General features: G+C 32.7%; 3 protein-coding genes and 5 long non-coding RNA genes across 8 annotated transcripts in view; 3 read left to right on the top strand and 5 right to left on the bottom strand.

The window, feature by feature from the left end:
• Nucleotides 1-13,235, bottom strand: part of LOC126746379 (uncharacterized) — a 24,734-nt gene extending 11,499 nt beyond the window's left edge. The window contains exons 1-2 of the mRNA XM_050454612.1: nucleotides 13,074-13,235; nucleotides 2,465-2,531 (exon numbers count right to left, since the gene is read on the bottom strand). Of these exons, the coding sequence (XP_050310569.1) occupies nucleotides 2,465-2,531; nucleotides 13,074-13,119 (113 nt within the window). The 5' untranslated portion in view covers nucleotides 13,120-13,235. The remainder of the gene's footprint in view (nucleotides 1-2,464; nucleotides 2,532-13,073) is intronic.
• Nucleotides 13,236-23,202: 9,967 nt separating this feature from the next.
• Nucleotides 23,203-24,583, bottom strand: LOC126746438 (uncharacterized). Its single transcript, XR_007663891.1, has 2 exons — nucleotides 24,230-24,583; nucleotides 23,203-23,729 (listed from the first exon to the last, which is right to left on the bottom strand). It is a non-coding gene; the product is annotated as an uncharacterized LOC126746438 (long non-coding RNA).
• A 2-nt stretch (nucleotides 24,584-24,585) lies between these two features.
• On the top strand, nucleotides 24,586-25,745 carry LOC126746439 (uncharacterized). The gene is made up of 2 exons (XR_007663892.1): nucleotides 24,586-24,718; nucleotides 25,219-25,745. It is a non-coding gene; the product is annotated as an uncharacterized LOC126746439 (long non-coding RNA).
• A 15,016-nt stretch (nucleotides 25,746-40,761) lies between these two features.
• On the bottom strand, nucleotides 40,762-120,015 carry LOC126746343 (kinesin-like protein KIF23). Its single transcript, XM_050454564.1, has 8 exons — nucleotides 119,221-120,015; nucleotides 102,393-102,612; nucleotides 96,548-96,786; nucleotides 73,186-73,423; nucleotides 72,691-73,059; nucleotides 65,561-65,744; nucleotides 51,033-51,353; nucleotides 40,762-41,359 (listed from the first exon to the last, which is right to left on the bottom strand). The coding sequence occupies exons 1-8, from the start codon at nucleotides 119,790-119,792 to the stop codon at nucleotides 41,073-41,075; spliced, it is 2,430 nt and encodes an 809-aa protein (XP_050310521.1). The 5' UTR covers nucleotides 119,793-120,015; the 3' UTR covers nucleotides 40,762-41,072.
• On the top strand, nucleotides 55,244-84,281 carry LOC126746349 (uncharacterized). The gene is made up of 4 exons (XR_007663871.1): nucleotides 55,244-55,322; nucleotides 57,682-57,777; nucleotides 57,863-57,893; nucleotides 83,913-84,281. It is a non-coding gene; the product is annotated as an uncharacterized LOC126746349 (long non-coding RNA).
• LOC126746347 (uncharacterized) lies at nucleotides 58,351-59,088 on the top strand. The gene is made up of 2 exons (XR_007663869.1): nucleotides 58,351-58,843; nucleotides 58,903-59,088. It is a non-coding gene; the product is annotated as an uncharacterized LOC126746347 (long non-coding RNA).
• LOC126746345 (uncharacterized) lies at nucleotides 84,787-86,346 on the bottom strand. The gene is made up of 2 exons (XM_050454566.1): nucleotides 85,357-86,346; nucleotides 84,787-85,300 (listed from the first exon to the last, which is right to left on the bottom strand). The coding sequence occupies exons 1-2, from the start codon at nucleotides 85,998-86,000 to the stop codon at nucleotides 84,871-84,873; spliced, it is 1,074 nt and encodes a 357-aa protein (XP_050310523.1). The 5' UTR covers nucleotides 86,001-86,346; the 3' UTR covers nucleotides 84,787-84,870.
• Nucleotides 86,951-87,798, bottom strand: LOC126746348 (uncharacterized). The gene is made up of 3 exons (XR_007663870.1): nucleotides 87,437-87,798; nucleotides 87,225-87,363; nucleotides 86,951-87,109 (listed from the first exon to the last, which is right to left on the bottom strand). It is a non-coding gene; the product is annotated as an uncharacterized LOC126746348 (long non-coding RNA).
• Nucleotides 120,016-144,179: the final 24,164 nt, after the last annotated feature.

Below are 144,179 nucleotides of genomic sequence, written 5' to 3'. Positions count from 1 at the left end.
ATCTCAAAGAAATTGAAACTCTGGATTATGTAACTTTTCTGAGGATCAGGTTAGATCATAGATTGGATTGGACACATCACATTGACTTTCTTGCAAACAAAATAGCCTCTTACTGCTATGCATTAAAAATAATTTCCATGCATGTAAGTGCAGAAACATCAAAAATAGCATACCATGCCATGTATTATATATTTAAAAAACTGATCTTACAGACAGATAGGTCTTACTAAAACTGTGTTCTAACAAGGTACAAGATACCACGTCTAGTCGGATAGAAACATCCGAGAAGAGAATTTTTGGAATTTAATTTACTAACTTAAACCTTAAACAACTGACCTCTCTAATATAAATTCAAGGCAGGCTTTTCGTAGCTTAGTTAAACGTTCGCACCGGACATCTAGAAGCCGCGAGTTCGAATCCCGAATAGAGCCATCTTTAATCCGTTTACTTTCATTACGACATTTCTCTTCCCTTCATTTAAAATTAAATCTACTTGGTTAAGTGAAGTTATAATTACCAAGTTGTCTACGGAAGAGTTATGACCTTAGTGGGAGAGGTCGCGAGGGTCAACAATGTGTCATCAAGTTAGTTTGTCATAATTTGTGAATATGAATATGACGGCACAATCAGCAGAGCTCATTTCGCTGTGTGATTGCATACTACACTGTTGAGTCTTAGAGCGCTATTTTGATTTTTATAGATATTTATCATTATGGCTGTTTATACCCCTTCCAAAAAAGTTCAATTGATTGAATGGTTCTATGAAGGCAATTCGGCAGTATAATGCAGGGATTTATTCTCAGTAAATTTTAAAAATAGACCGATTCCTTGTGCTATTTTAAATACGTGGTTGTGCCAAATTTTGAGACATCTTTTTGCCTCCAAGAATGTATGTAAAAATTGACACATCAAAGCTCAAGAACGGCGGGAAGAAATGGTTTGTAGTGCTTTAGTTTTGGATTCAACAGGATCGAGCAGAAGTGTTGGAGAGGAACTGGGTATACACCATAAAACTGTGACGACTATTTGGAAAAAAACATGGATACAAAGGTTTTAAATATTCCAAAACTCGGAGGTGTTTCCTGAAGGCCAGTGGCATTTTATGAAACCATTGCTATCTGATAAGTGCTACAAAACCAAGTTCTTCCTGCCGTTCAACTCCTCCCTGATATAGACCTGAGATCAGTCTATTTTCAATAAGAGCGCTGTCTTGCTCATAATGCAGTTAGAGTAAAAGAATTTTTAACAAATACTTTTCCTAACTGCCTTACTAGTGGGCCTGGCAATATTAAATGGCCTTCAAAATCTCCCGATTTGTCACCAAATGATTTTTATTTGTGGGGTTATTATAAGGAAACTAGAAACAGGTAGTCGGACTGACATTGTCTTTGTTTTCGTACAACACGACGTTTCGGTCGGTAAGTATCTCCGACCGTTATCAAGTGTAAACTAAAGTAATTTCCTATTCCAGGGCGTCTTCAGCCAACCCAGTGTGGATGTTCCCAATATATGGAGACCTCTTCTAGCAGACGCGCTCTTCACGCATCATCGGAATTCACGCCTCATTGATCCCATCAATCATATATAAGCCTGCAGAATAATATATAAAGCCCACAAATAAAAATCATTTGGTGACAAATCGGGAGATTTTGAAGGCCATTTAATATTGCCAGGCCCACTAGTAAGGCAGTTAGGAAAAGTATTTGTTAATTTTATTAATTAATATTACCATTGTCCAGCACTTTCAAAAACAAATAAGGAGACTATTTATAAACATCATAATAGTAGGCCAACGAAATTAGAAGAGTTGAGAATCAAAATTGTTGAATCTGCCAATTCCATTTTATCTCAAACTTTTTAAGAAGTAAGAAACAGCTCTTACGATAGGCTAACCTTTTGTTTAGCTAAAGAAGGATGCCTTTTTGAGTGTTTTATTTAAAGAATTATTTGTTAGGTTTATTATTTAGAGTTTTATTTTCTATTTTTTTATAATGTTTACATTCTATTTTTATTAATTTTTATAATTAAAAATTAACTAAATTGTAATTACGAATTTATGCGGGTTTTACACATGTAATTCCTACATTAGAAAACTATTATACCAATGCCGCGTAATATTTTTTTTTTAAATTTTGTCGCAATAGATACAGCCCCAACCGACGTCAGACGCTTATTAAAATAAAATTTAAAATAATCGAGCTCGAACACCAGCGTACTATCGTGGCGGCGTCGTGGCAACATCTCGCCTGTTAGGAACTTTATATGTGTAGTGATGCATTCGCCAATCTGTATCTGATCTCTGATCTGATCTGACTCTGGTAACTCTATCGCACGTCTGTGAACTGTCAAGGCTTTCTGTCATTTGCTCATATTGTGTGTATTGATCAACATAAGATAAAAGATTATAGATTTTACACAGCTTATACAGCGATTATATAAAAACATTATACATTTTCGTACATACCTGCAAAATGAAATCATCAGAAACATGCCAGCAATGTACGTAAGTAAAGCTCCATTGAAAAGATACTCTAAAAAAAAGAAAATAATTTGATTTAGTCTTCTGAATTATTCTCTAACTACTACCACAAATAAAAAAAGCACCCAATAATTGTTTTATACTTTTTAATTTCTTGATGATTTCTATTAGTTATTGCAACTTTATTGCATAATTTATCATAGAGATATTAAATGCTCTCTGCAAATCTATAAATATTCTAGTTCAATTTTCAAATGTTTTCAAACTACGTGGTGTAGACATTTAAATAAGTTAGTATTTTTTTTTATTTGAAATATCTATTGATCATATAGTCAATTTTAAAATTGAATTCGGACAAAACCAAAAGTTGTCAGGGAATGTTATTGGTCCGTTAGCCATTGAGGCACTGATTAGTGATTTGCCCTTAAAGAAATACTTTTTTTACAAGAAAAGATTGGATAATTAGAATTTTTTACTAGAACTTTATTATACAGGCGTACAAAAAAGTTTTGGTATTTTTAACACATGCAATATACCACAGGTGGGCCCTCTGCAAGGTATAACGAATCCGTGAACGAATTTCAATATCTCGTTCCAAAAAACCCCCTACACACCAAATTTTAATTTAATATCTTCGAAACATTCGACTTACTTTAAAAAAACGATTTTATATTTCTCATTTTGATGCCCTGTATATTGAATACCGAGGGCCCAATTAAAAAATGGCATAACGAAAGTCCCATTATTTTGGTCCACCCTATACAGATATAATCATTCAAACCTCGCCTATGGGAAATTGTCTATGAGCGTAAGCGAGAGGGAACATATGCAGTTCGCATGAGACAGACAGAGGGCACAATACATGCCGTTTCCAAATTAATTCGTTTGGCAACACTGATATTTCTGCCGCGCGGCTCTCTGCTCGTTCATCAGATTAAATTTAAAACCGCTCGCTATTTTCTTGTTAAAATGTGTTCTCTTGAGGAAAAAAAGCAAATTATTAAGTGGTATTATGCCGGCAGTTCTGTCAATGAAATATCAGGCAGAAATGCATTCACGTTCGAAAATCGGCCCATTCTCGTAAGCAGCACAATTTTTGCAATTATCCATAGGTTTGAGACCTTTGGGTGCTTGCAAAATTGCAGAAAATGCTACGGAAACGAGCAACCACCTGTTGTTAGACCGCTAGGCTAACAACATGTTAGCAGCAAAGCACAATGTTTGTGCTGTTGCTAAAATGAACTTTCCTTGCAATAGTAAAACCATTGCCAAAGAAACGGGTATTGAGCCTTTAAGGGTTAGAAGAATTTAAAAAAGAAATAAGTACAAGTGCTATAAGTTGCAAAAAACCCAAGAAATTTTCCCACAGGACCATGAGAGATGGATGGAATTTTGCCATGAAGTATTGGAAAGGGCAAATCGGGACGAAATGTTTATTAGTAACATTTTGTTTTCAGATGAGTCCTCTTTCTCTATTTGTGGTAAACATAATCCGTCCATTACAGTGGGTTATTCGAGGGAAAATAAGCACATAAGCATACCAACACGTACACAATACCTTCAAAAGGCCCTTTTTTATCGATGGAAACCTTAATGCCAACAAATACCTTAATCTTTTGAGTGATGAAGTTCTTCCTGGTATTCGAGGGCTCAATGTCAATTAAGAACAAGTGTGGTTTCAACAGGATGGTTGTCCCGCTCATAACGCATTAGTGGTACGTCAATTTCTTGAAACGTCTTTCCCTGATCGAACAATCAGTGGAAACGGTACTATTAAATGGCCCGCCAGAAGCCCCGGTTTAGCCCCCAATGATTTTTTTCTTTGGGGATACCTAAAAGAACAAATTTATAGGCACGAAAATTAACGGGCTACTAATTCAGAAGAGCTTTGTGTTAAAATTAGGCAAGCATTTCATAGTATCTCCATTGAAATGTTGTCGAACACGAAAGGTGGTTTTATGATCGATTGACGTACTGCACTGCTAAACAGGGTGGCCTTTTTGAACCTGACATAAGATAATTTTAATTTTTATTTAATATTATCAAATTAACTTAATTTTTTGCTTTATTTTGAATTAATTTTTTTATTTCCTGTCCAATATCTTGTTTGCAATTTATGTTTACAACATTATTGCAGTCGGTTTTTAGTTTATTTTTTGCTGTTAGGACAGGCAGCAGCAAAGACTCAAACGAAACATTTTTTTAATTTGCCACAGAGCAGTGCATCCCCGCTTGAACGCCTTAAGAATACTGAAAGGTTTCAGTTTCGGGCTTCGGCGGGGTCCGCTGCTTCGAGTTAGTTGTCACAACGTTGCCAGACCTACCGCGATATATAATTCCTATAGCCAAAGTTAGAATGATCATATCTGTATGTGGCCGGCGGATTGGCCTCCTTTTTCCGGACACCCTGTATAATGCTAGTTTAATATGTTTATGTCTGTTGGTGTAATTAGTGTTGGAGCAAAAAAAAAAGTTGAGTTGAAAAAGAGAAGCTTGCCGTCATTTCCTAATTTACCTATATTCAATGTTGATTTAAAGTTCAAAAATAATCCTAAATATTTTTGGAAATATGTTCGAGACGTAAAATCTACTCAGAATCTTCCTCACTCCTTGTTTTATAGTGTACACATATTATATTATTTTACATAAAGATACCTTAAAAATTGCTTCTGAATTTTTTCAATTTAATTTACAAAAATATTTTTTCAACTTTTTCTTGAGGTGACCATATTATAGCTGCAAACTCGAGTCAAGATCAAACTATTTCATTGAACAGTCTAATTACAGTATCTACTTTAAACCACCTTGAGTTTCTAATAAAAAAACCCAGTGCCCTATATGCTTTTTTAATAATCCTGGTGCTTAATAAATTTTAGGTTTGATTGAAAATAAACCTCCAAGTATTGGCGTTTATTATATGACTATAAATTAAATAATATTGTAATTAGTAGAAAGACTAAAGGCCAATACTTGGAGGTTTATTTTCAATCAAACCTAAAATTTATTAAGCAACAGGTTACAAATTAAATCATGATGTCGCTTTTAGTTTACAATGTCAAGGTTGGTTTTAAAAAATATATTTATATTAAAAAAAACATACTTTTTAAAATAATTTTAATTCATATATTATATAATTTTAGTACATGTATTTATGTAAATGACGATGTTTTTTAATGGAATGTGGTAATATGCTCTTAATAACCCTGGATATACTTGCGACATTGGTCGTAGGTCCTAAAGATAATATTGAGGATTTTATTTCTCATGATAATTAAAGCATAGAGGAATCATCTGTTTTGAAATCTTTATTGACTTTTTTATTAATCTGTCATAATGATTGTATTGATTATTTTAAATTATATTTTTTATTTACATAATTGCATTTTGTTTAAGCTTTACCCAAAAAAATAGCCCTTTATTATATGACTATAAATTAAATAATATTGTAATTAGTAGAAAGACTAAAGGGCTATTTTTTTGGGTAAAGCTTATTTCATGACACTTGCTTATATTAAGACACACTAATGATAAGAGATCCGCCTTTGGAATGCACCTAAGAGAAACAGGTCTTTAATTTAATACAGACGACAAAATTTTGCATAAACTAAATAAAAGCAAAAAATTAAATATATTAGAAAATCTAGAAACAAATACACAAGTTAATTGTCTGAACGAATCTATCAATGCCCACTACTGAGAAGCGTCCAAGATTGTAAATTTATTTAAGTAATTTACCACATTCCTGTAAATTTATTGTTTTTTTAAATTTTCTGTCAGTCACATTTAATCCTAGATGTCGCTATTCATACTAGTATTAAATATATGTGTATAATGTAGTACAAGACCAAAATCTGTTATTGTTTGTAAATATAACATGCTTTTAGATTAATGTAGTTTTCAAACTATTGCTGCATCTTTTGGATAGAAATTCTGATGCCATAAAAATGGGAGGCTACAAAATTTTATGCTCAGAAAAATGTCAAATAAATTTTAATGAAAATGAGAATGAAAATGAGTTACTGTCACTATTAAAAGTATGTGAAGAGGAAAAAATAAATTTCAATATAGAAATCAATGAGTTAAATACCTTAAACAAAAATTTAATTGTAACAATAAAAACATTAGAAAATTAATCTGCAACTTATAAGACGCAAATAAATATGTTATAAAAGGAAGTTAATGATTTAACTAAGATGAATAAGAACATGATCCAGTCTATAAAGGTGTTGGAAGTTGAAAAAGATACTTGCTATTCCAATATTTGTGCATTAAAGGAACAGCAAAACTTATCTAAATTTGTTAATATAAATTCTCCAACACAGTTACCATGTAGGCCAAATTCACCCGTTGATAATCGACCTAAGCTTCTTTTTGTGGGTGGAAATTGTAGTAGAGTGTTCCTGAAGAAATTGCGTGCTTGAAGTTTGAAGCTTTTCTGAAGCCAGGAAGTACATATTCGATATTTAAAAAAAATTTATACATTTACATAGCAATAGTTTAGTGATGACAAGCCCTTACATGTATCCAAACCATAATGTAATTTATAATAGCAATAAGGCTCTCTATAGAATATTTCACGCAAATAATATTAATCTAAATAAAATTTTAGAGTCTAATCATGCCAGCAACTTTGGATCAGATTTGGCATCATTACTGTATACCCATATTTTAAAACATTTCAAAAGTAGCATTTCATCAAAAAATGTGTCCACAATAAAACCAAGTAATCAACCTGGACTTTTCTAGATACTGACTGTGATAGGGATTCTTTTTTATAGATAAATACACAGAAGATGAAGCTCACTCACATTCTATAAATAACATTGAAAATAAGCATGCGAAAAGTTTCAGTAGTTTTATTTTAAATATACAGTCTCTAAGAAATAAAATGGACGAGCTTCACCTTTACTTGATTCATGTGATTTTCCTGATATTGTACTACTAACTGAGCACTGGTTAAAGCCTAACGAATGTTTCTTAATATCTTATTATATTCCTATATCAATTTTTTGTCGGCAACACTCCATACATGGAGAAACAGCTATGTTAAACAAACAATTGAAGCTTTTTTCTGTAAAATTAATAAGTATGATAGCTTTCTGTTGGAGAAGGTTTTTGAATTCTCCCTTTGTTTTTGTAAGGGATTTAACTTAGATGTTCTTTGTGTTTATAGACCACCCACAGGAGATATTGGTATGTTCCTGGACAAACTTGATTCTCTATTATCCCAATTGTCTCTACACTCCATAGTTATATTGGCTGGTGACTTTAATATTAACTTCACTGATGTAAACTTGCTAACATATCATACATCCCTTTTAAGTATATTGGAATCTTATGACTTAAAGATGCATGTTCTTTCACCCACACGTATAACATCCTCATCTGAACTACTATTGATTATTTGTATACAAATTTATATGATGTGTCATGTAGAGTACTCTCATCTGGTATTTCTGACCATGAAGCCATTCTCGCTAGGATGCCATGCAACACTGTATTTCCTTTATCTCATTATATAGGAAGAATTTTCAGCAGAGCAAATTTCAATGCTTTTTCTTCTACTGCAGCTTTGGTTAATTGGAATGCAGTTGAAATGGCTCCTGACCCGTTTACTTTGTTATTTCATGTGCTATGTGACAAGATCAATCAGTGTTTTCCTAAAAAGAGGCTTAAAATGAAAAATAGAAAACCATGGGTCACAGCAGGCCTCAGAACTTCAGCTAAAAACCTCCGTTTTTTGGCTAAGTTGTGCAAGTATACAACTAATGCAAACATTATTCTTTATAATGTATAATATTCTTTATAATAATCTTATATATAGCAATATCGTAGTATATACAGAAAGACGATAAAAGCAGCAAAGGTTAAATATTATAGTGACCTCTTGAATGGGTCCCCAAATAGGCAGAGAGAATGTTGATCAATTATAAATGACTTCAGGCATTCTCACAAGAAAGTTTCAGAACCAGAAGTAAGACCAAATAGTTTAAATGATTATTACTGTAATATTCCTCATTTATTGCTCAAGGATGTGAATACTAATATTGATCCTTTGCATTATATTCAACAAGTGTCAGTTCAAAATTAAAGGATCTTAAGGGTCTTAAGATTTTATCAGAGTGGTGTGCTGCAAACAGGCTTGTATTTAATGTGAGCAAAACCTTTATTACGGGATTTAAGTGTGACATTCAGGGCCTTATGTTTAGTGAAAACGCCCTCTTGCAATACAAAGAAAGCTGTAAGTTCCTTGGTATTACCATTGATGGTGGCCTTCGCTTCGAAGATCATATCCTAAATCTTGCATCAAAATTATCCTCTGGATACCTTGCAGTAAGAATGGCGGGGCATGAGCTGGGAGGGGTAGTTGCACGTTCAGTGTACTTTTCTCTTACTGAGTCCCATCTTCGTTATGGCTTGCCTTTTTGGGGTTTAAGCAACAAGGGATTATTAAACATAATTTTTGTGATTCAAAAAAAGGCAGTTAGATACCTATGTTCCGCTGGGTTAAGAGATTCTTGTAAACCTCTCTTTATATCTCAAAAAATCTTAACTCTTTTTTCTCTTTTTATCTTAGAAACAGCTACTCTTATTCATAAATGTCCTAAACCTCCCTCTAACACTGGTCATATGACTCGCCAGGTTAACGATTTTCCCTTACAAATCCCTGCATCCTCCCTTACCAAGAACTCACTTATATATCTTAGCAAAAAAATTTACAACCATGTTCCTCTATGTATCAGACAAATTTTAGAAGTTAAGAAATTCAAAAAGAAATTAAAATCACTTTTATTATCCAGGGCATATTATAGCCTTGATGATTTTTTTAATGATACCTTTTGACCTGTACTCTGACATCATTTTAGTGTTTTAGTTTTGTTTCCTATTAAATATTTTAATTTACTTCCTCTAAATTCTGTTTTATTGACAGTTTACTTATTTTCTAATCAAATTTATCAAAAAGATGCTTTTTTTTTTTCAATTTGTTTTGTTATAATTAATTTTGGTAATGTGTGTAAATTTTATGGTTAAATGTTTTAGATGTTATGTTTGTTTGAAATTTAAAATTTAAAGTGAATTTCGAATTTTTTAGTTTTTAGGATGCTTGTACACAAGATTTTGTTTTGTCTTACGTAATATAGCACATTTTTTTTCTTTCTTTGTATTGTAATGTTATGTGTGTGCTGTTGTTTTTAACCATTTTATGAGCATTTTATAATAATATCATGTAAATTTTACTATGTTTTTAACACCCTTTTATATTTATACTTACATAGTTTTCCCTTGAGAATGGTTTAACACCAAAACGTGTCGGGATTTTTGAAATAAAGATTGTGTAGAGTAAGAGATTGTGTTAAGTGTTGGACACGTGTTCGTTTTTAACATGAGTCAGCGAGGCTGCAGAGACTGAAGTACCGCCAAAGCTGCCAGACTGCTAAGTATGGTAAACACGGGATCCAGCTGTTGGACAGGTGTTCGTCTTTAACATGGGTCAGGAAGGCTGCAGAGACCCGGAAGTACGAATAATAAATAACTAGATAAGGATTGGAATAAGAGAGCTTGGCGGGGATTTTAGTTTTTAGTTAATCGTTCGGGTCGAAGGGATTTGGTCGATATTATAACCTTTTTATAATTAAGGATTTTATTTAAAAAGTATCTATAATTTTGTTTGAAAATAGATTTAAGTTTGAACCCCAAAAGACTTTCATTAAAAGCACGGTCTAATCCTACATTTGGTGTCAGAAGTATTGGAAAATTTGGAAATGTGAAAAACGATTTGCGCGCAGTGTTTTGTGAAGTTAAAGATTAAATAAAGTGTTGCGATAGTATAGCGGAATTATCATGGATAGAGACAGCAGTAGTTCTCGTTCGTACACACCACCGATTCTAGTGGATCACAGCTCGAAAGAGCCTCAGTTAGTTGGTAGTGCTGAGGTACAAGAACAACTGAAGTATTTAAGTGAAGAAGTAAAAAAATTAAAACAAGCTTCCGAGAATAAGGTATGCGAAGATAAATTATTAAGTTGGGAAAATATTCCATGTTTTGATCCATCCCAAAGAGATATATCTGTAAATAAATGGGTCAGGTTGATTGAGCAAAGGGCATATTTCCAAAAATGGGATGATGTAACAACATCTCGTTTTGTTATAGAAAGGCTTGTTGGACAGGCAAAGGACTGGTATTTAAACTCCGATATATCTTTTCGCGGGTGGCAAGATCTTAAAAAGAACTTACAAACGGCTTTTGATGTCGATTCTAAGGCAATAGGTGAATTTTTTCGGCAAGCTGCAAATTTTCATTATGGAAAATCAGTATCGTTAACAGATATTTTCATCAGAAACTAAGTATGTTAAATAAGTTAAACTGGGACATTCAAGAAGAAGACAAAGTGAATATTATTATTTCAAGTATTATGGACGCTAAAATAAAACAAATCGCGATTGCAAATAATTATTTAAAATTAGACGATTTACTGACATTTTTAAGAACCAGTGAACTGTCTGTGTCAAAATATTTAAATCAAAAACCTAATGTTCAAGCATCAACTAGTTCGCAGTTTAAAATATTGTGTTTTTTGTGTAATCAACCGGGACATAAAAAACTTAATTGTCCCAGTAAGCGATTTGAGTCGATCAATGGTACATCAAATAAAAATTATTAGGTATTAAAGTATTTATGTAAATATTATTATTATTTGATTGTGGACTAAGAGTCAGAAGAAAAGTGGTTATGGGCCAAGGTATACAATTTGAAGTTATGGTGGCTATGTGCCAGTAGGTAAAAAAACCTGCTCTAATGATTAGAAGTGCATGGTTGTGATGGTTGTAAAACCAAAAGTCAGATAGTGGCTACGGGCCAATGTATTAACAGTTCAATTTTGAAAAGGGTCAATATGGCCACTTATATAATAATGTTGTAGTTGTATGTAGTTGGAGAGAGAATAAGTATTCTTTGTTTGTAGTGATAAAACTTATTGTGGGCATAGATATATGTAGATATACATAGCTAGATACAGATTAATATACTGGCTATAACTGGGTTTTTGTTTGGATAAGGATAATAAGTTGGCGCAAAAAAAAAATTAATATTTTTTCTAATTAGAAGAAAAATTGATTAGTACGAAATACTGTTATGTGGTATTAGAAGTTTGTTTTTTTTTAAATCTTAGGTTGTCTGACGTGTCTTCGGAAGAGGATCTATAGTTTTGAGGGCAAAACTAGTTCAGGTTGGCCGAATGTTGGGCACATGTTCGTCTTTAACATGAGTCAGTGAAGCTGCAGAGACCCGGAAGTACGAATAATAACTAGATAAGGATTGGAATAAGAGAGCTTGGCAGGGATTTTAGTTTTTAGTTAATTGTTCAGGTCGATGGGATTTGGTCGATATTATAACCTTTTCATAATTAAGGATTTTGTTTAAAAAGTATCTATAATTTTGTTTGAAAGTAGATTTAAGTTTGAACCCCAAAAGACTTTCATTAAAAGCACGGTCTAATCCTACATAAGTAAACAGGACTCTTCACCTTCACCATCTTCATATTTTGCTTTGCATATAAAGACACATTTTATTGTCCACCAACCATTTGTTGATGGTATGTAAATCCTTCTGTAAATGATTAGAACCATTAAGAGAATTAATTTGTTTCAATATTTTAAAATCATCAGCAAAAACTAGGCTTTGAGAAAATTGAACACACTCAGGTAGATTCTTAATGAAAATTTTAAACAGTAAAGGGTCAAGATTATTACCCCGAAACAAATGTATATGAAAATGATTTTACTACTATTAAAGATAAATAATATATTTAGTAAAATATTCTTGTTTCTCTAACCTACCACATCCAAAAATAAAATAATAATGATCATCTCGAGTTCGACATATTTTAAAAACAACTGCAATATGTTTCAATTATCCTCAGGTGCCAACTTGGTCTATTACCAGCCCTTGTAAAGCAAAACAATTGGCAAAGGAGGATTTAATATTTAGCTTGGTCTGATAGACTGCTTTGATGAGGGTAGCAAAATTTCTTCTCGATCTTATAGACCATGGTGGCAAATAAAACTAATAAGTTTTTGGTCTTATCGATCAAGTTAATAGCAAATGTGTTAAAAAAAACTTTATTACTCATAAGATTTTTTTTTTTTAAATAGGGCTAATTATTAATATAAATTAAAAGTTAACCCTATACATAGTTTGTCTTAATAGATACTGGAGTCAATTGCAAACCCTTTGCCTCTCTCAAAGGATCAAATGCAGAAAACTGTCAAGAATCTATTTTTAATTTTGGCACTAAACTGCCCTAGTGTTACTTTTAAAAAGTTATTCTATCCCTCATAATTATTGTTTTTTTATTTAGACTATTCTTTTATCAGGCAATTTTCTTAAATAACTAAGCCTTTAAGCTTCAAATTTTTATCTACAAAGGTTATTAAACTAACCAGAGGCATAACACAGAGAAGGTCTATAAATTGTGTTATGAGCGCTACAATAATAATATAAGACACACCCTTAAAACAGAATATTATCCAAATTCAGAAGTTTTGAAAAATGAAAGCATAACTAGATACTGTAATAAGTCTATATTTTACTTACTTGAAGCTTTTGGGTAATTGTTCTTATCAAATTCGGTGCTACTCATGTTAAACGATGAATTTTATTTTACAACATTAATTTAATAAATCCCCTTAATGATGTTTTCTCTACAAGCGTCCGATCGGTTTCAACCAAGAACCTAAATCGAGAACGCAGCATGTGTTGGTTGCCAGCAACCCATTTATAGTCCGCGCCCGCTGTTATATAATCGATATAGGGTAGGTTAGCTGGTTTACCTGACTATAGCCGGATGCCGACCATTTTCACAGGTTTTTCTCAAATTAGAAAACAACGACTATATAACCGATTTTAGGCAGATAACCACAATTTGTTGGTAATTACCGCGGTTTTCCTTGGTTTTTACACGCCAAACAACTACATTGAAGTCACAACTTATTTTCGTGTAAACGTTTTGGTTTAACCAGTGTTTATTGATTATAAATAGTAAATAATAAACAGAAGCAACTTTATGTTGTGTACTGCATTCTCATTCCTTACATAATATTCCTTTATAAATAATCATATTTCCATAATCTCTATTATTTATTTCTTGTGTTGGTAGTTCCTATAATTTCTAATTTCGTTTATTTGGACATTATTTAGGATCTATGTTTTGTTGTTTTGGAAGTATTTCTTGTTACATTAATTTGATTATCCATGATGACCAACTCTATTTATTTACGGAATCCATTTACAAAAGTGTTACATAGCATACCCATACAAACATATATATTCAGATACAAAACTATCTATAAATCAATGAAAGGTGTAGATGAGTTAATTAATTAAAGCCCCTATGAAATAATATTCTTTAACTGCCCCTTAAAAGATGTAATCCTAGAGTCAAAAAAGCTTATCTGTCCTGACAGCCCATTAGCATTTCGAGCCATTCGTGTAATTGGCTCATTAATACCATAATTGGTACGGTGGAATGGGACTGAAAATATTTCTGATTGTCTATTCAATCTGAAAGGCACTAGTTTAAAAAGAGACGATAACTCGGGACAATCTATAGTAGCATTTGTAAATTTGTAGCATATTTGTAATGATGATATTGCTAATCCAAGAATAAAACTTATGTGCTTACTGGCTGTGGTTTTTTTTAATGAAAATTTCGTGTTGGTTTTATATAATACTTACGGCAGTCACTTTAGTCCGAAACGCAAGAAATAATTCTAGCTTTGAAGGAGAAATGTATCCCTTTTAATAAAGTGCCTTTAACAGAACTTCGGCTAATGCCCTTTTAAAAGCTAAGCTTAAATATTATGGCTTTTCAATGGAGTCTATACAGTTAATTGAGTCTTATTTGAATAATAGATTTCAGACAATATTTACAAATAATTCTTATTCTAATCAGGCTCACATTTTGTCTGGAGTGCCTCAGGGTTCTGTCCTGGGACCTCTGCTTTTCCTTGTATATACATATACCGCAGACATTCTTAGTCCTTAAAAGTTTGTAAGGTGCAAGCGTTTGCTGATGATACGCAGATATATACAACTTTCAAACCAGATAATCTTAAAGAAGCGGAGATTGGTATAAACAATGACTTAATAAATCACTTAATAAATCAATTATCTAAAAAACATAATTTAAAAAGTCTTGTTTTATGGTTTTTGGAAATACAAATAAAATTACAAATATTAAAAGTGTAATAAATGTTCATGTGGAGGGCTCTAAGCTTTCGGTTGTTACTGAAACTACCAAAAATTTGGGCATTGTGATGGACAGTAAGTTGAGATTCAGGGAGCATGTTAAAAAAATGGCTTAAAATGGACAATCGTAGAATTCTTCACTTTTCCACTTTTTTGATAAAAATCATTAGCAGCCCAAAGGCACCTACGACTATAAGGAATAGATTGTTGTTTAGAGCAAATGTACACGGGGTAAATGTTAGAGCTAGAAATAAGTTAACCATGCCGGTCCATAGGAGTGCTATGTTTCAGCGATCGTTTTCTTACAATGCTGTTTAGTGCTATAATAAAATACCTGCAGAATTTGTTGACCTTCGTGCAGATAAATTTAGGAGGAAATATAAAATTGTTCTTATGAATATTCAAAACAATTCTCTTACTGTTTAATATGTATCAAATTTGCTGTTTTTTATAGAAGAAGAAAACTTTTTTTGTGTTACATTATAATTGGGAATGTTTCTTTACATATAACATGTGGTTTATATACTTCGAATACACCCTGATCTGGTTCAGTGGAGTAGCTATATTAAGCTAGACTGCGCCAGGTTCAGGTACTTTGTTTTTTTTTTGTATCAAGTTTGTAATGAATTTGAATAATAAAAGACATTTATTACTATTATTATTATTATTATTATTATTATTATTATTATTATTATTATTATTATTATTAATATTGTTATTATTATTATTATTATTATTATTAATGGAGTACAACGTATATAAATTCAGACTTTATTTTTATAATTTTTTTAAGAATGTTTTGGCATTTCAAATAACCATTTAAGCAAAAATGAAAAAGTACTAGGCAGTTGGGTATTTATCGTTAATGTTGGTGACAACTTTGTTAGTAGATTGTTGACGCCAATTTTTAAAAACCAACAGCACCTAAACGTTGTGGTAAATACCAATCGGAAATTGGTAAAAACCAAAACGCTTTGGTTATTCGCCTAAAATCGGATATTGGCTCTTTCCAGTTAATATTTTGGTCACGGCATTTCAAAATATATCTTCGCAACGTGGTAAGAGGTATTGCAAATCTCAGTGAAGCTGCCTTTGTTGATAAGCCTCTATTTAAAACTGCAGAGACAGCTGCTTTCATATCATTTTCTTCAACTAAGCCAATTTTTGCCTTACGTTTTCTATCACGTGACATTTTAGATGGGTTCTGTAAAATGAAACAATTACGGTATACATACAGGGTGTTCATTTGAAAACTTCCCACCACGGATTTATCGAAAACCACTGTTTAAAAAAAAACGCCGAAATACGTCAAAAGGTTTGTCAAGGGGGACAACTTTCTAACCTAAAATTACTTCACCCCCTTTCACCCTCTGCCCCCCAGGGTCATCCCCTTAAAAATTTTAAATGGCAAGGGGTATCGAGTAATAGCTTGTTTAAAAGGTCTTTCGAAGTCTTTTATTTTGACGTTTGATTTTTTTAAATCGGTCGATTCGTTAATAAAAAATTAGAAAAATCTTTGTTTATCTTAATATGCTCAGATAGAAAACAAAAACATGAAAATATCAGTTTTTATTTCAATAAGTGTTCAAAATGTTGCCCGTTAAGGTTGCCAAATCTACAATTCGTTATATTTCTTTACCTAATACATAGACTTTTTACCATCCCTCTAATGCCATTGGAATTTATTAAGGAAAAAAATATCATATACCATATCTCCATTAATAACGGTTACTCTCGAACCCTAGTAGATAGACTGATAAATAGAAAATTCAACCAAACTCAACTGAATTTAATTAAAAGATTTGAGAATGAAGACTGGTTTACGCCTCAACAACTTCTTCTTCTTCTGGGACCTGTCTCACTAAAATTGGCAATATATACTTAAGAACTCATATGTAAACACTAGGATATGCTAGATCTTCCCTTAATTTGAGATCCATCTTTAGTAGATTAACGGATAATGTTTTTAATCTGCACAAAAGCCTGAAGGCCTTCACCTAAAATGCAATGACTGTGAGGCTATTTATATAGGTAAAACGGGTCGTAGTTTTCCGCGTAGTAAACACGCATACGTGAACATCTGAACTCCCTTAGATCACCGAAAGACAACAGGTCAGCCTTTGGGGTACATTTAAAGCAAGAAACCCATAATTGAGTTTGAGAAAAATTTTAAAATGCTTCATTGCGCCCCAAATGGAAAAAAACTGGATGCCTTGGAGTCCATCGAAATTGCCAAGGAAAGTCTAAATGATCGGGCGGTGAGTTTAAATGAACCATTCAAAAATAATTAAAAAAAAACAGCCTGTGTTGTAAACCTTTTTGGCTCGCTCCGGTAGGTTCATACAGTACAATTTTATATTATTATTGTTTATGCGTGATGTTATCATTAAGTGTTTTAATTAGATATGAGTGCCCCTATTGTCTCTTGTAATGTAATGAGAGTGACGTAAGTTTTATCCTTTATCTTTTATTTTTATTCTTATTTTATAATCTTTTTAGATCTTGACAAGACTGCTCTTAACAATGGCAATAGCCGAAACGCGTCGACCAAATTAGAGTTTTTAACGTACAGTGGAGATTTGGATTTTTTTAAATTTTCTTACCCTTAATAATATGACACTCCAACCTGAAGAATACCTCAAAACTCTTCTCTTGAAAAACTTCAACGTGGCTTATAACAAAAAACGACTAGAAAGCTAGCTTATTATTTTGCAGTAGCAAATAATAAGCAAATTCCGCAGAGTTGGCGCAAAAATGAATCCGCCGGCCCAGATTGGTTTGGTGCTTTTAGGAAACGAAATCCTATTATTACATTACGTACTCCTGAAGCGACATCTATGTCAAGATCTGTAGCGTTTAATAAAGTCGTAGTCCACAAATGGTACCATACTTCGTAAAAACTATATGAAAAATATTCTACTTTAGATGCTAGCAAAATCTATAATGTTAACGAAACTGCCTTAACGACTCTGCAAAAAATCAACTAAAGTTATTGCAGAGAACGGTAAAAGACAAGTAGGTCAAGTGACTTCTTCTGAACGAGGCATTCTAGTTACTATGTGTGGAGCAATTAATGCTCTTGGAAATTGTGTTCCACCACTATTAGTATTTCGAAGAGTAAATTTTCGAGATAATAGGCGAGAGTGGGGCAAGTGAATCATAGGGGGCAAGTGCGTTTCTAGAAATATGTCGAGCAACCGGCATCATAGCACGACAATGATCAGTGTAGTGTACATGTCTATTAGCCCGTATTGTGTCCTTAAGCATTTAGCTGGAAATTACTAAAATTAAGGTAAATATTAACATTTTTAAAATTTTGCTTGTTGTTTTATAATATTTTAAGCGAAATCAATAACGATTTTCGCCAATTTAAAGGCATTTTCTTAATATTGTATGAAGTGCATACCATAACCTTATATTTGCTTAATACCGCGTTATGCTTAGAATGTTGCCACATTTATCTGTCTTTTCAAGATTTAAATATTTATATTTTAAGAACGATTGCAGTCATGCCTGACTCACTTACCCCACTGTAGTATAAAAAGTTCTTATAAATATATTTTATATATTGCAGAAGAAAAATAGTGCGTAACTACGTGCGCAAAACCCAAAAAGGATCATCCTCAGAAAATGCCATTCGTGGTGCCTTAGAAGCGATTCAAAATAAAGAGATGTCAATTAAAAAAGCTAGTGTGGTCTTTAGTATTCCGAGAACCACCTTACAATCACGATTAAAGCGTCGACAGCTCACTCCACTTGTAAACCACGGCAGGTTCAAACCCGTATTCACTGGAAAAATGGAAAAGGAATTATGTGAACACATAATTTTGTTGGAAAAACTGTTTTATGGACTTTCGACCACAGAATTTCGAAGGATTACATTTCAATTTGCTGAAGCCAATCAAATAAGTCATCCTTTTAATAAAGATCGAAAACTTGCAGGAACAGACTGGGTGAGCTCATTTTTAAATCGTTAGAAAATCCTCTCCATTCGAAGACCTGAAGCGACCAGCATTGCAAGAGTAACAGGATTTTCCAAATCTAGGGTTAATGATTTTTTTCAAAACTTAAAAAAGACATTGGACAAGTTTAATTTTCCGCCGCATCGGATTTTTAACTGTGATGAGACGGGGATTACCTGCGTTCAAAAAGCGGGAAAAATTTTCGCTGAAAAGGGAAGAAAGCAAGTGGGAAGATTAACTTCTTTAGAGAGAGGAAAAAATACAACTTTATTAGCTTGTGTCAGCGCTACAGGTACGTTTATTCCACCATTTCCACCATTTATGGTCTTCCCTCGTGTTCGAAAGAATCCTGGTTTTTTTGAGCGGTTCATTTCCTGGAGCAGTAGGATTTCCTGCTCCACCAGGCTGGATGGATGCTGACCTATTTATCAAATTTTTAAATTATTTTATAGGCTGCACCAAAACAACAACAGATTGTCCAAGTCTACTGATACTAGATGGACATTCAAGTCATAAGTCCATTAATTTAGTAAACATGGCTAGAAAATCAGGAGTTTTTATTATAACCTTACCTCCTCACACATCAAATAAGTTGCAACCACTGACGTAAGTGTCTTTGGACCATTTAAAATCTATCTGGCAGAAGAAATGGATCACTGGCTTACAAATCATCCAGGCTCTAGGATCACAGAATATGATATGGCTCCTATTATTAAAAATGCGCTTATTAAGGCTTTTACACCAATAAATATTATTAAGGGTTTTTAAAAAACAGGAATCTACCCATATAATCCAGATGTGTTTCAAGACAGTGACTTTGCGCCAGCCGAGAACATTCTTCAAAAGGAATGTAGGACAGAAAACATTAATCCCGTCGAGGGTCCCGTAATAAGTGATGAAGTCTTGTTGAGAAAAGATGATATCCAGAGTACTTCTAAAGAATTAGTAAACAATTTTGAACAAGAGCAACCATGATGTAGTTATGTTTCAGTTTCAACTTTAAGCCCAGTTCCAAAACCCTCTCTAAAGAAAGAAAATGCCAAATCCAAATCTAGGCGCATAGAAGGATCTAAAATAATAACCAGTTCTCCTTACAAAGATCAATAGGAAGAAAAATTAAAGCCAGTGAAAGCTAAGCAAGTAAAAAATAAACTAGACGACAAAGCAGGGACAAGTACTAGTAATGGAAAAAAATTAAAAGAAGGAATTTCTAAGTAAAAGAAGCAAAGTGCCACGTCAAGAGCAAAAGAGAAACAACATAAAAACCATGTCGGACGAAGAGAAAAACACATTATGCATTTACTGTCATGAGACCTACGAAGACACTTGTTATGAAGAATGGATAATGTGCATGCAATATGGTGCCTGGTTACATGAGGATTGTTCCGATAATGAGCCAGGTACTAATAATTATATTTGTGACAATTGTCGTTGATTAATTAGCATTCGGACTCACTTGCCCCATGTCGGTGACTCACTTACCCCTATAACTTGGGGCAAGAGAGTCATTTTTCTTTTTTTGTTTTAAGTTTGATATTTTTCCAAAGAGTTAATGTTTAGTTTATTTTAAAGGTTATGTTAGTTTGAAACCAATTAAACTCGTGTTACAAACGATGAAAGTTTTTTTATTTCTAAAACTTATCCTATGTAGTGATTTCCATGGCTAAAAAATCAGGACTAATTTTGTTTACGATGCCACCGCACACAATCCATAAATTGTAGCCTCTAGATAAACGTGTGTATGGATCACTACAGACTTATTATAATAATGCTTGTAGATCTTGGCTGGCTATTAATCCTAGAGAGTGTATCACTATATATGAAATAGCCGAGCTTTTAGGCGTTGCTTATCTTCTGGCTTTTACACACAAAAAATACATATCTGATCTTGCTAGTATAGGAATATTTCCCCTGAATAAGTTTGTATATGGAGATGCTGAGTTTGTAACAGCAGAAGTAACAGATAAGCCAGAAAAACAAAGAAAAAAAATATCAGTAATCAGTTTCTTCTCCGTAAAACCAAATTAATTTGAGTTTAATGTTATATTTACTAAAAAATCCAAGGACTCTAAGTTTAACTAGCCTTTCTATGATCTAACAGTTGGAAGGAGAGATATGGGCCTATAGTTTGTGGGAGATGTATTATCACTCGTGCCCTTGTGCAATGGCACAACTATAGCCTTTTTTAGTATATCAGGGAAGTGGCCAATCAAAAAAGAAGCATCTACCACATTAACCAAAGAATTCAAAGCAGAACCACCTAATTCCCGGAATATTCTAATAGACATATACTGTCCCACCCTGAAACTTTTTTTATTGGAGATAATATGGATTTTAATTCGATTATATCAGTGGGTACTAGATGCTTAAATCAGAGAGAAACTTCAGTGGATCACTGGCACAATTTTAGAAGAGAGGCTTACACCAATAACACAAAAGACATTTTTTAGCGCACATGGTGTAATAATACTTGAGTCTGTTATATGAGATTTTCGATAACTTTGTCTAATGTCATTAATAATTGACCACATTCCTTTAGGCACATTCTTTGCACCAGTCAACCTTGAAGCGTAATACATTCTTTTTGCCATAAATCCTATAAATAACCCGGTATAAGTTATAATAAGACCGGAAGAACTGATTCCCATAATTAAATTTTCTAAGGTAATGCAACTCCCAAAGGATTAAGATAACACTTTTTTTTAAATATAAATAATGAAAATCTAAATCGAACCGTCTCAAGGGCGAAAACCTCTGCAAACGAAAGTTTTTTCGTAAATAATTTTTTTTCTGTATACTGTCCCTTTGCTTAGGGTGCTCGTAAACCCCTATCTTCCATTTGGTTTTGTTTAAATAATATAGTTTAGAGAATTAAAAAAAATAATTAACCCTTTCAAACTTTGAACTACCGAAAGAATTCAAAAAAGACTTCTTCTTCTTCTTGTAAAATTTATAAAAACACCAATAGAATATTATCTTTTAAATATCCACATAAATATGAGTTAAGTGCAGATAAATTTAAGTCCGGTATGCTATTTTTATTAAATAAGCTGCAAAAGAATTAATAACTTGTAAAGTTACTATCCATGTTTTACTGTAAAGGTTGGGGAATCGATCATTACGCATAGAGAAGTGCTTAAAGGCGAAATATGGCAACGCGCACGCATGTATTTTTTGCGTCTCTACTCGCCTGCTACGTTGCTGTTTTTCAGTATGACGTTAGTAAGCGCCTGACTTTGGGGTTAAGTTTATTATTTGCAATCAAATTTCGCAAATATTACACGAAAGTTCAACCATTTATGAAATATATTTTTGATGCAGGCTTTTGATACATCCGTACCAAGGAGACTAGAGATAAGGAAACTGATTTGTATGCTAAACAAGTAGACGCTTCGCGTCTACTTTGGTCCGTGGGGACCAGTAGAAATTTTTAAAATCTTTGTCAGTACTACAAAAAAAATCTCCACAATTATCCAAGGAGTGCCCTAAACACGCAGTGGGGAAGAGACCTGCCGTATCCTCATAAGGCTCTGAGTTCAAACCTTAGTCTCGGCATGGTGCTCTACCCAACTTTTTCTTTTTTTAGTACTTCGAAAAAATTAACATCTATAGTAAATACAGAGAGAAAAGGGAATGTCTCATTATCTATTATCAGAAATAAATTTCATTAAAAAATTACTTACTTATTTCTGGTTATCATGCTTCAGAGAACCATGATGTATTACAATACGCTCCGCTCTCAAGTAACTCCATAGAGTAATTAAAAGTATGAGAGGGTTCAATCCCATAGTGACAAGTAGGCATCATCTTTACCCTAAACTCGATTGCAGCGTGCGGTTGCGGTCTAACCGAACTAAAATAATTGACATTTGTCACAGTCGGTAAAATAGTCTACTGTAATACCGATCCGTCATAGAAATCTGCCTGTCATTTCTATGACGGATCGGTATTACAGCAGACTATTTTACCGACTGTGACAAATGTCAATTATTTTAGTTCGGCTATTCAAAATTTTAGAATGGCGCGAAATTTAAAATTATTGACCCATTAAATCAATTTTTAACAGCGTAAAGGCTGTGAATCTCGATCACAAACTCTAAAAAATTATGAAATAGTGCAAGTGTATTAATTTAATTTTTGAAGAGGCTAAGAGTGATAATGTTTGTAATTTAAGTTTATTTTATACATTTTTTAATTGAATACGTTAGTGTTTTGACATTAAATTCATCAAATCTACTTTTAAGCTGTTAAGTTAATGCATTTAGGCCCTTCAAAAAAATAAATCGTTAATTGCACTTTTTCACTGATTTTTAGAGAATGTGAAAGAGATTTTACAGCCCAATACGCTATCAAAAAAAGATTTAATGGGTCAATTATGTAAGACAATATTTTAGAGATTAAGTATAATATATTTAGTCCTATTTTGAGAATTAAATACTCGATACTAACAATGTTAATTTCACTGTTATCAACAAATTAACAAGGGTAGGGGTAGAATTTAAGTCAATTGTAAAGTAAGTTTATAATTTATTGTCTTAAAAGGGATCCTGATACAATTTGTTTTTGTGCTGCTTTAGCACAACACTCCATGGTATGTATTTTGCTTTTTACATTTTACATTTTGAGGATATGATACAGAAATTACAATTTATCAAATTTATAAATTAATTATTTACAGACATAAGAACTATATTTCTCAAAAATATGCCCTAAAAATTTTACGTTTACTACCTACTTTTTTGTACAGAGGGTACCCAAAAATGTTAGGGGAGTGGTAATATATAAAAACTAATCCTGTAATTAAAATATTCTTTATGGAGAGTATGATATTAAAAATTAGTTGACACTGATGTATACCCTTAATTCTAGATGTCATCGGTCCTTTTTCTTAAATATTCAAAGAGCATCCCTGGATCTTACTCCCACCTTATTGAGGTGAGGTACCTCCTTGAGTAGTGACCTGGTAGAATGGAAGTTGTTTCACTTATTGTGCTTTTGGTACTTCCTAGCAGCAAAGCACTGATGATACCTTTCGTCAGACCTAGTAAAAAGTGGTCTAGCATAATTATGTTCATTCTGAACATTATATTGAGATTGCTGGATTATGATAGCAGGTAATAAAGTCAATGTATCTTCCCAAGGTACTTGTGCCTCAACCAGTACTGGGGCATTTTGAATAATACTTGGGCCAGCAATTGGGAGAGCACATTTTCTTGAATGAGTATGTATAGTACTAGTAAATGAAATATCCTCAAAATGGTCTTGACATAAATAACACCTTGTTGAGGTTGGGTTTAAACCAAGTATTTTAAACCATTGGGACCTCCTAATAATGTCACTTTCAGGAAATTTAAAGAAAATTTTATTTTTGTATGAATCTTCAATAGGACAATAGTATGTATTAGAACAAGTGGGTTCCTTGCATTTAAAAATTAATTTTCCTGGTGATGACATTATTAGGACAGTTTTAAAATGGTAAACAACAATTTTAGGTGACCTACAACATGGTGAAAACTATTTGATAAAAAAAATTGCACTTACCCCATCCTAGGGATCTGAAACCACACAATAAAACAACAAAAAAGCTTCTGTCTATATGATGAAATTACACTTTAATGACTTTAAGCTACATTTTTAACTATTTTTTGTTGAGAAAAAAACAAAAGAACACACCCAATGGACGCCCAAATAAAAAGGAATAAGCAATGGCGACGATCGATGATGCGAAGGTGGGTGATGGCAAGGAAGGAAAGAAAATCGATAATAATAATGACAATTATGACAGAAGTTGGCCCTCGATGCCGTCTAACCGAACTAAATATCTTAGGTTAAGGTTTAAAACTTGATGATCAATTTAGGCTACCTTTCAAACACTCTTTTAATATTCATTTCTCTATGGTGTGTTCTTTTGTTTTTTTCTCAACAAAAAATAGTTAAAAATGTAGCTTAAAGTCATTAAAGTGTAATTTCATCATATAGACAGAAGCTTTTTTGTTGTTTTATTGTGTGGTTTCAGATCCCTAGGATGGGGTAAGTGCAATTTTTTTTATCAAATAGTTTTCACCATGTTGTAGGTCACCTAAAATTGTTGTTTACCATTTTAAAACTGTCCTAATAATGTCATCACCAGGAAAATTAATTTTTAAATGCAAGGAACCCACTTGTTCTAATACATACTATTGTCCTATTGAAGATTCATACAAAAATAAAATTTTCTTTAAATTTCCTGAAAGTGACATTATTAGGAGGTCCCAATGGTTTAAAATACTTGGTTTAAACCCAACCTCAACAAGGTGTTATTTATGTCAAGACCATTTTGAGGATATTTCATTTACTAGTACTATACATACTCATTCAAGAAAATGTGCTCTCCCAATTGCTGGCCCAAGTATTATTCAAAATGCCCCAGTACTGGTTGAGGCACAAGTACCTTGGGAAGATACATTGACTTTATTACCTGCTATCATAATCCAGCAATCTCAATATAATGTTCAGAATGAACATAATTATGCTAGACCACTTTTTACTAGGTCTGACGAAAGGTATCATCAGTGCTTTGCTGCTAGGAAGTACCAAAAGCACAATAAGTGAAACAACTTCCATTCTACCAGGTCACTACTCAAGGAGGTACCTCACCTCAATAAGGTGGGAGTAAGATCCAGGGATGCTCTTTGAATATTTAAGAAAAAGGACCGATGACATCTAGAATTAAGGGTATACATCAGTGTCAACTAATTTTTAATATCATACTCTCCATAAAGAATATTTTAATTACAGGATTAGTTTTTATATATTACCACTCCCCTAACATTTTTGGGTACCCTCTGTACAAAAAAGTAGGTAGTAAACGTAAAATTTTTAGGGCATATTTTTGAGAAATATAGTTCTTATGTCTGTAAATAATTAATTTATAAATTTGATAAATTGTAATTTCTGTATCATATCCTCAAAATGTAAAATGTAAAAAGCAAAATACATACCATGGAGTGTTGTGCTAAAGCAGCACAAAAACAAATTGTATCAGGATCCCTTTTAAGACAATAAATTATAAACTTACTTTACAATTGACTTAAATTCTACCCCTACCCTTGTTAATTTGTTGATAACAGTGAAATTAACATTGTTAGTATCGAGTATTTAATTCTCAAAATAGGACTAAATATATTATACTTAATCTCTAAAATATTGTCTTACATAATTGACCCATTAAATCTTTTTTTGATAGCGTATTGGGCTGTAAAATCTCTTTCACATTCTCTAAAAATCAGTGAAAAAGTGCAATTAACGATTTATTTTTTTGAAGGGCCTAAATGCATTAACTTAACAGCTTAAAAGTAGATTTGATGAATTTAATGTCAAAACACTAACGTATTCAATTAAAAAATGTATAAAATAAACTTAAATTACAAACATTATCACTCTTAGCCTCTTCAAAAATTAAATTAATACACTTGCACTATTTCATAATTTTTTAGAGTTTGTGATCGAGATTCACAGCCTTTACGCTGTTAAAAATTGATTTAATGGGTCAATAATTTTAAATTTCGCGCCATTCTAAAATTTTGAATAGCCGAACTAAAATAATTGACATTTGTCACAGTCGGTAAAATAGTCTGCTGTAATACCGATCCGTCATAGAAATGACAGGCAGATTTCTATGACGGATCGGTATTACAGTAGACTATTTTACCGACTGTGACAAATGTCAATTATTTTAGTTCGGTTAGACCGCAACCGCACGCTGCAATCGAGTTTAGGGTAAAGATGATGCCTACTTGTCACTATGGGATTGAACCCTCTCATACTTTTAATTACTCTATGGAACACACCCAATGGACGCCCAAATAAAAAGGAATAAGCAATGGCGACGATCGATGATGCGAAGGTGGGTGATGGCAAGGAAGGAAAGAAAATCGATAATAATAATGACAATTATGACAGAAGTTGGCCCTCGATGCCGTCTAACCGAACTAAATATCTTAGGTTAAGGTTTAAAACTTGATGATCAATTTAGGCTACCTTTCAAACACTCTTTTAATATTCATTTCTCTATGAGTAACTCGTATAAATATAACCAATATTCAATGATACCTTCTTATTTTATTATAATGCGCCATCTAGGTTAAATACGCTAAAACAGAGTCCTCAATTATAATACACTGTTATACTGGCGAACGGTATGGCGTATTCACCATAGTATGCAGATAAATTCATTTACGTTTTTAAATTATGCTCCAAATTCAACATTTATTTTTTTACCTTAAAGGCCATTCAAAATTAAGTAAAAAAGTTCAATAAATAAATTTTCCACGATTTATACGTACCACAAGATAAAGGAAAAAGAGGATCCCATTTATTAGGGTATTGGAATAAGACAACCGTGTTTTATGTCGATTTTTTTTATTTTTCAAATTTATTTTTGAAAGCTTATAGTAATAAGATATAAAAATAATTGATAGGAGGTTATTCTCCTCCTTAAAGAAACCAGAAACGAATTGAATCGAAGCTATAGAAGCCGAGATATAAGTAAAAATGTGGGAAAAACAAAAGAAAACTGGTTTTTTCCCTAAAAGGATTATTGGGAAAATTTAAAAAAAAAGCCCTAAACTAACAATTTCCAGTAAAAAAAGTCAATAAAAAAAATTTTTTTTGGTCGAAAATCGAAAAATTTCGAAAAAATTATTTTTATTTTTTTCTAAATTAACTGTAAGTCTGATAACTTTTTGTTTCAAACAAAACAGTTCTCAGGAATATTATGAGGTATCCGTATGTCGAAACCAATCGGTTCTAGCTATCATAGAATCGGAGAAAATTAAAAAAAACTATAAAACATAAATATCGAATTATCATATGGAAAAATGTCAATTTTTTATTTTTCTATCCTGCACTACTTCAGAGTACCTTTAAAAAAGGTTGCTACCAATTTGACTCTAAGATGAACAGAAACCCTATTTCTTTGCATATTTCGATTTTCGAACAAAATCCGGGGTCAAAACGATCATTTTTTCAAAATATGCTCCGAATTCAAAATTTCTTTTTTCTGGTTAAAGACCATTTAAAAACTAGTAAAAAAGCTTTATGACAAATTTTTCCACGATTCATACGAGTGTCACAATCTAAAGAGAAAGATCAGGTCCCATAAGAAGCAATGTATTAGGATAGGTAGGAAAAAGTGGTTTGTTTCTTGTTTTTTTTTTATTTTTACTTTAAAATTATAATAAAATTAAAAAAAATTAAAGGAAAAAAAAACGAATAAAAAAATTTATCATCTTATTGAATTGAAGCTATAAAAGCCGTGATATCAGTAATATAGTAAAATAATACAAAAAATACACCTTTTTTTCACACCGCATCAATGTCTTTTTTTTCTAAATTGATAAACTATTAATATAAATTTATTACCAATTTAGCAACCCCCACTAAAAGAACCCTAACTAAAATAAAACTATTATTACTATTATTTTTTTCCAGGTATTTATCCTTGTCCTAATCTTTATGCTGCTTTTACTGAAAAAACTACTTTTATTATAAATAATATTTTCCTTATTTATGCCCTCAACCTTAAAACCACCCGTATAATTCTATTTATATACTATTATTATCCTCATAAATGTTCCATAATATCAATACCTTCTGTATATTTCAAATATATATTTATTAATATTTATATTTATTTTATTTATCCTAGTAATTTATCAAGAAACCGCGTAAAGTTGTCCCCATAATACTAATAATTCATTAATAAAATAACTCATGACGTCACGAGACGAACACGACGCGTTTATAATAATTGTTGCCAGACATCCTCCATCCTTCTCTCAAACCGCTTTTCCTAGTCTAACTCGTAACGACAAGAAGCTCGGGAGCCACAATGCACTTTTGCTTTTTTGCTTGCGCACGCGTGAAGAAGAACAGGCTGATTTTATATAGTTTATTCTGTGTGTCTGCCGAGGAGAATTTTATTTATTTAATAATGTATTAAATTACTTTCCTTAGAAAATCATTTTGAATATTATTAGCAAAGTGCGCGTAACTTATTTGGATAAGAACCAAATTTTTGGCCAATCTATTAGACAGAAGGACAGAAGGGTTATTTTTGTTATTATAGATAACATGTAAAACGTTTTCAAAATAAAAATTTGCTAAAATGAAATAAGTTTCATTTTAATATTGAGATGCATTTAATTATCAAATATAGCTAATATCACCGCGCGATGTATGTATCTGATAAGATATCCCCAGTTTAGGCTGATTAATATATAAAAAATACTTAAATCGATTGATTTATTGGTTTTATTATTATTTTATTTGAGTTTCAACAATTTTAAGGCAATTTCATTTATTTCACTATTATTGGGCATACAGTGGGTTTGATTTTGATTTTTTGTTTTGCTTTTTTTGGTTTTATACAGTCTTCTTTGTGGTTCAATATTTTTATTGGTTGATGGACCAGAACTTCCAGCAGATGCTATAAAATCTGAATGAATTCTTTTTTCATTTTATTTTTTCCTAATTGCCAGTATAGTGGGTTCAATTGGAATAACCATTTTTTTAACAACATCAACTTCCTCTAAAGATTGCATATTATCTACTAGTTTTATTAAATATCTTTTTAATCGATCTTTTTCACTTCCTAATATTTCTCCCAGTTCTGGTACTTTCATATTATGGCTAATAGCTTTTATTAATGAAGTTTCTTCATCCTTGTCAATATTTTTTGAATCGTCAATTACAAGAATGTCTTCATTAGTTGCTAAAACGAAAAAAAGAGGTATAAGGTATATAATTAACAATATGTATGAGAAGGTAACTAACTAAATGGATTCTCTTGATACTATATAACAAAATATATAACATAACAATACAACACAACATAACAATAATAATCGAATTATTCTATTGCCAACACCATGATCTAATACACTACCACTTAAAACCTCATTAAAAAATCCTCACCTAGTATTATATGAGAGTGAAACATTAAATAAATATGTAAATATATTTAAGTCATCAACAGACCTAAATTTAACGACTTTAATACTTTAATCTTTGTATCACTTGCAAAAACGAATAATTAATATACATAAACGAAACGTAAACAATTAAAATTAAACAACCGCAATACACAAAAGACAAACTGTGGTTAGGTTCGTGTACGTACTACGTATGCGCAAGCAAAAGAGCAAAAGTGTATTGTGGCTCCTGAGCTTCTTGTCTCGTAACGCAAACGGGCCGAATTTGCCGCCACGATACCGAAAACCTCGCGGCTGCGTCATCTGTGCGACTCGATAGTGACGTCGTCCGCAGTGTTGCCGCACCGACTTTTTGAAATGTACTAACCAAAATCAATTAAATGTACTAGATTGTACTAAAATTATTTAATAATTGACAAAAACTAAATCTAGTATCTACTAAGGGCCAATTTTACAAGTTCGAGTAAACACCAAACTGAAGATTAGTTTGACATTACTGACGTATATCTAATGATATAAATGTCAACAACGTCAATCTAATCTTCAGTTTGGCGTTTACTGGAACTTGTAAAATTGGCCTTTACTAATTTATACTTAGAATAATATTATATATGTATAATTAAGTAATTATAAATAATTATTTATACGTCTTTAATTCGGCAGGAGGTTGCCACTCCCAACAAGTTCTGTTTCTAATAACCTCTTTGGTTAAAAGCACAGAACACAAATATATAGAGAAGTGGTGGTTGCATACAAACTGAAAGAAATTCTTCTGACAAATCAGCTAGCGGCCTCTCGCTTGGCAGCGGAAACTGTTGTAACTAATTTGACAGTTTGACGTGTCTAATTGGACCAATCGAAATGGTAGAAAGGCGTGGCCAAATTAAGGCGGGAAATCACATTTTATTTAATCTGACAATCTTATCATTTAATAGTAATATCTAAAGCAAACGCCTAATCAAAAAGGTTACTCATAGAGAAAAGAGCCTTTTTGTTTAGGTGTTGTAGGCATCAGATATTGATCTGAACAAAAATAAAACTTTTCAGCTTTATTTTACATATCTAAATAGGTTAATTTACTGCAATAATCTACGTAAGTGTACTAACAATAGTGTACGACATATCACCAATTGGACAAATGGAAATAAAACAATGTTTTTTTTGCTTTAATACATTTATTATTTAATTTGCCTGGAAAAAAATTACTTAAAATGATATATATAATATTCAATAATTCATTATAACAGACATTATATAAATTAGAATTAATCTAAAAATGTTTAAAATTATTTTGTTAGCACTGAACTACCCTAATTTTATACAGATTAGAAAAGGTTGTCAACATTTTTGTGCTATTTTTCATAATATATCTAAAGGCATTCCCATTAGGTTAATAATTCCCTCATTTTATTAATACATAGAGTCAATAGAGGATGAATTATTCTTATTTAATATGTACTTGTATCTGTTTCCTAAAGAAAAATGAAACAGATTTTAAAATTATTTAAATTATAATCTAAATATTAATTTTTAAAATTAATTAAAAATTCTATAACAGAGTATTATCAAAAGAAACAATATATCCATCGACAAAACAAAATAAACTCTTTCAAAATGAAAACAACTTTTTAGTATAAACATATATCACTTACATAGAATATATTTGTTGGTCTCTTATAATACTAACATATATCTTGGAACTATAATATTACTACAAACTTAATTCAAGGATAGATGTTTACATAAAATAAAAAGAAAGTCTTAAAAAAACAAGTTGTAAGAAAAACATTAATTCTGACCCATTCCGGGTGCTCAGGTCTCTTAGCCGCTATACCTATGTCTTGTCTCAGTGAACAAAGGAAGTGGTATGATACAAGCAGGAAATAAAATAGACAGTGCAAACCTTATAAATCAATTTACTAAATGATTCATATAAAAAAAAGACAAAATAAATGTTTAAATAAATATGTATTGTAGTGTAAAGCCAGGGGTATCAGCATTATTAAAATTTGTGGAGAACTGATCAGAAGAAAAAAATAGCTCAAAGTCTTAATAATATTTACATTGCATATCCCTCTCCATGTTTTTCTTGTAATATGAACTGAAGGAAATTAAAAAAATCTTTTATTACTGTTTCTCAGAAACATTTAAAATAAACATACTCTTACATCAAGGTCAGGAAAATTTCAATCAATTTTTAATTGTTGAATAGAAAATGAGAGGCCAGACATTTTGTAATATGTATTTATAATAATCAAGTTAAAAATTAAATACTTGAAAAGTGAAGCTTCTTCATTGAAATCAACTGAATTTGATTTTATTAAAGACTAAAGATTGACAATATAAAAACATAATAGTAATAAATAAAATCAGATTTTCTTGCCAGAAACCTGGAATTGCTTGCCGCAAATTAATTAAAACACTACTCCCAATATTGAAAGAGAACTTGTTAGAAAAAAAGTCATAAATTTAAAGTAACATCCTTAAAACAAATAGCAAACTCAACCCACGCTGGCATTCATTGAAAATTGAAATGAAAGACAAACTCAAATGGTATGACAATGACAAATGATGTTCTATCAGTCAATGTCAACAACTGTCTGTCAGCTGTCTGTCAATTTTGCCAAGCAAGATGGCCGATATACGATTCCGATTTTCACCATACAAGTTTCATCCATGTGGTTAAAAGTAGATTGTGGCATGTTGCTGTTTCTAACAAATTTCTATTTTTTCTTTTAATTAGGTTAAGACTTGAAAATATTCTTTCAGCCGCAGCGCTCCCATGTGGTAAACACAATATATTTAAAAAAAAAGAATACAGAGAAGGAAACATAGGTTCATTTAGAGAGTTTTTTATTAGGCCCAATTCAATTACAAAGTTCTCTATATCCATGTTATTTAATCTTTCCGACGACACATCAGAAAGTGAAAGTATCCGCCACTCTAAATTCTTCATATTTGTCTGTATGAACCATATTAGGGAAATATTTTACAAGGGGAATAATGCAAAGGGCTTTTTTATCGGAAAAAATATTTTGTGGATCTATCCAAGTTAATTTCGTGTATAAATCATTATTAAGAGGAAATCTTTGTTTTATTTGGAAAGCCAATTCTATGTAAAAATTTAGGCAGTTTAAGCGAAAGTTGTGTAATTCGTTTTTATCTATTGGGTTATTTTCAATAATTTCCTGTACTTTTACCCTAAAATGTACCCCCTCTAACGGCAAAAAATTAGCAAGATCTCTGATATGAATTATGTCAATAGGCGTACTGTTAATGTAATTTGAATTTAAAAAATTTGTTAGGATTTGTTTATAAACAGAAGAAATTCGGGGCAGCAATTGATGTAAACGGGGCTTTTCTGATTGGACCTCGATATTAATTGCGTTAATTATTTTGAGGCTATAAGATAGAAATGATAAATACATTTTCGTAATTTTATTATTAAGTGCTGATAATATGTTGTTAATTTTTGGGGAGGATTCTTCATAAGCAGTTTCGGTAAAATATAATATGAGAGCATTATACTGCTCTAAGACTCTGTTCACAACTTGTTGTAGCGACAACCACCTTGTCTCAGAAAGTCGTAAAATTTTATGTGGTTTGAGCTCACGAAAAGCTTGACATTCTTTTAAAGCATTCATTCTTTTTGAACTGTAAGAAAAGTGAGCATAAATCTTTTATTAATTCGTCTAGTTCTTTTGGTATTTTAGCACAAGCATAAGATGAACATAAATTAAAAGAATGCGAGCTACATCCTACAACGACTAAGTTTGGTAATCTTTTTTTTAAAAGAGCTTGAACGCCATTAAATTGTCCCATCATTGTAGCACAATTATCGGCTGCAAAACCTGCCATATTTTCTATGTTAACTCCTGATTATATAAGGTAATTTGTAAAACATTCGTAGATTGAGACAGCTGTAGAATTATCCTCAAGCTCAAGGAGTCCTAACAAGGCATCCACAGTCTTGTTTTTAAAATACCTTACCAGAATAGCTAAACTTTATTTTGTGGATACATCAGTGGTTTCGTCGATAATAATTGAATAAAAATTTTCATTTAAATGAGCAACAACTTGTCTTTTAGCGTACGGACCAATGCATTCACTAACTAATTTGGTAGTTTTAGTTCTGCTGCAAGAAATTCCAACGGCAATTTCCGAATCTGGATACTGACAAATAGATTTTATTAACCTGGGTAAATGTTCCATGGTTTTAAATAAAAAATCATGTTCGGCTGTAAAAGCTGCTAGTTTCAGTTCTCCTTCTTTAATTAGTTTGTCATTCTTGCACAGAGTTTTTTTTAAAGCAACGTCTATACTAGGTTGTTCAGTTGTTACCTCCATTTTCATATTTTTCATACGTAGGTAATTTTTATTATGTCTCTTCAAATGGGAACAATTTCCTTTTATTTGCTTATTGCAAATTTTGCAATAAGGATAATTACTATTGGGACATTTTATACACCATTTAACTTCTGACTCCCAACTAGAACAATATTTTTGCACATACCTAGGCTTCTTTCGGCGTTTTTCTGTCAATTGTTCATATGATGAAGAGTAATCGTCACTTGATGTTTTGTTACCCTGGTCTTCCTTATCTGTCAAAGTTGATGGATGATTCTGCTGATCATCGTCAGAAGATTTTTTTAACCTCTTGAAAAACCTGAGAATCAAAGAAATATTAGATTCTAGAAACAAAACAGCTATATGACAATTTAAAATCACCTTAAGCATACTATATTTGTTATAAATGAAAAGACATTACAGAGTAGTGTAATATGCTAAATAAATTTATTTTTATGATTATAAATCAAAATATTTAAAAACGAGTACTTACTTATCCATGTTTCTTGTTGGCTAAAATATTCTTCTTGTTTTAAAACAAAAGTACACACGCATAACCAGCGGGAATAAGTGGCAACAATTGTCGAATATAAGCCAGGCGAAAAATAAATAACAAAACCTAAATCGATAAAAAAGAAGAACGGGGAATCCCAGACATCAGCGAGTCCACGTTATTGGCAGAGTAGAGTTGAGGAACAACGCGCGATGCGCGGGAACAGCGTATAGCAGGCGAGAGATGGGCGACTGAACATCGACCGATGTCACCAATGTGTATGACCAAAGATTATAAGACTTATTAGGGGTATTATAACTTTTGGTATGCCTTTCGCCCTTGGTCCCATTTAAAATTAAAAAATGTACTAGAATTAGGTCTATATATGATAAAATGTGCTTTTGTACTTTGTTGTCGAAAATGTATTAGAAATAGTACAAATGTACTCAAACGGCAACCCTGGTCGTCCGTATGCTTTTACATTGGGTGCTGGACCGCTAAATATATTGTACCATGCGTTGGCTCCCGTGGTGTCGACGGTATGACTGGTTGATTGGAACGGCTTATTTTTTGGGGTTTTTCTTAAATAACAGCGCGTTGCGGAAAAACGGTAACATTTGAAGAAAAACGGTTTTTAGTGGATTATAGCCAGATAGTATCCGGTGATTTCAGAAAAAAAATGGTTTTCGTAGGTGTCATAGGTATGCCGGTATAAAGCGTCAAAGTTAAAAACAGGTGTAGAGCAAAAACTGCTCTACCTATAAGACTGTACACTATGTCGAAAAATTGCTTTTAAAAAGTTCTTAAAACGCTGAAAGTTTGAAATCTCTAGGTGCCGCCATTAAAGAGTTATTAAGAAAAATAGAAAAAATCGGTCAAAAAAAGGCTCAAAGAGGGATTCATATTTGTTAACACAGCTCACAGCCTTCACTTTTTTTTTTCGTAAAAAAAAAATTTACGTTTGAGCTCGTTTATCTCGGAAGCAGTTGCTTTTTGAAAAAAATTGTTTTAACAAAAAAGATAGCTACATTCACGTAGAAAAGGGCTGTTTTATTCGCATCATCATGAAGGTCACCGTTAAGGCCCCACAAATGTTTAAGTCCGCGAGGTACCGCGCAAAAAGTTCAAATTTCATTCACAGAAAAATCCTACTTCCAATGGGTTTTTTTTAAAAAGCGCCCTTTCTGCACTGCTTCCCATGAAGGGCTTTGACGTCAGTGAGTTTCAGAAAATTTGGCTCAGTCACTTTTCCACAAACCGCTGCAGCGGCTGTTTTCGCAAAAAAAGCGGTTTTTTGAAAAAAAAATCTACACCATCACGTAGCCTCAACCTTCCCACATATAACGGTGAAGGCCGGGAAAAAAAATTCGCCATAGAAGCAAAGTTATTAACATTTATGTGACGCGAGTCCTAAAATCTGTCAATTCTTCACGAGCACATATAAGAGCTTCGCTCTTAACAAGTGTAACCAAAAATGAACGAAAACTAGTTTCCAAAAGTTGCCACATCGGCGCTGTTAGTCAGAATAGTGTACCTTACTCTGATTAGCGGGACTTATCTTTTGATAATGTTAATGGGATTTTCGGCATCTTCAAGTATGGACATGCCATTCTTCGTAAAGTTGCCTTCGTGTCTGGTAAGTATTTTATACTCTTATCAGGATCCATTACTTTACGATTCATCCTGACATCTTTTGTAGGAAAGTGCAATTCGCATACATGTTTAAAAAAACGTAATATATGCGAAACAGTTTTTGATATATTATAAAATTTGAAATATCTATGAAGAATTTTAAAAAAAAAATCTTATTCCTATTGAAAATGAATTTAAAACGATTATTTATCAAAAATTCTCTTTTGAAAACGTCAATCTGACGCGAGTGAACATAAAAACAACGCGCAGACATTTAGATGTTTATTATTTGCATAAAAAAAACTTTTATGACAATCCTTTGGGATTTACAGCTGTTTATATTTTTTAACATCTACAATTCAATAATTTTTTACGAGAAAACTTTCGTTTGCAGAGGTTTGCAACCATCTCAAATCAGTTTATATGTTTGTTTATATTAAAGAAAAGTTTTGCCAAATTTCTTTGGCAGTTTTGAGAGTTATAGCCGTTTATAGATATAACTTTCAATAATTTAGTATGAGCGTTGATTGAATATTTGGGAAGATACGTAACCTTATGGGCTAAAGCGTGACCGCAAATAGGCGTGAAAAATAGATGGCGATTCTCTCCAGTATGCGCGAAAATAATTTCGTCCGTCGCTTTTCATTAGTAATCGGCCGATCATCCCTGAGTCGTGTGGGAGAGTTTTTGCACAGGTTCGTGTTTGCCGTATTGCAATTTGGTAGTTAAAAAATTTTCTTGGATATCATAATCACAAATAGATAGATATATGTAAATGTGTTTAGTTTGTGAGACAATGGCTCCTTTAGGCAAAATTAATCAGTGTGCGTATAATGTAAGAAAATGTAAAAACAAATTTCTCAGTTTTTTCAAATGTCCGATTTTAAAACCAGTGTTGCTTAACCAGTGGATAGAAAATATAGGCATTGCGGAAACATAAATGTTATGGATGAAAATTTATTAAAAAACAAAGTGGTTTGCGAGAAACATTTTGACAAAATATATATTGCAGTAAGTAATAAGCGAAAGAGACTTAAAATCAGCTGTACCAATTTCATGGAAAGGTATTACTTTTGATATTTTATTTTGCAGCATAGTCCAAAAAATGGTAAGTGTTTGGTAAATTTTTCCAAATTTCCTTTTGTTTGCAATAAAATCTAAATAAGAAATGAATTACTTGAATTTTAAGGAGATATATTTTCTTTAAAAATTGGTAAAATTGGTAACACTTGATCTATTCTGGTCTTCGAATAGACCAAGCATATGCCAACGAGTAAGCATATGTGAGAATGATCAACCATAAACCATATGTTTCTAAATAAAGGAAGTTAAAATTTTCTTTTAAACTTCTTAGTGTTTTTAAAGAATTTGAATATTCTTTAGCAATTGTCCAAAAATAATTCTACACCTGTTATTTTTAGTGATATAGAACAAATTTAACTTTAACTGGCTGGTTTTAATATAATGATACAACTTAAAAAACTTTTTTTCCATTTAAGAAATTTATTCCTAGTTAAAATATAAAATTAAACGTCCTCCTGTATATCTAAATTCACGTGTTTTTTTTAGGAAGTTTTTTTTTTGAGAAGTTATTAAGGATGGTTCGTTTTGAAATGAAAGCACTGTATAGTTAACTTTTTTGAATGACCCCTTAATGTTTTAGAAGATGGATAAATTGTTTTATATTTCAGATAAACAATTAAAAACTTATTCTCGTAAGAGGATTCATGAAGATGACATTGTCGGTGACCAACATGAAAAAGTAAAACTTGTACGTCACCTTCCCAGTCCTCAAAGCACACAGACAGTTCCAAAGTTCACTGTAGATTATCCAGATACCCCATCTTCCACAAAATCTAATATTAAAAAAAAATCAAGAGTTTTAAGTGTTAAGTTAACTTCATTAAAAAAAACCTTTAATGCGCAAAAAAAAAAGTATTTACGCCTTAAAAAGAAAGCAAATCTAGTGTATAAAAACTTTTTGGCAAATTTACTTAAAGGAAAAAGTACAGCTGTAAAAACACTAATTAACATGCAGTTATCTCCAACGAGGAATAAAGTTTGGACGACCAATGAGCGACATTTGGCCCTTTCTCTTTATTATAAGTTGCCTGGATGTTACAAGTTTTTAAGAGAAAAATTGTTTTTTTTTTTGCCATCGGTTCGTACGATTCAGTCATGGCTTCGAGTTATAAATTTAAAAACTGGTCTGGAAAATGTTTTGACAAAAAAATTGAAAATAAAGGTCGAAACCATATCTAGAAGAGAACGAGCATGTGTAGTCCTTTTTGATGAAATTCATTTAGAGCCTAAGTTACAATATAATAAATATTATGATTTTATTGAAGGATACGAGGATTTGGGATTTCTTGGGCGAAAAAACGAGGTTGCCAATTCCGCGTTAGTTTTTTTTTGTTAGAGGCGTGTTTGAGAATTGGAAAGTTCCGCTTTGCTACTTTACTTCAAATAGGCCAATAAAACAGAATATGCTGGCACAAATAATACCATATGTTATTCGGGATATACAAAATGTACAACTTTTCCCAGTCGCTCTAGTTTGTGATCAGGGCACCAACAATAGGAGTGCGTTTAAAATTTTAGGCGCAACAGAAAGAAATCCCATTATTACCATTAACAATTCTAATGTGTTTACCTTATTTGATGTTCCTCACTTACTAAAAAGCTTAAGAAATAATTTTATGAATCCAAAGTTAGAATTTCGAATAAATGGTATTTCTGTATCTTGGCAAGACGTTGTTAAAACGGACTTATTAGATAAAGAAAGCAAAACCACAAGAGCATTACCAAAAATTACAGATATCCACATAAATCCAAATACTTGGCAAAAAATGAGGGTTAAACTGGCTGCCCAGGTTTTCTCAAATTCATTTGCAGCTGCAATAAAAACATTATTCTACTTGCATGCAATTGACAGTGATACTGCCGAAAATACTGCAAACTTTTTAAACAACATTAACACCATATTTGACTCTCTCAATAGTAGAACTTTATTTGATTCAAATCCTGATAGACGACCCATATCTGCTCAACACCCCACGTCGGTAAATAATTTAAAATTTGGTCTGAAATATTTTAGCTCAATTGAAGTATATGAAAATAATAAGATTTTGGTAAGTAATTTATTATTTGTTAATAAAATATAAGTTGTAAGAGATAGCACCTTCCAATACATTACTTGACCACCACATTTATCTAGTTATTTATGCGAGATCACAGCGCATTTAAATATCGGCAACAACAAAATAAATAAAAGCGCTGCTATCATCATCGCCCTTGTCTTAAAAAAATAACAAAACGGCCGGGCGCCCAAAGATTCCCGCGTCGTTAAACTGCAAATGGTCAATATAGCGCCGACAAAGAAAAAGGTCATCGAGTAGGATCAAGATAAGTCATCAAGACAAGTGTCATCGTATAGGCGAGAAAAAGTGGTCACAATAATTTATTCATTGAATAAATACTTTTGTCATATATTTTGAAATAACGCCAGAAAAAAAAAAGGTTTTGCCAAATTTCAGTTTTTTGCAAAATTTAGGAAGTATTTAGATTTTATTATAAAAGGACACTATATTGCTCAACTTTCCTCTAATTATACCACCTCTATTGACGTCCTGTATAACCGTGATGCGGGGTCTTTAAACAAAATGTTTTTTTTTTTTGTTACTAGGTATCTTTTTATAGTTTTAAGTATAGTTGTAACAATTGGTAATTGAGAATTTTCCTGTGTCGCCTAAAACTTAAAATGTGGCCTATTTTCTATTTCAATTAACATCCTCACTCACAACCCCTTACTTTACAGATCTCACTACGCTGCACAATTTTTCAGATATTGAATCACATGACAAAATGGGTTACTTTTTACAAAAAATTATTGATCAAAAAGTTATATTACCATAGGTATTAAGTCTTATGAATTATTTCAATTATTCTTTATAATATTTACGTGAAACCTACTTATATCTTAAAATTTGTTCCACATATTTTTTGTATATTAGTTTTTAGTTAATTAAGTGCAACGGGCTTTTTATTTAAAAACTTGACCCTCTTGAACACAAAATGGAGGAAACATAATGTTTGTTGGAATTATAACTTGTATTAAACTTTGTTGGTAATTTTGTAAAAATAGATTTTTATATATATTTTTGTATTAATTTTTGTCTCAAAAACAAATTTTGGTAAGTAATTATTTGTTTATAAAATTTAACTTTTAAGAAAGTTCAATATGCCTCCACCCTTAAGTATATCACTTATCACTTGACCACCACATAAATGACACCGTGTTGTATGTTCAAAAAAAATAATAAAAACGTAGTTGGCAGCATCATCCCATATCTTAAAAAAATATCCAACACGGCCGCGTAACCGGAGATTCCAGCGTCGTTGAAAACTTAACTCAAAGAAGCCAAAAGCCAAGTCCACGCAGCTAAAATAAATCGTTCCTAGATTTGACACTTCGCGGCAGCACCACACGGTGCACGAAACTGAACGGCAATCCGATAGTCGACCGGGTACACTTTTAAACACAGGATTGCGTATCTTCCCAAATATTCAATCAACGGTATGAGGCTTTTAATATGAGGATGTAGTGAGAGAATAAAAACTTCAGTCTGTAGTTTAAAGTTTTTTTTATTAAATAATATAAAATACATACATTAAAAGGCTTAGAAGCTATATAAGTTTTAAGGTTAATGATCTGTGGAAATTGTAAAAGCAGATCTACAGAATATTGTTAAGTACATGAAATTTACATTACTGGCATAAAATAAAATAAATAAATAAAACTGCTCACAACGAGTTTTAATACCAACAAAAAAGCAAATGGTAAAATTGACTACCAGTCAATAGACAAATCTAACAGACTTCTAAACAGTTGACTTTTTTGCTATATCTTGTTTTTAAGGGCTTAATAAGTTAAAGACCTTTAAGAACTCTTAGTAGGAGATTCTTGCTTTAGACGCTCCACATCATTAAAAATAACTTGAGCTCCTCCACCACAAGTTGGTACGATATCGGCTTTGTATAATTTTGTCTCCAATTCTCCTTCAGTGTCGGGTTCTTGGGCCACAAGGCAATATTTACTTTGCTTTGGATTTGTTATATCGCTAGCTTTGTCCAATTTCGAGACCGATTTCCGTTTTTTCATTGTAGGTTGCATGACTGTACCCAAAGGGCATGGTTTGATGACGTTATGTTCAAGCCACACCTCGCCTGTAATATATAAAAAATAAAATCAGTCAATGATTCTATCTATATATGTGATTTTATTCGAATTTACGGAGGAAAATATTGTTTTTCATAGAAAAAGAAAACAGATTTACAATTAGTAAAAATAAGTCTTACAAGATTTGTAGTCTGCCATTTGTAGCCTGTAATTGAAAACTCTATATCATTGCTCAACTAGGGGCTAGACTCTAATTCTGGTAAGACTCACTTAATTTTTAGTAATTGTAGATTTTTTTACATTTCTTCTCAACCATGTAATTTCGGATTTTTAGTGTTTATTATGAATTTATTTTAATAATTGAAAAAAAAATGCAAATTAAATGTAACAGAATTGTTTACGCTTTTTATGCTTTTTTTAAATGTTTAAGATTATTTAGTGCTTTTTTACAAAAAAATTATTAGGTTTACTAATATCATACAGGGTGTTTCAGAACTATGGGATCAAACTTCTGGGGGTTGTTCAGTGCAACAGAAGAATCCATTTGAGTATACGAACCCATGTCTGGAAATGCGTCACTACGCCACTACGGCCCTAAGACGCGTTAAAATTTATAAAAAACATTAATTACCTAAATAGGATCTGCTGCATTTATTTTTAACCTTTTGTACATGATACCATAACAACAATTGTTTAAAATCAACGCTTATCAATGTTAATTCTCAATGTCATGTTTAAAAATTTTATAGCTTACAATTTTTAAACATTTATTGCTAATGGAAAACTTTAGCCATCAAGAATTGGCGGATATGCATTTGGCATACGGAGCAACAAACTGCAATGCACGAGCAGCATCGCGGTTGTATCATGAACGTTATCCCGAACGACAGCATCCTGGATACAAAAAGTTTATTGCGGTTCATCGGCGGCTCGCTGAGACAGGCATGTTTAAGACCAAGATGCATGATACTGGTGTTGCTGTAAACAAGTGAACCGTAAGAACGGTCAAATTTGAAGAAGAGGTGCTTCAGCGAGTTGCCAATGAACCATCAAATAGCACACGTGACGTCGCTAAGAATATGAATACGAGTAACGCTTCTGTCTGGCGGGTACTACACGAGCAACAACTCCATCCTTACCACTTCCAGAAAGTTCAAGGTGTGACTGCAGCCGATTATCATCCTAGAGTTCAATTTTGTCGATGGCTTCTGGATCACATCATTGCACAACCAAATTTTTTACGATATGTTTTGTGGACCGATGAAGCCTCTTTCACAAGAGACGGTATTTTTAATAGTAGGAATAGCCAAGTTTGGGACGAAGAAAATCCTTATGCAATTTTTTCAAGAAAACATCAGAATCGTTGGTCTGTCAACGCATGGGCAGGCATTGTTGATGATTATTTAATTGGGCCATACCTTCTACCGGAACGGTTACCAGGACCTATTTATCTGCGTTTCTTGGAGGAAGTTCTCCCAGAACTCCTTGAAAATGTTCCACTAAACGTTAGACAGCAAATGTGGTTTCAGCATGATGGAGCTCCGGCTCACTTTGCTGTACAAGTACGCGAGTATTTGGCTCAACGGTTTGGGCACCGTTGGATTGCCAGAGGTGGAGCAGTTTCTTGGCCTCCTAGGTCACCCGATTTAACGTCGCTCGATTTTTTGTTGTGGGGACATGTAAAGTCTTTAATCTATTAAACTCCAGTAGAATCAGAGACTTAATTGGACGAATAACAGCAGCATTTGAAATCATTCAAAACGAGGATCACATTTTTAGACGTAAGACACGTTAACATTAATTTTTTATCTAAACTTTTATTTAACATAACGATGAGGTTAAACCAATAACAATTATTATTATTAATTATTAAAAAAATAATTTTATCATACTTAGAATTTAATTAAACCAATAGCAGTATCTGAAATATTTTCAATTTTTTTTCCCATCAAGCCTATCTGGTTCATTTCAACCATTAAACCTATTGTTAATAAATTCAAGTCCAAAGACATTGCAATAAATAATTGTAAATGTTTAACTCAGAAGATCGAAAATAGATCCGAAAAAGAGAGAACAGAACTCTTAATATTTTACTAAGTGTGGAAAAATAAAATAAAATAAAATACAATAACTTTTTTAAAAATAATAGAGAATTACATAACAACATTCCCAACCCCCCATTAACAGCTAAACAATATCCTAACCGATCATAAAATTCATTTCTAACGTTACTAAGTTGATATTGGGATATTTTATTACATTCTAACGAAATAGCGTTTTGTAACTGGTTAGATTCTCAAATTTTACACTTTTATAAATGACACTTTTTAAATGACCCCACAAAAAGAAGTCATTCGGTGAAAGATGACCTGGCTGGCCAAAGTATCCGGTACCGTGGACCAATAATATTGCCGTTAAAAGCATTTTCCAAGCACTCTCTAACCATACGGGTATTATTACATCCATTTGGTACTAGATCGTTTGATCTCCCTAAACAACTTCTTCCAAGGCGGGTCCAATTTGATTTTGAAATAAGTCCAAATAGGTTTCAGCTGTTAGGTTATAGCCCATAAAAAAAGGGGTCCAATGATATGGTGTCCGATAATACCCACAAATACATTTGTTTTTTGGGGATATTGTATTCGAGTATGAACAAAGCGATGTTTATTTTCTTGGCTCCAATAACGGCAATTCTGAACATTTGGTTCATTGTTAAGGGTAAATGTACATTCATCGGTAAAACAAATATTTCTTAAAATCCTATCATTATTTGAGCCGCTCAGAGGAAAAGTGGTATATGTCAGTATTTTTTAATTTTTGAGTTATACCATTAATTATGTTTCTACTGGTCTAATATATTCAGTCGAAAACTGGTATAAGTCAAAATTTTAACTTAGCTAAGATAAGAGCTTCCTAACTTTATTCCTCTCAACATAATGGAGTCGTTCGCTGAAATAGTGGTATAAGTCAAGGCACCACGCTGTTCCGATGTCGCACCAGGTCCTATTAAACTCGCTTTTTCTTGTTTAGTCAGGTTTTTTTTTAGAAGAAAGCAAGAAAATCCAAGTTTCAGGTGTACGAAATGCAACAAAATATTTTTTTTTCGACTAAGAATTTGGAACAGTCAGTCATGAAAAGAAAAACAAACAATAATAAAGTGCCTTTCAAGTGGTTGCAAGTCCAGTGGCTACAGTTTGACAGCATTCCTTACGAACTCTTGTATAAGGAAACATTGAATAATGACGTGGAGTTTAGTAGTTTGGATCTAAAAAACAGCCAAGGGAAGACCCCGTACTTCCTTTTCTTCTGCAAGCTTACAACCACTGTATGACAGTGGCGGCTGGTGACTTTAGGAAGAGGTGAAGCGCAAAACCCAAAATATACCATAAGCAGCAAAAACAAAATTTTATTATGCAAATTGGGTCATATAACGGCAACATTTTATTAAATAAAATCCCGAACGCGATGGAATTTACTTCCGATAAACAAGAACTAAGTCAATAGAATAAGAACCTTGCTGGCAGCGGCATGCATACGCCGCGTCGTTCTGTAAATTACCCCGCGTGTTTGTCCGTCCGTTGCCATAGCAACCGTCGTAAGCGCGGGGAGAGGTGTTGCATCGGATTATTGTTTCTGTTAATTGTGCTGCATTGACACATGCGGTGGCGGTCGCCGCTGCTCTTATAAGAATATGTTTAGCGCGCTCGGGTTTCTGAATACTTTTACAAATATATTCTTTATAGGATTACACTAATTTTGATAAATCAGATAAAATAAAGAATTAATTTGTTATAAAATATAAAACAAACTAAATTGTAAACGTAAAGATGTCGATTTTAGAAACTCTTAAATTTTTTAAAATTTGTGGTGAAGCGGCGCTTCACCCGCGTCCCCTGACGAGCCGCTACTGCTGTATGATACTCCTAGATCAGTTACTGTAGCTAAGAAAAAAGATATGATAGAACTTCTTCAGTGGATTCCCCCGATTCAGCATCAGTTCTTGCTGGACTTACTGACAAAAGAAGATGCTGTTGACAGTGGTCCATTGTCCGATTCTAATGAAGATTAATTTGTTTAATAACTTGTTCTTCCTCTCCTTACTGTAAGTTTAGTATGTAAGATAAGTAGTAGTAATGTTTTGCTCTTCAAGCTCTATATTTTTTGAACACTTTTATAAGTAATAGATATCATAGTAAACATACTACAGCTATTATTTTTTGAAAAAAACTTACTGGAAGAATGACATTGGGCGACAAAAATGTAATTAATGGGCGCAATCAGTAAAAATATTTACAATATGAAATTTTAGTACAGGGTTATTATAAATATGTACAAAAAAGTAAAGAATATGTTACTGTGATTTTTTAATTCATCCAGGTGCAAAATATTAATTTTCTAAATTTCTACTTTAAGAGAGTTAGACCACTTTTCCGCTGAATGGCTCATTTGCTCTTTCCATCATTTCAAAACAAAATGCCATTCTTCGCTCTTCATCTCCTTCTGCAGCTCTTGATGTTTTTCAAATTTATACGAATAATATTTGTGTTTTTTTAAAGTGCGCAATACCGTTGTATGATGTTTATTTACCTTTTGCCCAAGAACCCTCGTACTAACCATCTTGTTTTCCTCCACACTCAGTAGAATATTAAGATCTCTGTTCTCTCTTTCCTCGGCTCTATTTTCGATATCCTGAGTTGAACATTTACAATTATTTATTACGGTACCTTTCGACTCGAACTTATTGACAATACATTTAATAGTTGAAATGGACGGAATGGGCTTGGTGGGGAAATAAACTGAAAACATTCAGATACTGCTCTAAAACTGTTTCCTGCATAATGCCACTTAATTATGGCTATTTTCTGTCGATTTAACAATTCATGCTTGTTTTCAAATATCGACTGTCACTGATTTATTGACACTTTTCCTCACGTCAGTGACAATATTCATTTTACTGGTTCCCGTTTGGTTTTACCTGAACCGAAAATTTGCTAATTTGGCAATTACATTTAATTGAATAATTCAAGATTCGCTTATTAAAATTTTATGAAACTTTGAACACGGGTTTGCCAGATTATATCTCTTCAAAAAGTTATCTTACATTTTTTCTATAAAATGTACAGGGAAGCCAATAATTGACACCCTTAAAATTTACATGGGTTTTCCTATGTTCCGCTCGGCGACGCACCACCCGGTATATGTGATTTATTATTCGAAATTATGGATGGAAATATTGTTTTTCATTGAAAAAACGGATTCACAATTAGTAAAAGTTAAGCCAGTCTGACCGGATTTGTAGTGTATAGACTGTAATTGAAAACTATTGTTGCTCAACTAGGGGCTAATTCTGGTAAGACTCACTTAATTTTTAGTAATTGTAAATTTATTTAGATTTCTTCTCAACCATGTAACTTCGGTTTTTTAAGCATAGTGTTTATTATGAATTTATTTTAATAATTGGAAAAAAAATGCAAAAATAAATGTAACAGAATTTTTTTACGCTTTTTATGCTTTTTTTAAATATTTATGATCATTTAGTGCTTTTTTTCACTCGTGTTACGGAACATTGTAAAGAGATTGAAAATGTAATCTTTACCCTTATAAAAAAACAAATATAAAATCCATTTTTGCTAGACACATACATCTCAATAACCATAACTTCGATCTTCTTTTAGACACCAAATATTTACATTTCTGCCATAAAAGTAATAAACTAGATTTACTAGAAATTTTAGAGGTAAATAGAGCGATACAGAATAATGGTATTAAATGTGTCAATGATCAGATAAATCATTCAACCACACACTTTTTTAATTCATTGAATTTTAATGCTAATTTATAATGCCTTTTTATTCTCTCATATTAAAGAATTAAAAACATTTATAATTTATTTATAAGTATCCTTTTTAACCTTGTCTGAGGCACTAGAACTATAAGATATATTGACAGAATCAATTTTTGTGTAAGTATTTTTAATACCTTTTGTAATTTAACTTAAAAAAAAAAAGTTTTAATCTATATCTAAGATTTATTGGGTCTTTTATAGTATCCCTGATGATGTTATATGTCCGAAACATGTCGGATTAAAATTTTAAAAATAAATTTAGTGGAGGATGACAGAAATTCTTTTAGTTACCCATTAACTGCACTGCAAGAATGGACTACTTCCTCAACATTAATTACATCGTTTTTCTTCTTTTAATAATAGTTCAGTTAAAATGAAGAATTAACGAAGTGACCGCATATATTAAAATTGCATATTAAAAGAGTCGCATTATACAGGATATACAGGGTGTTCCGTTGATCATGTTACAAACTTCTAGGGCAGATAGAAAACGTCAAAAGAAAAACGAAAGTTCATATAAACATGGGTCCGGAAAAGCTTCCTCACGGAGCTAGAGCTCTTTGAAAATAACCTTTAAAAACTAGTTTTTTTTTACTTCTACTTCTTTAGCTACCGCAACCAATTTTGGGAGGTAAATTATTGTTAAGTACGTTTATTCTTTTGAACCTAGTAAATAAAAAAAAAAAATTACCAGGGGCTTTAGAATCAGGCGGGTATTTGGTAAATTTAGGCCCATTTCTTTAAGACTTTAATTTCTCCCCGTTTGGGCATTAGATTATGATGTTCCTATGCTTTTTACATAAAAAAGGTGCTCGAAAGTCTGTCAGAAAGTCTTAAAGAAATGGGCCTAAATTTACCAAATACCCCCCTGATTCTGAAGCCCCTGGTAAATTTTTTTTTTATTTAGTAGGTTCAAAAGAATAAACGTACTAACAATAATTTACCTCCCAAAATTGGTTGCGGTAGCTAAAGAAGTAGAAGTAAAAAAAAAACTAGTTTTTAAAGGTTATTTTCAAAGAGCTCTAGCTCCCTGAGGAAGCTTTTCCGGACCCATGTATCTGCCCTAGAAGTTTGTAACATGAACAACGGAACACCCTGTATAAGTTTAAATGTTTTAAAAATATTTCAGGAACTGGGATAAAATCGGTTTATAAAAGTGGCCAAAAGAAATTGTTGGAAATAATTAATAAGTTTCTAACTCTCTCACTAGGAAACCCAAAAATTATGATGAAGATAAAAAGCCGTTTTTTTAGAAAAGACCCCTATAAAAGTTTGATAATTGCACTAAAATTCTATTTTGTTTAATACTTTTGTTTAAATTAGAGCGGAAGAGTAGAGTGGAAGTATTTATAATAACAGTTTAGCTCAACTAAATTTGAACTTAATCTTGTTTAAGAAAAGAAGGTTTCTCTCTCTCTCTCTCCTTCGGGTTCCTTAAATGCCATCTGTGCTAATTTGCCTTTTTCCCAATTTGAAGTAAAAACCTTGAAATGTTCAATCAAATATCTTCATAGGTGTCGGAGCAAAAAAAATAGATATTAACCTTAGAACATTGAAAGGCTAGAATTAGCATTGCCGTGGAACTATGGGCAGTTTGTTTGCTTGCAACATCTCTGATGCAATGGTGCCAAATGCTTATGTAGAAATGACAAAAAAAACACTTTATAATATCATAAAAATTTGTCACTTATTTTGACAGGCGCAAAATAATACTATTCCTCTTTAATAAAATATGAAGCATTTTTCTCTTAAAATATAATAAGATACTCTATAAAGAAGTCAAAATGCATGTAGATAATGTCCCTATATTAGAGAAAAAGGTAACAACATCCCAACTTGTTGATTCCACCGACACAAGTAATTTTTACCAGTGACGTCGTCCAAATATAAACTATTCAAAACGAAATAAGGACCACTTTTGTAATTAATTATTTTGCATATTTATTTTTGTAGTATCTTTCAGTTTAAATAAAATTAGTAATGCGTCCAGCTAGCGTATTTACAAAGACATACCGCATATTGTAGCAAAAAATGCGGCAGATTCTTACTAACGAGATCAGTTGTACTCGGGTCATGAGCTTAACAAAACGTTTGTGGTAAAAGTAAAAAGGAATTTATTAAGTTATTAATAAATAAGCAGTTAGTGTTATTGCCGGTGTTTTATTATAGTTAAATAATAACCCTGAACATTACAATTTTTATTTCTAAAAACTGTCAAAACTATAACATAACAACGAAGCAACAACCTCAACAAAAAAAATTACAATTATCAATTTTTAAAGGACCTAAAAAAAATCTACTAAGAAAAACAAGAAAAATCTATTTCTTGATAATAATTAAAACAAAAAAAATATTAAATTATTGGCCTCCTTGAGCTAGTACGACCCCTGCACGCCGACGGGGCATAGATTCAATTAAATTTGTAATTGTCTCCCTTCTGATACTATGCCACTCTTCCTGAACTATGTTTGCAAGTCGAGGTCCAAATTTTGGGGGGCTGGCGATTCCTTATCCTTCTTTCAAGGTGATCCCAAAGGAATCTCTTGAAGGAATTCAGTTATTAGCCTGGCAATGTGGGGTCTTGCATTGCCTTGCTGTAAAATTCAATCTGGACCTTGCTCATAGGCAAAAGGCAATATGTCAGGTTGTATATTGTCTTCTCAATATTGGCGAGCGTTTACATGGCCCTCATGAAACACATGTAAATTAGTTCGTTCGGTTAAAGAAATACCGCCCCAGACCATAATAGAGCCGCCTCCAAAATGAACGCTTTCCCCTTACATTTTGATACAGATATCGTTCACCTCTTCGTCTCCAAGTTCTCACACGTGCATCATTGTGTCCGTAAACAGAACGCGGCTCCGTGTTTTCATGTTCCAATTTAAATCATTGCGGCAAAAATTCAGGCGGACTCTTCGGTGCGCTCTGGTTAATTGTGGCCTACCGGTCTATTTCTTGACTGCATACCACTTTCACAAAGCCTATTTCTTACAGTTTGTGTTGATATGCGCCGCCCTGTAGCGAGGTTCTGCCCTTGCTGTATTTTGTGTAGCAGATCTCACCAAACTACGATCTTCACGAGGTGTTGTTACCCTTTCTCTTTGCGGATAAGGTCTTCTTATCACTGGGCCAAGCTCTTGAGATCACCTGATTAATATTAATATCAGCGAATGACTTACTTGAAGTCTTCGAGCAATACTTCTAATGGAAAAACCTTCTTGATGTAAAATAACTGCCCGCATTGCTTCCATTTGATTTAAATGTCTTCTTTGACCAATAAGTCTTCCCAACATTCATTTTAAATAAAAAAAAATTGCAAATAAAAACAAAGTGTCAAATGTCAACTTACCAATGATAAAGATTGTGTTTTTTCAAACAAAAGGAATTTATCTGTTAAATGTATTAAAAAAAAGAATGGTTACATACGAAATATTTTTGTGTCTGTTTTATAAATAAGAGCAAAAATTTACCAAGGTGACACAAAAATTAATAAAACTACCAGTGTTTTTAATAGTGGTCCTTATTTCGTTTTTAATGTGCTGATATATCGCTGAAAATTTCCTCTTTTGAAAATGTGTGTAAACTTGACAACAGAGAATCGATAAATTTGTTTGTAAACAAAACACCTTGCCTCTGTGCACATGTTGAACTCAAACAAAGTTGTTGTTTACTAATTCTAGCCTTTCAATGTTCTAAATCAATTACCCAACTAAGGGTGAAAGCCCCAAAAATTAAACACACAAAAAATTAAGAGAACAATTTTTAAATTACACTTTAAAAAATGCTTTATTTTACTCCTATATATTCCTACATGGTTCTGTAAATTCCAAACAATACCTACAGTTGATAAGTAAAAGTATGTAGATTTCTCTTACCTGCTGAGCGAGACCTTCTGGACCTGGGCGCAGGAGTGCCTGTAATATTTCTCCTATGGACTTGAGAAGTAGTTGGAGTGTGAGTCTTTGATGTTTGAGTTAGTTGCGAACCCACGCTTTTCACCGTATTTTGGGCGGTCAGATCAGCGATGGTGTTATCGATATCGATCATATTCATTTCGATAGGCGGCAATTCGCTTTCCAAGATTCCTTTTACCATTCTTAACTTCTCATCTTTAGCCTTCATTACAGAATTTAAGTGATCACGTTGTCGACGTAACTTGGCATCTAGTTCTTGAGACATCTTTTCTTGGGCTAAATCTAGGATTCAAATATATAAATTTTAGAAGATAATTATAACGTGATTAAAATGAATGAAATGAGTTGTTTATATTTTCAAAGCGATCATGACTTGGTTTCAATCTTACTTTAAAACTTAAGCCTTTCTCTTCTTATTAATATTTAGGAATTGAATTTTTTAAGCTAGCAAAATAGGTATTCGCACGTATAAAAATATGAAAAATTTCCAATTTGATTTGCATTGAAAGGATTCAAAATATAAAACTGAACGGCGTGAAATCGAAGATTGAATTTTTCTCCAATTGTTTGCCCATGTTTATCTGTTTTTTTAATTGTAGAGATTTCCTTGATGTGGACTGTATGTTGTATTTCGATTTTGGCGATTTGAGATTAGTGAAACACCCTTCTGCTACTTGAACATCTATTTATTGGGAAGAGGGACGTGGCTGTGTTGCTCAAAGGACAATACAAATTAATCAAACCAGATGTATTCAGAGCAATTTTATATTTTAAAAGCTTAGCAGAGCGCTTCCGGCGTATGAGCCATCATCAGTGCTAAGTGAAATGAGTTGGGTGTTATATGCGTAAAAAACATTATAGTTAAAGGTGAACGAATGGAATGTACTCACTTGTCAGTTAAGCCCAGAAGTTTACCATAGTGGGAACACATTTGATATTAATAAAATTATACATAACATTTAGACACACTTAAGACTATACAGAACACTAAACAGGACGAACAGTATTTAAAAAGGGAAGAACGTTGGTCTCCTTTGTATTTTTGTTTACATTTTATTGTGGTTTCTTAGATGGCGGGAAGTACTATGTCAAATTAGGTTAGCCTACAGTTAACTTTAGTTTAAAATTAATATTTATATTATGCGAACCTATCAGAGTGGTAGTAGCGAGAGATCGGTCTAGATGCCATTATCGTAAGTGATATGCGAGTTGGTTATAAATTGGTGGCACAAATTAGACTGCAACAGTGAATTTTTGTTCGGATAAGGAAATTGTTATCCTTTAAGGATGTAAAAGTGAACTTTTAAATTACAAAATTGCCAATGCTTATATATATATTTTTTTAATTGTGGAGTCTCCTATGTAATGGAACGTAAGGTCTGTTAAGGTTCACTTGTATATTTAATCAGGAGGGATTTTTTATGAGCTCGTTGGTGATATAATTAATGTCCTCAAGAAAATCTAGTCGGTTATAGTTTTTAGAGGTAACCTGTTGGAGAATTTTAGAATTAGACTTTGGACTGAAATTATGGTTATTAGATTTTATATGTTCACCAAATGCAGAAGAGGGTCTACTTAAGTGCTCGGCTATGCGTGTTTTTAAGGGTCTACAAGTTCGTCCCACATATGAACAATCACAAGAATCACACTGCAATCTGTAAATACCACTCTTTGATAATGTGTCAAGTTTATCCTTGGTATTGATCAAAATCGAACCCAAGTTGTTTTTAGTTTTATAAGAAATTTGTAATTCTGATTGGTGTTTAATGAAACTATTGTTGATTTTCTTATTTAGGTGAGAATTAATGAATGGTAGAGATATGAAGATCTCAGGAAAATCTCAGGAAATCTCAGGAAAGATCTGTTTTTTAATTTTACCTAATTTATTTTTTCTGATTAAAATATTAATTAGTTTGGGGTCATAGTTATTATTGTAAGCAATTTGTTTAAGAACATTTATTTCGGTTTGAAAATTAGAAGGAGATAGAGGAATGCTTAAAATACGGTGAATGTAACTATTAAAGACAGCCATTTTGTGTTGGTGAGGGTGATTGGAAACATTTGAAATTATGTCTATTTTATATATGGCCTGTTTGAGTGGGTTTCCGGTATATTGAAAATTCTAAACTATTTGGTTGTTTATGTATTGTTAAGTCTAAAAAATTAAAATTATTATTTGTTTCTATTTCTAGTGTGAAAGAAATCTTAGGATGTATTTGGTTTAGCTTGTTTAAGAGTAACTGAGCTCCTACTGTGTCACAATTCAAGAAATAGAGACAATCGTCAACATATCTGTACCCATTGAAAATTTCTTTATTGTTATCGGTCATTATAAAATTTGATTCCAAGTGATCCATAAAGACCTCCGCCAAAAATGGAGATAAGCAATTGCCCATAGCCAGGCCATCTGGCTGTTGGTAAAACGTATTATTAAAAAGGAAAAAATCGTGAGAAAGGCAGTGGTTAAGTCATGTTATTAGGAAAATAAGATTATTGCTATTTATTCTGTCCTTCAAGATATTTTTAATTATATTCACACTTTCTGATTTAGGCACTGTAGTGAAAAAATTAGTTACATCAAAAGAAACCAATAGATAATTATTAGGCAATTGTGAGTCTGTTACTTTATTTACAAGATCAGTAGAATTTTTAACGCCAAATTTAGGGCAGAAGGCTGTTAAATTTTTTAACAATTTAAGGATAAAATTGGATAAAAAGGAAATTGGAGTATTGGTAAAACTAACTACTGGTCTTATTGGAATGCCGATTTTATATAACTTGGGTAAGCCGTAAAGACGTTGGGTTGTAGGGTTGCTGGATAAGAGAGTATACGGAGCATTATGTTCTTCTAAAAAGCGGTCAAATTGTTTTATACGAATGGAGGTCTTTCTGACAAAGTTGTTAAAAGGACTGGACTTTAGTGGTTTAAAGTTGTTTTCAGTTAAAAAAGTATCAACTACAAGTGAACCTTAACAGACCTTACGTTCCATTACATAGGAGACTCCACAATTACAAAGAAAAAATTATAAGCATTGGCAATTTTCTAATTTAAAAGTTCGCTTTCATATCCTTAAAGGATAACAATTTCCTTATCCGAACAAAAATTCACTATTGAAGTCTAATTTGTGCCACCAATTTATAACGAACTCGCACTAGCGCATATCATTTACGATAATGACATCTAGGCCGATCTCTCGCTACTACCACTCTGATAGGTTCGCATAATATAAATATTAATTTTTAAAGTAAAGTTAACTGTAGGCTAACCTAATTTGACATAGTATTTCCCGCCATCTAAGAAACCACAATAAAATGTAAACAAAAATACAAAGGAGACCAACGTTCTCCCCTTTTTAAATACTGTTCGTCCTGTGTAGTGTTCTGTATAGTCTTAAGTGTGTCTAAATGTTATGTATAATTTTATTAATATCAAATGTGTTCCACTATGGTAAACTTCTGGGCTTAACTGACAAGTGAGTACATTCCATTCGTTCACCTTTAACTATAATGTTTTTTACGCATATAACACCCAACTCATTTCAGTTAGCACTGATGATGGCTCATACGCCGAAAGCGCTCTGCTAAGCTTTTAAAATTTAAAATTGCTCTGAATGTATCTGGTTTGATTAATTTGTTTATTTGGCACAGCACCAGTAATTTTATAAAATAGTTCGATTTAGGGAAAATAATTAAGCATAAAAATAAGAATTACATTAATTTGTCTAGCCAAAATGAACAGGTTTTATAGGGTGAAATCCAGCGCAACAATTACCCTTGTCAGTTGATTCTATACTGATTTGCATAGAGAAAATAAGAGGAGAGTATCCGAATAATAGACGCTCTTTGACACATTGTTTCTTGCGCGACTAATTTGCGCATGGTGCGCCCTTGTCGTCGGAACTAAAGTCCGAAGTCGCACGAGAATCGCGAACCTACCCGATCCCGACACCAACAACACGGACAACACCACCAAAAGGGAAAAAGGCGGCCATTATTTTTATTATTTGCGTATTTGCCACTTTGCCAGTTGCTATATTAAATTTGTGTTCTGTGCAGTTTGCCACTACAAAAAAAAATAGATTGTGGGTACTCAGTTGTAAGTATTTTTGTACCATAAGTAATGAAATTTTATTTATACTATAAATTTAATACAGAAAAAAACCTGGGTGGATTTTTGTGCCATTGCCGTGCTATTGCCGAACAGGAGTTGTTTGTGTGGAAAAATGCAAGCTTTCTGTGGGGATTTTCCAGGTAGGTAAACAATATTCTAATAAATAATACCTTCCTATAATTTTACCAATATTAAGGTTTAGGCTTAGGGTAATACTTAAAAAAGTTAAATATTTGTTATAGCTATTTTTTAGTGTTTTTATTATATATTATGTTTAGACTTCATTTCCTTGATATTCCATAATAATATTACTAAGTGCTCTAGTTGTTGCTTAGGCTTAGGGGTAGGGCTAGGATAATAAATTGTGTATTATGTCTATCTTGATTAAGTTTTTAAACATACAAATTAACTTTGAGCTGTTTTCGCTACCCTAGAGGAGTATGAAAGATTTGTTGTCAATTTGTTGTAAAAAATGTACCTTATGTAGCGACAACAGAAAGCTCAATCTTTGGTAAGCCTTACTATTTCATTATTTGTATAAAATCTTACCTTATATACAGGGTGTCTCACGACGAATAGACGCGATCGATATCTCGGAAACTAATTTTTCAAAAATTTTGAAAATTTGGCAACATGGCACAGTCGATGGGGGCTACACAACTAAAATATTTTGACAGTTGTGACGTTTCCGCTTATACCGGAAGTAGGTGTCAACTTCGTTATTTTAAATGGAACACCTTGTATATTTTTACATTTTTGGCTTTTACGTGAAATTCTAAGTATATTTTGTGTATAATGTCCTATACCTAAGTGTAACCGTTTTTGACATATTTTTAATTTCATGTGAAAAACTATGTTTATAAGCCCTAACATAATTAGCGATTACTCCCTTTTAGTAGCCTTTATTTATTGGTTAGTTTTGGTTTTATTTTAGAGGAAGGACCACTTTAAAAGACTATCTCAATATTTGGCTAAAAAAAAGATACAGGGGGGTCAAAAACTAGCATTAAAAATTAAAATGAAAAAATCATTAAAAGTCAATTTTTTTAAATGGAAACCCCCTATTTTTATAATTTTTTCATAAAGATAATTAAAAATAAGGTTAACTTTGTATAAGGTTATCTAGTCCAAAAATTGATAGTTTCAGAAATATTGGCAGTTTAAATTTGGCCTAATATTAAAAGCCGTATAGTAACACGGCTCAAGGATTGTTGATTAGTTGGGCATGACGGTTGTCATAGTAACCGCTAGAAGCGGCAGTAAGATAATGGATTATAACAGCAATGTACACTTTTTAATTAAATTACACTTTTACGAAGAAAACTTAAATAGCAAGTAACTTATAAATTTAATGCATATAATCCATTGTCTTTCTGCCGCTACTAGCGGTTACTATATGACAACCGTCATGCCTAACTAATCAACAATCCTTGAGCCGTGTTACTATACGGCTTTTAATATTAGGCCAAATTTAAACTGCCAATATTTCGGAAACTATCAATTTTTGGACTAGATAACCTTATACAAAGTTAACCTTATTTTTAATTATCTTTATGAAAAAATTATAAAAATAGGGGTTTTTCATTTAAAAAAAATGACTTAATGATTTTTTCATTTTAATTTTTAATGCTAGTTTTTGACCCCCCTGTATCTTTTTTTTAGCCAAATATTAAGATAGTCTTTTAAAGTGGTCCTTCCTCTAAAATAAAACCAAAACTAACCAATAAATAAAGGCTACTAAAAGGGAGTAATCGGTAATTATGTTAGGGCTTATAAACATAGTTTTTCACATGAAATTAAAAATATGTCAAAAACGGTTACACTTAGGTATAGAACATTATACACAAAATATACTTAGAATTTCACGTAAAAGCCAAAAATGTAAAAATATACAGGGTGTTCCATTTAAAATAACGAAGTTGACACATACTTCCGGTATAACCGGAAAAGTCACAACTGTCAAAATATTTTAGTTGTGTAGCCCCCATCGACTGTGACATGTTGCCAAATTTTCAAAATTTTTGAAAAATTAGTTTCCGAGATATCGATCGCGTCTATTCGTCGTGAGACACCCTGTATAGTGTAAAACATTTCCTATCAGTTTAAACCCCTTTCTGGCTTGCCCCTGATGATGAATATGTCTATATTCGAAACATGTTGGGCTTTTCTTGGTGATTTTAAGTAATCTACCAGAAAATATTCAAATATATTAGTGGAGGGAGACTGCAAGTGTTTCATTACATACAAACGGCCAGAATCTGCCAGAAATTAGTTATAAACATAAGTACATTTTTCAGTCTTTATGCTCCTCAGAATTAGGTTTTTCCATTTTTTGTGTCAATATTTCTAGAAATCTGATAAAGCAAAATAACAAAACACAAGTCTGCAAAAAGTTTCAACAAACAAACACTGTTTTGGATTAAGTATGTATTTTTGTAATATTAAAATTAAAAGCTTTTTTTATATAACATTATTATTTTTTGTTATTTTTATTTGTAGCCCTCCTAAAAAAAGTACTTCACAATATTGGAACTGGAGATAAAGTAGGTTACCAAAGAAGCAAACATTTACTTCACTCTATTCTGACACTCCTAGGTAGGTATGCATGAGAAATAAATACGATATTAATATATTGCCAAAAAAACCATTTCCTAAGTTAATTATTTTTATTTTTTTTCAGCCTGAAGATCTGAAAAAATAGCAATAGTAAGGTATATAAATTATATGTAGGTAAGGTACTATGTAGATGGAAACCAGTTTTTTTTGGTTAACATCTTTTGTGCTGGGGTTCAACTTAATTAATAAGTATGTCAAACAACGAAGGCAAAGTGCCTGGTACCGAGCCTGGTACATATGTGCATGGATGCATTATGGCTTCATGTAAAAATAATAGTATATTGTATACCTAGTAGGAAAAGCTTAACATTTCCGGGCGATCGTAAAAATTGCCAATACGGAGTCCGGGAATGTGGCTTTTCCTACGAGGTCTACATACTATTTTTCCGAAAATCGGGAATCATTAAAATTACGGTAAATTATTACTAATCATGTTAAAAATTTTAAATCAACATTATTATTTTTCCCTTAAATAAAAGAAGTCATGAAACATTGTTTTATAACTACGGAAACGAAGTACATAATTTTAAATTGTCAAACTTGACGAGTGAAAAGTTTATTTGTGGCGTCTTTCTAAAGTGTTGATTTTTTAACGTTTTAAAAAGCCAAAGTAACGTGTAAAATGATGAGTGATGATGACTGTTCCATTTCTGAAACCCTCCCAGAACTCACGGAGGCAGTGAATGCTGCATCATTGGAATTGTTACCAATAAAATCTAGAAATAAGTATAACTATGCATACAACCGCTTCATGGACTACCGTACGAATAAAAATGTAACTTCTTTCTCGGAAAATGTTGTAATGGCATACTTCTTGGAGCTTGGTTCCAAGATGAATTCTTCAACTTTATGGGCCAATTGTTCAATGCTGAAGGCAACCCTTGCAATTAGACATGATGTGGATATATCTGAATATTCAAAACTTCGGGCATTCCTGAAACAACAAGCACATGCCTATAAGCCAAAAAAATCCAAGATTTTAACTAAAGAAGAAATAAACAAATTTATTCAGGAAGCTCCAGATAAGGAATATTTAATGATTAAGGTAACTTACAAAACTTCAAATTATATTTGGATTCTTTACATGCTTATTTATTGTTGTAGGTAGCTGTAATATTTGGAATTTCCGGAGCTTGCAGAATGGACGAGCTGGTTAAAATGACTGTACAAGATATACAAGACCTACTATCTAAACTTTTAGTTACCATACCGGATTCAAAAACCAATACATCAAGATCATTTATAGTAATAGTTATTGTCATACAAATAAAATTATTAGTTTGGAAAATATTCAACAAAACAATGCTATTAGTTCCCAAGTTCTTACAGTTTTCAATACTTGTACTAATTGTCAAATAACAGTAAATATAACAAATAATAAGTAATAATTTTAAAATATAATGTTAACCTTGTTGGTGCTGAAAGTTTTAAAAATAAAATTGTTTAGGAAAAAGCCTGTTCGCATTTATGTTCTAAAGTTTACTGTATGGAAATAACATTGCCTTACAGTACAGAAATGAATATTTCCTTACTGTTATTTTCGGTTGCCAGGCAACAATCAAGTTGGAGGAAATATTGACTTTTTCTTTCAAATATGTTGTCAAAAATGTTATTATTTCTTATCGATTTTCGGAAAATATTATTTTCCTGTTACCAATTCCAATTATAAAAATAAATAATTTTTTCAATTTCCTGTAAAAGATATAGAGAGAAGACAAAAATGGTTTAAAAACTTAAATTTGCCATTTACACAAAAAAGGTGTTATTTATGTTCTGATCATTTTGAGGAATCACAATTTTCAAGTACATTAAAAAACCATTTGTTAAAATTTGCTGAACCATCATTGATTGATCCTCTAAATGCACCTTCAGAGTTAAAAGAGAAGTTTACAAATGAGCTTGAATGCCCCGTTTCATGTTCAAAGAAACTTAAATTGTCCCCATTATGTGAAGCCAATGCAAATATTAAAATAATTAGCAATATCCAAATAGTTCCACCAAATTCAACGATATCTACAAACCAAAATCCGTTTATTGAAAATGAAACCCTTAAAAATGTTGAGAAAGCCACAAAAAGTTTTGAAAAAAAAATGTTTTGTTAAGTTTGGGGGAAACTAGGGCTAAAAATTTAACGCCCAGGAAAAAAAAAACTATATTTACAAAATAAAATCCACAAAAATACAATTTGCAAATTAAAAAGAAAATTGAAATTTATGATAAAATAATTTAAGATGTTATGCTTGTGTTTTTTATGTTATAACAATCTATATAGGATATTAGTTTTGGTTTGGAACTTACAAACCCTTTGTATATTTTTTACACTGTTATGTTAAATCATAAATAATTATTTATGATACGACTTAAATTAATATAAGTTTCATGTGATATACTTATGTTTTGTATAAACTAAGTTAAAAGTTTTTTTATTTTGAAATGGAACTAAACACATCTTTTTCAACACAAATATAAATTTGTGTTTTCATTCTGTAGTTTTATTTATTTTTTTATTTCTAAATTAAGGATAAAAACCCCAAAGCAGAGTCCAATCAATAATAAATTAGAGTCAAGACTTGCTTCTTTCATGGGGAATTTTATTGCAGTGTTGGCAGTTGATATTTTAAAACACTATCAATAAATAATGAGATTTTTTTTAAAATTTAAATATGTCATAAGGTACAAGAGATAATTATTATCTGCTGTTTTTTAGTATTTCATAACCTATTTTGTTTCTTGACAGACAAGAAATGAATATAAAATTCGAAAATACCGCATTTAATTGTCTTTATAGACGTATTTAAAGTAAAAAAAAAACTTAATATTTATCGATAGTGATTTAAAATGTCTGCTGTCTATACCGCAATGAAATTCCCCATGAAAGTAAATTTTGAATATCCCGCCTTAATTCTCAGACGGTAATAAAGGTACCTGTTTTATCGATAAACGCTGAACGCGGCGGCTTTAGTTCACAAGTTACGAAGGGTGCGCTGCAAACGTATTACTCTTTTCATAGTACGTGATCTGATACTCTCCTTTTATTAATTTTCTCTATGCTGATTTGTAATGGTAAAACGTTTTCTAGTCGTTTCGAGCGCGACCGGCTTGCGCATCTTCACGATCTAATCGGCAGGGTTGTCGATGTTAACAAGAAGTTTCGGAATCCCCAACAGTAGTAACATTAATTGAAAAAACTTTATTAAGACTTTATTTTAGATTTTTATTAAAAAGGATTTTATCAAGGTTATATATTAAGTAAAATCCGTATTGTGACGAATTCATAATGAATTACTTATTTCGTTGGCTATTACGTCAATTTTATTAAAAATCATTTTAGAAAATACTATCTCATACGCTCAAATATTGAGAAGAAAAAATAAATTTATTCACGTATTTAAAAGAGATATGAACTTAAATCTTTAACGATACCTTTGGTTATATTTAATTTAATGTAAGTTCAATAAGTCTTAAATACAAGTATTTCCTTAAGGTATAATAGATTTTTTTTATATACCCACAAGCTGAGCTTTAATCCATCGATCTCTGAGCTCCATTCTTCTTTTCAATATTCTAGTGAACTTATAATAAATATTGAAATTGAAAACGATAAGAAAACGTACTTATTTAATAAAAAATACCTAATTTGAACCAACGTTTTAGTTGTTATATCTACTACCGTTATCAAAGTCTCGTCTGCCCTTTGTTTAAATCTTGTTCTTGATTTGAAAATAGTTATAATACTTTTTTCATAATTAGATGGTTGATTGATACTTTGTTTTGAAAGATAACAAACAATACAAAGTTTACTTCTTTTAAAATTAAAGGAGTGTGATCCTAATGTAATTTAATGATAGAAGATATATGAATACGTGATTTCGGTGACGGAAGTTAAAATAAGACGAAGGCATGCATTTTGCACTTTTTGAATCCTACGAGAGCTTTTTTAAGTCCTGATCTAAGACCTTTCTTTGGTTATAGATAAGTTTAAGGGCACTATATGCTTTCTTTAATTTTTCAGTTATATGCTCATGAAATCGAATATCAGAATCATTAATAAAGACCTAAGGATTTCGAAGTATTAGTTTTTATAATAAGGGTGTCATTTATTTTTATTTTGAGTTCCTCGCTTATTCTAGATCTGTGCTTTTTATGTCCTCCAAATAAAGTAACTGACAATTTTGTAGGGTTTATTTTTAAATGATATTGTTTGGAAACTGTAATTAGATGTTGGAGATCGGTATTTATGTTTTGATTTGCCGACTTTATATTATTAGCGTTAAAGTGAAAAAAAAAAGCTTAGTATCGTCGGCGTACAAATGGAAATTACAACATTTTTAAAAGTCTTTAAATCGTCAAGTATAAATTGTATAAAGAAGTGGTCCTAATATACTTCTTTGAGGAACACCTATATATAAGAGAGAGATACGTATATATATGAGAGATACCTATATATAATGATAGATAAGATAGATAGAAGAATTTCATGATTTATGAGGTCAAAAGCCTTTGTATAGTCTAGCAAACTAAGAGCACTAAATTTATCCTCATTCCTTTCCAAATTATCCAAAATTATCCTCATACGCTTGAAAGATATCATCAGTTACGCCAGCCATAGCTGTAGCACAGCTATATCCTTTTCAAAAGCCTTACTATTTTAATGGTAAAATCTTATTATCATTTAAGAAAACAGGAACCTGTATATCTACAATTTTTTTTAATACTTTAGAAAGTGTTGCTTTGTGTGGAAGTGGAAGAATGCCTATTGAGCGCAGATCTTTCAATTCCTTAGGGTGCGTATTGACTTGCAAAAAAACACTCCAAACAAACCAAACGCGCCGCGCGCGCTGTAACAAATTTGTCTAGTGAGTACGTTGCGCTGAACAGAACGCGCAAAACACTTTCGGAGGATAATCGTCGGTACATGGATTTTGCTCAAAGAGAATTTATTTATTTGCAGGTGTTTAGTCGTTACGGTGCCATTTTTTGATTACTGATCAGAACACAGCGAACACCGCAAACAGCCGGAACGCTCCGCGTAAAATTTTTTGTTGCAGATTGTTTGGAGTTCGCTGCCCTTTAGGTAGCGATATTTTAGGCAAAGGTATGACGTAAGCATGCTTCCACATATCTGGAAAATATGATTTAGGTATACATTCATTTATTATAAGAAGTAAAAAAGGAATCATAAATGGACAACAAAATTGAATCATTGTAATATTAAGGTCGTCGCGTCCGTATGCTTTGCTTTTTATGGCTAAAATAATTCTCATTAACTCTTCCTTTGTCACTACCCTCAAACTAAAAATATTTTGAGTATTATTTTTCAGATACTACGGTCACCTACGGTCACTACGGCCCTAAGACGCGTTAAAATTTATAAAAAACATTAATTACCTAAATAGGATCTGCTGCATTTCTTTTTACCTTTTGTACATAATACCATAACAACAACTGTTTTAAAATCAATGCCCATTAATGTCAATTCTCAATGTCATGTTTAAAATTTTATAGCTTACAATTTTTAAACATTTATTGCTAATAGAAAACTTTACCAATCAAGAATTGGCGGATATGCATTTGGCATACGGAGCAACAAACTGCAATGCACGAGCAGCATCGCGGTTGTATCATGAACGTTATCCCGAACGACAGCGTCCTGGATGCAAAAAGTTTATTGCGGTTCATCGGCGGCTCGCTGAGACAGGCATGTTTAAGACGAAGATGCATAATACTGGTGTTTCTCGAACCGTAAGAATGGTCGAATTTAAAGAAGCGGTGCTTCAGCGAGTTGCCGATGAACCATCAAATAGCACACGTGACGTCGCTAAGAATATGAATACGAGTAACACTTCTATCTGGCGGGCACTACAAGAGCAACAACTCCATCCTTACTACTTCCAGAAAGTTCAAGGCATGACTGCAGCCGATTATCATCCTAGAGTTCGATTTTGTCGATGGCTTCTGGATTACATCATTGCACAACCAAATTTTTTACGATATGTTTTGTGGACCGATGAAGCCTCTTTCACAAGAGACGGTATTTTTAATAGTAGGAATAGCCATATTTGGGACGAAGAAATTCCCTATGCAATTTTTCCAAGAAAACATCAGAATCGTTGGTTTGTCAACGTATGGGCAGGCATTGTTGATGATTATTTAATTGGGCCATACCTTCTACTGGAACGGTTAACAGGACCTATTTATCTGCGTTTCTTGGAGGAAATTCTCCCAGAACTCCTTGAAAATGTTCCACTAAACCTTAGACAGCAAATGTGGTTTCAGCATGATGGAGCGCCGGCTCACTTTACTGTACAAGTACGCGAGTATTTGGCTCAGCGGTTTTTGGGCACCGTTGGATTGCCAGAGGTGGAGCAGTTTTTTGGCCTACTAAGTCACCCGATTTAACGTCGCTCGATTTTTTCTTGTGGGGACATGTAAAGTCTTTAGTCTACGAAACTCCAGTAGAATCAGAGCTAGACATAATTGGACGAATAACAGCAGCATTTGAAATCATTCAAAATAAGGATCAAATTTTTAGTGTAGTCCGCCAAAATCATGTGTGGCGTTTAAATCGGTGTATTGAGGTTGGAGGAAGACATTTTGAACAATTGTTGTGATGGTATCATATACAAAAGGTAAAAATAAGTGCATCAGATCCTATTTAGGTAATTATTATTTTTTTTTTTTAATTTAAACGCGTCTTAGGGCTGTAGTGGCATAGTGACACATTTCCGGACATGGGTTCCTATACTCAAATGGATTCTACTGTTGCACTGAACAACCCCTAGAAGTTTGATCCCATAGTTCTGAAACACCCTCAATAAAAGTCAAGTAGATTTTAGTCTGGTGTTGAGGATTAGTGCATATCAACGAAAAAAAGTTATTCATTTCGTTAACATTAGATAGATGCGTTGGAATGCAGCTTTGCGTATTTTTTGTATTATTAAGTTTTTTTAGCTCAACTCATGTTTCCTTACAAGATAAATTACCGTTAAATTTAGTTATTAAAAAAGCCTTTTTTCATTGCGAAGAGCTGCTGTTATAAAATTTCGTATTTGTTTGTAATATGCGCAGTGTTCTGGATTTTTTTAAGTTTTACATTTTTTTAAAGCTTTGTCTCTTAAATTTTGATGATTTATGACATTTTCCGTAATCCAGGGAGCATATTTATAATTTTTATTTCGTTTAAATACCTTTAAGGGAGCGTGCCTATCAAAAAGTTGTTTTAGTGTAGTGTAAACAAATTTTACTTTGTCGTCTATTATATCATTCATAGTGTACATATTATGCTTAAGTTTATATCTTTTCCAAATAGGTGAAAAGTCTATTTTCTCCATCTTTTAAATAAATCGGCGTCTGAGAGTCTCTAGTATTTTCTAAATTGATATTTATTATTGAAAGAGTAACGTAATAGCCAACAAAAAAGGCAAATAATTATGAATTCGTCACAGCAATATAAATTTTACTTAATAAATCTTTTACAATGGCAATCTGCAGGGTACAATTTACAGAGACTTTGCAGATTGCATCGAGTGTAGGATGAATTATGGATATACACACGATTCGATACTCGTACAATATGGAGATTCACCAAATTGTACCTTGCAGAGTGCCATTGAAATTTGGCTGTGTGTAGCAGCCTTTAATCGACAAACGAATGAAATTTTTTTCTTAAACTTAAGTACATTAACTTAAGTAACATCTTGGTAAAAATAGGTGAAAAATTCATGACTTTGTTTTAAATATAAATTTTCTCTTAAATATTTACCTAATCTTTGTTTAGTTCTTTCCTTTTCAAACAGGTGTTGATTGATTTTTAAATCTTTTTCGTTTATAGTTTGTTTAAGGCAGCGCACAACGCTGAGCAATTCTTCATTTTTCGCTTCCAGCTCCTGATTTACTGCTTCGAGATCTCTCATCTTGATCAGTTCATTTTTCGATTTGGCCTTTTCCTAGAACAGAAAAAAACTTCATATATTACATTTTATTGAATAAAAAAGAGAAAAAGAATACTGAATTTTTATATTAAAGAATAATATACATTATGCAGGGTGATTCATTTAACTTGAGATTGCGATTTTTTTAAAACTGCTTTTTGAAACAAAATTTTAAAAAAGACATTAGTTAGTATTAGGGGAAAAATGCAATTTTCAAAGGTTTTAAATGAAATCCTCCAATTACTTCAGTTCCAAATTAATTTATCCTACAGTCTCAGCTTTTAAATACCATTTCATAAAACAATTTTTTTTGTTCCCGGAAATATATTTGTATTCCTTGGGTTTACTATCTCAAGGTGTAATATATCGCCTGTGTATTAATTTTTTTTTGAGAAATTTGGCTTTAAAGAAGTTTCTTAGTATTTATCGCAAATAGACATAAAACTTAATTAATAAAATTGACAGAATAGGCAAACATTATATTCATGAACAATATGACCAAATAACAACAAGAACATGCAGAGGGTTTAAGGAAAAGTTTTTCGATCAAGAATCTCGGTAGAACCAATAGACGAAAGAATTTAATTGAACATTATAGCAGCTAAACCGGGTGGTGCGTCGCCGAGCGGAACATAGGAAATCCCATGTAAATTTTAAAGGGGTCAATTATTGGCTTCTCTGTACATTTTACATAAAAAATGTAAGATAACTTTTTGAAGAGACCAATCTGGCAAACCCTCGTGCAAAGTTTCAAAAAATTTTAATAAGCGAATCTTGAATTATTCACTTAAATGTAATTGCAAAATTACCAAATTTTCGGTTCAGGTAAAACCAGACACCAGCCACCAGCAAACAATTTGTTATAAGTGTACGTGCACACAGGACGCGATTAAGCGATAAGCTTTGCTATGAGATACGACGCTATGCGATGCTATGCTTTTGATTACTTGCTATATTTTGGTTGTGTTTTAATAGAAGGCGATAAACAAAAGCGTAGTAACTTTCAAACCTCTGCCTACGTCAGTTCCAGCTACCATGGAATTATTATTATTAGAAAATTCATTTTTACGATATATGTATATAAAAAAATAATAAAAGTAAAAAAAAGGAATGGGTACATGAAATTTATCGTGAACGATTAACCTACGGAGAATTTCATCATTTGTTCTCCGAATTAACCCTATATCCTGACAAATTTCGAGAATATTTCGGAATGTCTTTGGAAACATTCATACTTATTGAAAATGGTATAACACCATTAGTGGAAAAAGTGACAACAAACTGGAGGGTTCCAATCAGCGGTAAAGAACGCCTTGCTGTAACGTTAAGGTAAGAAAAAAATGCTTAGATATATGTGAGTACTTAAATATTTTATTTTAAATTCGTTACAGTTATTTTAGAAAAATAAACAAATAGAAATATAAACGTATAAAATATGTCTTTTTTCTTCAGGGGAGATTACAGAATCATTACATACATAATCTATAGAGAGCCTGTTTTCAGCCAGCTGCCTTAATGCTTATGTTTCATGTTTTGTCGGGTATTTGATAATAACCTTTCCATACTTCTCCATAATGTGCTGAATTCCAATTCTGCGCCGCATCGACATAGTTAGATGTGTCAAAATTGTATACAAGCTGTGTGTAGTCAGCGAAAGCAGTGACTGTGCAGTAACTAGTAGATTGAAGAATATCAGCAGTATATAATATAAAAAGTAGCGGAGACAGAATTGATCCTTGGGGCACACCAGATCGAATTTTTATAGTTTCAGAGCAACGTGTATTGTACGAAACTTTTTGGGATCGATCACTCAGAAAAGAAGAAATAATGTTTACAGACTCATACCTAAACCCGTAATAGTGAAGTTTGGCGCAAAGAAGTGAATGGTCCAAAGTGTCGAAAGCCTTTGAATAGTCTAACAAGACCAAAAGGCTGGCCAGTCCCTTATCGTTTGACTCGACAATGCTATTTGTAACCGATGCTAGGGCAGTAGATGTATTAGAGTTTTTGAGGAAGCCACATTGGTTATCCGGAATAATATGATAATCGGTCACAAACGCATACATCTGATCTTATAAGATTTTTTCAAATACCTTTGAAAGTGCTGGCAAAATGCTTACAATTCGAAGATCTGATAAAGATACAGGATTCCTAATTTTCGCTAATGGTTTGCCAATTGCTGTTTTCCAAGAATTGGGAAAATATTGTTGTTCAATACAGCAATTGACTATATGTAGAATATATGTGTCTAAGACGGGGCTACATAACTTTAACATGGAAACAGGTATATTATCCGTACCTTGCGCAATTTGTTTTTATTGAGTGTATAGCTTTATGGATAGCTTCTGTAGTGGAAAGAGTAAAATTAAAAGATAAGTTTTCGTTCCATGTATTATTTTTGTAAAAGTTGATTTTTTCAGTACCTTTGGTAGAAACATTCTGTAGAAATGATCCAAAATAATTATTTATAGAATCAGGGTTGGATGGATGAGAAGGCAAGTTGTAGCTCTTGGAAATCGTAACGGCCATGTTGGATAGAGATTTCCAGGTTTTAGATGGATTATTTTGAGCACAGATGTATTCAATGTATTGTTTTTTAGCCTTTTTTACTATTTTAACTAGGTTGTTACGAGATTGGTTGTATAAGAGGCGATTTTCATTTGAGCGGTTTTGTTTAAATTATTGTAAAGCTAAGTTTCGTTTATTTTGTGCCGTTACGACCTCGTTATTAAGCCACGGGGCCGGTTTTTTTGAGACTTTAATCTCCCTTAATGACACATGGACTTCAAAAAGGGCTAAAATTGTTTCATTAAGTATTTTAATTTTTTCGCCGCTATTATAAGTTTGCAAAATTTTAAGCCAATTTGCTCTATGTGGGTCATGTTCAAATGCGCGTATATCGAAATTTTTATAACACCTATATTTAATAAATTTTGGTGGCGGCTTACATGTTTTCAAATTAATTTCTAAGAATACTAACTCATGGTCTGACAAATTATTGGTAAACAATGTACCGCTGATAAAAATTGGATCAATAAGGGTACTACTATGTTCTGTAGTCCGCGTAGGTTCATTAAGTATTTGTGTAAGTGAATATGATTCAAAATATACAGATAATGGATTGGTAAGATTAAAAAAGTTGATATTTAGATCTCCCATTATAATAATATGATCTGCTATAGGGCAAATATAGGATAATACACTATCGAAATCAGTTATTAATTTATTTATGTTAATATTTGGCGGCTTGTAGAAAGCGCCCGCAATAAGAGTCAAATTTCTAATTTTAAATTTAAAAAATAAATACTCAAGATGAGAATTTATTTGAGCATCGATTTCCAAAACTGCCATAGAAAGTGTGTTTTTTATGTATGCGCATATTCCGCCTCCCCGAGAAATTGTTCTGTCGAGCCTTACAAATGTGTAGTCTGCAATTTCCAAAATATTACTGGGGATGTCACTCCTAAGCCATGTCTCCGTAAGGAAAATAACATCGTACTCCTTTGTTTTTAATAGTGTTGCAAATTCATTAATGCTAAACCCTATTTTAATATAATGTATTAGCAAAAATACCCGTAATATAATTTGTAGGTAATATTATTTATCTCTGGCAAGACAAAACAAAGATATGATGGTTAGTATTAAGTAAGCAGACAAAAAAAACTCCCGAATAAAAACTAATTCTTTTTTTTTTTTTTTTTTTTTTTATTTTAATTTATTGACCTTGTGCTGAGCACATTTAGTCACGAAAAACCTCTATAATATATAATTTTTTAGTACTTAACTACCTTTATAGGTCCATGATTGATTCTTAAACTTTTCACGCACTTTTAGATACAGGTCATATTGACACACTTTTTCCTATTTTCTTTATGATATTATCCCTGTTTCTGGCTTTAATTATAATTCCAGGCATATTTTTTTGAAGGGTTGTACTCCTCCAAAATTTTTTTGATGCCTTTGAACAACAGAAGCAAATGATTCTTCTTCTCGATTATATTTTTCCAAAGATTCTAACTTTTCACTAAGTAACTGTATAACTATAATATACTAAAGTAACTGATTCCTTTTCTACATTTTCCATGTTAAGTTTTCAAGTATGTGCGTTTATTTCGATTCTTTTAGACATTCCTGTACTAATGAAGCAACGAGTACTCAGTCTTCATTATTTATTGTTTTTAATGTTGTCACACGCACTGCATACTTATTCACACTTGAAACATCGAAACATTGTATCCCCCAATTTTTTTTTTTTTTTTTGATGTCTAATATCAATTTCTGCATCATCGTCGCCCTTAGGCATGTTTCAAAAATACTTCAAATCCTTTAACTCGTTGGCCCCGTCCACGGACGTCGCTATGTAGGAATTTTGTTAACAGCTTTATTCGCGGTGACAGTCCTGGATAAGTTCAGAATTACTTCGCATGCGCATTGTTAAAAAGTGCGTTCGCGGATGATTTGCTACTTGTTCAGGATCAATTTGTAACTAGTTCAATCGATCCTTGGACTCTCATTAGAATTTTGAGTTCTGGACTTGCGCAGTAGATTTTTAATGACATATTTGATGTATGTCGACTATTTACTCTTTTTGTGTTTATTTTCTTATAAGTGGAGCTTATTTTATTTTATTTTTAAATTTAAAACCAATAATAGTTACTATTACAAATAATAATTGCTTGCCCTACTGTTTTTTATTAGTTTTCTGGGTAGTTGCTGTGTTACTTCAATACAAATTCCTGTTTATTTAAATCGATTTTGTTTTAGATTAGTTGTCCATGATAAATTTACCATGTCTGATTATTTGAGTTCCAGTGATGAGAATTTGGAGAACCTCTTAGAAGTTACAGATGTTCCCAAAAATGTTATGATATTTTGATCGTCCCACAATCTGATGATAACCTGTATTTTCAACATTTTCGGATGAAGAGTTCCTGACTGATCCGGGATGCGTTCAGAACTGTAACCGCGAAGAAAACTTTATGTTTTCTGTATGCTTCAAGGATTTCTATTATTTGTTACATTAAAGTACGATAATTCTTAAATGGCTGTGAATTAGTTAGGACTCATTACTTACATTCAGTAAACTAAACTTAAGGGAAAAAACTTGGTGTAAAAATCTTGAATGTATTGCTTAAACACCCGAAAATGGACAAAACTCGCGGAGCAAAATTGGCATTGTCGTTCGGCGAACACGGAATTCGCAACTAGAACAATGGAAAAGTTTTAGCAACTCGAAGAGGTTGGGAATAGAAAGGCCTTATCGTGTGAGGTCAATTTTTGTGACAAAATGTTTTTAAAGTCTATTAGGACATTAGTCAATGGTCAGTATCAAGAAAAATTTACCAATGCGTAGTGATCAAGAAGTTAATAAATTGCAATTTAAAGGTTTCTTACTATAAAAAAAAATATTGAAGAATATATTGCACTTGGCAATGCAAAGTATATTAACTATGATTTTAGGCATAGTATTGATGAAAATGGTGTTCAAAGAAATTTCTTACCTCATCACTGATAAATGTGATGAATAAGAGTTAAGTGTGTCCATCAAGTAAAGGGTTGTGTTTGACAATTCTGCAAAAACATCTACAGGTAAAGTCCAGTGCAACGATATATTAGAATGGTAACCCGTCAAAACACCAGCATGTTAGTTCTCAAACAATGTAAATAGAAGGTAGATGACATTGTTTGGCAGGTGGAATGCTGGTGTTTTGACGGGTGACCATTCTAATATATCGTTGCACTGGACTTTATCTTTTTAAATCAGATCATGCTTCAGGATTTCATTAATCAGCCGGAAATGTTTGAGATTTTGTGCAGGTTTAGTGCTTTTGTATATGTTATAATTGCAGAAAATTTAAAGAATGGTTAAGGTTAATCCAGATCAATGTTTCATGCAAAATATTTTCTGGAGGGAATCATCGGCTAATGATTTTAGGCGCATCAAATTGTTAAATGCCGTATATGGCACAAATTGTGTTAGCTAATGACAAAGCTGTAGACTATCCGTTAGCATCTAAAACACTTTTGAAACGGTGATGATTTTTTGTTACGTTGATGACGTTTTAGTAGGAGCTAATTCCAAGAAAGAGGATATTGACCTTTTGGGTGAACTTAAAGAATTATTGAAATCTGCAGCAAACAAGGTCTTCGGTTTGCTGTAGTCTCCTTCACAGGATTGTTTTAAAATATTAGCTCCTGCGGTCAAAAAAAATAGGAAATTTACTAAAAGATTAGAATTATCATACATTCTTGTAAAGATGGTTTTCTTGTTTCCCTCTTTTTAGTATTTCTAGTTCAAGTTATGCTATTGTTCAAAGACTGTTGAGTTATTACAATACAGAAATGTTACCACCAAAAAGTGTTGGTTGTTTTTTGTTAAATATACAAACTACTGGTCTTTTGAATAAATATTATATGTATATAATGAATAGTCTAAATTGTGAAAAAAAAAGATGCAATATCCGTTTTCCGTAAATGTCTAACTTATCATCGACCGTGATACACCCTGTTCACGGTCGCTTTGTCAACTTGTTCAAAATCGCCACTCTACGATTAATTTAGATGAAACGTTCGATATTAGAGGCGAAAGTGGGAGAAACGTAAATCGTTTGTTTCTCTAAATTGTGGTTTAGACTTGATATTGCAAGTTATTGATTTCAGCGCCCATATATATGTTTAAGTTTTATCTTATTATCTTGGTTACAACCAATCATCAAGAAGTATTAATATACTACTTTAATAATAGAAATGTAAATACTGAATATAGAAATTCATTTATGTATTTTTACATTCAAATTTTGAATATTTTTTATCGCTTTGTCAATAGAAATTTATTTATAAGATCCTTTACTGATTGATTGGTCACAGCAGCAGGCATTTAATCTTTGTTTCGTTATCGAGTCGTATGTAATTGGTCCAATACATAGATTGTAATAATCAATTAGCACTATGCATACATTACCTTATGAATGACTGTTTTTAAACTTTTAATTTCAGCACTGGTTAGCACGCATTGCTGATTTAGATGCACCAATTTTTTTCTTAAGTCTTGTTGCCTCTCGGTCATTTCTTTACTAATCTGAAGTTTTTTATTACTTCTTAACTTTAGTATATTTAAAACTTTGTCGATAGCCGATTGGCACTCCTTCCAATTCTCTACGTTGAATTTAACCATTGGTACTTCAGGCAACAGCGTAAATGAAGAGGATATCTTGGTTTTGATGGGATTTTGGTTTTCTTTATTACGAGCAATTGTTTTTTTAATTGTATTATATCTGACTTCTGGTTTTGAAATTTTTACATCTTGGGTCATCTCTGCGAACTTAAGAACCTACAAATAAATGCAATATCGTAATAAAACTTAAATATTCAATATATTTCACGAAATAATGTACTTTTTTTGCTTAAAAAGTATAAGATTTAAGAATAGTTATGTTAAAACATCCAAGATAATTACCTGCACATTTTCCTCAAAATCATCCACTGTTGGATTAATACAAACGATCATTTTAACAGTTCCATCGCCCTCAAAATAGTGCTTAAATAAAAAGGTGAGTCTACTGTCTCTGTACGGAACCAGTCTGTTATTCTTATTAATTTGGTTGTCTCTTAAAATTTCCAGGCAAGTTCGCAATGACATTAAAGAATTGTTGATGCTACTTGCTTCTTTTAGACGCATTCCGATGTTATTGGTCCTAAAAATTAAATTTCCATACAAAACTGAGGAAAAATTGAACATAAAATATTTTAAAACCCACCAAAATTATTAAACTACTGAAAAAAAAACGATAACGGCAATTTAATAATAGTCATTTATGTAAGTCGAAAAAGAAAAGTGGGTGTGGCTGTATTACTCGAGGGATAGAAGGGATATATGGGACCAATAGTATTCAAGTCATAAAATTTGTTTTAATGCCAATAAAGTTAAAAAGCTAAACTCAAAAAATACCAAAACATCTAAAAAGAAATACAGACCTAGATAAATAATTATTTAAATGTATCATGAAAAAATTATTGCGAATACATTCGACATTCGAGATCGCGCAGTGCATGTAGTAGACGCGTGTGTATGCTCTTCGCTTATTTTTTCTACAAATTTAGTGTTTTCCTGGCAAGAATCTAGTGCTTTATGTGTATTTCTTTTTAATTTTAGTGTCGCCGTAAAGGTGTTTTCGTTGGGGAAGAGGGATTGCATAAAAATGCCACCCAAATCAACAGTAAAAATCACGAATTTGAATGCTCGAGTCGAAGATATGAGGGCGGAATTTACTACGACAATGGAAGGTTTTAAGTACCCACTTACTCAGCGCGATGGACCATATAATAGCACTTCAATAATAAGGGGATCAAAACCTTGAAAACCTGAAAAGATTTAATATATTTGAAAAAAATATTAATGAGTCTTTGAAGTCATTAAAAAGTAACGTACAGTGAAAGTTGGATATAACGACGGCGAAGGAACTACTGAACATGGGTCGTTTGTTATAAACGGCCGGCGTTAGTAAAGGAGCTATACAGTGCATCCCAAAAGTTATGTCTAAATTCATTTAAAATTCAGGGGTGTGTTCGAAAAAAAAACGCTCGGACCCGTCGATTTTTATTTCAAGTTGCGCATTTTTGTCCGTAAAGTTTGTATATACAGGGTTGCTCAAAAATAAATTACGACCATCAACTTAATTTTTTCAAATGAAAGCAGATTTTTTTTTCATTTTTGAATTTCGCGTGGAATTCTACGTATGTTTCATGCATCATGTCCTATACCTAAAGTCAACAGTTATCGAAAAAAAGACGACCAAACATTAATATTGAAGTTCACCTTACGAGTCACCTTATAGAGAATTTTTCACCTCTGAGAATTTTTATACAGAGTAAAATTCCATTCATTCGTGTTTTTTTATTGTTGGCTGGTGACCGTGTATTTTCATAGAAACTGTATGACAGTTGTACTCCAAACAGATATTGTCAAGTGTGAAGTGTACGAGCAAAGTTGCGGTTTTCATAATGGTAAAGTTAACGGAACGAGAAAAAATAGAAATTCTGTGCATGGTTGGGTTTGGTGACAGAACACGTACTCAAAGAGAAGCTGCTCAATTATTCAATAAAATCCATTCTGGTCATCCTCCGATATGTCAAAAGGTGGTGAGTAGAATAGAGGCTAAATTTAGAGAATTCGGTCATGTTAGATGGTCATGTTTCTCTAATTTGAATTAGTTCCAGCATAACTAGCTTTATTTCCAAATCCATTGGACCCAGACTATCCTGACGAAGAACTAATTTTCCAGCAAGATGGCGCTCCTCCGCACTATGCTGCCACTGTGCGTACATTTTTGGATGAAACCTTTCCCAATCGGTGGATAGGAAGGAGAGGACCCATCGAATGTTCTGCTAGGTCGCCTGACCTAACACCAATTTATAGGCCAAAAGTTATATATAGCCAAAAGTGAATAGGCCAAATAATCTAGACGACTTGAAAGAGAGAATTCGCAGGGAAGTGCGCGCCATAACTCCGGAAATGATTGAAAATGTGCAACGAGACTTCATTGATCGCCTTGGATATTGTCAACCCGTGAATGGCAACCATTTTGAACATTTAACTTAATTTTTGTTCTTTTTTCATTTGTTACATGAATCGTCTTTTTTTCGATAACTGTTGGCTTTAGGTATAGGACATGATGCATGAAACATACGTAGAATTCCACGCGAAATTCAAAGATGAAATAAAAAAAAAGATGCTTTCATTCGAAAAAATGAAGTTAATGGTCGTAATTTATTTTTGAGCAACCCTGTATATACAAACTTTACGTACAAAAATGCGCAACTTGAAATAAAAATCGACGGGTCCGAGCGTTTTTTTTCGAACACACCCCTGAATTTTAAATGAATTTAGACATAACTTTTGGGATGCACTGTATATACTACGTCTTCTTTTTTTCAAATAAAACTATGTACATACATAATTATGTATGCTATAAATATTTTTTAATTTTACAAAACCCTGCAAATAGAAAAATACATATAAACCAAAAATGAAAATTCAATATAAAAAAAAACTAGATTTACACTGTTACAGGTAACGTAAGGTAAACCTACATAGTACATAAAATACATTTGTATGTATGTACCGGGTGTCCAAATAAGAAAGGACGCCGGCTGTATCTCGGAAACTATTCATCGCACAGCGCTGAAAAAAAAAATTCTTAAGAAAAGTGGCCAAAAAGAATGGCTGGAAAATATTTACAAGTTCATAAGACTACCACAAGAGGGCGTAACTGCACAGTAATTTCAAAAAATTCAAATTTCGTCTAAAATAGCCAGTATTAGGTACCATTTTGAAATCATCAGAATAATCTTCATTAATTTTGCCTTAATTTGGCTAAAGAATTTTCTTCATATCTCCAATGAGAAGGGTGGGGGAAGATCATGAATAATGCAACCTTTTTAATCGCCCTGTACTCAGATTCTTTATTAAAAGTAATTCAAGTGGATACTCGTTTAAAAGGAAATTCAAAGGGCTTTCAAAATATGCACCTGTCAATGTCACTTTGTTTTCAGTGAAGTCGTCAGAGGGCGTTGTTTAATAGAGACTGGGTTTTTACAGATTTTCTCTAAAAAGTTAAATGTAATGATATGATTTTTTCACTGTCGTTTCGAAGACTTAAAACATACTAACAAACCAGTGAAAACCGCGTTTCGATATCTCCATTTGTTTTCGAGTAATTTTAAAATAACCTATTTTTCAAATTTTAAATATTATTAGCAATATTAGGGCGGTCTTTGTGACAGAATATTATCAAAAATTACTGAAAATTATTTGAAAGCTCATAATCCTATTTCCACTTGAAAATATAATTGGCAATCGAGAATCTCCGAATATGATTTATTAGAGCATTATTTTTTAATTCTATTTGAATATTACTGTTATATCAAGAGGCCTATGGAAATATAAACAGAAACAAAGGATTGGAAAATGTCATTTAAAGTTACTTAAATTGACAGTTGTCAGTTTTAAGTTATTTCTTATGTGTAAGTGTTTTTTTACTACAAATTAATAAGTTTAAAAATGAAAATTCCAAATGAAGTAGCCTATAATATGCTAGCAGTTTATTTCGAATGCAATCATAACTCAACGGTTGCCTCTCGAATATATGCTATGTGGTATCCAGAACAGAGACATTATACGAAAAGGACATTTGTAAGATTAGCCACTCGGTTGCGAGAAAATGGCAGTATCCATTTACCTCTTAACAGAAGACGTCGCTCTGGACGATCTGAAGAAAATATTGTTAATGTGCTTGCTTATATTGGATTATACCCTCACATAGGAATAAGGCAAATTTCATTGGATTTGGGCATTACGAAATAAACTGTGCATAACATTTTAAGAGACCACAATTTGTTTGTTAAAAAGTTAATAATTAAATTTGACTATTACTAGAATCGAATATTAAAAAATATATATTATTTTTATTTTTTACCTAATTTAAATGTTATTTTAGGTTGCATCAATATCATATGGTGCTGCATCAGGAATTAACAGGAACCGATTTTGATAGACTTGATTATTGTATCTGGTTTAGCAATATGATGGAAGAAGATCCCCAGTTTGTCTCAAACATTCTATGGACAGACGAGGCAACTTTCATCAGTGTTAGTAGTGTAAATTTACACAATATGCACTATTGGGCTCCGACAAATCCCCACTGGATGAGAGAAGTGCAGTATCAGGGTCGGTGGTCTGTTAATGTCTGGTGTGGGATAATAGGGGGAAGAATTATTGGTCCATACATTTTTGAAGAGGTCCTCGATGGACACACCTATTTAGATTTTTTACATCACTTGCCTTGCCATTACATATATCACTTGCCTGTACTGCTTGAAGACATCCCAATTCAAACCCGTGCAAGGATGTTTTTACAGCACGATGAATGTCCCGCGCATTTTGCGATAAATGTGAGAAATTTTTTTAATTTAAGGTTTTCTCATAGGTTGATTGGTCAAGGAAGTATATTTCCTTGGCCCCCGCGATCTCCTGATCTGACTTGCCTAGATTTTTATTTGTGGGGCAGACTAAAGGATATCGTTTACCAAACCAGAACTACAACACGAGATAATATGATAGCTAGGATCAAAAATGCGGTAACAAGCGTATCAGTTGCCAAAGTGGAGGCTGCAGTTCACGTTACTTATCGAAAAGTACGCGACTGTATTAGTAACGATGGTGGACACTTCGAACATCTTGAAAGAAATTGATTTAGTTATATGTTTTATTTTTATTTATTTTATATTTAGTATTAATTTGCGCTATTTGTTATAATTGTTTAGTCAGAAGGATTTTGAAGATTGAATAAGAGGTAAACGGATACTGCTATTTTCTGCTAACCGAGTAGCTAATCTTGCAAATGTCCTTTTCGTATAATGTCTCTGTTCTGGATACCACATAGCATATATATTATTCTAGAGGCATCCGTTGAGTTCTGATTGCATTTGAAATAAACTGTTATCAAGTCAGGGGAGTTTAATTTTTGTAACGTTTTTTTTTTCAGATTGATCGGCGTTGCCGTTCGCCTAAAACGTCTAATAGACTATCTACCGTGAATCACCCTGTATATTAATGCGACTCAATATATGTAAAAACGCTAAGACAAACTTATTCCGACTTATCTAATCTGTCAATTCCTGCTAATTTTTAATCATTTGTTAAATTAATTATAGGTACTTATATTTAAAATTTGAAAAATAGGTTATTTTACAATTACTCGAAAACAAATGTAGATATCGAAACGCGGTTTTCACTGGTTTGTTAGTATGTTTTAAGTCTTCGAAATCGCAGTGAAAAAATCATATCATTGCATTTAACTTTTTAGAGAAAATCTCTAACAACTTAGTCTCTGTTAAACAACGCCCTCTGACGACTGCACTGAAAACAAAGTGACATTGACAGGTGCATATTTTGAAAGCCCTTTGAATTTCCTTTTCAACGAGTACCCACTTGAATTACTTTTAATAAAGAATCTGAGTACAGGGCGATTAAAAAGTTGCATTATTTATGATCTTCCCCCACCCTTCTCATTGGAGATATGAAGAAAATTATTTAGCCAAATTAAGGCAAAATTAATGAAGATTATTCTGATATTTTCAAAATGGTACCTAATACTGGCTATTTTAGACGAAATTTAAATTTTTTGAAATTACTGTACAGTTACGCCCTCTTGTGGTAGTCTTAGAAACTTGTAAATATTTTCCAGCCATTTTTTTGGCCACTTTTCTTAAGAAATTTTTTTTTCAGCCCTGTGCGATGAATAGTTTCCGAGATACAGCCGGCGTCCTTTCTTATTTGGACACCCGGTACATATGAAGGGTAAGGGGAAAAAAGCAGGTAAGTCAATTTTTTTTGATATATTGGGAGTATTCAGTATAGAATTAGCGTAAGTATCTTTAGAAACAGTTAAACTGGATAAAAAGCAGGCTAGTCAGCCGATATACGGCTTCAAAGTTTTACTATAAGGGAAAAAAGCAAGTAAGTCAAGCGAAAAGAGGAAAAAACCAGGCAAGTCAGTAATTATTACGAAACGCCGCCGCCGCCATTGCCACCTGGCACGGTTCCTGCTACAGCATTATTAGTGTGTCAACAGCGTTTAAAGCCGTTAGATTGTTTTTCGTTTACTATTGTTTCATTAGTTTTGTATCATCTGTTTAGCTTTGTGTTTGTGACTATACCGTAATGTCAAGCTCGGACGAAAGTGATAAACTTCATAGTGAGCCAAAAAAAAAGAAGAAAACTAGTCGGATGTCTGATGTAAATAAAAAATTAAGACTTGCGACATATGAAGCTGGTCCCCCTTGCCATTGCAAACGATTTAAGTGTTATGATTCAATCTCTGAACATAACAGAAAAGAGATATTACGCTACTTTAACCAGTTACAATCCCACGATGAACAAAATATGTACCTGGCTGGACTAGTTACTGTAGGACACGTTGCACAGAGACGACCTCGAAAGGAAGAAGTTTTTAATATAGAGTTCGAGTCACCGACGAGGCGGGAAATAAGGTTGATATTACTGTATGTGCAAAGGCATTTTGCTCATTACATGGCATCAGCAAAAATAAGATTTACTATGTTCAGAAAAGTTTAAAATGAGTGGGTTGTGCACCTAAGGATAGAAAGGGTAAGCATTCTAAGGAACACAGACAGCTAAATAGGGTCACTGCAGCTCTGATGGTTCAGAACCATATTAAAAGTTTTAAAAGTCGCCAGAGTCATTATAGCCTTAAAGATTCAAGTAAAACTTATTTGCCAGAAAGTCTAAACATAAAGAAAATGTATAAACTATTCAAAGAATTACACCCTGCAGCAGTGGTATCTTACGATACTTACCGGATGATTTTCAACACGAAATTTAATATTTCTTTTGGGTATCCCCGCACGGACACTTGTGCAACTTGTGATGAATATACAGCAAAAGTTAAAGCTTTATCTGCGGAAACTGATAAACAACAAATTCAACAGCTAACAACAAACAATATTCTTCATAAAAAGAGGGCTATTTCGATTTCGCTAAAAATGTCTCCCTGCCGCAGATAGTTACCAACGATGTATATTATAAACGTCAACTTTCTATGTACTCCTTCAATGTCCACGTTCTTGCAACTAATGAGTCAATTTTTTACGTGTACGATGAAAGTGTTGCCAAAAAAGGACCGAACGAAGTGGCCTCATTCCTTTTTCATTTTATTATGAACTATTTGGATGACGAAGTTCAGGAATTGGAAATTTTCTGTGATTCTGCAGGAGCGCAGAACAAAAACTACACGATATTTAGATTCATTCACTACTTAATGAACAATCGCATCCATGGCCTCACAGACATTAAAATTACATTTCCTATACGTGGACACTCATACTTGGAGTGCGATAAAAATGTTGGTCTATGGAACATAAAAGCACCAATGGAAATACCAAAAGATTTCGAAGAAATGGTGAAATTATCATGATCGAAACCATCCCCTTTTACTGTGGTCAGTGTTACCAAAAGAATTGTATTGATTTGGAAGACAATGTTGCTATCAAAGTATGCCGCTAAATGCCCTTTTAAAAGCAGCCTATCAAAGTCATACAAGCATCTTCTAGCCATAGCCGCACGACGTACTTTGGAGAAATGCTGACAGGCATTATTAGAGCACCGCGGCATAGTCAACCATTGCCAAAGGGGTTGTTTGAGCTTCCCTCTCCAGCTTACAATGGTATGTTCTATTAAATATTATATTTTTTTACAAGCATCGCGTGGAAAAATATTACTTTTCAAACTAGCTAGATAAATAAACATTACTTAGTTTTAACAAAATCTTATTTTTTTAGGCCTCCTGCCAATTTCCAGAGCCAAATTCAACGATTTTGATTTTTTTTCAGGTCTGGATCAATCTGGATACAACCGACATCATGGAAACTAGCTTTTTACTTTCTCAGAACATAATACTGTAGTTATTTTTATAAACCGTCTTTTGATAAGCTCTCATACTGATTTTGTACCATTTTTAACATTAAATTGTGTTTTTCTCAGTTTCGTGAACAATTGACTTACCTGCTTTTTTCCCCTGACCCTTCATATAAAAAAAATTATGTAAATTAACATTTAGTAAAAAAATCTGTTACCTTTTTTTGTTTTTAGCAACGCCAGTTAAAGTAAATTAATTCAATTTTTTTTCTCAATAAAACTGGTTGTGTCTAAAAGTTTTTCATACAAAACTGTTTAGGGTCTTCACTGCTCGTAAAGATTCTTCAATAGATGGTGGATTAAATTCTTCTTCGTCCTCAGACCTGCCGTCTTCACCTTGATCTTGGTTATCCTCAATTGTAAGCACCGTCGCTGCAATTTGCTCGTCACCCAAAGTACTGTTTGTGTCTAAGTGACTATCAGAATCTATGAAATCAGTCCATAATTCATCAGTTAATTTAAAGTTTTCTTTAATTACAGCTAGAGGCACATTCTGTATCAAAGTCATTACTAATTCTTCTTGCCAACTCGGCTAAAGGAATGTTGTCTTCAGAGTCGGCAGTTTCTAGTGTCTGTTCTAGGAATCCGGCATGTTTAAAACAATTAATGATTGTTCGTTGTGATACCCTATTCCAGGCTTTGGAGATCATCGATATTGCGTCCAAAATATTAATGGAAGACTCCTTAGATAACTGGTAACAATTTTCAATAATATTCATTAACTGGAACTTTCTATAATGGACTTTTAAAGATCTTATAATACCTTGGTCAACTGGCTGGAGCACTGATGTGGTAATGGGTGGCAAGAATTGAAGATTAATATTGTTTAAATCTGACACTTTTGGTGCGCTGGGCAATTATCTACTAGAAGTAAGATATTCTTTTTTTTCTTCATTAGCCCAGAGTTCCAATCTCGCAAGATCTTAGTAAACAAGTCTGAAGTCATCCAGGCTTTTTTGTTAGACATGTAGGTAACAGGTAATGTCTTAACATTTTTAAAACAACGGGGTTTTTTGATTTTCCAACAACAATCAACTTACATTTTTCTGACCCAGACATATTGGCAGCAACAAAAAGAGTAATTCTCTCTTTGGACATTTTCCCTCCCTTGCACTTTTCGCCTTTAAATTTCAATGTCATGTCTGGAAGCATTTTGTAGAACAGACCTGTCTCATCTGCGTTAAAAATCTGGTCACTTATATACCCTTTTCCTATTTCAGGCCATACAGTTTTAAGCCAGTTTTCTGTCACTCCAGGGGGTACACTAGCAGATTCACCACTTATTTTTCCATAAACAATATTATGCCTTTTTCGAAAACGTTTTATCCAACTTTCTGTGCAGGTGTATTCCGGTCCTTTATTCAGTACCCTGCCGAAACGTTCCGCTTTTGCCTGTAGTATAGGACCACTAATTGCCGATCCTCTACTTCTTTCAACTTTAAACCAGTTAAATAATGCTTTATCTATATCTGGCATGACTGGATAACCTAAGTTTCTTCTTTGGTAGCAAAAACTCATTAAATGCATTTTTTATTGCATCCCGGTTCTTCCAAATTGTAGAAACACTTGAATGCGATAACTCGCTTGCAATAGCAATAGTGGATTCACCTTCCTCAAGTCTGCAAATTCTTAAGCCTTTTTCCTTAATGGACAAACCTTTTCTTTTTTTTTTAATTCATTTTAACACTACGTAATACGCTACGTCTATACGTATGCACAAAATCCCGGCACGAAATAAAAAGTACATAAACAAAGAAAAGCATTTATGAGATCGACAAACATGTATTTTGCCGGCCTCCGGTTCCGGTAATTCCCCCAAGAATAACTTATAGGTATTGGTTACACATACAAATGATTGCTGTGATTCTGCGTGAATCACACACGTTCGGTCGTTATATCCGGCCTTCCACATAAAAAGTACTAATTTTATCATTATTACTAAATTTTAATAATTTAAATTTATATTTTATATTTATATTCTTTTACATAAGGACGCTAAAAGCGACTTGGTCGCTATAACCAGCGTCGTTATAGGCAAACTTTTTTAGACTTGCGTTACATATAAACCCAACCAAACTTCCCAGATTTTGTCGTAATAAGCGACTTGTTTTTATAAGCGACGTCGCTATTCGCGACTTTTACTGTATTGCTATTAAAAAATGAATATGAATTTTTTAGGTGCCATATTGACAACATTCAATAAACAATCTCTTATTCTTCACGGCTTAAAGGAGGAACCTAATGATGACATTTCTGTGCTAAACATATTAAAAAATCAATTATCGGTAAATTTGCCAAAAAACGACATAAGTAGTTATTACCGCTTAAGTAAAAAGGATGCAAAACATTCCAGTAACCGGCCCAAGCCTCTAGTTATTAATTTTTGTCAACAATGGTCGCGCAACCTTGTGTATTTTAGCAAAAAGAAACTTAAAAATAGTCAATTTTTAGTATCGGAACTGCTAATTTCGGTTAATTTAGGCATTGTTAACATACTTTTATTAACTCGGGTTGTATCTATATATGTATGTAACGAAATTTTTTAGCTTAATTTTCACTGGTTTCTAAAAGTCTGATCAACTTGAAACTTTACACACATATCAAGAACCGATGACAATGCAATAATTTGATAACAGTTTCCCAGTATCCTTATTAGGACTGCCAGGATTAATCAATTCTTTTTTTTCTAGATCCTCTCTAGGAGAGTAACAGAGATAGAGCTAGCGCGCGATCTGCGCATGCCTGCACTCTCAGAGTTACTGTTACTGATTAGTCTACAACTTACTCTCTCAAACTTGCTTGGAACGCGGCTCTGCACAAAATGTCTTTTTGGTAGTTGCATTCTCACTGTAACGAAGTTTTATTTTATAGTAATAAGGGTAAGCCCAGGCAGTCTTTTATAAGACAACTTAGATAATTTTGCTCCGGTAACATTTTAACCTCTAAATTTATAATTTACATAACAAAAAGATACATTTTAAGCTTTACCTGTGAGTCATGAGGGGTTTATAATTGTAAACATACAGGGTGTCATTGAAATGGTGTAAAAAAATTCGGGGGGTGATAGTACTCCTAAAAATTTTAAAAAAAGTTCCTATAACTATAGGGCGGAAAATGCATATTAAGGGAGTTAGGGGCACTGAAAGGGTAAATTTAAAAAACGGTTTTTTGAAATTGTAGGCTTAAAAAACGAGATAAAATTTCGAAAAAAAATCCTCTGCCATAAATTTTGACCCAAAATCAAATGGTGATACTGAAAAATAATTTGGAAAATCGGAAAGGGTAGTTTTTGCAAGGGTAGGGGGTTAATTCGTGAATAACTTTTTTTAGGTTATTTTTTTCGCAACGTGGGTTCATTTTTTAAAAACTACATACTTTTTCCTACAAAAAAGGTACTCTTGTTGCACATCGCCCAGAACGATGGTTTTCGAGAAAATTGAAGGCAAAAAGTTTGCTCTGATGGGTTGCTAACTGGTTAAACAACATAAACCTATGAAAGTTATGGGGTTTCAAAAGTAAACACGTAGTTATTAAATAATTAATTGAAAAATCTAAATTTTATGATTTTTAAAACATCTTATTGCTTTAAAAAACGAAATAAACCAATTACCAAAATTCCTTATTAAAATAATGCATTTCTTAATTCATTCATAGTAAATGTTCAAAGTGACCACCATTCATTTCAATGCAGACATCTGCTCTTCTTCTCCATGATCTGCGTACCCTGTGGAATATCCCTGGGATTGTACGAATTTGATTGGAACAGTCGATAATGCGTTGACGTAGTTGCTCTTCAGTATTAATCGGCACTGAGTAAACCAAAGTTTTCAAGTGGTCCCAGAAGTAGAAATCTAATGGATTAAGATCTGGTGATCTTGCTGGCCAAGCTTGTGGACCACCACGTCCTATCCAACACCTCTCAAAAACTTGGTTTAAATGATTCCTCACCGCTAGCGGAAAATGAGCTGGTGCACCATCATGCATAAAATACGTGATCTGCCTCTGTGCTATGGGAACTTCCTCCAAAAGTGCTGGTAGATCATGTATTAGAAAATTAAGGTAACTTTGACCATTTAGCCTAAAATGTTTATTATTATAAATAACAAGCGACTTTTCAAAAGGTGTCAAATTAACCTCGGGGGTAGAAAAAATGGTCCAATAAGTCTATCGCCAAGAATTCCCGCCCAAACATTAACTGAGAATCGAATTTGGTGTCGACTTTCCACAACAGCATGAGGGTTCTCATCGGACCAGTGATGTGTATTATGGTAATTGAAAATTCCATTTCTTGTAAACCCAGCTTCATCCGTGCATAAAATATTTGCCAAAAAAAGGGGTTCTTGTACCTGTTTTCTTAATAACCAACGACAGAAGATGACTCGAGCGGGATAGTCTGCCGGAGCAAGAGCTTGTACCCTTTGGATGTGATACGGATGCAGGAGTTGAGTCTTAAGAGTCATCCACACAGAATGGCGACTCACGTTTTCCCGCGCTGCAATTCTCCTTACAGATATCCCCGGATCTTCCTCTACATGTGCTAAAATGCGCTCCTCAACATCAGGTGTACGTACCATCAAGTTCCGGCCACGGTCTTGGTTTCTATGTCCAAATGAACCTGTGTCTCTTAGGCGCTGATGAATTCTCGCAAATATCCGGTGAGAAGGTGCCCTGCGATTTGGATATTTTTGGACATACAAGCGCTTAGCCAAAAGACCGTTTCCGTTTGCTCTTCCATAAATAAAATGCATATCTGCCAGTTCACACACAGGGTATTCCATAATTTGTGAAATTTTACGTTTACGCACACTTCAACAACAATCAACTGACAAAAATATTTATGAACCAGAACATTTCTTTTGCGTACATGCAAAATAAATAAAGTGATAAGACCGCATACCTTCAATAGCTACGTTTACCCCGCGAGTACCAAATATTCAGTACGCGGACTAAAACCTCTACATTATTCTCAAACCTATTAAGTCACAATTTGGAATAATTTACGTGTAAACTTGTCAACTCGCGCACGTTGAGTTTGAGAATAGGGGATTGGGTCCGCGTATTGAATATTTGGTACTCGCGGTGTAAACTAGGCTAATGAATCAAATAAGTATGCATTTAATAAGGAATTTTGGTAATTGGTTTATTTCGTTTTTTTAAAGCAATACGATGTTTTAAAAATCATGAAATCTAGATTTTTCAATTAATTATTTAATAACTACTTGTTTACTTTTGAAACCCCATAACTTTCATAAGTTTATGTTGTTTAACCAGTTAGCAGCCCATCAGAGCAAACTTTTTGCCTTCAATTTTCTCGAAAACTATCGTTCTGGGCGATGTGCAACAAGAGTACCTTTTTTGTAGGAAAAAGTATGTAGTTTTTAAAAAATGAACCCACGTTGCGAAGAAAATAACCTAAAAAAAGTTATTCACGAATTAACCCCCTACCCTTGCAAAAACTACCCTTTCCGATTTTCCAAATTATTTTTCAGTATCACCATTTGATTTTGGGTCAAAATTTATGGCAGAGGATTTTTTTTCGAAATTTTATCTCGTTTTTTAAGCCTACAATTTCAAAAAACCGTTTTTTAAATTTACCCTTTCAGTGCCCCTAACTCCCTTAATATGCATTTTCCACCCTATAGTTATAGGAACTTTTTTTAAAATTTTTAGGAGTACTATGCCCCCCCGAATTTTTTTACACCATTTCAATGACACCCTGTATATAAAGAAACCAACTTAAAGAGGTTTCTAGCTTGATAGTATCCTGGAAAGGTTTGATTTCTTATAGGTTATGCCTAGTTCTCCGTTGACTATGTTGTAGTCTCTGGCCTTATTGTTTTCAGCCCTGGTTATTCTTAGGATAATAAAGAACCACAAATGCCTAAAACTGAGAGGGTTTTCATCACTATGCTTTCAGTTTTCCGGTTATTTACATGAAATTTTCCTTTCATGCTGTTGCATTGTTTACATGTTCTATTTTGCAAGTTTCAAGGTTTACCTACCTTGGGAAGCCCTGTTAAATGAAGGGGCATGCCCGGTATGGCAAAATATAATATAAATCATGATTTAGTTTCCCGCGGTTTTCCTGAAAAGCCGGTTTTCTGGTACACATGTGGCCAGCTTTTGTCCCGCTGTTTTCACCTAGAAATACCCGGTTTTGAGAGCTGAAACGAAGTTTGTTTACCATATAGGGTCATAGCCTATAAATCCGTACCGTTTTCACGAGGAAAAACTCTATTTTCATTAAGTTTTCCCAATTGCATTTTTATTCAACGATTGGTTCCGAGGATGTTCGTGAGTCGTCGGCACCCAAATTCCTGCGATGGGTATAAAAAGGTTCCAGGTCCACCAAGGATTCACATTCGTCGCAGTAAGGTCGTACCATACCTTTCGAGCGAAGTACCAGTAATTTTTCCATATTTCAATACCGTTAAATTTTCAATATTTACGTTTAAATTTGTCTTGACGTTGACAGTGTGAATTGGGTTAGGTAAGAGCCACCTGTTGACAGTTGACCGGCCGCTTCCAAGTTCGCGTATTAAGATCTTTATCGAATCCGTTGCTATTGATATCGTTCCGTCCCGTTCCGTTTTATTTAATTTTAAAACTGTGGTTTGGACACTATCTTTCTTCGTGTTTTGTAGGGCAAGCCACAGTCGCGAATATTATTAACTGGTGCCTGGACACTATCTTTCTTCGTGTTTTGTAGGGCAGGTAGTAAGCGGGTTATATTAATGAAATTATCGTAAAATTATCCGCGTTACGGTATTTTAGTTACCATTTTTACAAGCTTGGAAGACGGTGGTATTTTATGTTTCCGCTGTGAGTTTTTATCTGTGATTAATTATTAGAATATTCATATTGATTCCGTTCCGCTATATGAACTTTTAAAACTGTGGTTTGGACACTATCTTTCTTCGTGTTTTGTAGGGCAAGCCACAGTCGCGAATATTAGTAACTGGTGCCTGGACACTATCTTTCTTCGTGTTTTGTAGGGCAGGTAGTAAACGGGTGATTAAACCAACGTTTCATTAATTCCGTTCGCGAAAAGTTATGTTCTTGTTTGCAACCAGAGAAACACTCACTGCGGATTTATTTTGTATTTAATTGATAATTTTTATTGTTGACTTTTTATTTTCTGCTCTGTCCGCGGCCGTACCGTTCCGTTTAATTGTTTGATTGATGAAAACTACTGCTTGGACACTATCTTTCTTCGTGTTTTGTAGGGTAGGCAGTAGCCGCGTTTATTAATTATTACTTGGCTTCTCAAAATGGTGAGAGACAAGTAATAACCGAGTCCGTGATGTCATAATTACTATCCGTATAACAACAGAGCAGAGGTAAATGTTGACCGATTGATCGGGATTGCTTCGCTTGATTGGTGTTGAGTTTCCGGCTTTGCTTAACGAATGTCATCCGTAACCGCTTGTACAAAACATCATAACACCCCGTCCCTTAAATCATACTATTTTGCGTTATTAATAGAGTGCTGAATTTTCCGGTACATTTTCCCAAATAACTGCCTGTGCTTAATCATAGAAATTGGTAATGGGGATTGTTAGATTTTAAGGACACTTTTATTAATTTAGTTTTAAGCAACCAAATCTGTTACTTATTAGTATTTGTAATGATAAAGATTAAGAGCAATAAGATCTCATTATAACCGGACAGTCTACTTTCAATCTTTACCTGGTTTCTCCACTGTCTAAAGGCTTACCCGAGAGGCTAGAGGGGACTCTAAGCTCCTTTAATTACTTAGAGTGGCGCCCGAGGCATTTTGTGGACTTTTTCTCCTATAACTGTAAAGATATAGTGAGGGTTGACGGATACCCTGCGACGTCAAAGGTTAGAGGGTGGACATACGGCAAGTACGTAAGTATCCCCCGCTACATCACCTTGTTTATTCCTTACACATGCGTAGGTACTAATAAATTTCATAAACGCAGGTTACTCTAATTAATATTCATATAAGATGTAATATGATAACCGTGATTTAGAAAGGCTTCTTATTAATTACTGCAACAAAATAATCAGAACATAAATTTTGAAATTATTTTACGGAACAAAATTTGACAAGTAAATAAGGAATTTATCGTGATCAAAATATTTTAATTCATAAAGTTTTTTAATTCATATTGATTAAAGTACAATAAGCGAATATAAATCAAATAAATAATAGTTAACGCTTTTTTACACTGATTTGAATTATTCTGTTAATAACTTTAAAATGTTATTATGATTTTTATTCAAGGTAATTAATTATGATTGATTGTCCGATTATCTACCACTGTAATAAAAACTCTTTGTAATTAAAAATTATTTTCCTACTTTTTAGTTCGATTAACAATAAAAGCGTGTTCTTTATTTAGTAGACAATAATAAAATGCAAGAAGCGATTTGTATAACGTGTATATATTTTTCTACTAGCAAAGAGGTTTCGGTTAACAAGTAACCATCATCAGTGCTACGACTCAAAATAAATAATAAAAAACAAAAAACTCTCTTCCTAAAGGGATCAAAACATAAAATATCATGACAAAACTTATTTTAAATAAACAAATTTAGACAAACGTACATCAAAATTTAAAAATTAACAATATTTATACAATTTAAAAGTTCAAACAAAAAAGTTAATAAAATTGTTATTTATTGTTATTTATTTCATACAGTATTGCCCCCATACAAAAGTTGATCCATGTGTTTTTGTTTATATTTATTTTTACTCTCATAGTTCGGTGTATACATTTTCATTATATTAATTACTTTTTGTTAAGTATAGATGTATGTATGGTTGAGTAGAATAGCATTTGTTAGCTAGACTTTGCCATCCATGCACTCTTAGGCGTATTTAATGGTTATTATGAATGTATTTTGTTTCATCTAATAAAAGGCCTTATTTATTTTACTTTAATGTAAAAAATATTAAATGTTTTTCCCTAAATTTCCGAATTTTCCTTATGACTCAATTAACATTGTGAAAAAAATTAAAATCTATACTATTGAGCTTATTTGAACCAGGAAATTTTGCATGCAAATCGGATACCATAACAACTAAACCAGTTTTTAATAGTATTTTTTTTAAACATAATGATTCGAGCAAATTATATAAGAGCTTGATTACGCTACAGACGCTAACGTGTGTAATTATCTCGTCCACAATGAAATTAAAGTAAATTTTGTGTCTTTGATAAAAACTAACTCTACGCTCGACTAACAAGTAAGTTTTGCAAGATCCTCTGGTTCTTCATTTATGTTAGTAAAGTATTAAAAAGGTATAAACTTGGATCAATATTTAAATTACGTAGTTTTTTGGTATAAAGTGGTATTTTGTGGATAAATTGGTCAATAAAATTGCTGAAGAAAAATACAGGGTATTAGTAAATAAGTGCGACAAACTTCAGACGGTGATTCTGCATGGAAAAATAATGACATAGTTTGCTATATAAACGTATGTCCGCAAATGTTAAAGTTTTTCTTAAAAATTGACGATTTATTTATTGCTCTGAAACTGGTCGAGATATGCAAATGCAATTTGGAGGGTTTTATCGCGCATTTTTTGGCATAAATTAAGAATTTTTCTTTTATCGAAAAAAATGGAAAATTTTACAAGTGCGGAACTGTCAGATATGCATTTTATCTGTGGCCGAAATAATGGAAATGGTCCGCAAGCTCGAAGATTATATGCTGAGTTGTATTCAGGACGTAGAGTACTCCATCACACAATATTTGCTCGTCTTCACCAACGTTTGCGTGAAAATGGTACGTTTAAGAAACAAACGGCTGACTGCGGGCGCCTTCGACAAGTACGAACGGTGCAACTAGAAGCAGTTTTAGAGTTCAAGAAGAAGCAGTTCTAGAGTTAATTGCGAAGTCACCTGAAACAAGTACTCGAAAAATTGCCAACATATTGAATGTAAGCAACTTCACTGTATTTGAAATTCTTAAAGAAAATCATTTGTATCCATTTCATATTCAATGTGTGCAAGCTCTGCTACCTAGAGACTTTTTTCCGCGTCTATTTTTTTTGCCAATGGATTCTTCATCAAAAATAACATTTACAATGTGACAGCGATATGGATTTAGACCCTCTAGAATATTTTCTGATTTAGAGGAAGAAGACAACCCTACGTTTAGGTTTTAGTCCAGGTCATTACATTTACGACTTACGTCAATATGAAAACTGAAACTGGGACGAATATATGCTTGCTTGTTCTTAATGAAGAAATATGGTAAAAAGCACCAACTTTCTAGTCTAGGTCTGCGAATTAATGAATATCTCGAATCTTTTGAAAAAACTAAATTCAGTCTGCTATGGAGTACAAATCGTAGGTAGGTACATGAGAGAAAGCACGCAAAAAATAATGTATTTTAAAAAATTTTTTGGAGAGACATTCTTGGGGTTAAAAGCATATTTGTAGCTCAGAAAAAAAAATAAAAGGACTATTATAGGAAAAGTTGTAGAGAAATTTATAGAAATGAGGGCACTTCAGCTCTATATGATTTTCTTTTTTAATCACAGATTTTGAATGACGAATGTTACATACATACAGGGTGTCCCAAAAGTAGACGTCCAAACACAAGGAGGCGATAGAGGAGGTCATTTGCATGCAAAACAACCGTATATATTATTATCCAATTGTTAATGGTTTAAAAGTTATTGCCGTATTTGTGTTTTTTGACCATAGAGTATTGATAAATTTGCATCAGTGTTACCTGGAAGGCAATATTCCTGGTCAGCCACGGAAGGTAGGTAGGATATCGCAACAGAGAATCCAACAACAAGTGTTTGTCGAATATCAAAACCTTCGGGATTTCAGGACAAATCCACAGTTCGAAATTTCAAGGGAATCTGTTATATCCTTATAATGTGCAACGTGTTCAAGCACTTCTGTCCACTGACTATGAAAATAAGATACAGCTTTGTCGGGAAATACTGGAACGTAATAGACAATACTTTCAATTTTTTTTTAAGATTTTGTGGAATGGTGAACGCAGTTTTAAAAGAATGGAGATATTTACATTATTGGGACTATGTTGATCCTAAAATGGTGAGAAATGATCATTTTCAGCATCGGTTTTTACTCAGTCTGTGGGCGAGGATCATTCAAGGCAAATTAATTGGACAATTTGAGGTACCAGGAAGACTTAACAGCAAGGGTCATTTACATTTCCTGCAACATAACTTAAACGATTTACTTGAAGAGGTATCTCTAACAACACGTCAGGACATGTGGCTGCAACACAATGGAGCTCCTCCTCACTCTGCCCGAATCGTAAGTGAATATCTCGATACTACTTTTAATAATCGATGGATTGGAAGGGGAGGAACCATTCAATGGCCGCCGCGCTCACCTGACCTGAACCTCATAGACTTTTTTCTACAGGTATATTTCAAAGAACTTGTTTTAGCAACTAGCTTGTCAGCGTTAATAATGTATATGATAAAATAAAACATATTGAGAATTTTTTTTTCTTACTTCTGAAAAAAATAGTTACACATCCAAATCATATTTATGAAACGGTGCACTTTTTAAGGACACATTCGCACCAAATAAATTATGATATTCTTGCTAAAAATTTTGTAAATGATGCGTGAAGCGATTTTTATAAAAATCAGAAAAACGATAATAACTTTTAAACCATCAAGAATCGGATAATAATATATCCGGTTGTTATGATTGCAAATGACGGTAGAGGACGTCTCCTTTTGTTTGTATGTCCTCTTTCGGGCCAACCCATATAGCATAAGAACGGTAAATGTTAACTACACAATACACCCTCTAGCTATGACAGAAAAAAGTCCGTATTACATATTATGTCTTCGTTTATACAATAATTGACCAGTCAATATTCAATCCACCTCAGACAAAAAAATTCTTTAAAATCACGGTGAAACCGCTTTTAATAGAATTAGAACCATATTGTTATAGAACCATATTATTATTATTAGAACAATATTACTATTTTGACATGGAATTGTAAAGTATTTATTTGTCTACTTTTAACGCTATTTGTATAAGTCATTGTTGCGGAGCGCTCTTGAGTATTTTGGCCATTTTGCATATTATCGAAAGCCAAGAGAAATGGCTTAAATTTTCCTCTGAAGAGAAATACGACATTCGAATCCGTAATGTACAGAGGATTACAAAAATCAATACAAATATTTGAGAGGCAATTCCTGCCTTCCTATTTGCTAATAACGCTCCAAAGACTATTGACACTAGTTAAAAATTATCAGCGACATAGCGTATTTTTGAATCTTTAAACAAATAATTTAATTTGGTCTTCAGTAAAATATTTAGGTATGAGGTTTTTACGCTATTTAGTTTTGCTATTGTCTTGCAAAATGCGGCCATTTTTTCCGCAAGTGAACATGTCGATTCTTATTTACGGAGAGTGTAGACAAAATTGTCGTGAAGCAGAAATGGTTTATCAAGATCGTTTTTCTAATCGTCCTACACCCTCATATAAGTCATTTTCAAGAGTGGATTAAAAAATGCGCACAGGATCATTTACAAATTTAAAACTTTCCCATCATCAAATGGCAAGAAATGAGGAAAATATTATATCTGTGTTGGCTTGTTATATGTATGTTGCAGTAAATCCACATGTCTCCATTTGCACTATAGCAAAAGAATGTAATATTGCAAGAAGTACCATTTAGCGAATTTTTCAAGAACACCAACATCGCTCTTTTAAAATCCAACTAGTACAAGGACTTCGCCCTATTAAGTTCAGAGACTTCAGTGTAAAAGTAATTATTATATCATTCGCTATTTCAACGATCAGCATCATCCCTCATATCTTCAATACCCATTTTGCAACAAATCTGGCCGCCGCATTGGGAGAGTATTTAGTGGGAACAATTTGAATTTACTTTCTCAATCCATTTCGTCTGTTAACTGGAATACAATTAAGTAAATTACATTTTCTTCCTTTTATTATACTTTGCCTGAAAATAAATATCTGCTTTCCCTTGGTTAGACTTAAATCCAAGAGACGAAAACCATGGATCACTGCGGGACTAAAAACATCTGCCCAAAATTTGCGATGCTTAGCAAGACTTCGCAAATCTATTGACAATCAATTCATCAGGTCTTATTTTCAGGATTATTGGAAAATGTATAGGCGTCTAATAAAAGTCCGAAAGGAACTGTACTACAATGAGCGCTTAGACTCGTCCAGTAACAGACAGAAGGAAAGTTGGTCAATCATTAACGAATGTAGGCAGTCTTCTCGTCTGCGGTTGGTTGAATCGGACTTGTGGCCCGATGATTTCAATGACGATTTTTCTAATATTGCTGAGAAGTTACTGGAAGCAGTTCCCAGTGACGACGATCCATTGCAGTATCTTAATTGAAATGCTATCAACCGATCATTCTTCTTCCACCCTGTAGATGCCACCGAGGTCCTTGAAACAATTCAGTGCTTGAAGAATTATAGTTCTTCGGGTTCCAATGGTATCTCTTCTCGTCTGTTGTCACTTCTGCCTGCGAGCGCTTTAGGTGCTTTGGTTTGGGCAACCAATCAGTCATTGTTTCAGGGCGAGTTCTCATCCTGTTTAAAGGAAGCTATGATTATCCCTCTTCATAAAGGTGGTAGCTTGGATGGACCCTCTAATTTCCGTCCCATATCAATTTTGTCTACCCTCTCCAAGGTTCTTGAGCGGCTTGCAAGGAAGAGAATTGTCTCTTTTTTGACCAAATACAATGTGCTGTCTCCCAATCAGTATGGATTTCAGTGATCTAAGGGCACGTAGGATGCCATTTTCAGATTCTTGGAGAGTGTGTATCTATCTATGAACTCCGAGGAGGCTGCAGCAGCGGTGTTCTCTCATCTGTCCAAGGCCTTCGATTGTGTGGATAATGTAATACTGCTGTCAAAGCTTGGTTTTTATGGATTTAGGGTTGTGGCTTTGGGGTGGTTGAAGTCATACCTGTCTGGTTGCATCTGGATTTTCGTCAGGGATAGCACATCTTCAATGTGGTGTACCTCAAGGGTCAGTGTTAGGTCCTATTTTGTTTTCATTATACGTTAATGACTTAAGGTCTCTATCACTGCATGGTCTAGTAGTTCAGTTTGCTGATGATACTATAATTCTGTGACATAACAAAGATCAAAAAGTAGTCAGATCTCTCATAGTAGAGGACCTTTGTAAAATTAAAGAGTGGTGCATCTGCAATCAGCTTGTATTCAATGTTGATAAGACTTTTGTTCTAGGCTTTAAGTGTAATGTAAAGGGTTTTTTGTTTGATGAGCAGAGCCCACTACATGGTGGGGATTATTGTCGATTTCTCGGCATCTTCATTGATGAGAGTTTATGGTTTGACAACCATGTTTTAGGCCTCGCTGCTAAACTTTCTTCTGGTTGTTTTGCAGTCAGGGTTACCAGGCATGGGTTGGGGGGGTTGTTTGCTCATTCAGTGTATTTCGCCTTAATAGACTCTCATATCCGTTATGGGTTGCCATTTGGGGGCTTGTGCTCCAAGGAACTCCTTAACATCATTTTTACTATTCAGAAAAAAGCATTAAGGGATCTGTGTGGTGTTGGTCTAAGAGTCTCTTGTAAACCTCTTTTTGTAGCTGAAAGAATTTTAACATTTTTTTCACTCTTTATATTGGAAAATGCAACACTCATACATAAGTCCGTTAGTCCACCGTCCTGCACCAGTCATAATACTCGTCAGGTAAACGACTTATCTCTTCCAATGCCCACCTCCTCACTTACGAGAAACTCTCTTATATTTATTAGTCTTAAAATATTTAATCATGTTCCTTTTTCGATTAGGACTGTTACAGACCTTAAAAAGTTTAGGAGAGAACTAAAGAAATTAATCTTACCAAAAGCTTACTACAGCATTGAAGAGTATTTACACATCTCGTGAGAGTATTTAAAATTATATATTTATGTTGGTTCTTAACTTTTCTTTTCCTCTTTTTTAGTTTTTTTTTGATTATATAAAATATGCTTCTATGTACAATCAAAATCGATTCTGTATCCTGTTTTTATCCTGTATCCTGTATAACCAAATAACTACTAGTATTATAAATTCTAAGATTAGGAAGCTTTTAGCACAAGTTTGTAAACTTAGCCAATAAAATATATTTTGACTTTGACTTTGGTCTCAATAAAAAATCCATACACACATACAAAAGTCTGATATTCTTATAATATGATAATTCCTCAATTCAAGCAACTCTTAGATGACTATACCAAGTCATCTAAGAGTTCAGAAAATCAGTCGTCACCTTCATCTCAGAAAATAGCAGATCAAAATCAACATCACAGAAATAAAATAATAATAATAATAATAATAAATATTACCTGTTAGTTCTTTCTGATCCTGCCAAATCAACCAAACTCAATTGACCGACTTTAATATAATTTTCAGATGGTACAGCAGGTTGTCCCTCACTATTTATTGTAGACTGCTCCAACTGAACGACTCTTATATTAAAGATAGAGTGACTTCGACTTGATCCTGAATTTAAAGCGGTTGCCGCTACTTTTTTTCGAAACTGACCAGCATTAAAAGCGTCGAAAGCTTCTTGTGCACTTTTAACCTAAAAGTGGTAGTAAATCTTGCAATAGATCTATAAATTAAATAACAAATGGGCATCTTTAACTTTAAAAAAATCCAATTTAAGTGATTTCTCTTTTTTTTTAAAGACCAAAACATAGTCACGTTTAATTAAGTAGAATATTACAATAGTTACTATTTCATAAATGCCACGCAATTACACAATTCGTTAAAAAAAATGATAATATATAAGTATAATACACAGGGTGTCCCGAAAGTAATGGGACATAGAACAACAGTAGATTCCTTACGTCAAAATATGTTCTTGAGGTCAACTTGCCTTATGAATGCCAGGGTGTTTTTTAAATCCCTTAACTTTTTTGCAGCTCCGTATATTGGTTTGAAAAGTAACAAAATAATTTCCTTTTTTAATATTACATAAAAAAATGTATACCTTGTAAGTATGTAGAGTCGCTAGGAGCAATCATTTTCGAAATAATTGCACTTGTAGGTTTTCATAATATGTGAATTATTTAAATTTACTAGATTTTTAGCAAAGCAATCCTAAATAAAATAAAATTAATATCTAACATTATTGATATTTATGTAAAAATAGAATAGTTACTAAATAAAAAAAAATATTACGACTTTTTAATTTTAGTTAATTCTTATATCATAACCAAAGTAAATGATATTTATTTATTTTTTTTATATTTTATTTTCAAACAAACATACCAAAAACAATAATAAACAAAGAAACATACAAATAACGCTACTATAACAACTGTTCAAAATGCCGTATATTAACTTCAATGCATTTTGAAATACGTTTAACAAATTACTGCCGTATTTTAAAAAGAAGATCCTCATTATTTTTTAACATGTTTACAGAATTTACAAATTTTACATTTAGCTCTTTTAGATTATTTATAGGACTATCATAAACAATTGATTTCAAATATCCCCAAATACAGAAATCCATGAGATTTAAGTCTGGACTACGCGCAGGCCAAAGCAAAGGTCCTCCACGGCCAATCTATCGTTCGGGATATTGTTCGTCAATTTCGAGAACGATCTCCCAATCCGAAAAACTTAAGTTTAGAAATTAGTAAATCGTGGTCTAATGCTCTAGCAAAATCAAGCAATATTAAAATAGTAGCCATTCCGCTATCCAGACCCTTGATTATAAGATCCGTAACATGAAGTAATATTGTGGCTGTTCCATATACTGGTATGAAATCCAGACTGATTGCTAGGCAAGAACCCATACTCATTTACATACGCAAACAATTGATTGTAAATAACCCTTTCCAAAATTTTATTAATCACAGATAATAAACTAATTGGTCTTAAGTCTTTTGGATTTCTTGGAGAATTAACTTTGGGAATTGGACATATTACGGCTGTCTTCCAGGCTATAGGGAAGTATCTTCTTTCGAGGCAAACATTAGCGATATCAGTGATATGATTTAACAAAAGCGGAATAGTTAGTTTTAACATAGTCAATGTAATTCCGTCTGCTCCAGCAGCGTTTGATTTTAGCTTGCTTATAATAAACCTAACCTCTTGTAGTGATAACGGGAGGTTTAATTATATTTTATGAAAACGACTTGTTTCTCTCATTTCTAAAATAGGTCTATATTTTAATTTAATAATTTTGTACAAATAATCCAAAATTGCTTAGCTAAACTATTACACATAAAACAATTATTAATAAACATATTTTTACATTATTTGACATACTTCTGCAAATGAACTGGCATAAACCCTGACTAATATATATGTAATTATAGTAACTTAAAATATTACGTATGTAGGTACCTACTATATGCTAAAATATACAATAATCTGATAAACTTAATTCTAAATAATATTATATAATTTAAAGCCTCTATTATTATAGTACAGATGGAAGACGAAAATCAAACCCTGCCTCACTGAATCTATTGGAATGAAAATATTCGATAAGTTCCCTATAGGCCGAAATGTTAGAAAATGCTGTAAGAAAATAATTACTGATATCATTTGCGTCCCTGAAATTATCCGGTAATTGCGGTTTTGATTTTGACTGAATGCCAGCTATTTTCAAGCACTTCCAGATACTAGTCGCATCTTGGGAATTGATAAATTTAAGATGGGCTGATTTATTTCTTCTTGCAGATGTCAACGCAAAATTCCTTAACCTTTTACAATTATTTCAGTAATTGCGTACCTGTCGAGAAAAATGCGCTGGCGTCCTATCTTGCATAAAATACATGTTCTGCCTAACATTTAATGGTAAATCTTCTAAAAGACCTCCAAGTTCATTTCGTAAGAAATTTAAGTACGAGTCTCCGTTCAAATTAGGTGGTAGTTCATGGAGGCCTGTTAATGGCTTCCAATAATACCACACAAAACTGAATGGGGTTTTCAGTATCCCACATATAAGCATTTCTAAACTTAAATACGTTGCGTCTAGTAAATGTAGCCTCGTCTGTGAATAACACTCTGCTAATAAGCATTGGATCTGCCTTTTGCATATTTTTAAACTGACGACAAAACTGCATTCTAGCTGGCAAATCTGGTGGGATCAAACACTGAACTAGTGTAAAGTGGAATGGATAGAGGCCTTCTTTCTGAAGTACTTTACCAACACATGATTTGCTTATACCCGTAGCTGCGGCCATTCGCCTAGTACTTAACCCGGGACTTTCTGCTACGCGGACTAAAATTTCTTCTTCCTATTCTTGGGAAATATTTTTTGGGCGGCCCAAAACAGGCATTTTTGGCCGAAATGATCCAGTTTCTCCTAGTGGGCTATAAATTCTTTGGAATACTTTATGGTCTGGTTGTTGTTTATCTGGAAATATTTCTTGATACCTGCGTCTTGCAGGCCGTCCATTAAAATTTACTTGCGAGTAAACACAAAGCATATCACGCATCTCCAAATTGATAAACAAATTATGCCTAGGCATTATTTAAAATGATTAAATCTTAAGAGAAAAACTTTTTTACTCGTTTTAAAAGTTTTATATGACATTCAAAAAGTTTGACACAAATAATACAAACACTTGTCTCCAACGTCAACTGCCAAAGATGCGATTTAAATAAAGTAGTAAATAAATATTCTTTTAAAACATGTTTTTGAAAAATGCTGAATATGACGAAAATGGTTGCTCGTAGCGACTTTAATAAGGTATACATTTTTTATGTAAAATTAAAAAGGGAATTTATTTTGATACTTTTCAAGCCGATATACGGGGCTGAAAAAAAGTTAGGGGTTCTAAAAAAGCAAAAACTAACGCAACAAGCGCCCTCTACCGAAAACACGAAAACTGTATACGAAATTTTATTTTTCTTTTTAAAAGACTTGTATGTTTTAAATTTCATGTCAGTATGTCAATTGGTTCAGGACCTATGAGAAAAAACGATAAATCAAATAATACTTTGAGACATTGTATTTCAGTTACTATTAAAGTTAGGATAAGGTAAGTTGACCTCAATCACATTATTTTAACGTAAGGAATCTACTGTTGTTCTATGTCCCATTACTTTCGGGACACCCTGTATAATCTAAAATATTGTTTGGTACTTTATACAGATCGTGTTTTCGTTCGTTACTTATAGGAAACCGCATAGAGGCGAAATTTTGCAACGTCGCGCGTGTACGAGTGCCTGCGACAGAGCACCGCCCCGGCCGGCCCGAGGACGGCATTAGTAAACATCTGACTTTCGTGGGAGCTGCGTCATTTGGCGACAAAATGTCCCAAAATATTACGCAAAAATCCAGGCATTGTTAAAATATTTATTCTAATGCGGATTTTACAGACATGGCAATGTGTAAAACCCGCATAGAATTGTAATCTTAAAATGTTTAATATGCTGTGTTTTGCATAATGCAAATTAAAGCGTTATTCTAATAAAAAATAAAATATCAACTTTGATAAAAATATAATAAGAAATCAGAAATAAAACTCTAATAAACAAACTTAACAACATATAATTTTTTAAATAAAAAGCTCAAATAAACCGCCTTCTTTCGCTAAGCAAAAACTTAACCTATCGTAAAAGCTATTTCGCACCTCCAAAAGAGTTTCAGGTAAAATGGAATTGGCACCTTGGACAATTTTTCGCAACTCCTTTAAATTTGTTGGCCTACTAAATTCATGCTTGTAAATGGTCTGCTTAAGGTAACCCCATGCACAGATAAAAGTCATTTGGATACAAATCTGGAGATCTAGGAGGCCATTTAATATCGCCAGTCCCACTAATAAGGCGGTTAGGAAAAGTATTTGTTAAAAATTCTTTTACCCTAGCCGCGTTATGAGCAGGACAGCCATCTTGCTGAAAATAAACCGATCCCAGGTCTACATCAGGTAGGATTTGAATGGCAGGAAGAACTTGGTTTTGCAGCAACTCAAGGTACTTTTGGGCGTTTAAAGTGCCATCAATAAAAAATGGCCCTATAACATTGTCGCCCAAAATACCTGCCCAAACATTCAATTTCTGAGGATACTGGGTACGAAACTGTAAACTTCTGTGCTCGTTTTCCTGAGACCAATAACGAATAATGGAAGGATTGCGTTTGCCATGTAATGGAAAAGAAGATTCATCAGAAAACAAAATATTTTTTAAAAAATATTCGTTTTCATTTGCCTTTCCCATCATGGTTTCACAAAATTCCATTTTTCGCCACTGGTCTTCAGGAAATATTTCCTGAGTTTTTGAATACTTGAAACATTTGTACCCATATTTTTTCCCGATACGAGCAACAGTTTTATTACTCATTCCCAGTTCCTCTCCAACACTTCTAGTGGACCGTGTCGAATCAAGTTCTAGGGTACTGCAAACCATTTCTTCCCGCCGTTCTATATCCTGACCACTTCAACAGGTTTGCAACTTGACGTTTTTTAGTGTAGCATTTTTTACAATCATCGTCGAAACAAACAAATTTTTTACAAAAATCGGTCTATTCTCAAATGTCACTGAAAACAAATCTCTACATTGTACTGCCGAATTGCCTGCATAAAACCATTTAATTAGTGAACTCTTTCGGAAGGGGTATAAACAGCCATAGTGAAGAAAACACGATCGGCAGAAAGTTTTGAAACACAATACAGGGATAGCAGAAAGTTGTGACAAAATAAAAACGTGATAAATTTATAATGGACTCTATTTATATCAAGAAATCTGTTTTTTTTTCTGAATAGTCATTTCATACTATAACAATATGTTATTGTCTTTTAAATTACCAATTTATTTTAATAAACTTATTTATAAACATTTACGTTTAAGTGTTAAATGTTCCTTCTTTCATTAAAAAATCCTACAAAAACTAGAGTTGAGAAAGATCAGACCAGAAGTATTAAGTGGCCATTTATTAGTTTTAATGTACTGGTTACATTGGATATTGTTCTTTGCCTATTCTGTTTTATAGATGAGACATTGCAATGTGTTTTTTAGTTTGTTTGTTTATTCATGCCAAGTATGATGTGGCAAAAAATATTTTATGATTTGTATGTAACTATGTATTTAAAATGTACATTTTTTGAAATCAGCTCAACCATATATTAACAGTCAATATTTTTGAAAAAAATATTTATTTTCTTCTTTGAATTAATTATTGGTGCAAATTACAATATAAATCTTCCCAATTATAATAATACTTACCTCCACTTCTACAACTCCATTAACATACATATTTTTATAACGATCTTCTCGTAGGATTTTATTTTGAAGTGTCTTTCCTGAAGAATCGTCTAACAAATCAAAAACGCTGTTATTATAGATTTCAACGTAACTGACAAAGACGGAATACAAATTCATCTCATTGATATTCTGAATACGAGTTCCTGCATTGACGTAGTGCAATTTTTCGCCGCTGCCTTTTCTAAAATTGAAAAATAAATTAACATTTTATTACCGAAAAATTAATTGTAGCACTAAATAAGAAAAAAATATAGGCAGATCCATTCAGCTAAGGGGTGAGATGAAGCAAAACAATTTATATAATTATGGTCAATAATAAGTATAATAAAAAATACTCTAGTTTGAATAAATCACTAATCAAGAAAATTCTATGAGTAAATATAAAAATTCTAAAGCTGTTGACTACTAAAGCCTATATATTTATTAAGGCATATGTTAACTCTTAAAGAAAATAACCTGTAAAAATAAATGCAACAATTCTATTGCTTCTGATGATGTACCTGTATTGCTACTTAACATAAGGAGTGCGTATGTACTCTAGCTAAATCAGTGTTTCATTTTTTTAATACGTGATTAAAGATAAGTGTTGCTCCTACTTTTTAAAAGAGGTAGTATATGATACCCATATTCAAGGCTGGCGATGTTAGCAATGTCACCAATTACTGGGAAGTCTATACAGTCAACTCTACATAAGCTCTTAGATAAAATGATAACAAAGGAATTAACTTGGCAATGTAAAGGCCAAGTTAGTGAACATTAAGATGGTTTTCAAATGGCCCATTCTACCAATCTTATTTCTTATGAGGACGGTCTCTTGGGTGCGGGGGGTGGGGGAGAGAGTGTGTGACAACATCTCGTGAGAGTGCATCTGATAGAGTGAATTTTGCTCTTATAGTTGCCAAGTTTGCACCATTGGGTTTTGGTTTATACCCTTGGGTTTTGCCTTAAAAACTAGTTTCATCACTTATTTGCCTAAGAGATTGAATAATATTAGTATAAAAATGCAGTAATTATTATTATAATAAATTACTGCAGTTCTACTAATAATAATAATAATAATAATATTATAATAATAAATAATAATAAGAATAATAATAATAATAATATAATAATAATAATATATAATAATAATAATAATAATACTAATAATACTTTTTTATTTGCTCATATAGATCCAACAGCTTAGCATCGTCAAAAGTATAGACTGTCAAACGCCAATAATACAGTGCATAAAGGGAGACATTAATCTATTAGAGTTTTACCTACATAACATAGCAAACAAAAAAAAACTTACATTTTTTTTCACAATATAAAACAAAATACAATTTTGGTTCGCATCAGAAATGCTCACTAAGTATGTATGAAACATTTGTTATACAGGTATGAAAGTATAATATTCGATAAATTTTGATAGACTAGGTTAAAGACTATTGTAGAATTCATCCAATGAGTATGGACAGATCTCCAAAATCAGGTTTTTCGTTACTTGCTTAAATCTATATAAATGTAGTTGTTTTGTGGTTTCGGGTATTGCATTAAAAAGTTTTATGGCCTTAGTCATATAGCCCTTATGGGTCAGACTAAGGCGTTGTTGTGGAAGTAAGAGATTTCCCCCATGTCTGGTGTCATATAAGTGCCTACTATTTACTGTGCTAAATCTAAAAGAGTGTGTTCTAGCAAACATCAGACATTGGTGAATGTATAGGCCAGGCATTGTCATGATTTTTAAATTTTTGAATAAAGGTCTACAACTATCTATTGGTTTTTTGTTTTCTAGAATTTAAGAGTGCTGATTTTTGCAACTTAAATGCTCTCTGCCAGTCAGCCGAGTTACCCCAAAATAACAGTCCATATGACAACTTTGATTGAAAAAGTCCCATATACACCGTTCTACATACTACTGGAGGCGCCAATTGAACAATTCTGCGCAAGAACCGACGAGAGTTTTATTGCCAGATCTATTATATGGCTCTTCCATGATAATTTATTATCTAGATAAACACCCAGAAATTTGATCGCGTCTATTCTCTGATGTCTTTCCCTTAAAGAGAAATTAACCACCTCTGTTTTATTTAGATTCAAGCATAGATTATTGTCAGCAAACCATGCTTTTAACTTGTGAAGTGTTGCACTAGTTCCATTCTGTAGGGAAATCAGATCTGAATGCCGACTGGGAAGAGTTGTGTCATCCGCATATTGTACCGACATCACCTCTGAGAAGTGGGCGGGTAATTCATTTACATAAAGTAAAAACAGAAGAGGACCCAAGATTGATCCCTGAGGCACCCCTGTTATTATTGGAAGTATGGAGGGTGTTCTTCCTCCACAAGTCACCATCCGCTGACGCTCACAAAGGTAGGACTGGATAAGTTCCAGGCAAATACCCCGGATACCATAAAAATCCAACTTGCTGAACAAAATATTATGCGAGACACAGTCGAACGCTTTTGAGAAGTCGCAGAAAATTGCACCCACTGTCTTGCCCCCCTCAAATAGACTAGACTACCTCAACCAGGTAGTCTACCATTACTGAGTGCATCAGCAGTGGATCTTGCTTTTCGAAAGCCAAACCGCGCTGGTGAAAGTAAATTATGTTTATCAAAAAAAGATATGAGACGTTGGTTTAGACAGAGCTGAAGGGGCTTGGATAATATCGGTATTATTCATATGGGTCGATGATTTCCTGGATCATCCATATTACCCTTTTTAAATATAGGAACAACTTTACTTATTTTAAGCTTTTGTGGAAATGTACCAGATGAAAAACATTTGTTTATTATTAGAGATAGAAAAGAAATTATTAGATTAGAAACCAAAGATGTCTTGAGCAGAACTATCACTTAAACTTTTTAAAAGACCAATGACCTCTATTTCGGTAACAGGTGAGAGAAATACTATTGAATTGTTATGTACATATTTTGCTGTAAATTGTACAGGGTTATTAGATTTTTGCAGTGTATTTGTAATTGAGTCAGCTATATTCACAAAGAATTTGTTAAACTCATCGGGAGTTACATTACATTTCGAATTATTATTATTATTATTATTATTATTATTATTATCATTATTAATTTATTCTTGACAAATAATTCTGTAATTCCTATAAAACAATCTGGTTTTCGCTCCAATTAAAGCCATGCGACTGCACTTTGTGATGTAACCGATGACATTTTCAAATCGTTGGACGAAAGCATGTCGACGGTGTTCATTATGTTGGATTACAGCAAGGCTTTCGACACGCTTAATCATGAGATCTTGTTCTTAATTCTTAGTTTTGTACGATTTTTTTGTAGGAAAAGCTTTGTCACTGATAGGAAACAGGGTTTTTTGGATGGCAAATATTCAGAGGATGGGAGTCTTTCATCCGGCGTACCACAGGGAAGTATTTTGGGTCCCCTTCTTTATTCTATTTATACGTGTCAACTTGTTACGTGTTTAAAATATTCAAAACATCATATTTACGCTGACGACACTCAGATAATTAGAAACAAGAAAGATGCTCTGCGATTCCCTGATTCTTTCACATCTGAGTTTCTGTGATACTGTTTATGGTCCTTGTGACGTGTGCAAAACCCCTAAAATGCTTGTGTGAGATCCATATTTGGAATACAAAGACCACATGGGGTATCACACAAATTTAAGAATTGCACTGGCTGAACATGTCTCAAAGAAGTAAAATAACTGCACTGTGTTTTGCCATAGAATCTTAAAAAATAAATGTCCTCCCTACCTAATAGATAAGAGTTACATGCAGGGCTGTTACTAGCCGAGTCAATATAAGACATCCAAATTCTCTGGAGATCCCACGGCTTCGCAAAGAAATTTTTAAATGCAGCGTTTCCTATAATATCGCAACTTGTGTGAATAAACATATACCGGACCTCTCGCCATCTAAGCATCTAAAAATGCTTTTCGAAATAATACAAAGAAAAGGCTTATAACTGCTTTGTTCTAATATTAACACAATATACTTTATAGCCTATATAACTTTATATTTTTGTATACCTATTGCATATAGTCAATTAAATATTAAATAGCAAGAGTTATGTTTAGTTGTTACTAATATACAAATTTTATTATCTATGTCTGAACTTGTATTACTTCCTAGATTTACAAATTTATTTTACACCTATACCTTAAGGTTGTAAGTTGTGTTTGTTGTAGGTTAGTATTTTAGTTACCAGGCTGCAACAGCTCTTAACTTTCTGTTAAGAACCTTAAATTTGCCTTTTAATCCATGTCCCTATTTTCGGTGACAGATGTACTGATATTTTCTTGAGGATTAATAAACGTTTTATTATTATTATTATTATTATTATTATTATTTACATTTTCCCCTTCTAAGATATTACTTAAGAGTCCAATAAATTACCATAATATTCTCTGAATATCTTATGAAGTAGCAATTAAACTGTTTCGTTTTTGTATCATTGGATTGATTACATTTGTCAAAGAGGCTAAAAGAATTTTTTTACCTGAATGACTATTTTTTATCAGAATGCTTGAGAAAAAGTGCAGAATAATCTGGTAGTATTTAATAAATGCAGCTATGGTTTAAGTACTAACATAAACATTGATCTTTTTTTAATTTATTGAAAAAGACATATAAAAAGAGTCTGAAAAAAAGGGAAATAAGAGAGAGACATTTGAATTTTGTCTCAGGTCAATCTATAATATCATTTGATGTTTAAGAAGTTTCATGCAAACCGATAATAAAATTTTGGTCTGAAAGTTTAGTGGGTAAATAAAATATTTTGAAAATTTAAGCAAACAGAGACATCTTTTATTGTTATAAACATTTATTAGTTATAAATGTGTAAGTGCAGTGCTAATATAAAATATAACTTAAATTTGAATATTTTATTTCAAATTGTTTTATATTCTATATAAAAGTAACTAAAGCCAATAATTCAACTTTATTTTAATTAAAAAAACAACTGTTTTTAAAGACCATCCTCTCCATCAAAGTTATGACTATTTTCACAAAGAAATTTCACAAACTATGCACATGTAACCAATAGCCAATAGAAATTCACTTACCAAATTCATGCAGATTTTGAATTTTATTTTCTCTAGAATCCATCCATACTTAAATATAATAAAATTGATAATATATCAAGTCAGAATTTAAAACAAATGCAAATTTAAACTTTTACCAAGTTATCTAAATTTAGTGCCCATATTGTCTCTCATTATTATTTCTTTATAATAAGTTTGTTTTATTCTTTTAATAATTTTAGATGATAAGCACTATACTTTTTAGGTTCAGTGATACCAGTAATCATCATTAACTCATTAACTTGAAGTAATAAGTAGTTATGACTATTGTAAATCAATGGTTATAAATACTTATAATATATATATATATATATATATATATATATATATATATATATATACATATATATATATTTTATAAAAATTAATTTATTCTTCAAGTTAGTAGCAGAAAATTATTTCTTGCGTTTTGGACCTACAATAGCATTTTATACGAATTTGGACCCGGACTACAAATCTTTAAAAATATTTTTTCGTCAAGATCGCAAATTATCGCAGCAACTTAAGATTGGATCTTACAAAGGACTTATTAAGCAATAATTTAAAACTAATTTAAATTCGGGAAATTACGCGAAATCATACTTTTAGTTTAGCAGAAGATCAGAAATTTAAACTTTTTAAAAAAATTAACTGTTAACTTTTCAAAAAATCAGTAATAAAAAAAAGTAAAGAAATATTTTTAATTAATATAATTTTTAATATTCTAATAATTATAATATAATTATTTTTAATATATATATATGTATATATAACAGTCTATATATATAACTATCCAATCTTAAGTTGCTGCGATAATTTGCGATCTTGACGAAAAAATATTTTTAAAGATTTGTAGTCCGGGTCCAAATTCGTATAAAATGCTATTGTAGGTCCAAAACGCAAGAAATAATTTTCTGCTACTAACTTGAAGAATAAATTAATTTTTATAAAATAAAACATCATTTAATATAGAAATAAAAAAATTGCCATATGGGTTTAAAATTCAATATGGCAACCAATTTTAAATGGCAAAATCTTATGAAAAATAATTAACAAAATTACTTATTATTTCAGGGACAGCAACAAAATCTGCTTGGTTTAAAAGAAGCCAACTTGTCAGTTGGTTAGGAATTTGTCAGTCCAAGAAAAGAATGAAGCAGTGCTGTTATTTGGCAGAAAAAGACCTCTACCATGCGAGTTGAACGCTTGTTAGAAGAGTCTTCAAAAGTCATATATAAATTCATCGAGAAATATGACACAAAATGGTCATCAGCATCAAGAAATAAAACTGCATTTGAAAATAAAAATCGAGATTGGTTAAATATTGAGTTGGAATTTTCTTCTGCAATGAATGAAGCTCAACCAGCCGAAATCCAGGATACAACTCTATCGAGTAGAGGGAGGCCATTCACTGGATTTTTAGATTTAAGTGACCGATCAAAAAGAAGAAGAACTGAACAGATGCGAGCAGATCGAAGCCCTGAAGAACTAACATTTGCTGCTCAAATGAAGTTTAGGTCCGAAGGTAAACTGGATGAAGCAGATGTGTTAAAAAATGTTGCATTCTCATCACCAACCCGTGCATCAAAATATAAAGAATCTCTTGAAAAAGAATGTGAAATACCATTTTCAGCGGACGAAGCCTTATCGCTTTTTGTAGAGGCTAAATTGACAAAATTTCAATACAATCTTATAAGAAATTCGGCAAAAAGCCATAGGTCAACTCTTTATCCTAATTATGAGTCAATAACTGCCGCAAAAAAAGGATGCTACCCAGAAAACCTAAACATTTCTGAGGATGTTGCTGAAGTGCCTCTTCAAAGTTTGCTGGATCATACATCTTTAAGGTTATTTGAGTCCCTAAAAGAAGTTTTAAATTCTTTAAACCAAGAAAAATATAATAATTTAAATTTAATTTGCAAATGGGGGTGTGACGGGAGTTCTGGGATGAGTCAATACAAACAGCAGTTTGCAGAGTCCAATATTTCAGATGCTAATATCTTTTTAACATCAATGGTACCAATTCAGCTCATTAACGGTGATCCGAAATCAAAAGATAAATTTGTAATCTGGGAAAATCCCAGAACTTCCTCCACACGATTCTGTTGACCTCTTAGAGTCCAGTTTAGGCATGAAACAACAGAGTTATCAGTGAGAGAAAAGCAATATTTTGACCAACAAATTTCAGATTTGCAACCAACAAAGCTTGATATTCAAGGAAACAATGTATTTTTAAAACACATTTTATATTTTACAATGATAGATGGCAAATTGTGTAATGCTGTTACTGAAAATACTTCAACTCAGAGATGCTATTTGTGTAATCTAACATCCAAAGATTTTATCAATATCGATAAGGTTTTAAAACAGAAAATTGCTGACGAATCTAGATTACAATGGTTTGTCATCTTTACATGCTTGGATTCGTTTTTTTGAGTGTTTGCTGCATCTATCTTATAAGATGGAATTTAAGCAATGGCAAGCGCGAGGCCAGGAAAACAAAGAAAAACTTGCAAATGCCAAAAAACGAATCCAAGACTTATTTTTTAAAGAAATGGAACTATTGGTTGACCGACCAAAACCTGGTTTTGAAAGTACTAATGACGGCAACACTGCTCGCCGTTTTTTTCAGAATGCTGCTAAATCTTTGGAAATTACAGGCATTAATCAAGATTTGATATTTAAATTCAGAGTAATTTTATTAACAATTTCTAGTGGTTTTCATATTAAAATCGATAGTTTTAAGGATTACTGTCACGATACGGCCAGAAAATTTGTAGAATTGTATCCGTGGTACAATATGCCAACTTCCGTGCATAAAATCTTAATGCACAGTTCTGATATAATATCATATTTTTTGGTTCCAATTGGGCAACTTGGCGAAGAAGCTCAGGAATCAAGAAATAAAGATATTAAAAGATTCAGAGAATTTCATGCACGGAAGTTTTCAAGAAAACAAAACATGGAAGATATATTTTGTAATCTCTTAATATCTTCTGATCCTTTAATCTCCAATATGAAAAAATCATCTGCTAAAAAGCTTAAACAGTACCCTTTAGAAGTTTTGGCATTTTTTGATGAACCAACAATTTCTGCTGATGAAAGTGATAGTGAAGCTATTGATTGATTTTAATTATTATTAAGATAGGTTAGGCTTTACTATTATTACAAAGTTATTGTTAAGTAAGCTCTGTATATACTTTACATACTTAAATATATTACTCTTAACATGTATTTTAATTGCTTATTTTTACACACAAAGCAAAGGTTACTTATAAAATTAAATAGCACAAAAACAAACAAATCACAACTTTATTTAGTAATTTATAATAAGAAATTTTATTAAACTCAGGTACTTATATTATCAAAAGTCTCAACATTTTGAATTTTATTTCCAAAATTTTCCGTATTATGAATTTTAAACTCTTAACTGAAAAATTGTTGAAATAATAACATTCTGAAATTTTTTTAAGGAAATGCGTACTTACGCAGCGCCTATGTAATGCAATAAATGAACCCAAGGGGGGCGGGGGGGATTTAAAAAAATGTTTAAAATGAACGTGTTATCTTAGTTTTAACATTTTCTTATGATTAAATATGTTTGTGGTTCATATCAGCACTACTACTATTTATGGCCGGCTTTTCCCCGATTTTCGCCTGTGTGCGACGGTACTCGTCAAAGCTAATGCCCATTCTAAATGCAGCACACCATAAAAATCCATCTTGGACTCTCTCAATCATATCTACTGAATTCTGATATAGAGGAGACCACACTACTGAAGAGAATTCAAGATTGGATCTAACCACTGAGACATAAAGGAGTCTATAGGCTTGCAGAGAGAGATGTAAACTATACCTGTTTACAGCACCCAACACTCTTAGTCCCTTTAAAGTTATTTTAGAGATGTGATAAACAAATCTCAGATGCTCATCGAACCACACACCCAAATCCTTGACTACATTCACATACTGCAAGGACTTACCAAGGATACTATATGTAGAATTGAATCTCTTCGAACCTCTATGAAATGAAATGTCGCAACACTTGGAAATATTGAGCCTCAATCCGTTCATCACTGACCACTCACACAAGGCATCAAGGTCTTCCTGAAGATTGAAGAGCAGAGGGGCACAGTGAGGAACCCCTGAGACTACATTAGTAGGTGCAGAAGTACAGCCATGCACCTTCACACTCAGAGTTCTTCCTATCAGAAAACTCTTTAGCCATTTTAAGAGGGAGTCATGAAAACCAGCACTTTCCAACTTGGCCAGCAAGAGACCAAAGTTCATCCTGTCGAAGGCCTTGGAGAAGTCAGTATAGACTGTATCAGTCTGAACCTCCTCCCTCTCCAAAGCCTCCAACAGATCACACTTGTATTGAACCAAACTGCTGGTTGTGGATTTCCCAGAAGAGAATCCTGACTGTTTTTCACTAATGATTCCTTTGCATTGTCATGTTAGCTGATCGCAAACCAAACTATCAAACAATTTGGCCAATGAGTTCTGAATACATACTCCATGATAATTGGCAATATCCCCCCTATTGCCAGCCTTAAATATCGGCATGATGAAACTGTGCTTCCAAGCTTCTAGGAAGGTAGAATCCTGTAAAGACATATTAAAGATCATCTGGAAAGGCGTACTAATTGTATAAATACAGTTCTTTAAAAAGACATTAGGTATATTACCTACACAGATAAACTTGTTAGGTAATTTCTGGATCTTAGAAAATACCTCCGAGAGTGAAGCATCCAACAATAATATTCTGGGAAACAAATTCCAGAGAATCAGGAATGGGATAAGTAGAATTATCGTAAACTGTAGCAAAAAACTTTGCAAACAAATCAGTAATTGCTTTCCTAGACTCTGCCATTTCCTGGCCCAAAAACGTAGAATTTGGAAATGCATTGCTCTTTCTTTTGTCATTGACAAACCTCCAAAAGTAACGACTATCATCAACCACTGACCTCTCCACTTTACCAATATATTCACTAAAGCAACGGTCGTGTTCTACTTTACATCGAGATCTAAGGGTCGAAAAACGAGCATAAGAGTCAGGTGAGGGAGTAGACGTATATTTCCTGTGTGCAGCCTTCTTTTTACAAATTAAGTCTTTAAGTAAAGAACTAAACCATTCAGGAAAAGATGAAGACCTTAGTCTCTTTTTAGGAACATACAAATCAAGGCAATCCTGTAAAATATCATTTAATTTACCCGCAGCACCATCAACATTCAACCCATCAAAATTTACACTCCAATCAATAGCCCCCAAATGAAAGTTAATAGCCTCAAAATCTCTAAAAATGCAGTCAACAGCAGCTGAAATATTAACATTATGCAAATTAGAAAATACTAAATCTAAAAATGTGTTTCTATTATTTGGTACGTTATTGCATTAAAACATATTATGATAAGAAAACATTTTAGCTAATACTCAGGCTGGATAGTATCCATTGCAAGCTACACAAACCCCATCAACATCATTTGACCAAACCGCCTCAGGCAGGTTGTAATCACCGAACACCAGCACTGATGATGTCTGATGAATTCTATGTTTTAAAATGCCCATAACTTTTTCCTCAGTGTAGCTTCTTACTTTTTGTTAAAAAAAAACAATTGTTAAAACCCATTAAAGTTAGCAGTTATAGCGATAATTCGGTTTAAGAGATGTTCGAGATAAATACAAGCAACTTTCTAAACTATTACCAGTCTAGAAAGTTGCTTGTTTCCTGAAATATATGAAGAAATAATTCTTTACTACATAGAAAGGGACTTTTTATCACCCCATATCAAGCTGGATTTATAAAGAACACCTCTGAAAATGCACTTTAATATTTACAAAACACAAATAACTTGAAATAATAATTATGAATCTTATATCAAAAAATATAGTTTTTATTTTATATGTGCTAAAATAGTATGGCTTTTATAGAAAAGAAAATTAGAAGTAAGAACTTGACTCAGTATTCGCAACACATATATGAATCTTTTGACTTATTTTGTCAGGTGAATAATTTTTAGGTTGATCTATCATATACTTATGAATCAGAGGCTAGCAGAGGCAGCAATTTAAATTAACCTTCTTAGATATTTTGAATTATCTAGTGACAAGTTTTATTTACTGAAGATCAATATTTAGAATTCTGCCTTTTAGAATTAATTATGTTCTCAGAGATTTTTGGATTCTACAGGATTCTCATCTTGGTCCACTTTTATTCAACATTTATACCATATGAATCATATGAAATATTGATTTAAAAACTGCCAGATATTCTGATGATCATATTTTTCTTAAAATTTAAACTATGCTGGATTTTGAAACTTCTTAAACTAGCATACAACTTAATTGAATTTTGAAGTGAAAATAAACTAAATGCTCTGTTATCATTTTCTTAGAAAGCCACTATTATTAATTAAAATTATAAATTAGGAAATTATCTTGTGAAAAAAATGATATTTCCATCTGCACTTTGATTAATTTGTCATTGTGAAATGTTCTATTTTCCGGAATTTGAAAACTGAAGCTAACACTTTACTATGCTTACATTTTCAGTAAATTACAATATGTTCCAGTACTATAGAGTCCTAGATATAAAAATGGTATTGACAGACTAGAGAAGATTCAAACTAAATTTCTAAGCTTTCTTTATTCTCTGCCTTGTTCAATTTTTAAAGTTCTCAAACTATATAAGAGAAAGATCAAGTCTGATATTTTATATTGATGATTATTAAAAATTTGTCACATTCTCCTTATATTTGTCTTAGTTTGTCAACTTAAGAAATTTCTTTGTGAGAATAAATTTAAAATAAATGTGGGAATAATTGTTAATGGTAAGAATGGTTAAAGGGGCCAATCTATATTGAACTGACTGTGATTTGGATTTATTTGCATCATTTTGATATTACAATGTGATGTGATATAACCGAGTGCTGTACCACATTAAATATGAAATATCTAGTTAGATATTATTTTGAATAATAGTTTAAGTTATATATTTATAGAATAGTTATATTGGGATGCTATTTGTGGACTTTTTGCTCCTTTATCCTAAATCATGAATAAATACAAGATTGTCATTAATTGGTTAAGTAAATATAAATAAAATTCTATAGTCATTACAATCATTAGTATAAGATAAATACTAAAATCATAAAAGAATAATTCTGAAGAAAATGGTGTGATAATAGATCATAATTTCATTTCTAATGCAGTATATATTATTCTAAAAAGGTAAATCTCTTAGGTAGAATAGAAAGATTTAAAATAGGGTTGTGTAAAAAAACTTAATTATAATAAAAATTAAAGTTTTAAAGAGATGGGTTACATGTTTCTCTTTATACAAAGCATCACCAAACCTAAAAAATTAAGACAGAATGAAAGACAAAATCTGTAGGGACTAACTAAGACTTAAACCTATGTTTATTACACCAAATGGTGTTTAACTAGTGTTATCTCAATAGTCTACCTGGTGTATAAATCCAGTAGACATAGAACGGGATACTAACTAAGATTACTATATATAAGACCTGTCTCAGGTAAAAATATGATTGACTAAACTTGAAAGCTTGATTGCACTCTTCTTGACTTTAGCAATCTCCAACTTTTCAAGGATTTTTAATTTTCTGCCTTTGTGGCATCAATAAAAATAATTTGTTTTTCACAGAGCGACTTGCCTTACAGGTATAATTAGAATAGGAGGAAATTTAAGTATGTGGTCAAACCTACCAATATAGTACAAGGTAATTAATAGTGTATTTCAGTTTTAGGTGGCTGATATCCTAAACATTTAACAGAACAGCTAATGAATAAAGAACACAATCACAGCTACTTGTGCCTACTTATTCAATATGATATTTCTGTATACCTACTGGTATGAGTTTATTTAGTTTTAGAGTTTCCTATAATTTAAAGAAAATATTTATTCTTATAGGAATGGAGAAGATATCTAGTTTATAAATAGTATTAAGTTAATTCTGTAATTTTTTTCAGCCTAAGGTTACTAAAACAAACATTTAATTTCATTTCACAGATATGTTTACCACGAATTGAGTGTGTATATGTACTACACATAACCGGTGTGAAGTTAGCAGCCAAAAGTTTCAGCAGCTAATTTGATTTAGCGTGAAGTTAGCAGCTATTTATTGGCAGCCAAAATTTTATGTACAAACCTACTGCCTGAGTTAAAATACAATGTCTTTTTATCTTTTAAGGATTGGCGGTATTTTAACCCCAACCACTTCGCACCCGTTTGGCGGGTATCTTATGCATAAATGCATTTTAATTAACAACGCATCTACTAAATTATCAGAACTAGATCGAGTTGTACAATAATATTAGGCACACATACTCCCTAATTAATAACAAATTCTCATATACCATCCATTACCCCTTACCGCCCGTCAAAGGGTTCACCTTTATGAATTTATAAATAATATTTTTTTTCTATCAGAAAGCAATCGAGTTGCAAAATAACAATTAGGACACATACTGCCTAATAAATAACAATATTTCAAATACCATCCATTACCCCTTACCGCCCGTCAGAGGGGTGGTTCACCCTTATGAATTTATAAATATTTTTTTCTATCAGCAGGAAATTGAGTTGCAAAATAAGATTTAGCACACATACTAACTAATTAATAACAATATTTAATATACCATCCATTACCCCTTACCACCTGTCAGAGGGGTGGTTCAACTTTATGACTTTGTAAATGATAATTTTTTTCCTATAAAAAAAAATTTTTTCTGTGATGTTTTTAATTTTCAGGATTTAGAAAGTAAGATAAACGTAGATAGGTTTTTTGAAATTTTCATATTGGTTACACTTCAACGTTTTCTAATTTACTACATTATTAGACAAACAATTGTTATGTACGTATATAATATATTTTTAATCTATTACATGTTTAGCATATAATTTAAGAGCTACTTCAAGCAATAACAGGTATTAAAAATAGTGTTTACATTATTACTAAAATATTTGGCAAAAGGTGACAAGATCACAGCAAAAAAGAGATAAACTTTAAATATACATTAACTCTATAAAAACTTAATTGGGAAATAACATATATTTAATATAAATATCTTTGCACTAATGAAAAAAAAACGGTTTATTATAAGATGTAAGTGGAAATATCAAATATCCATTTTTTTAACAAAAATAATATACACGAACCAACAAAATCACAAAATTAGAATGGTATATTAAATGTTAACAGTGTACAGTGTCATCGGGACTATATAGAAATATACACATATTATCTTTGTCTAAAGACAGAGATAAGTATAATATAATGTTTACTTAGATCAGGTATCTACATTATAGACAATATTATATATTATATGTGATATCTTTTATATGTGACGCAGGAAACTAATTTAACCGGCACAAATCACAAAGGTGATTAAGTGTTTTTATTTGTTTAGAGGTTTTATTTTTAATGTCGTCACTTGTTAATAAACATTAATCATGGATTAATCTAAAACATGAAATGCACTCAAAAATATTAACATTAGCCAAAATTTCTTGAGCACAAAAAAGACATTTTTGTTTCATATTGTCGGAACTACTGAGAAGCATGCTTTTAGGCTTCTTTCTGTAACTATTTATATCAATTTCTGACAAGCTATCATAATTTGTTAGTTGTGTGAAAAAAAATATTATGAAAATTCCGCAACTAAACGAATCTTTCTGTAGCGAGTGTGGCACTGTTTTAAATATCCAAGTTTGTGGAGCAATTTTTTTAAGCTTTAGCAAGTTTAAAATTTTTTTATAAAAGTAATTGCGTACTTCTGCTTCTTTTCCCAATCGGTCCAGAAATAAAAATTCGCGTTTTATAAAGTTTGAAAGAGCTAACACGTAGTGATTATTTCTCTGAATTGGCATTACATTTGTTGCAGTAAATTCAATATTGTTTAAAAACTTAGGTTCAAAATTGTCTTCTCCAAATATAAGGGATGATTTTTCAACTGAAAAAATTTGGTATGCATTTGCATTATAATAATAATAATAATAATAATAATAATAAGCCTTTATTTCCAACAGGCAACTTGCCCAATAACAGGAAACAGTTGCAAAACAATGAAAAATATAGTTAAAAAAAAACACACACAAACAAACCTAAAAGAATGAAAAGAAAAGAAAAAGAGTAAAGTAAAGTCACATTCTCAAAAGTTATCCAAAGAATTAGAACAAATAACTATTAATATGATATAAAAACCCAATTATAAAATTTTAACAAGATAATCACATATTCAACAAAATTAAATTAAATTAAATTAACTGCAGTATACCTACTAACTATAACTTAAACACATGGGTCTTAATCCCAAGAGTAATGATCCACCAAGATATCGACAATCACATGAACCGGAGAGAAATTTATATCGCACATGTGACAGATCCGATTATATATAGCGCATATTGTATATAGTGGCGATTTCAACAGGATGTTAGTATGAGGCCTTGGCAGAAAGAATGTTAGGGGATGTCTAGCATTAAGCCTAGGCACCATGAAACGAACACCGGAAAGAAGTACAGGACTATCAATGAATCCATTCAGTAACCCATGCAGGAATTTTACAGAGAAGATCATTCTTCTGAGTTGTAATGGATGTAGATTGAAGCGTTCCAATAGTTGCCGATGATCAAACCCTCTTACCGGATATATGCCATCCTGCCTGAAGGCCAAAAACTTAGCAAATCTATGCTGAACAGATTCAAGGAGACCAACATGATTCTGATAGAGCGGGTTCCATATAACGCAGCCAAACTCCAGTTTTGATCTCACAAAGCAACAGAAAAGCAGTTTTAATGTAGACTCCAAAGTAAAACTCTGAGAACTTCTAATTATGAACCCAAGCCTTCTCAGGGCTGACTTGACTATGTTATTGAAGTGTGGAACGAATGTAAATTCAGAGTCAAAGGTTATACCAAGATCAGTAATTTGCTCTAATCTACTCAAAATAGTATCATTAATAAAGTAATTAAAATTTAAGGGTGTTTTTGATCTAGAGTAACTGACCACACTACACTTAGCTGCATTCAAGCCTAACCTGTTAACAGCGCACCATACCTCCAATGTATTTAGACAGTTCTGAAGAAAAACACAATCCTCCAAGCCATATACATTTAAATATAGCTTCAAATCATCAGCAAAAGCCAGCCTATGACAAGTAAGTGACTCAATCATTATAATGTTTAATAGAAATAATGCATTGTTTAATAGAAATAATGCATGATCAATTACAAAACTTCAAAGAAGTTCCCTGTCGTTTAGTGACAGATAATCGTCAATGAGTAATTCCTTTAAACAATATTGTTTAAACAAGTAACGGCATATTGCCTTTTGGGTTTTAAGTTTTGGTAGTAGTTAATATTTTGGACTAAACCATTGTCAAAGAATGTTAAATGTTTTTCAGTACTCCATTTTCTTTGATGGTAGGTTAAATTGATTCTAAGATTGACTAAAACCGGAAGTAAATGAAAATAATAAAACGATTCTAATCTACTTAGCATTGTCGATTTTTTTCTGATAGAAAAAAAAATTATTTATAAATTCATAAGGGTGAACCACCCCTCTGACGGGCGGTAAGGGGTAATTAATGGGATATGAAAATTTTTTATTAATTAGGGAGTATATGTGCTTAATATTATTGTACAACTTGATCTATTCCTGATAATTTAGTAGATGCTATTAAACTAGTTTTATTACAAAAAAGAATATATATATATATAATTATATCTACCTATTTGCCTTAGGAGTTTTTCCATAATTCCTACAAGCCTGCAGCCTATCTTGAAGAGCATCATCTTCAGCTTGTATTTCAAAGCCATTCATTTTATCAGACTTTATAACGCATTTAGGAGCCTGGTAACCTTCTATGGAATTAAATAAAGTATCAATTGTTCTAGGTAATATACCTGGATCATTTTCATTGCCAGTGAGAGTATATGTCTTTCCAGATCCAGTAACTCCATAGGTAAACAATAAACCATTTTTTCCATTCAGCACATCCTCCAGGAGGGGATAAGCAACATGATTAAAAATCTCGGACTGTGTAGAAAACCCAGTAAATATATGTTTAAATTTGTAGTGAACTTCTTTAGTGACCGATTTAGATTCGGGTGTATACAAACCCAGGGTATTCGCAGACAAAATTTTAATACAAGAAGACGGTTCTGATCCCTCTTCTAAGGGTCTCAATCTGCAATACACATGTACTGGATCTTTGTCACTATTGGAATTGTTAGATACTGTGGTTTTTTCACGTTTCAGCCGTTTGGCACTGGGAGTGTTATATCTATTTGCTGAATTCATATTCTTTCAAGGTTTATTTGCCTTGTTTTTTTTCTTTCAACAAAAGCGAGCAAAACCGACGCGTTTGGTGAAAACTAGATAAGTATCAATCAAATGAATTTCAGATGATATTAGCATATAAATTCTGCTGAAAACTACTTTTACAAATATAACAATTTCTTCGAACTTCCAGTATTTTAATATTTATCTACATTCGTTATTTATTTGAAATCGGGTATTTTAAAATTTGGCGTTCTTGACACATTTGACAGATAACTTAATGGTGCTTTTGCATACATGTTGAAGCAAGCTTCTCATTGGTTGCTAACGAGCAGCCACGAACGCAGCATACATGTCAACTAGCGATCCATGATGTCTACACATACATAAAACTTAAGGCCGCTGCACAATTGCCCGGGAACGAAAACCAATAATAGAATTTTTCGTGTTATCTAGAGACTTTGTTTTTGGTTCTTATTCTATCAAAACAACCTTTAGTTTTCTTTTTAAAAAAATTAACATTCTCGGTCTTTTATCCTTTCTGGTATATCTCTTGAATAATTTTGTAAATGGATTATGTAGGTAATGATAAATTTAGAACTTTTTATTTACACGTTAATATACAGTGTATATATAATAGACCCTAATAACTTAGATAATATACCCTTAATAACTTTCTTAAAAAAAAAAAAAAAAAAAAAAAAAAAAACCACTTCATATTAGATAAGGGGCGTTTAATTATGCATTTACTGAAGTTCTGTCAATCACCTCCTCACCTCCAGCTAACCCCACTTTAATATGTCAAATGGGAACCCCCATCGTGTGATACATCATAGTAAGGAGCGTAAAATTCTCTATTCAACGGTACCAAAAAAAATGAAATCGGTAAATGTGTAAGCAAATAGTTAGCGAAAATGTCTAGAAATAATGAATATTTTATTTACGCCAAACTTTGGTATGTCAAATGGCTACCCCATGGTGTGATACATTATTTTAAAGGGCATTCATTATGGTATCAATGGTTGGAAAAAAAAATAAAATTGATCAACCAAGAAGCAATTAAAGTGTAAATCGGTAGGGTAGAAAAACAAATTTAATTAGTTTAACAAATTTATTTTATTAAATGTTCAAAATGCGCGCCGTTATTAGCAAGACAATAAAAAAGCCTATTTTCAAACTCCTTACGAACATTGGCAAGGGTCTGCCCGCTAATTTCTCTGCATTCTTGAAATATTCTATTTTTTAAATTCTCAATACTCTCAGGTGGGGTTTTATAAACTTTGCTTTTTAAGTACCCCAAAGAGTCTAGTGGGGTTAGGTCCGGAGACCGCGCAGGCCATTCGATTGCACCACGTCTGCCAATCCACTTTTCTCGAAAATTTTCATCAAGCCACTCTCGAACTACCAAAGTGTAGTGCGCGGGAGCTCCATCCTGCTGAAAATGTATATTATTTTCATTCAATAATATAGCACCATGTTGATCTACTTGATTTTCCATAGATTGGATGATGGAAGGGTATATTGCATTTTCTAAAAGGTTTAAATAAATTTCGCCAGTCAAATTTTCTTAAAAAAAAATGGCCCGATTATTTCATTCCCATAAATTCCTGCCCAAACATTAATTTTTTGGGGATATTGGGTATGACCTTCCCGAAAAACATGCGGATTTTCATTATCCCAGTATCTACAGTTATGTCTGTTCACCAGGCCATTTAAAAAAAAGGTCGATTCGTCACTGAAGCAAATGTTCTTCAATAAATGGGGATCGTCGTCAATTCGCTGTCACATCACTTCACAAAATTGAATTCTCCTATCGAAATCATCTTCTCCGAGTTCATGAAGAATATGCAGTTTATAAGGAAAGAACTTATTTTTTTTTAACTGTACAGAACCAGTGGAAATATTTTTTGTTAGTTTTGCGGCCTTTGGTATAGACAAAGTTGGATCCATAGCAAATTGTCCTAGTACTTCAACTTGGCATGCTTCATCCACAACTCTATTTTCATATTTTTTCTTATTGCAAATCGATCCCGTCTCTTCAAATTTTCGTATCAATTCTAATACGTATTTATGGCTCACGTTTTTATCTTGATACCTTTCATTAAATGCTCTCGCGGTTCTGCGAGCACACCGATCTTGAGCTCCATAAAGGAAAATTATTTCTATTCTTTCGGCTAGCGTATACACCATTTTATTAACTCACTGTTTTAACTAAAATTGAAAAATTGCACGCGTCAAACTGACAGTTTTAACAATAATAAATTGCCTGCTTTTTAAACGCCTTAAAAATGTAAGATATTGCAGTGTTTTTTTGTACCTATTAGGTAGGTTTCGCAAAAAATATAAGTGAAATAAATACACATACAAAGTTATAAGACTGCAAAGATTTTTGCAAAAAATTTGAAGACACTCTTTTTTCTCGCAAATAACGGTACACATTCTTTACTTAAAAAAATAAATAATTTGCTTGAACTAAATGTACTGTTTGTTACCACACATTTTAACTTTTAAATTGCTTGTATTTTTTTTGATGATCTATTATAAAAAATGTAAGAATTTTAAAATGATGTAGGTACCACACTAAAAGTATTCATTTAAAATACCAAAGTTTGGCGTAAATAAAATATTCATTATTTCTAGACATTTTAACTAACTATTTGCTTACACATTTACCGATTTCATTTTTTTTTGGTACCGTTAAATAGAGAATTTTACGCTGCTTACTATGATGTATCACACGATGGGGGTTCCCATTTGACATATTAAAGTGAGGTTAGCTGGAGGTGAGGAGGTGATTGACAGAACTTACTTCAGTAAATGCATAATTAAACGTGTTCTTTTTTTTTTTTTTAAGAAAGTTATTAAGGGTGGATTGTTTTGAAATGAAAGCACTGTATAATTTTTGTTATTATACGACAGATACAACTAGGTATATGAACTCAAGAATTTTAAGAAAAGATGTAAGTTTTCTTATAAAGGGTGTCTCATACATAATGGTAAATAATATAACAGCAGATTCTTTTTAAAAGAATAAGATGTAGTTAATTCTTCCTACTCCGAAAGTCAAAGACAAGATACAGGGTGATAAACTTAATATAATTTTTTTGAATTTTGGCCATAAATTTAGCATTTATTCTTCGTTTTTAACAAAATTTGAAAAAGGTTTTTTTACATAAAAAATCTTAAAATTTACTTTTTTTAAAATTATGTCATAGGGGGCCCAATTACACCATTTTCATTTTCTTTTAAACTTATCTTTTTAGGACTGTGCTAAGGTTGGAAGCTTGGGACAAATTACGAGGCAGTTTTATCACTAACCAAAACTCTTTATTTTACTCACGACAAGTGCAGCAGCGCAAATGATGTTAGCATCTTTGGGAGAAGATTAAAACTCTGCCGGAGGACGGAGTAGGGACTCTGAGTTTTTAAAGGGTTGAGTTTTAATGGCTTCTGAGTTTATGAAAACCTTTAGTTGTTTACTAGATGTTTCTATAGCTTTAGCATTTTTGAATTGCTCAGAAAAATCTGTACCAAATAGAAAATTGTCAATTGGGGTATTTAAATTTAAATAATACAATAATATAACCAATGTCTTTAATATTTTTACTAAAAATAGGAGTAATCTGACCCCTCCTAGTCGCCGATAGACCATGGTGTAGGTCAGTTAATAATCTGCCACAATCGCTTAAGGTCAATATTTTTGGTCTCTCTTCCCTCCTCCCCCTTGTGTGATAAGATTGAGGTAAAGGCCACCCCTAAAGCTGAAATTCCCACATTAAGCTGGTTTTGGTCTTGTGAATAGAATTTATCCTTTTTTTAAGGGTAGAGGGGGCATTATATTGGTTGGCATATCACTGTTAAGAATTGGAGATTTTAGATTTGGGAGGTTTTCTGGTGGCGGGTTTTTTTGGTATAAATTCTATTTTTCCTCTTTACCTTTGATAATAAGTTATCCCAACGCTGTGCCAGAGCAGTGTGTATTTTTGGTCCAAATGTAGCTTTTTCGGGAGAATCTTCTCCAAGGCAAGCTAAGATGTCTGCATCCAATGCCTCTTCATCGATTTGAATATAAATCTGAGACATTTTATAAGACATTCTCGTTGTCTTCTATCTTAGTGCCTATCTCTGAAAGGGCAGGGCCTCTCTGGCAAGAATCTGGATTCGAGTCTCTTGTACTGCGTAGCGCGTCACATAAAAAGGACTCTAGGTCTCAGTCAGAGTGAGTCGAGCCTCCAGTACCGCGTAACTCATTATTTTTTGTAATTTGACCGAGTGCACTCTTAATCACGAGGATCTTATCAAGATCTCTCAGGCTTCGACCATGTGATACAAATCGATATCTAGGCCACCATTTTTAAAGTGGTTGTGTCCTTTTGATGTTGGTCCCTCTGAACATTTTTTAGTGTTGCCGGTAATGAAGTTGACGACGCTGACATTTGACGTGTGACCTGTCACGAACTAAATTAATTTTTTTTATTGAAATTGTTTTTAAACCATCATTGGGATTCTAAAATCACGACTCGACACGATCACTCGATATGACTGATCCAAATAACATTTTCAATTGAGTGCCTAGCTGTTGACGATTTGTAAACGACGCGCTTGGGTATATCGTCTGCATCAGGCGATATAGCTTCCTCCTTATTTAATAGATGGATAATGTAGCATCCTTATTTAATTAAACGTATTTGGTTCATTGTTTCTTAAAACCGAATTATTATTAATTGTCTGTCTGTGTTGTTTATGATAGAAAAATATATATAGAGTTTATTTTTAATATATAAACCCTTGCTAATTACAAACCCTCATAAAATCATTAATATTTTGATTTTTATAGATTGTTGTACCTATTAATGTGGAAACACTGTACATAAAAGGAAAGTAAAAGTCGTAATAGTAAAAATAGAAAGAAAATAAAAGTGTTCTTAACTGAATTTCTTAAGTAAATACAAGCAAAAATTTAAATTAAGATCATCATTTTCATGGTAATTTATAAGGATTTATAAGATTCAAGTTTAACTTTAGACTTATGAGATTCAAGATTATCAGAATAATAAAACAAATATTTTAAAGTGCATGCATCTATCCCAAGTTAATTGAAACTGTATGTCTTCTTGTGTCATTAGCCTTCTGTTGTCATTAGGTTAGGATTATCATAGGGGAGTGTAAGGCAAAATGGCATATTAGGCAAAATGACATACTTTCACATTCTACGGAGATTTTAAATATATTCGGCAACACTGTACCCAATTACTATAAGCTTACTCGCGGATGCGACTTACAGGGGCGTTTCTAAGCACTTGTGATTGGGGGGGGCAGTTAAGTTAAAAAACCCAACTAAATTAAAAAAACATTTTTTTTAATGCGGATACTTTATTTCTATTGGGAAATTTTTAATACTCAAATAAAAAGTATACATATGTGATGTATAATAAATAATTATTTAATGATAATCGAGGTATTATAACTAAAAGTTAATTAAAAAGTAGGTACCCTACATGTAAATAAAACTAAAATTATCTATTTCTGATTTAATTTATTTTAATTTTTCTCTTTTTTAATTTGCTCCATTGCACAGCAAGATCTTTAATATTAATTAGGTCACATATGTCTTTCTCACTAGACAAACTCATTAAGTAGTCAAGACGCTCGTTACCCATAGTTGAACGACCAACACTTTTAATGTGTTTTAAGAGACTAAATTTTCGTTCATTAGTAGCCACTGAATATCCAGCTGTTAAAATTACTTGACATAAACGGTATGCAACTTTCAAAGCAGGTTTATATTTTTCAGCTATTTCCATTACTTTTTGCATAGTATCTACCTCGTTTTTAATGCATAGGTCAAGCAACACTTCCAACTCGGATAACAAGGCAAATTCATCGGGCCTGTGTTGTGGAGGAAATAGATTAAGAACTAGCAATACATTACACATTTTAATATTATTTGTTGAAAGTGGAAAAGAAAACAATTTAGAAAACCCTTCAATATTTTTCAGAACGGTTGCCAAATTATTTTGAAGAAAGTTGATTAAGGTGTCCAAGACTAAATTAAATTCTTTTCTAAAAAAACTGTTTAAAGAAAAAACACATTCGGTGTCCCTATTATCATCATTTTTTTTTGGTTTCAATCGTCGTCGATGGTGACGATTGAAATCTTCTAACGGCGATACACCTAATTTTTCAGAAAACACTTTTGAACTTTCAATAAGGTTGTCGATTTCCATATCATCATTTCGCATTTTTCTAAGCACAGCTGTAGTTGAGGAAACTGTTTCCACTACATCCAAAATATTTAAGTCATCTTTTTCTAAAGTTACCGTTACAATTTTCATTTTGTAAAATATTATTTTTAAGAAATGTAAAATGAGAATAAAATCAAAAGAGAGTAATCGCTTATATAAGCCTATTGCAGTTGCCCTACTTTCAGCATCCAAAGTTATGTCAATACTAATAATTTGCAGCACGTTAATAATCGATTCAAATGAGATAATTACAGCTTTGATGCTTTCCGCTCTAGCTGTCCAACGGGTTTTTGACAAATTTTTTAGTAGAAGTGAGTTTTCAATTTGATCTAGCCCTTCTTTAAGACGCTGGAATCGCTTGGTACTAGAAGAGAAAAAAACATACAATTCATGTAAAACGTTAAAAGTTTCAGCGATAATGGAACTAGCTGCAACACAGTGTTCAAGGGCGGTATTGGTACGATGGGCTTGACAAGGAATATGCGGTATATTGTAGCCAATTAAATCAGATCGTTTCTGCTGAGTGCCTTTAAATTTACCTGACATCGAAGACGCAAAATCATAGGATTGAAAAGATAATTTTGATACATCTATACTACAATTTGTCAAGCACCTGAAAATATCGTTTGCCGTACCTTCACCACTTTTATCTTTTGCTTCTAGAATCGACAGCAAACGCTCTTGAGGGCTACCATTATTATCCACGTACCTTATGACTACTGATAATATATCTTTATTAGATGAGTCTGGAGTGTGATCTGCCATAACAGTAAAAAATGGGGCATTATTAACTTCCTGTACAATTTGTTTTTGAATTTGCTTTCCTAACAGCCCTATAAATTCATTTTGCGATGTTGCACTTAAGTAGCTTGTATGATATGGCCGCAATTTTGACTCATCTAACCACTTTTTAAGTACTGGATTATGGCGAGATATAAGTTTAATGATTTGTACGAAGTTTCCACTTTCATTATCATGTCCGCGGAAAGCTATCCCTTGCTTTGCCATAGTCCTGCAAGTATCCAGCATAATTTCGATGACCTTTGAATTCTGGTTGAGTATGCGTTGTTCCTCGATAATGAGATTCCTTTTTTTACGATCAAGCAAAATATTAACATGCTGATATGTTTTTAAAAAAGTACAATAATCCAATAAAGCCGACTTGTGAGCTATCGAATTAAAGTGCTGCTGAAGTTTGCCGGCTTTATTTGCTCCAGCGCTTTTCATTTTTCTCCAGTTTCGAACGCCACCTTTTACCCATGAAGATTCTGACTTATCCCGTCCAGGACCATTGGGGAAAAGGGAACAAATAAAGCAATAAGCCGAATCGTTTGCAATACTATACTCAAGATATTCAAAATCACTATACCAATGTGGATTAAATCTGTTGTGGCCATCACTAGGGAAAAAATGTAAACGCGGTTGGTGTGGTCCTAGTTAAATAAGGTAATTTCTTTCTTCCGCAGATTTTACTGATTGCCGTAGTCCAGGATCATGCTCTAAACATACATTTTCTTTTATTTTATCGTCAATTAAATTGATGTTTTAGGTTAGAATTGGATTCTTTAAAATTTTGGAAATATGTTTGGCAGTGATTTCTTAAGTTTTTGGTGCCCTCCAGTATTTGATCAGCCGCTTCACTCATTTCTATGACGGAAAAGTATTCTTCAACAATTTCCTTATTTTTGGTTTTATCTAAAATTTTTGCTGCTTCGTTAAGATTTTCTACCAAGAAGGCTAGCTTCCCCACGCATTCTAGCCACAATGATGAAAGTTTGACAGTTGAAATATCATCTTCTTCAAGTGTGACTTTGGTTTCTGGCATATCAGCTTGAACCTCTACAAAAAATTATATATGTAAATTTATAGGATGTTCTATCGCCATGCGGGACATAGGAAAACCCATGTAATATTACTAATATTTAAGGGGGTCAAATATTGGCTCCCCTAATTATTTTAGGTAAAAAATGTATTAAGGTTTATTAAAGAACACTAAAATCTGCAACTAATCAAATACCTATTACTATATAGTTTTAATTAACCCGTTTAAGAATTATTGCCAATAATCTTTTCAAAAATTTGACTTTTTTTTAAATTAGAAAATCAATACTATTTATCTAGGGTTTTTTGATAAAAAATCAGTGGTTTTAAGATGTCGTTCTAGATCGAAATTTTTTTTTGGTAAACACGTAAAAAATTGACATACCGTATCGTTGTATTAAGATGCTAATGTTTATTTCTTAGGAAATAAATTTTGTGTAAGAAAAATATTTACCTGAGTGCTGCATTTCATAAGAAGTACTTGCCTCTTGTAGATCAATATTACAAACGTCAGCGTCTTCATCAATAACCATATTTTCTAAAAAAACTCTAATTAATATACAGTCGTGTGACCCATTTGTTTACGAAATACCCTTATAAAAAGTTATTTTTTGTCCAATTTGGATCGATTTTTTTTTAATTTTAAAGGTAGAAAAAATGCACCTTCTCACTAAAATTAAATTTAGTTCATTAAATGCCAAGGATGCCATGATAGTCTTTTATGAACAATATTTTGATGAAATCATAATACTTAGGGATTTTCCTAAAAAGAATTTATACATTAGCTTTTAAAAGACAAGTCAATTTCAGTGAGAAGGTGCATTTTTTCTAGCTTTAAAATAAAAAAAAATCGGATCCAAATCAGACAAAAAATAACTTTTTATAAGGGTGGTTCGCGTTTCGTAAACAAACGGATCACACTGTAGGTAAGGGCGAAACATAAATAAATTTACCTAAATTGGAGTTAAAGTTCTCTATGGACTTGGCATTTCATTTGCTGCATTCGTCAATAGTTGTCGAATTAGGTTCTTTAACTGAACAACCTAAAAATTATTAAATAAGCCAACATTTTTAATTTTAAAATTCCTTTAGTCAAGAAGATAATTAAATATAAAAACAATACATCAATACAATACTTTTTTACCTTCTTTGAGCGATTCCAAACCAACATCTTTCTCCGAGTCTTTCTCTCTTAAGCAAGTTTTTGTTTTTTTTGCTGCAATCACAAAAGGATTGTCCAGCGCTCCGACATTTTTAATTTGCACTGTATCCCCATTATGAATTTTTTGTTCATGGGTCCTTTTATAGTCCCTGTTAAAAGTTGCTCCACATCTCACACATTTCACCTGTACCCGACCGGGGCGTATTTTTTTGTCCAAAGTTCAATTAATATTTAAAGCTAATTTCAATAAAAATCAACTATAGGTATAACAAAAAGGCGAAATACAAATACAGAAATTAAACAAATACAAATAGCCAAAAATTGTCTTTAAAACACTGTAAGAAAATAAGCCGTTTTCCTGCTTTGTTTCATTAATTTGTAATTCAAGGTTTGGAACGGGGGATTCCCCGAGTAATCATCATAACAATGTCAGTTGCTTTTACAGGTCGTTAATGAAACTGCTACCCTTGCCTAGCATATTTATTTAAATGTATCTAATGGTAAGGTAATATGAAAATTCGTAATAGTACCTACTATGAAATTAATCCTTAAGTAAGTATATATATATATATATATATATATATATATATATATATATATATATATATATATATATATATATATATATATATAAATGCAATTATACATTATATTGTGTTTACTTAATCCGGTGGAAATTAAAAAATATTCGAATATGTTATTTAAAAAATATACGTTTTTTACCAGAGGTAAACCAACTCGCCGCCCCCCCTCGCCCCCCCTCTAAAGGCGCCCCTAGCGACTTATTAGTCACCGGTATGAAGGTTGAATGTGGCGGGGCGGAATAGTCTGCCACCCAAGATGGCCGATTGATTCTGATTGTCTAATTTTTGACGTACATCAAATATGACAATAGTGACATTTTAACTGTCGTATTTGACGATTGTCTTTTTTAAGTTTTCTTTGGGTGGATAACAAGCCAAGCCTCGTGATTTTCTTCCAATTTAATTAAAGTTTTTAAGTAATTTTATAGCTTTTTGTAGTTTTTTTGAGTTCTGGGTTGATACATTATTTTACAAACGTGCCAACATCGAATCATCGTGCAACTACATAGAGCAGGAGACGGGTAAATTTCAATTATGACATACCTAAGTGTTTTCTAATAATGTTTAGGTGTATCTTGGATGTATTATCATTTTCCAGGATATAATTATAGATTTAATCCTATTTTGGACATATCTATGACACTGTTCTCAATTTAACTTTTTTTTTACAATTCAGTTTTAATTCTTGAACCTTCACTGGGAAAATATGAAGTATTTCCTTTTCCTTGTCTTCATCTAGATTAAGATATTCATCAGTCACAGAAATCATCTTAAATAAGCAATGTCTTGAGAACCAATTTAAATTAAATAATATTTTAGTTGATGTGTTAATTCTTGATTAAAATGATGAGGGATGTCTAAATGAGGGTTTCTAAATGTAAAATGTAAAAGTATATTGTTTTTTTTTTAATAAAATAAAATTCTATTTAAATATATCTCATCACTCGTCAGTTAACGCATCAACTTTGTAATGCAACTGCAGATTACTTGAAATTTAAATACCAGGCAATAGATCAAACTTAAATTTCACGCCACCCAAGATGGATGCCCCCGTCTTTGTCAACAACGTCAATAAAGCTGTCAACAGAATTTCTGTCTGTTCATTAGGCAACACACATTTCTCTATATTTGTGTTCTGTGCTATTAGTAATGGTCCGGCCATCAAGCAGGGTTGTAGTGCTTGTCAAAAAAAGTTTTTGTTTACACGTGTTGGAGCAGGCAGAAAAGATTAAGGTATGTTATTACGTTTTTGTCGCTTTTTGGCTAAATATAAATAAAACTGTTCACATTTGCATATAGTTTTGCAACCATTATAGGGTTGTATTTAATGTAGTGAAGTAGTTTTTTAATAGTGTTTTGTTTCAATAGATTTTAATGAAATAATTTAAAAAATGTTGCCAAGAGGCAAAATCACATATCCCTTTGAAAGGCAAAATAACATAGTATGTCGTTTTGCCTTTCAGTGTGAATGTGCCGCTGATTATTCATTAATACAGGAATTTTGTTTTAGAATGGTGTCTAACTACTCCAGAAAATCTAATCGCCAATCCTGGTCAACGGCAGACATGCAAAAGGCAATTGAGGCAGTTCGAGAAAAAAGAATGGGTTGGTTAAGGGCTTCTAAGGCATTCAATGTTCCACAGGCAACCCTGCGAAGGCATTATAATAACAAGAATTTGTACGCTTGTGAAGGGAAGAAAAGTCTGGAAAGATTTAGAAAATCCTTAAATGAAGAAATGGAAAAAGCTTTATAAGAACACATTTTGGATTTAGAGTCAACATTTTTTGGGTTAACACAAATAGAGCTCCGTACGGTTGCATACGAGCTTGCCGATCGTAGTGGTATGCCACACCAGTTTAACAAAGTGAAAAAATAGCTAGCAGAGGGTGGTTTCGTGATTTTATGTCAAGACATCCAACAATATCGCTCAGAAAGCCAAAAGCAACGTCGGCAGCATGGCCCGGGCCTTCAATAAAGAAGAGGTAGCAAAATATTTTCAGAACTTGGAAAAAATAATTAAAAAGGAAAAAATAAACTCGACGATGATTTATAACATGGATGAAAGTGGAATAACCAATGTCCAAGAAACTCAAAAGATTGTTGCTTAAAAAGGCAAGAAGCAAGTAGGGTCACTAACAAGTGGAGAACGCGGATTTCATACAACTGCTGTGATTTGCGTAAGCAGCATTGGTAACTATATCCCTTCAGCTTTAATTTTTCCTACCAAAAAGAAAAATGAACTACTTTATGATGGAGCACCTCAAGGAACGCTTAAATTGTATAATAAACTTGCCTATATGATAAAACCATTATTTTTTAAATGGATTAAACATTTTGTTCAATATGTTAGACCCACTTTCGATAATAAAGCCCTGCTAATTTTGGATGGGCATACAAGTCACAAGGATTATAGTGCCCTAAAATATGCAAAAGAAAATTATGTAGTGGTGTTTTGTTTACCAGCGCATTGTACCCATAGACTTCAACCACTAGATGTGTCATTTTTTGGACCTCTGGGATCCTATTATGATCAACAAGTAACGAACTGGTTAAAAGTAATTCCTGGGAGGACAGTGTCGATGTATCACATTCCTTCACTGTTTGAAAAGGCGTACAATAAAGCAGCCACTGTAGGAATTGCTGTTAGTGGTTTTAGAGCAACCGGTATTTGCCCACTAAATCCACAAATTTTTCCGGATCATCTTTTTGCCCCCAGTTTCGTAACATCACTGGTTGAGGATACCGAAAACACGGATATTGAAAATGCAGGTAAAAATTCACCTAACAAACATAATGATGATAAGGATGACAATAACCAACCCGGATGCTCGAAGGACAGTGGCTGTTCAACTTTCGGTAAGCACCCTACTTCGAATAATAACGGAAATAAAATGGCAAATATATTGAAAATAGATAAAATTTTAGAAGAAATACAGCCCAAACCTGTAGCTAAGATAGCAATAAAAAAATTAATAAAGAAAAGTCTCAAAGTGTCTTAACAATTTCTCCATTTATAAACGAGTTAAAAGAATTCGAAATAAAAAAAAGAGAAAGAGAAGTCAGGAAAAGTAATCGAGCCCGGGTTACCAAACAAGTTTTTCATGATTCAGATGAAGAACTTGAACCTTTTGGAAATGAATCAGAGGACGAGGATGATCCAGCGTGCATCTACTGCAATGAAGTTTTCAGTAGATCTAGGTCCAAGGAGCAATGGATAAAATGCCAACTCTGCAAAATGTGGGCTCACACTGACTGCGCAGATGTGTCAAAAAAAACTAAGAAGATTAGTTTAAGCAAATGTATTTTTTAAAGAGTGGAATCTTTAGAATAATGTTTTCCTTTTGTTCTTTATGATTTTATTTGTTTTCATTAAAAGTCTACTTTATATACATTTGTTTAATAAATGTTTTAAACCGTACATATTTTTTGTTTTGAAATTTAATGTCATTATGAATATGTATCTCATTTGGCATACCTGCCTATGTTATCTTGCCTACACAGTGGTGGGCAAAATGACACTTTGAGGTATTTGTTAAATATTTTATTTCGGGTGAACATGACCTGCTTTTAGTCTTAAACTTTTTCATATATAGTTTACATATACCAATAATATTTTAAACATTAGAATAAGGGGTTAAACATTTTTTTTTGAAAAAAAATTATGCGGTCTTAAACACAAAGTATGCCATTTTGCCTTACACTCCCCTAAATTTGAACGAAATTCTTAAGGTACAAGAAAGATCACAGATCTAACGTAACTATCTTAAATTCTTAACTAAATGTATGGTTTGGTTTGGTTTGTGGTTTTAATGGCTTCTGCTACGAGGCAATCTACCAGGTACCAGGTATGTACCCTGTTCCCCGAATCGATATTTTCACAATTTTTAATGCTGAAATGCACGGTGACGCCTCCCCTACGATGCATCCGGCATCATCCGGCCTGGCTACGGGCGGGAATAGGTTCAGCTACCACTGGCAAAGGGCAAGGGCAGGAGAGGGTCTAGGAAGGGTTCCATAGGATAGGAAAGGAAAGAACGTGTTGAGACTGGGTGCAGGATGACGCGGAAGTGGGATTGATACTTTCACTAAATTTACTTCTTAAAGGCACGTTATATCCAACGGCAAGGGGTAGGAAAGGGTTTAGGAAAGGAATCCAAAGGATAGGGAAGGAATAGAATGACCACGTGTTGACTAGGTGAAGGATGACGCGGAAGTCTGTAACTAAATGTAACTTTCTATTTTGTATTTGTAAACATAACCTCTCAAAAACTTTAATTGTTTTGTTTCCCTACAATTGGCACAACTAAAATTTGTTTATTTGTTTATTATTTGAATATTTATGTTTCCATAGTTTTTAAAGATTTACAGTACAACACTACCCTGTATTGTACTTGTACATAGAAGGAAAATAAAAGTCATAATAGTAAAAATATAAAGAAAATAAAAGTGTTTTTAACTGAATTTGTTAAGTAAATATAAGCAAAAATTTCAATGAACATTTTTCATGGTATTAGGATTTAGAAGATTCAAGATTACCAGAATAATAAAACAAATATTTTAAAGTGCATGCATCTATCCCATGTTAATTGAAACTTTGTCTTATTTTAGGTGAGGATTACTTTCTTTCATAAATTTTAACGAAACTCTTAAAGAAGTAGAAGAAAAATCTAAGTCTAACGCAATCTAACGCAACTATCTTAAATTCTTAACTAAATGTAACTTTCGATTTGTAAACATAACCTCTCAAAAACTTTAATTGTTTTGTTTCCCTACAATTGGCACAACTGAAATTTGTCAGAGTGACCAACATCGAAAGAACACAATCACGCAAAATGGCGGCCACCTAGTAGTCGTTTATTTTAGTCGTCATTTAGTTTTCATTGAATACTACTCACCAGGAAAATTGGACCTCTATAAATCTTAATTTATTAAGTTGCCTCTCATCTCTTGTATTTGAAAAATTAATGAATCGGGCACCAAGGTGATTAACCTAGTTTTATGGATCCAACCACTTGCAGTAGTTTCGCTAATTCCAAAATTAAAATCTTGTCCAATGCTTCTTTGATAACAACCTGTGGCATAAAATCTTGATATACTAGAACTGCTAATTCAATGGTAACTCTATGTCCTCTGCCTCTATTATTGACAGGATGTTGTGGAAAATATAGGGTTGAATTAGATTTATTAGTTGTTGGGTTTAAGAAAGCTTCTTGACAAACAAATGAAAACCTGATAAACACTCGATGAAACAAATACGTTTAAAAGAGGATGGTGAGACATTATGCACGTATCAAATAAGGAAGAAGATATATCGTCTGGTGCATACGATATACCCAAACATGTCGTCGACAAATCGTTAAAAACTAGGCAATCCGCAAGACACTCACGATTGAAACGTTTATTTAGAATCAGTCATATCGAGTAATCGTGTCAAATCGTAATTTAAAATCCCAGTATAGTATTGTTCTTATACTCATTCGATGCGGCCTTGTATTTAAAACGAAATGGCTATGACAGATGAAAATGTCAAATTTTGGACTTGTACTGTTTTTATTCTCATCGATTCCATTATGTTAAAGCCATTTTTAAGATACAGGGTGCTTTTTACGGAAACATTTGAATACCTCCCCACCACTTTATTTTCAGAGATACAACAAAAACTGTCGAATAAAAAAGTTTCAGATTCTCCTCGACTTTAAATATCAAGAATTTTTTTGTTAGGTTAATGTATCGAAATTTACAAAAACTTTACTTTTTTAGATTCAAGATGGCAGTTACGCCCCCTAGCGATCATTTTAGAAACTTAAAAATATTTTCCAGATTTTTCCCTTAGTCGTTTTAGTAATAATATTTTTTACCGCAAGCCTCTGCGGTGAGTACGTTCCGAGATATAGTACCTCGCATTCTTAGTTAGCCACCCTGTATTTGTTATCACAATCGTTGCAATTAATCTCATAGATCCCGGACTTGGTCTTTATTTTTACTTGATAGACCATGAACTTTTAGACTTGAACTTTGATACACTATTCTTAAACTTAAGTCTTTCAAAACCCCATCAAAGCCTCTCGTCAAGATGGGATCTACTCTAATTTAGTGACTCGATAACGAAGCGCTGAAATATAATTTTAATCGAAACTCACTTTTTTTTTTAATATTTTGATAATTTCATAGCAACAGTCATGGCTGTAGGAATACTCACAGCCAGTGTTGCCAACCCTACGGCTTTATCCGTAGATCTACGGATTTTTGAGAATTTTCATATTTCATTAAACATTACGTAAAAATAATAATATGCTTAATATAAATAATAAGCCAATTCCTAAAGTATAATGTCTCTCATAAAAAAATATTTATTCGTCATTTCCTCATAAAACAATTTCACTTTAAGACTGCGGCATCTTGCGGTATGCTTTTACATTTCAGAAAATGTATTCATTGTATTGGCCGCACCGATGGGCTTCCCCTTAAGCCATTGGGGATTTTTTGACTGGTAAATATATACTACACTGACTAGTGACTACTCACTACACACATACAAAATACACAGACGTAGGTATGTGTCTATAGTAGGTAATTTAATTTTTTATTATTTTTAGTATTAGTTAATTCTTATTATCTTTGTTTAATTTTATCTAAATCTATAGCACAATAAAGGAATAGTCTTACTTTATTCTAACTTCAGATAAAAGAGATTCTGAACTTGATAGCGAGGAAGATAAGAGAAAGACAAAAAAAAACGGTATACCCAAAACTATAACACTAACTGGGAAAAAAAAATTGTGTGGGTAAAAAAAAGTGCCAAGGGCAATAATTATTTTTATTGCAAATATTACCACAAAGACTATATAGGTGGAATTATCGGAATTATGCGGCACGAGCAAACTACCAAACATATAATATGCAAAAAAGGCGAAATACGCCTTGCATCGTTTGTGGCCGAACACAATTTGTCGTTTAATGTCCATTTGCCGAAATTAGTTCAAGCTGTATGCCCTGACTTGCAAATCGCAAAAATGCTTTTATTAGGAAGGACGACATAGTATGCACAGCTGTGCATTTCGTCCTTTAAATAATGCAATTGGTAACAGTAATTTTAAAAAATGATTACAAGTTATTAGGGAGAGTAAGTTGTCTTTAATTGTAGATGAAAGCACGGATTTGGGTTGTACAAAACATTTGTGTTTAATTGCTCAATATTTAGATCAGAATCAGCATATGCGGGACGCTTTTTTGACTCTTTTGCCTATTCATCAAAGCGGCACTGCCGATATACTATACAATTTAATAAAAGATTTTTTTAAATAGAATAATGTGGATTATGCGAAAAGTATGGTAGGTTTTGGAAAAAAAACGATGAACGAAGACGAGCCTTTTATGGATCCGTTGACTCCGCCAATAGTGAGGCTGTCCCAAAATTCTGATCCTGAGAATAGCCGTTACCTATTGGCCAGACTGAGGGACCCTTCAATTTTAAAATCACTAAGGCTCTACCTGGCATACCTCCACGACCTGCCGGCGAGTACATGCTTTGAAGGGCACATGAAAACTAGCATTAAACTAATGCTTGCCGCAGAAGGACTTCCCACTGACATGGACTCCCTGAGAAAATTATACTGTCGGTTTCATAATGCCTATGGTATTGGTTCGGCTGAAATTGAAGCAGACCTCTCCGCCTTTGGATCTTCTTCTCTTCAGAAAGACTCTCCAGAAAATTACGAAAGACGCTCCAGAAAATTAGAGAAGGTCAAACTAATTATTTTTCTCCAACTAAGTCAAAAAATTTTTAAATAAAACGACGCGAATAGAGGATCAAGCACCCTCTAAAAAAATGGACGTTAGCAAGCTTAATATATTCCTCATTAACATTCAGTCCTTAAGACATAAAACAGACGAATTACATCTTTTATTGGAAGAGCTAAACTTTCCACATATTGTTGCCATAACAGAACATTGGTTAAAGACTGATGAGCCTGTATTTATTAAAAACTATACCACTTTAGCTAGATATAATAGAAGTAATTTATCTCATGGGGGTACTATGATAATGTCCACTAACAACGATTTTTCCGCGGTCACAAAATTTGATAATTTATTATCTGAAAAAGTATTCGAATTTTCCATCGTCTATCATAATACCCTTGACCTTTATATAGTTTGTATTTACAAAACACCTGACGCGGACGTGCACATTTTCTGCCAAAAATTATTAAGCTTGCTAGAATCCCTGCCCTTAATAAGCAAATTAATCTTGTGTGGCGATCTTAATATTGACTTCTTCAGTGTGTGTGCTGCTAAGGAATCCCTTCAGTCCATATTTGATTCATTTGGGATGGTTATGCATATTAACTCCCCAACCAGAATAACTAAAACTAGCTCTAGTATCATTGACTACGTCGTATCAACCTTTGATCCGGAACTCGTTGATTTAACTGTCTTTAACTCAGGTTTCTCCGATCATGAAGCAGTGTTAACAAAATTTTCTCTAAATCACAAAAATAAAAGAGTCCCGCGTAAAATGTGCCGTATCTTTGGGGAAAAAAATTTCCTAAATTTCAAAAATCTATGTCTAAGAACGGACTGGGATTTCCTATCTGATGATGTTAACACTGAGTTTTCTCGATTTATAAAGTCACTGTCTGATTCCAACTCATTTCCTCTTAGACCCATCAAAATTAAACAAAAAAAAACCATGGTCTACTAAAGGCTTACGCTTGTCTTCTAAAAATATACGCTCCTTATCACACTTAAAATTCTCAGACAGTGTGTTCTTCCACGATTACGTAAGGTTGTACAAAAAAATTTACCATAAAACAATAAAGGCAGCCAAGGACCTCTATTACAATAAAAGGATGTCTAATTCTGCAAATGTTGGTAAGGAAACTTGGTCTATTGTTAATGAATTAAGGGATAAGGCTTCTCCATCTATCACAATCCCCACTTCACCGGATAACTTAAACAACTACTTTATAAATGTAGCCAAAAATCTCATGAATACCGTAACTCCTTCCCACGATCCTCTCTCATATCTCGCTAATGAGAATTTACATAATTTCTTTCTTACACCCATAGCATTAGAAGAACTACGCAGCACAATAAAAGACATTAAAAACAAATCTTCATCTGGGGCTGATGGTCTAACGCTCAAAATGTTTTCAAATCTCCCGGATATCACTTTAAACCATCTTACCAACTTGATTAATATGTCTCTTCAAATTGGAATCTTTCCAAGCTGCCTTAAGACGGCAATTATTATTCCTTTACATAAAGGGGGCGAGAAGGATCAATGTTCGAACTATCGCCCAATTGCACTTCTCCCAACATTATCGAAGATTATTGAAAGACTGGTAAAGAAACGACTTTTATCCTTTTTGCTTAAATATAAAATTATAATCCCGCATCAGTTCGGATTCTTAAGTAACAAGTGCACCAATGATGCTATGTTGTCCCTCTTTAATAATATATACTCCAGCCTAAACAGCCATCTCTCTACAGCAACAATTTTCTGTGATTTCTCTAAAGCTTTCGACTGTGTAAACCATAATATCCTAATTAATAAATTGCAGCACTATGGAATTAGAGGAACACCTCTCGAGTGGTTCATGTCATACCTGAACAACAGGAATCAGTTTGTTAGGGTTGATTCGATGACGTCTTCGTGCAAGCCAATAGAATGCGGGGTACCTCAGGGCTCAGTTCTAGGCCCTATTTTGTTTCTTCTATTTATAAATGATATTGCTAATCTGGACATAAATGGTAAAATTTGTCTCTTTGCGGACGATACTAGTTTTTCTTGGAGCAACTTAAATATGGTGGCTCTTCCTAGAACCATATCTCGTGACCTAGTCACCATTAAATCGTGGTGCGATTCAAATCTCTTGTGCCTTAACGTCTCAAAAACTAGAGTATTATCATTTAGCGGTGCGTTGCAATCTTTTGTAATTAATAACAACAGAATGGAGGTCGTTGATTCCGTAAAGTTCTTGGGACTGATGGTAGACAACTCTTTAAAAAGGGATATCCACATCGATTACTTATCCAAAAAATTAAGTTCTGCATGTTTTGCTCTGAGATCAGTATCCAAGGAGCTAAGTTTGGCAACGGCTATAACAGTTTATTATGCCCTGTTTGAGTCGCACCTCCGATATGCCCTTCTGTTTTGGGGTACGTGTGGTGCGACTCAATTTGAACGCTTATTTAAGCTACAAAAGAGAGCTATACGCTATTCATTAAGACTAAATTACAGAACTCACTGCCAGGAATATTTAAAAAAAATTAAAATACTAACTCTTCCTTCCTTATTTATATTTGAATCCGTCTGCCTAATCCGCAAGCACTTATCAGATATATCAGAAAGGCCATCTCACAATTATCCTCTTAGAAACGCAGAGTACGATCTTTATTTACCAACCCCACGATCAGAACTAGTTAAACGATCCATTCTTTACAATGCAAAAAAAATGCACAATCATCTCCCATTTGAAATCAAATCAATAACAACTTTTTCCAAATTTCGGAAAGCTCTGAAATCATACTTGCTGGAGAGAGCCTTATACACAGTAAACGACTTTTTTTAATTTTTTAATAATTAATGTTATGTAATTTTAAGCACGCGCTTCCTAAACACTGGTAAATTTGTTTATGTTGTTATGATAATGTACATAAATAATATTCGTATATTATATAAACAAATTAGTAGTTTGCTAATAATGTTTTTGTAAACAACTGCCTTTTGCCGACTTTGTATACAAGTGAATGTATATATATTTTATAGATTTTAAGGAAATGTGACCTAAACAATTTATAAAATTGTTAAGTTTTTTGTATGTTATGTTTTGTTGTATTTTTTATTTTTATATATTTGTAATATTTTGTTTTGTCTTTGTGTATATTTTGTTTGTATGATTTATTTAAATAATAGCTTTGTCGACAAAATTTTAAATTTTATGATAATAAAGCATTGATTGATTGATTTGGCAGTGACGGTACGAACACAATGATGGATAGACACTCATTGTGTACATTTTTGCAGAATGACATATCAAATTTATTTATTTTAAAGTGTAGTTGTCATTCCTTTGAACGGTGTGCATCTTATGAATGTGCTAAGTTACCTGAAAGATTGCTCCGCGAGAGTTATAAGTATTTTCAGTAGAGCATAAATTATTACATCCCACCCAGACTCGCTGGCTTTCTTTAATTGCAGTTGTAAATAAGTGCTAGAACAATGGGATGCTTTAAAACTTTTTTTTCAAAACGAGGTCTTAACAAATCCAGAGAAAAATATTAACTCTGCGGAGTTCACGAGTACAATGTTTTAAGATGTATTTTAAAAAATGTATTTGCTTGTTTTGAATCATGTCTTACTTTTAGTTACGGATTTAAATTTAGAAATGCAGGCTGACACCTCCAAAATTGTTATGCTTCATTCAAAAGTGGAAACATTATTTAAAACTATCTTGGATATGTTGTAAAAACTAGATTTTCATTCTCTATGTCAATAATGCATTTGAATTTGCAGTTTCCCAATTTAATTATTGAAAATAACTACAATAATGTGGAGGGTCAAAAATGTTTCCAAATATTTTAAAGCTTGTGCACCATATTCAAATTTTGCCACATAGTAATGCTTGTGTTGAAAGAGTTTTTTCATTTACAAATTTAAATAAAACAAAAACTAGAAATAGATTGAGTTTTAATTCTTTATCAGGCATTTTGCACTCAAAAAGATCATTTACCAAAACTTTTACTTGCTTCAATCGGAAAATAGATAAAACAATGGTAACCAATAGATAACAATGTATAAGAATTGTCAATAAAAAACTACAATGCTACTAAAAAGAGTATAAAATTACAAACATATGAAAGGAAACAATTTTAACTTAATTTAGTCAATAAATCTACAGTTAAAGAACTCTGTCAACGAGTAAAAAGACGACAGTCAGCTAACATCGTTCTAAGAGCTTTCTTAAAAGTTGGAAAAGTCCTAGCTCTCTTTATTCTACATGGGAGATGATTAAAAATTTCGAGAGACTCTTCTTTCCATTATCAGTAACAAATTAGGAACACACTTTGTTCCGCGGCTTGAAAAGTTCGTAATTGAGTTAATAATTTTCCATGAGGCTCAAGTTATATTGTTAGAAGTTAGCAACTTTGTTAAATTATAGGCTTTTTTAGCATTTACGATATTTTCTCTATGTACCTTCAATCTCCTTCTAAGGGATGTCAGTAACTCGTGGTCATGAACGGTCTTTACTTGAGTATGAAGTAGTCTCAAGTGCTTGCCCTCATCAATGGTGTTATCGACTGATGAGAATTTCTGTGATATGGCTTTGATTTGTTTACATAAAGAAAGTTCATATTAAATAAACTGGAGAACGTGTCAAAGAAGTAAGAAAATTTACTTTCAAAATCCAGAGTAACTGACAGCCAATGTTCTTTGGACAACAAGTTGTTAAAATAGTGAACGTTTTCATCAGAAAAGGATCTAGAACTCATAGGAAATTTGCTTAAATCGTGACTGATTGGGTTTCCCAAGTTAAAACTCAGTATCTGAGCACAATGATCAGAAAACGCCACTTCAAAGATTTCAGATGAGAACAGTGCAGCGTTAGTGAATATATTATCAAACAAGGTACAGGATAATCCCTGAGTTCTAAAAGATTCAGAAAAAAATAGTTTAAGACCATATAAGCTAAATGCGTCCACAATATATACTGCTTCTTTACATCTGAAGATAAAATCATAATTAAAATCACCACAAAAACACATTAAAATATTAGGTTAATATAAAAGCTTTAACAATTTCTCAAAGTATTCACTTAAAGTTTTAAAATCATAGCTAGGAGGACAATATATACAAAAAAACTAAAATCTTAACACTATTTACAGCCTGGAGAAGAGCAGCAGCACATTCAAAGTTACCAGACAGTCTTTATTCTTGACATATTTATAAGTACTTAAATCAGATCTGGCAAATATCCACCACCACCACACTACACGACTTCCTATAGTAGTATGACGCGATCTCATAGTGATTAAGTTTAAAAAATTTGATCTCTATTTCCGACAATCAAGTTTCCGTGATGCAGAAAAATCTCAGGATAGGCATTAAGGTGTAAGAACAGTTTTAAGTCAGCAGATTTAAGTCGAATGCTTCTTGCGTTTAGATTAACATTCTTCACTCCATTTGCGACTTTAATTTTTTTTTGGCCTTCCTAAATACCCAGTTTTTCTGTAACTGGACGTAGGCGTTTGTTTTTGGGGACAAAAAAATGAGAATTTCTTGACAACCTTTCCTTCCGGCCAGTTTTGAGGCTATAGCAGATTTTCCTCAATTTCTTTAGGTGCCTTAACTTTAAAAGCCTTGTATTCCTTAGACTTAACATATATATTTTCAAATATAGAGTGACTCTGATTTAAGACTCTGTCTGGGGTCAGACTATCACTTCTATAGTTATAGTCCCCGAGCTAAGTTAACATATTTGCTGAGGGTCTGTTGGGTTTGAGGCTTGCAATATAGCATGATTTACGTTCTGTGCCGATATGCGAAGTTTTTGTGAAATATTGTTATTGGTCTTGTTTAATGTTACTTAAGAATTTAAATTTATAGCCATATTAAGATTTTTAAGATTGATCTTTGCAATTCCAAGCCATTCTGCTTAACACCCTCTACAAGACTTCCAAGTTGGATAGCTAGGCTATTGGTTTGCTTGAAGTTGCTTGCGGTAAAGCTTCTGTAAAATTTTTATTAATTGATAATTTAAGTTTTTCAAGTTGACTATTTTGAGTTGATACACCGGGTTTTAAAGAATGTTCCTCTATAAGTTTAACTTTATTTTCCAGGTTGACAATATCGCTAGTATTCGGTTTTAGTTGTTTGAGCAGCTTACATTCCTCCTCATTGCCTTTTATTTGTTTATTTAGTTCCTCAAACTTAGCCCGATTATTTTTCACTTCCCTCTCGCAATTAGAAAGACACGGTCTAACATCAGACATATTCTTAATGGTTGAATGGATGCAGTCAGGGCAAAAGTGTATCAGTGATCTGGCCTTGGGGATCAGAACGCGAACTTCGGATGCGCTTACCCTACAACTTGCGCATGTTACGTTTTGACACATCTCGTGAGAGTTCCAAATAGTTGCGATTTATCCTCCTTAAGAACACAGTCTGCATTTATAGCAGTTGGCCATATTAACTTACAGAAGAAAAGAAGAAGAAGTGACAGTTGATACTTTGTTGACCAAGTATCAACAGATTCAAAACAATGACAGTCGCAACTAAACTTACTTTTCATACACTTGTCGGGAAAATCGGCAATGAAATTTCTGTAATAAAACTTGATTTTGAGAAGTTATTGTGAATTCTTAAAAAACTACATAATCAATGCACAGAACAGCACACCATAAGGATAATAAACACTGAAAAACTAATAAATTGTTACAAAAAACACACATCTGCGACCAAAAAGTGCAGACAAAATGTAAACAAACACTTAATAATATAGTCAAAATCGCTTTTATCTTGCGGGTGTATCGGATTATCAACGACAAGCTTTTGTAGTTACGTTTCATTTCAATTTGCGCAACAACGTTTTT

This window comes from Anthonomus grandis, chromosome 17 (genome assembly GCF_022605725.1).
Source record: "Anthonomus grandis grandis chromosome 17, icAntGran1.3, whole genome shotgun sequence".
Classification (NCBI taxonomy): Eukaryota; Metazoa; Arthropoda; class Insecta; order Coleoptera; family Curculionidae; genus Anthonomus; species Anthonomus grandis.
This window is presented reverse-complemented; position numbering and strand designations above follow the sequence as displayed.

Bases quoted from the DNA above. Each gene is read 5' to 3' on its own strand.
- LOC126746345 (XM_050454566.1), bottom strand. From the start codon at position 86,000: ATGGAATACCCTGTGTGTGAACTGGCAGATATGCATTTTATTTATGGA. The intron at 85,301-85,356 runs GTTAATTTGACA...TAAACATTTTAG, and splicing joins CCATTTTTTCTACCCCCGAG to GCTAAATGGTCAAAGTTACC.
- LOC126746343 (XM_050454564.1), bottom strand. From the start codon at position 119,792: ATGAATTCAGCAAATAGATATAACACTCCCAGTGCCAAACGGCTGAAA. The intron at 73,424-96,547 runs GTAATATTTATT...TTTAATTTTTAG, and splicing joins GGATCAGAAAGAACTAACAG to GACCAATAACATCGGAATGC. The intron at 51,354-65,560 runs GTAAATATTTAA...TTTGAATCCTAG, and splicing joins AAGAACTAAACAAAGATTAG to ATTTAGCCCAAGAAAAGATG.